General features: G+C 53.0%; 1 protein-coding gene across 5 annotated transcripts; it reads right to left on the bottom strand.

Annotated features, from left to right (window-relative positions):
- Window positions 1-38,244: 38,244 nt before the first annotated feature.
- On the bottom strand, window positions 38,245-122,221 carry MGAT5B (alpha-1,6-mannosylglycoprotein 6-beta-N-acetylglucosaminyltransferase B). 5 transcript variants are annotated; one of them, XM_030827479.1, is made up of 18 exons: window positions 121,516-122,221; window positions 117,529-117,641; window positions 107,819-107,966; window positions 87,235-87,350; window positions 86,530-86,603; window positions 85,483-85,653; window positions 84,572-84,775; window positions 83,726-83,895; window positions 64,339-64,470; window positions 62,088-62,221; window positions 55,651-55,781; window positions 55,131-55,136; window positions 50,465-50,620; window positions 48,056-48,202; window positions 47,751-47,867; window positions 42,178-42,252; window positions 40,558-40,814; window positions 38,245-40,003 (listed from the first exon to the last, which is right to left on the bottom strand). In XM_030827479.1, exons 1-18 carry the CDS (start codon window positions 121,581-121,583, stop codon window positions 39,805-39,807), a joined length of 2,418 nt encoding a protein of 805 aa, XP_030683339.1. In that variant the 5' UTR covers window positions 121,584-122,221; the 3' UTR covers window positions 38,245-39,804. The 5 variants fall into 5 exon arrangements, with proteins under 5 accessions (XP_030683339.1, XP_030683341.1, XP_030683343.1 ...); XM_030827481.1 differs by having other exon boundaries at window positions 84,572-84,736; XM_030827483.1 differs by lacking the exon at window positions 85,483-85,653 and having other exon boundaries at window positions 84,572-84,736.
- Between the last annotated feature and the right edge of the window lie 20,000 nt (window positions 122,222-142,221).

The following is a 142,221-nucleotide window of genomic DNA, read 5'->3' as shown; positions in this document are numbered from 1 at the left end:
CCGTCTCTACTAAAAATACGAAAATTAGCTGGGTGTGGTGGCGCACGCCTGTAATCCCAGCTACTCGGGAGGCTGAGGCACGAGAATCACTTGAGCTTGGGAGGCACAGGTTGCAGTGAGCCAAGATTGTGCCATTGCACTCCAGCCTGGGTGAAAGAGGGAAACTGTCTCAAAAACAAAAAAGAGAAAAAAGAAAAAAAATTCCTTCCTTGGCCAGGCTCAGTGGCTCATGCCTGTAATCCCAGCACTTGGGGAGGCTGAGGCAGGAGGATTGCTTGAAGCCAGGAGTTCAAGACCAGCCTGGGCAACATGATGAGACCGCCATCACTACAAAAAATAAAAAATTAGCAGCGTTTGGTGGCTTGCACTTGTAGTCCTTGCTAGTCAGGAGGCTGAGGTGGGAGGATCACTTGAGCCTAGGAGGTTGAGGTTACAGTAAGCCATGATGGCGCCACTGCACTCCAGCCTGGGTGACAGAGCAAAACCATCTCAAATTAAAAAAAAAAACAAAGTCCGAGGCCAGGCACAGTGGCTCACGTCTGTAATCTCAGCACTTTGGGAGGCTGAGGCAGGCGGATCACCTGAGGTTAGGAGTTCAAGACCAGCCTGGCCAATGTGGTGAAACCCCACCTCCACTAAAAATACAAAAATTGGCTGGGCGTGGTGGCACGCGCCTGTAATGCCAGCTGCCTAGGAGACTGAGGCAGGAGAATTGCTTGAACCTGGGAGGCAGAGGGAGGCTGCAGTGAGCTGAGATCACGCCACTGCACTCCAGCCTGGGCAACAGAGTGAGACTCTGCCTCAAAAAAAAAAAAAAATTCCTTCTTTTGTAAGCGTGAATAATGTTTCATTATATGGATAAGCTACATTTTGTTTATCCGTTCATCCATAGATGGACACTTGGGTTGCTTCCACTTTTTAGCTATTGCAAACAATGGTGCTATAAAGGTTGCAGGAACTATATATATATGTATTTTTTTTTTTTTAGATGGATTCTCGCTCTGTCTTCCAGGCTGGAGTGCAGTGGCATGATCTCAGCTTACTGCAACCTCTGCCTCCCAGGCTCAAGCAATTCTCCTGCCTCAGCCTCCCAAGTAGCTGGGATTATAGGCGTGCACCACCACACCTGGGTAACTTTTTGTTTTTTTTTTTTAAATAGAGACGGGGTTTCGCCATGTTCGCTAGGCTGTTCTCCAACTCCTGACCTTAAGTGATCTGCCCGCCTCAGCCTCCCAAAGTGCTGAGATTATAGACATGAGCCACTGCACCCATCCAGGAACTTTAATTTGGAAATATTTTCAAATGTATTTTAAAAAGTTGGAAGAACACTACCAAAAAACTCCTGTGTATCATTTACCCAGACTCATCATTTTTTAAAAAACAAATTTTTATTTTTGAATAATTTTAGATTTGCTGAAAATGCAAAGTAATTACCATTCCCATCTCCATTTCACTCAGCTTCCCCTGATTTTAACATCCTACCTAACCAGGGTGCATACATCTGTCAAAACTAAGAAATGGGCACTGGTACCAGACTGTTAACTAAACTACAGACTTTATTAGAATCCCACCAGTTTCTCCTCTAAAGTCTGTTTTTCTGTTGCAGGATCTAATCCGGGGTCCCACGTTGCCTCTAGTCAGACACCAGTCAGAACTGGTAAGAGATGACACAAACCAGCTGAGACTGAAATGTCATTGATTGTTAAGTTCAAGGTGAAATCTCTCCCAGGTTGCGAGGAGGTGCCAGCAGGGCTCTAAGGGGATTCAAGATTGGAAAGGAAGCTGCTGTCTCTGCCTGTCTGTGGAGAGGTGATGTGAGCACCTTGACCACCTAAGGGGAAGACTTGGCCCAGGGCCTCTACGAACCCCACAGGCAGGGGCGGGAGGGGTGCATGGGTCAAGGGTCCACGTGGGGAGCTACGCCTCAGCAGCCTCTTCCAGGCTGGAGGAGAAGGGAGGAGGGCAGTGGGTGCAGGGCTGGGGCGACGCGCAGGAAGCCGAGGGAAGCAAGCCTGGAAGCCTCTGCTCTTCCCCAGGAAGCAGGGTCCTCAGGTCATCTGCTAAGTGGGAGGGGAGCGGGGCGGGGTTTGGGAGCCTTGCTGTGGCCAAGCAGTGCTGAGGATGCCCCAGAGTGTGGGGCAGGCACGTGCTGCCTCCAGGGAGGTGCACTCCAGAGGCCGTGCAGGCCAAGGTGACACGAGGAGGCGGCCACAGGCTGACGCAGGGCTGGGTGGACTGGCAGCTAGGACTGAGGGTACAAGGAGGGGCAGTTAGGTGAGCAGCTTTGTTGGTGGAAAAACAAAGTGCTGTCCCTGTTCCACCTCAGACATGCAAAAGCAGCCCCTGGCAAAGGCCTCCGCCCCCTGGGTGGGGTCACGTGAGGAAGGCGATGGCCCTTCCCCGGTAAGCTGGACAGCTCTTTTCATAGCAATGGGTTTGTCTGACTCCCCAAGGTTTTACGTCTGTCCCCAGGGAGCTGCTTATCTACCCACAAGTGTTCCCTGAGCAGAACCTCCCAGGATGCCTGGATGAGAACAGGCAGGGTTTAAACAAAGGAAACCCCCAAAGGCCAAGCCTGGGCACTCGTGGTGGGATTCTGGCTGTGAGAGTCTGGGTGGGTGGGTAGGGGGACTGCCGCCTCCTCTCGGAGTCTGTGACTTTCCTGAGTCTTGCCTCTGCAGAAAACAAGCATGCTTCTGGGTCCCATGTCAGCCTAGAAATGGGTGGGTGGGGTTCTGTTTCTGGGTGCCTGTGACCTGCCTTTGAAGACGGTGCTGCATTGCTTAAAATTGCAAACCCGTGTTTCTCTGATCACCAGTTTCCGGGGCTGCTGGTTTCTTCTTTCCATAGCATCTTTTACACTATTTATCATGCATGCACTATGTCTACTGTCCACTCTCTGCTTCCCCGGCCAGAATGGAAGCTCCTTGAAGGCAGGATCCTTCTCAGATGTGTCCACTTCTGCATCTCCAGAATAGCACCTGGCAGAGAAGCAGCTGCCAGTCCTCGGCCTGGTGATCCCAGGGAGTCAGCCTCGGGCCTCTCCCTACAGATGCGGGATCTCCCAGGACAGGGGACAGATGCTCAAATGACACTTCTCCATCCTCCCTCCCACCCTTCAGCTGCCTCTCTGTCAAGCACGAGCCACAATTCCCCCAAGTTGCTAGTAAATGTGGATTATTCCCTCTAGTACCTACTTACTGAGCCCAGGAGAGACTGTGAGGTCTAAAGCTGTTTCTATGGCAACGGGATCAGGGATCAGGGATTTGATGCTACAGGAGCTGGTTAGGAGGCGGCTGCCTCCCCGCTCCTGGCGAGGGTCTTGTCTGAACTGGGGTGTGGGTGGGGTAGCGTTGTCATGAGACTGTGTCATGAGATGGAAAACATCCAGACATTGATGGACCTTTATCCCAAATTCATCACCTTCTTTACTTCTCTAAGCCTCAGTTTCCACATCCCTAAAATGGGGATTAAAAGGCTGTTTTAGGAGTCACTGAGAAAGCTGCTATAAGGTACCAAGCATGGCCTGGGCAGAGCAGGGCTCGTGGATGTGAGACTGCCTGGCACCGAGAAGAGCCTTGCCATGGCAGGGGCAGGGGTGGGCGACATGTGGGCAAGCGGTGGGCTGGCGCCACTCAGGGCTGGGGGAGCTCAGGGCTGGTGGGAAAACAGCCTTTGGTTGTAGGCAGTTTCCCCATTTCTCTTTCTGAATTCTCTCCCCAGTCTGCCAGCAGGCAAAAAAAGCCCCTCTCCAGCTCCAGAATACTCTCTTATCCCAATCGCATCCCCGAAGCTAAAGTTCAAGGAGACGCTTTATGCTCTTTCAAACGACCCTCCCCACTCCCCCCACCCCAGCCTCCCAAAGTGCTAGGATTACAGGCTTGGCCACTGCACCTGGCCGGGGATCCATTCTTTTAGGGGCCAGCTCCCAGCTGGAGAAAAGGTATGTGGGGCTAGTCAAGGCACGTCAATCCCTGCCAGTGTTCCCTAAATGGCATCCTGCCTTTCCCAGGAGACACGGCTTTAATCCATTCAAGGGTCACATGTCCCCAGATGGCTCCAAAGAGTGACTCTTAGGGCTGGGGTTCCAGGCTCCTGGACAGGCCCCAGCAGAGCCCTCTACACAGCTGGAAGTCTAGACCAGGGGCTCAGCTGGCCAGATCTACAAATGTGAATAAGATGAGCCTAATAGGGCTGTCTTCCCATCCCTCTCAAGTGCTGTGATTAGCCACAGAAAAGGTGAGTACTTGGCCAGGTACAGTGGCTCATGCCTGTAATCCCAGCACTTTGGGAGGCCGAGGTGGGTAGATCACCTGAGGTCAGGAGTTCGAGACCAGCCTGGCCAACACGCTGAAACCCCGTCTCTACTAAAAATAAAAAAATTAGCCAGGCCTGGTGGTGCGTGCCTGTAATCCCAGCTACTCGGGGGGCTGAGGCAGGAGAATTGCTTGAACCCAGGAGGCGGAGGTTGCAATGTGCCAAGATGGCGCTACTGCACTCCAGCCTGGGAAATAGAGCAAAAACTCCATCTCAAAAAAAAAAAAAAAAAAAAGAAAGAAAGAAAAGGTGAGTGCTGGAAAGGCCTGGAGAAACCACTAAACCCTGGCTGCACACACCCAGCTACAGGGCCATGTAGGTGATAGGAGTGGGTGGGGAGAACCATAGGGCATAGTGGAGCCTGTGGCAAACTGGAGAGCATGTGACCCTTTTCTAGGGGGCAGCCACTACCCAGCTCCCGTGGGCTGTTACCATGTGGGCACGTGACCCTTGTGGATGGATGATCTGCTCACAATTCTGCTTCCCTCCCCAGCCTGGCCATGGCTTCCCATGAGCAGCATGAACTCCCCAACCCCAGAGATGTTGGTCTTGGCTGACTTGCTTCAGCCAATGAGACATGAGCGTCTGGGGTGTGTGCAGAGGCATTCTATGCCCACATAGTAAGCCTCCTGCAGGGTTTTTTTTTTTTTTATCACAATGAGACACAGCTGTCCTAGGCAGTCACTGCCCCTCCGCCTGCTGCCCCCTGACCCAGAAGTTCTGTCCCCTTCTGTCCACCTGAAAGAGGAGGAAACTGGATGGTTCAGGGTGCCCAGGTTCGGAGTCTGGCTGTAGCCCCCCAGTCCTAGCTGGGCAATCCTGGGCAAGCTACTTAACCTCTCTGAGCCCCAGTATCCTCATCTGTAAAATGGGGCAGGTGAGACAACTTACTGTGTCTCAGGGGATCCAATGGGAAAATCGGTGCAAACTGACCATCAGGGGTCAACAACCGTTACTTCTCTGGATGCCCTGTCCCATCCTTAATCCTTCTTTGGTACCCCTACTGTGATCCACTCAGTACTTTGACAAACATTTATTGAGCATCTGTGTGCTGGGTGTCATAGCCACCCGAATTCCTGTTCAGGACTGAAGGGCTTAGAACCCCAGCTGCTGAAAGTGTCATTGACGCTCACCGTCAGGTGTCAGCCCCGTTGGAGACTGCTTCGGCTGAGACAGCTGCCTTCCTGGACAATGTCCCCTTCCCAGGATGGCTCCTCGCCAAGGGCTGCCTGAAGCAGGGATATGGAGTCCCGGCCCTCTCCTCCCAGCTCGGGACGACCCTGAAGGCCCTTGTCTTCAGAACTCCCTGCATGGTCCACCAAGGCTTCTGTGGAGGCTGCATTGCAGCTCAGCTTCTCCTTTGGCCCCATGTGCTCTTTTCCACCCCTCCCACAGGCAGGACCCCCAAAAATGCTCCCTAATCAACCTTGTGATGTGAATCTCCTACTCAGTTGATGGGCATTTGAGTTGTTTCCAGCTTTGGGGTGATTATTAACAAAAGCTGCTATAAACATTCTCATACAGGTCTCCGTGTGAACACAGGTTTTCATTGTTCATGGATAAATAACAAAGGGAGGGGTATTAGTTCTCGTGCTACTATAAAGAAATACTTGAGACTGGGTAATTTCTAAAGAAAAGATGTTTAACTGACTCACAGTTTCACAGGCTATACAGGAAGCATGGCGGCATCTGCTTCTGGGGAGGCCTCAGGGAGCTTTTACTCATGGCGGAGGGCAGAGGGGGAGCAGGTGCCTTACATGGCAGGAGCAGGACCGAGAGAGAATAGAGAGGTGCCACACCTTTGTAAACAACCAGACCTCATGAGAACTCACTCACTATCACAAGAACAGTGCCCAGGGGGATGGTGCTAACCCACTCATAAGAATCCACCCCCATGATCCAACCACCTCCAACACTGGGGATTACAATTCGACAGGAGATTTGGGTGGGGACACAGATCCAAACCATATCAGGCGGGACTGCTGAGTTGAATGGTAAATGTAGGCTTAACCTCATAAGAAACTCAGCCGGCCACGATGGCTTATGCTTGTAATCCCAGCACTTTGGGAGGCCAAGGCGGGTGGATCACGAGGTCAGGAGATTGAGACCATCCTGGCCAACACAGTGAAACCTCATCTGTACTAAAGATACAAAAATTAGCCAGGTGTGGTGGTGGGCACCTGTAATCCCAGCTACTCGGGAGACTGAGGCAGGAGAATTCCTTAAACCCAGGAGGTGGAGGTTGCAGTGAGCCAAGATGGTGCCACTGCACTCCAGCCTGGCAACAGAGTGAGACTCTGTCTCAAAAGAACAACAACGAAAACAGAAAAAAAGTTGAAGTCCAATTTTTTCTCTTATGGTTTATGCTTATTATACCTTATCTAAGAAATCTTTGCCTAACCTAAGGCCACTAAAATTTTCTGTTTTCTTCTAGAAGTTTCATAGTTTTAGGTTTTCCATGTAGGTCTATGATCCAGCTTCAGTTATTTTTGTATATGGCAGAAGATATGGCCCTGGGCTCATCCTTTGACATATTAATGCGCAATTAATTGTCCAACCATTTGTTGATATAATGACTTTTTTTTTTTTTTGAGACAGGGTCTTGCTCTGTTGCCCAGGCTGGAGTACAATGGTGCAGTCATAGCTCACTCCATCCTTGACCTCTCAGGCTCAAGCAATCCTCCCACCCCAGCCTCCTAAATAGCTGGAACTACAGGCATGAGCCATTGTGCCCAACTGATACAATAACTTTTTATTTTTTATTTTTATATTTATTTTTATTTTTATATTAACTTTTTATTTCTTTTTCTACCCGCATGACTCATGGGGTCTTGCCTGTAGTCAAGAAGCTCATTCGATTATTAATTCATTCGACACCTACTTATTGACACATTTTCCCAGACTGGGTGCGGGTCAGGCTCCTGCCTTGGAGGAGGTGATGGAGTAAAGGAGGGAACGAACCATGGCATGAGGAAGGCCCAGCCTGGGGAAGCTACACTGACCGTGCCTGCTGCTCTGCAAGCCCCCAGGGAGCAGGTTGGAGGCCATCCAGGCCACCTTGACCAGCTGTGGCCAACTGCCACGGTTACTACTTGAGACCATCATTAGAGCAGTTACTACTGTTACTGCTTGAGGCCGTCATTATGAGACTGAACGGAGGGACAAACTTAGAAATGATAACCAAAAACAAAAGAAACTGTTTTAAAGGAAGAGTCCAGGGGAAGAAGAGGAGAGCTCCCTGCTTCTAGTGAGCAAAGGCAGCCCTGAGCTTCCACAACCCTTTGTACTTATTGGGTAGAAAGAGCAGAGAGGAGGAGGTAACCACTGGTCAGCTGCTTAATTGATCACAGGCTCATATTATTGCTAACAGGCTTCAGATATATCTAATCACAAGAAACACTGCGCTTGGGGAATGACTGCCCACAGCATTCCTTCGGAGTGGCAGACGCAGTTTGTCAGTTTTGCCAACATTCTACATTTATGAGAAACAGTTCGCTGTTTTCTCATATGGCCTCCAGCGGTATACTGAGTTGATCACGACCCTCACTCTTTCTGCCTCCAACAGCCAGCTCTTCCTTTTTTCTACAACGGGGGTGTCCAATCTTTTGGCTTCCCTGAGCCACATTGGAAGAAGAATTGTCTTGGGTCACATACAAAATATACTAACACTAATGATAGCTAATGAGCTAAAAAAAAAAAAAAAAAAAAAATTGAGGCCGGGCACGGTGGCCCATGCCTGTTATCCCAGCACTTTGGGGGGCCGAGGTGGGTGGATCACCTGAGGTCAGGAGTTTGAGACCAGCTTGGCCAACGTGGTGAAACCCTGTCTATACTAAAAATACAAAAAATTAGCGGGCATGGTGGTGGGCACCTATAATCCCAGCTACTCAGGAGGCTGAGGCAGGAGGATCGCTTGAACCCAGGAGGCAGAGGTTGTGGTGAGCCAAGATCGCGCCACTGCACTCCAGCCTGGGTGACAGAGTGAGACTCCATCTCAAAAAAAAAATTGCAAAATAATCTCACAATGTGTCAGGTGTGGTGGCTCATGCCTGTAATCCTAGCACTTTGAGAGGCTGAGGAGGGAAGATCACTTGATCCCTGGAGTTCGAGACCAGCTTGGGCACCATAGTGACACCCTGTTTCTATTTTTAAATTTCATTTATTAAAAAGCATGTTTTTAAAAAAAATCTCATGTTTTAAGAAAGTTTATAGATTCGTGTTGGGCTGCATTCAAAGCCAACCTGGGCCACAGGTTGGACAAGCTTGTTCTATAGGTTTATTTTCACATTGCCCATCTTCCTTTGAGTGCAGGAGTCTGAGATGGAGATTAGCATGTAAGAGGCTTATAGGGAGCGCTCTTGGACCAATAGCTGTGGAAGGGAAAGGAAAGAAGCAGAATTGAGCAAAAAGAGAAGTTGAGCTGGCACTGCAGTGTCAACAGAGGTCTCAGCCTACCCTACGGACATTCTGAAAAATCAGACAACCCTTCTGAACTGCTTGGGTTAGGGTGAGAAGGCCAGGCCTCTGTATCCTGCATCAATCAGTTGGTCCAATCTGAGCAGAGCCAATGACAGTAGCAAAGGACTGACAAAGTTCCAGGTTCTACAGAGTTTGAGGGAGAAGCCCAGGAGAAGCCTCAGCCTCTTCCCAAGAGGATTCTCCTACTTGTGTTCAAGGTCACACAATCTATGGACTCCAGACAACTGGCAGGACGTATTTGCATCCTAGCAAAGCTGAAACCACGAATATTTTCTCTCTTCTATGCTTACTTTCTGTCCCCTTCCTACAGGTGATATGGGTGGCAAGGCCTTTGTGGCGACGCTGCTTTTCTTAGGATAAACTTTGGGGAGGGGTAACAGCTGTTTCAGGATGATGAGTTATCCTGAAAACCCTCCCTCTCAACCACACCTAAAACTGCAGGTAAAACATTTTAAACACTCTTTTGGCATACAAAGCTGAACTCAGAAGAAAGTGAAGGAACTCCTCAGAGGTCCCAAATGAAGCAGGAGCACAAATCTGTGGGGCTGTCTCAGGGACTCGTTAGAACTTCGGGGAAGTGTTATACTGGAGACATTTGAAATTGGTTTATCATGGAAACCAAATCTGGTTCTAGTGAAAGGCAGCTTGGGCTCTAATGGCTAAAGAAGGAACACAGGTGTTTGGAACTTGTTGCTTTGGGAATTTAACTTCCATAAGGAGAGGACGATTTTGTTTGGCATTCTAATTCTCGGCGGAAACTTGGTCAGGGAAAAGTGTTTGTATCCACACTTTGGACACTGGGTATCTGGGCTTTCTGATCTCATGCTGTGCAGGGTAAACCTCTCCTTCATGACCTAGGTGTCTGTATTAGTCTGTTCTCATGCTGCTGATAAAGACTGGGCAATTTACAAAAGAAAGAGGTTTCATGGACTTACAGTTCCACGTGGCTGAGGAAGACTCACGATCATAGTGGAAGGCAAAGGAGGAGCAAAGGCACATCTGCAGCAGGCAGAGAGGATTTGTGCCGGGAAACTCCTGTTTTTAAAACCATCAGATCTCATGAGACTCATTTACTGTCATGAGAACAGCATGGGAAAGACCCGCCCCCATGAGTCAGTTATCTCCCACGAGGTCCCTCCCACAACACATGGGAATTGTGGGAGCTACAAAATGAGATTTGGGTGGGGACACAGAGCCAAACCATGTCAGTTTCCAATGCAGCTCGACATGATTTGAGATGGAAATAACCTTGAGTACAGGAGTTACTCGATGCTTGTCATTGGATTGCAGGAGCTTCAAGAAGCCTTTTCATTTGTTTTTGTTTGTTTAAAATGAGAGTCTCACTATCTTGCCCAGGCTGGACTCAAACTCCTGGGCTCAAGCTATCCTCCCGCTTCAGCCTCCCAAATAGCTGGGACTACAGGCATGAGCCACCACACCTAGTTCAAGAGGGCTTTGAAGGGTTCTAACAAGGACTGCAGGTGTGTCCTAACACCTGCACTGGTCCTAACAAGACATGCAGGTGTGAGGACAATTACTGGGGAAACAGTCATATGGAAGTAAGTGCAGGGCTTTCTTAAGATTTGATTATTCTCTTCCCTGGAAGGAGTGGCTATAATTTGAAGTGGCCATAGGTTTTGCTGTTGATATGGTTTGGGTGTTTTGTTCCCTCCAAACCTCATGTCAAAATATTGACCTCCAATATTGGAGGTGGGGCCTAGTGGGAGGTGTCTGGGTCATGGGGGCGATCCCTCATGAATGGCTTAGTGCCCTCCCTGCGGTAATGAGTGGTAATGAGTTCACCAAGAGCTGGGTCTTTACAGGAGCCTGGCTCCTCTGCCCCCATCACTTCTGCTCTCTCCATGTGATGCATCTGCTACCCCTTTGCCTTCTACCATGACTGGAAGCTTCCAGAGGCCTCACCAGAAGCAGATGCTGGCACCATGCTTCCTGTATAGCTTGAATAACTGTGAGCCAGCTAAACCTCTTTCCTTTATAAATCACTCAGTGTCAGGTATTCTTTTACAGCAACGAAAACAGACTAATACGGTTGTTAAACCCAATGGAATGAAAATAGAGACTGGAGAGAGAATCTTCAGCCCCTCCCCTCAACCTCTCGGTCAGCATTCAGGGCTGTTGTGGCCTCAACTGTGTTCCCCTAAAATTCATATGCTGAAGCCCCAACTCCCCCTCCCCTTCTGTGTGACTATATCTGGAGATAGGGTCTTTAAGAGGCAGGTAAGGTTAAATGAGGTCGTAAGGGTGGGGCCCTCATAGAACTGGGGCTTTATAAGAAGAGGAGATTCTCCGTCTGTCTGTCTCTTTTTCTCTCTCTCTCCTTCTGCCATGGGAGGACACAGCAAGAAGGTGACCTTCTGTGAGCCAGGGAGAGAGCTCTCACCAGAACCCAAACATGCTGGCACCCTGACCCCTAACTTCTAGCCTCTAGAATAGCATGAGAAAATGCATTTCTTTTATGTAAGCCACCCCATCGATATTATTTGGTTATGACAGCCCAAGCAGACTAATACGAAGACATGGATGAAACACACTTACTACTCAGCATAGAGAACCTGGAGGAAAATGATACACTCTTCAAGCCTCTATTTCTTCCCCTGTGACCTCCATGCCGTGGGATGGGAAGGCTGAACCAGGGCCTTCCAGGGCACCATCTTGCTGCTTCTTGTCCCTCAAAGCTTGCCTAAATGCAGCCTTCATTAGCCCAATTTTCTACAGGGAGCCAGCCAGAGAGTGGTAAATTCCCAAGATCTGTGTCTGTTTTGATTTTGTTTGCTTTTATTTCAGCCTTTATGAAGATAACATATGCCTGTTGTAAAAATCAAAAGGTACAGAGAGCTTATAATAAAAAACAACAGCCTCCTGTCTTATCCTTCCTTCCTTCTCTGGTTCACCCCCTGGAGGTATCCTGGAGGGTTAGACTGCAGTCTAACCACTTCTAATTGCCCTCTTTCTGGTGGTTATCTCTGAAAGTCTAGATAATGTACAAATATTACTATTTCTTGATTTTTCAACTTTAACCAAAAGCCATTGGATTCCCACTGTGAAACATGAAGATTCAGCTCACTTCCTTCTCTTCCCCCTCCGCCTCTCCCAGTTTGATGGTGGTTGTCGTTATTTGGGTTGCATTGTGTACCTTCTAACTCTAGTAGATGAATCTCTATTTTATGTGGCATCAACTTTTGACAGTATCTCTTTGTAATGCATCTCTTTTCCCAGCAATTCTTTCCACTCCTGATGACCATTTTGATTTTTACATTGTCAAAGTTCTTCACACTTATCATCTGTCCCTGAACTTCAACCAGGTCTTTTCTGTGTTATCCATAGCTTGATTCTAAAAGTTGAAAAGAATAAGATGTTCGTATTTTATGTCCACGCAAATATTTTTTGCTGTTGAATAAAGCAGTATACTAACATATTCACTTTGGGTCCAATGTCCAACCTTGGATCACTCATAGATTATTTCTAATATCAAGGACCAATAGATTCTCTTTTCTCACACTGAATCAATAGCTTACAATCATGTCACATTTAATATTTTTTGAGTTGGGTCATCATTTTCTCATATAATTATTTTTCCTAGAATTTCTAATTGCCTTTTTTGTATTATGTACTTTAATCATATCTCCATCATACTATAAATTCTATGGCATTCCTTTTTCCCTAGGCAACCTCCCTTTTAGAGTCTACTCTTCTTGCTACAATTTTCACTGGTTGGTCTCTGGGCCTAGGGTTACAAGATCCTTGGTGTGTCAGTTTTCTCCCAGAAACCTCTGTGGCCAGTGGCACCTTTGCCTGAGTTCTTGTCCTGTGTCCAGGAAGAATGAGGTACACAGACAAGTGAAGGGTGAGCAAGACGAATAGGAGCTTTATTGAGTGTTACAACAGCTCAGTAAGACCCGCAATGGGTAGGTCCTCTCTGTAGGCAGGTTGTCCCATCAAGTGTGCAGCAATCAGCAGAGGGGAGGCCTTGGAAAGGGTGGCTCCCCTCTGCAGGTAGGTCATTTGGATGTCTCTGCAGGTCTCTGAAGTTCTCAACAGAGAGGTAGCTCCTCTCTGCAGCTGGTCGTCCTGTCATCTATCTGCTCAGCTCTGGCTGATCCTGGGGCTTTTATGGGCCTCAGAGAGGAGGAAGTGCATGGGCAGCCATGGGTGGGCTCGGAAAAGGCACCAGTTCCCACTTCAGTCAGTGGGACTGGCAGCCTGGCCCCTAGCCTTCAGGACCTCCCTGGCCTGAAGGTGATGCCTCACCAGGGACCTGCCCACTTCTGCCGGGAATCTTTCTCCTGCTGCTGTTCATGGCACCTGGGCTCAGCCTGACTTTGTTCCAAGATCAGAGCAGGCATCGACAGCAGAAAGAAGCCAGACAGTGGGGGCAGGCACTTCTAAGCCTGCGAGGGCAGGGGTGCCTTCCTGGGACCCCAGCAGTGCAGAGATGCCTGAGTCTGCTGCTGCAGTTTGGGTGGCTGCAGTGGCACCTGGGAGAGCAGGGCTCCTGCCTGCTCCTGGCCCCCCAAGAGCACAAAGAAGCTCAGATCTGCAGCTACAACTTGGGTGGCTGCTGCCCCACCAGGAGGGCAGGACTCATGCCTGCTCTGTAGAGTGTGCAGCCCCAGCCCTGCCTCCCAGCATGATGGCAGCACCAGGCCATCTGGAGCAGCTGCTGCCATAACTAGGGTCACCCATCACCTTGGTTTGCCCAGGACTGAGAGGTTCCCCAGGAGACAAGACTTTCAGTACTGAAACTAAAAGTCCCAGCCAACTGGGATGAGTTGGTCACCCTGTCTAGGCCTGAGATCAAACCTCAGAACTTCCCTTGACTCTCTTCTAGGTTGGATTCAGTTTCCTGGATCTTCCTCTTTCTTTGTTTACTCCCTGATTTCTCTGGAGAACATTATCAAGCAACTTTTAAAGAAAGGCGGCAGGAGCAGTGGCTCACGCCTTTAATCCCAGCACTTTGGGAGGCCAAGACGGGCGGATCACGAGGTCAGGAGATAGAGACCATCCTGGCTAACACGGTGAAACCCCATCTCTACTAAAAATACAAAAAATTAGCCAGGCGTGGTGGCGGGCGCCTGTAGTCCCAGCTACTCGGAAGGCTGAGGCAGGAGAATGGCATGAACCCGGGAGGTGGAGCTTGCAGTCAGCCGAGATGGCGCCACTGCACTCCAGCCTGGGTGACAGAGTGAGACACTCTCTCTCAATAAATAAATAAAGGCTGCGTTTGTATATGTATATCAAATCATCACGTTGTACACCTTGAACATATACAATTTCTATTTGTCAATGGTACTTTGATAAAGCTGGGGAAAAATGTTTAAGTGGGTGTGTTGAAGATAATCTGTGTCCTTACATGTTTGAGATGTCTTTATTCTGCCATGAGGTTTTTAATAGATAATGTAGCAGGATATATAATTCCAGGTTGAAAATAACTTTCCCTTCTAACATTCAGCCATCCTGCACCCATTCCCTTCTAGCCCCCAGTGTTACTGGTAGGCAATGTGGTCCTAGTCTGCCCTCCTTTCTGTATAGAGCCTGCTCCTCGTTTTCCTGGGTTCCCCAGCTCTGTTCCCTTTAGCTTTTGCATTTTGAGATTGTGTGTTTTCCAGTCCTTCTACTGAACTTTTCATTTTAGCAAGCGTATTTGTCCATCTCTGGAGCTCTTTGATGGTTCTCTGGGGTTTTCTTATTCCAAGAAAACTGAGCTCTCTTATAGATAGAATATATTCTGCAGTCTCCCTGAGTATATTCATTAGAGGGCTTAAATGCTATCTTCTGTTCCATGAATTATTTCTGCTTCCTCTGGGCCAGTGTTTTTGTTGCTTTTCTGCTTTTTCTCCTACGCATGGATGGTCTTCAAATGCCTAAGGATCCTCCATGGCTCATTCACGTGTAAGAGGGAAGGACAGGATGGCAGGTTGGTGTTTCCTCTGCTATGGAGTAAATTGGCCTCCCAATCCCCTCCTGTGTAGGCTGGGGTGGGGGCCTATATGTGGGATGGGAAGGGATTTTCTCTGGAGCATCAACATCTTCACAGGTGCACACTCGTATCTGGCGGCCTTGCAGTTCGGAGGCCTTAGCTTTCCCCAGCAGTTGTCTTCTTTAGCAAGGAGCCTTCCAGGGTGTCGTTGAGTGAAATGCACAGAGGGTGGGAGAGGGTGAACTGCTACTTATGCAGTTATTTCATAAACAGACCGTCAGTGATTCCCCTGTCCTCAGCAACCACATTCTGCTCTACAGAATTTCTTGCCCTTGAGCCCCAAGTATCGGGGGCTCTGTCTGGTCACTGCCCCCTCTCTCTGCAGTTCTATCCTGAGCTACAGCACTCTCTACCTGTGTAGCAAGCAACACCTCCCATCCACTGTCTCCCAGGGATTGGTGACCCCCCACCCCTGTCTTGGTGTTGTGGGTTTATTCCTTTTAGTCTATTACATTTGCATTTCAGGGCCAGGGGGCGGAGGGGAGCTTGGAAGATACTTATAGGCACAGCCTTCAAAACGGAAGCTTCGCCTCAAGATTGAACTGGGGCTTGCCATGAAATAGAGGTTCCCATAACACAAATAAAATTGGACATTTATGGAGGCTTGTGACACGTGAGGCCCTGTATTTCACATGCTTTGTCTTTTTTAGTTCTCATTGTTTTTATCCTCATTTTACAATTTAAAACTGAGATGTATAAAAATTAAGTAACTTGCTCCAAGTCACATGGCAGAGAAAAAGTGGAGGCAGAATTCTAACCCCCACCCACTCAAAGTGAAATTAGCCAAGTACCTGCCAAGCAGCTGGGGAGACGTTCCTGTGAGCTGCTTCCAAAATCCCCACCCACGTTTGTGTTACAGGAAAATCGCACACACCAGGCTTCCTCCAGGAGCTTCCCCCAAGAGAGGCAGCCTTGGGAGCCATCTGACCCAGCCTGGGGCAGGTATGGGGCAGCATCCTGCCCCTTCCTCTCTTCCATGCCATTAATGGGCCTCAGCTAGAGCCTCCCCTGGGGCCACCTCCTGCTCTGACAGCTGTAGGGAGGAGGAGGGAGCTGAGGCTTCCTTTAAGCTGAGCCTAAGGCAGAGCTGTTCCGCAGCATTCCCTCCCCTGGGCTGCAGGTAACACCACCCGAATGAGACAGGAATAAACACAGGGTGGGTCACAGGATAATTTAAAAATTCCAGGCAGCAGTTTTGTTAGAAGTGTCGGAACCACAGCAACTCCATCTTGAATAGGGGCTGGGTGAAAACAGGCTGAGGCCTACCGAGCTAGTCACAGGATGAGATGGGAGGTGGGCACAAGATACAGGTCATAAAGACCTTGCTGACAAAACAGGTTGCAGTAAAGAAGCCCGCCAAAACCAAAACTAAGATGGCGACGAGAGTGACCTCTGGTCGTCCTCACTGCTACCCTCCCACCAGCACCATGACAGTTTACAAACACCATAGCAACATCAGGAAGTTACCCTATATGGTCTAAAAAGGGGAGGCATGAATAATCCACCCCTTGTTTAACATATCATCAAGAAATAACCATAAAAATGGGCAACCAGCAGCCCCGTCTGTAGCCATTCTATTATTGCTTTACTTTCGTAATAAACTTGCTTTCACCTTATTCTACAGACTCGCCCTGAATTCTTTCTTGCACGAGATCCAAGAACCCTTTCTTGGGGTCTGGATTGGGACCCCTTTCCTATAACAGTTTCACACAACTAGAGGTTATGGGCCGGTAAAACCCTGAAAACCAGGGTGTGTGGACCAAGCTGGCTGAGACCAACTGGACCCAACATGGTGCTGGATTTGACCCGGGTTCCTCCTAGGACCTCATCAACAGCCTAAATTACGCACCTGCCAGCGCCAGGACAGTTCCAAGACCACCCGTATTTGGTGTAAAAATGAGTGGCACCACAATTCTGAGAAATGTCCACCTTTTTCCAGGAATTTTCATGAATATCCCATCCCTTGGCTAAAGAAACCCATAAAGATGAAACCCCAAACCCCGCTGCACAATCCTGTCTTGAGAACACCTCACTCCCCCTTCTTGAGTGTGTACTTTTCGCTTTGCAATAAATCTCCATACTTTCACGTTTTCTGACTCATCCTTGAAATTCCTTCTCAAAATGGTGTCAAGAGCTGGGGTTGAGGTCCCAACGGCATTCGGGGACCTCCCCAGGCCCATCAGTATCATGAAGAGTATTTGAAGTGACAGCCACTGAGTACTGAAGGACTACCATGGTCAAATACATCAGCTCCAATTCTCCACAACTCTTAAAGAGCGGGACTTGCATCCCCATTCTCCTGATAAGAAAACCGAGGCCCAGCGGTGAAGGAACTTGCCCAAACCGCCCAGCTGGTCAGCGGCAGAGCCAGACTTCAACTGGGTCTGAAATGTGCTCATGCCAGCGTGCCCTATAGACAGCGACAGGACTTCCACCTCCGCCACAGCCTGGCATGGCCCTGTTTAAGTTTCGGTGCTGCAGAAGGAGTAGCACTCAAATATAAAATTTTCTTTTTTAATTATCAGCAAGGCAAATTACTTCTATAGAAGGGTGCGCCCTTACAGATGGAGCAATGGTGAGCGCACACTTGGACAAAGGAGGGGAAGGGGGCTCTTATCCCTGAGGCACGTGGCCCCTGCTCCTGTGTCGTTCCCCTATTGGCTAGGGTTAGACCGCACAGGCTAAACTAATTCTGACTGGCAAACTTAAAGAGAATGATGGGGTGAGTGCTTTGGCAGGAGTCAGGGCAGAGCAGGTAACAGGTAATCTGAATGAGTTAGGGTGGAGCAAGTGATCAAATGAGTTAGGGTGGAGCAGGTGATCAGAATGATTCAGGGTGGAGTACGTAATCAAAAAAGGTTGCTTTACGAGAAAGTTAAGTTTAAAAGTAGAAGGCAAAGAATTGAACATACTGACATATTAATTCTTTGAAAATAAATTTAGAACTCATATCTAATAGCCCTAAGGGGCAGCCAGGCCCGAAAGCCTGGGCTCAGGCTCAAGAGGCCCCTAGCCAAGGCGTTCCCAACGCCACTGGGTTGCAACTCTTGGGAGTTTTCAAGGGTGAACCTTGGGCACTGCCCCCTTCAGACCCATTGTCTGGGAAAAACAGCCACCTGATTGTTGGCCACGATTCCAGATTAATCCTTCACCTGCCTGGCCCCTGCTGGCCACTTGACCCAGTGCCGTGCCCCAGCCAGAGATGTGTCCTTGCAGCCAGCAGCACTTCCTTCAGCATTAATCACATTTACAGCTGGCTCACAGAGCTGGCAGCCTGGCAGATGCAGCTGCGGAGAATGTGGGTCGAGGGGTGGTGGTAAAAAAAAAAAAAAAAAAACTCGCGGAGTCCAGGGAAGGGGGAGGGGGTGTGGGTGGGAATGACGGGAAAGGAACAGGATGTAAGGTCTAACTTTTAAGGGTAATCGTCACAAAGATTGGAGATTGTAGAGAAAACATTTGCAAAAGCATCTAGCCCACTGCCTCCCCTTTCCCAGAGGAAGTCGGTGCCAGAGACCAAGGAGGTAGGGAGGGGGTCTTGGTGCAGAGGGGGCACCAGGAAGGGCTGGAACGGGGCACTAGGTTCTCCGGGCAGGAAGCGACGCACAGAGCCACTGGGCGGAGCGGCCGGAACCCCAGGGGAGCTCCCGCCGCCTGCCAGGCTCTTAGCAGGCTGAGCTCATGCGATTGCCCTGAAGACCCCGAATGGAGATCGCACCGTCCCCCGCCTCACCGATGAGTCTCACTCCACTTTATGGCAGCCTTGCCTCAAGAAATTTCTATTTTCACCACCAAGGGTTGGTCTTGGGCTGCAGCCTTGGATGCTGCCCTCTGGGGACCCCTCTCCTCCTTCCCGACTGGGGAGGAGGAGAAGGCAGGGCTGGGGCGGGTGAGCAGCCGAGGGTCTGCAGGCAGAGCTCCTCACGCATAAAACAGGAGGGCTTTTCCTCCACAGCTAATCAGAACCTCTGGGCCGAAAGACTGCAAATGAAGGGCCTCGTCAAGTCATTCCCTTGCAAATGAAGCTGCGGCTCCGGGGCGCTTTTTCCTCTTTAATACGTCATCAACACCGCAGGTGACCCGGAGCCCGCTGCTCGGCCGGGCAGCTTTTTGGCACATTTCAATTAGCTTGACGGGTGCCTGGTAAACGGCCGAGGCCGGCTGCGGGCACCTGCAATCCCCGACCCCCGACGCCCTCCCCGAGACCCTGGAGACGCGGCTCCGCCCCCACCGGTAATTAGGAGATTCTCAAGGCCTTTGTCCCCAAAGCCCAGCCCAGCGGGAGAGATCAGCCCTGCGGTCCTGCCGCGCTCTCCACCGCCAGCCTCTCGGGATCCGCCTTTAGGGTGTAAGTGGGGCTGGGGAGCCTCGGGAGAGGAAGGGTGGTGTTTGGGGGAGTCCAGGCCAGTTAAGGCAGACGGCTACGGGCCACGTCCGCTGGCAGAGCTCAGCTTCAGATAAACCCAGAGATGAAGAAAACCTCAAGCCACTCACCCTCTGGGTGCCTCAAAGTCATTCTATCTGTAACATAGGCTAATGAAATTACCTACCTTGCAGGGAGTTAGGAGTAAATGAGATGATCTGGGTATAGCCTTTCCCGCAGTATCTGGAACTTAGGAAGTGCTCAGTAGGGGCCAGGCGCGGTGGCTCACTCCTATAATCCCAACACTGGGAGGCCAAGGCGGGCGGATCACCTGAGGTCAGGAGTTCGAGACCACCCTGGCCAACATGGCGAACTCTTGTCTCTACTGAAAATACAAAAAATTAGCCGGGTGTGGTGGCGCACGCCTGTAATCCCAGCTACTCAGGAGGCTGAGGCAGGAGAATCGCCTGAACCTGGGAAACGGAGGTGGCAGTGAGCCGAGATGGCGCCATTGCACTCTGGCCTGGGCGACAAGCGAAACTCCCTCTCAAAAAAAAGAGAAAGTGCTCAATAGATGCTAGCCACAATTTTTGCTAATATTCTATCAGCGCTTTCCCTCAGTGCAGATATCAAACCCACCACAGAGTGTACAGTGATCCTACTATAGAAACAGCCACTTACCGTGAGAGGGAGGATGAATTAACCTCTGTGCTGCTGTTCTTGAGCATAAATAATGTACCTATTTTTGCCTGGCGGGGTGGCTGATGCCTGTAGTCCCAGCACTTTGGGAGGCCGAGGCAGGAGGATCGCTTGAGGTCAGGAGTTCGAGGCCAGCCTGGGCAACATAGCAAGATCCCGACTCTACAAAAAGTAAAAAAATTAGTTGGGCCTCGTAGTGTGCACCTGTAGTCCCAGCTACTGAGGAGGCTGAAGTGGGAGGGCCACGTGAGCTCCTCAACCTCCTGGTTGAAGCTGCTGTGTGAGCTGTGATTGGGCCACTGTGCTCTAGCCAGGGCAACACAGTGAGATCCTGTCTCTAAAAATAAAGTACCTATTTTGTGGGGTTACCTGGGGGACTGACAGATAACAGAGCTCAAGTGCTCTTTAAGGACTTTGAACCAGATTGCTGCATCCAACTCCTGGCCCCACCCCACCTAGCTGTGTGACCTTGGGCAAATTACTTAAAGTCTCTATGCCTCTGTTCCTCCTCTGAGCGTGAGGGCGTGTAGTAGTTCTCACTACTAGGATTATAAGGCATTGCTAGAGAATACTTTTCGTAAAGGAATATCACGGCTCCATCAAATAGAACAAACACGTGTCCATGATTTTATTTAACTCATTAATTCACGAGGGATCCTGCAAGGTGCTACAACCAAGTTCAAAGGAGAATTCAAAGAGCATACCTAAGTAGGCAGTCAGGAACGCGGAAATGAATTTACAAATAGACGCAAAACTGGCCACAAGGCAGGAATCAATTGCATTCCATCCAAAGCTTCCTCCTTGGCACTGAGCTTGGGTGTGAGGACCCCTTGCCAGGGCTTCTGAGGCCAGAGCTCCTGGGGTCATCACGACCTCTCCAGCCATTCCTTTTCAGGACCTGTCACCTTGTAGGGAGCCTCCTAGGACTGGGACACAGGTTCCCCCACCCTCCTAGCCCTGAGGGGTGGATGAGAGAGAGAGAGAAAGAGAGAGAGGGAAAGAGAGAAAGAAAGAGAAAGTGCTCTGAATTCGGATTCTTTTAAAGTGAGGACAAATGACACATTACCATGCTGGGAAATTATCCTGCCCCAAATGGTCACCACTGCTTTAAAATGTTGCCTTGCCTCTGTTCAGAGGGGGGCTTCTCAGTTCACCCAGGAGGGAGAGACCCTCAGAACTCTGCCAGTCACCTTCTCAGGGAAGCCTTTCCTGTCCTCACCTCCCACCTCATCTCAGCAGCCCGACTCTGCGTTGCCAGAACTCCAGGGCTTTTTGTCCTTGCGACAGTTTACTGAGAATGATGTTTTCCCATTTCATCCATGTCCCTACAAAGGACACGAACTCATCATTTTTTATGGCTGCATAGTATTCCATGGTGTATATGTGCCACATTTTCTTAAACACCGCATGTTCTCACTCATAGGTGGGAATTGAACAATGAGAACTCATAGACACAGGAAGGGGAACATCACACTCCGGGGACTGTTGTGGGGTGGGGGGAGGGGGGAGGGACAGCATTAGGAGATATACCTAATGCTAAATGACGAGTTAATGGGTGCAGGAAATCAACATGGCACGTGGATACATATGTAACAAACCTGCACATTGTGCACATGTACCCTAAAACCTAAAGTATAATAAAAAAAAAAAATGGACGAAAGAATCAAGGCTTGGATAACTAACCAGCTCATTTATGGAATGCATGTATACTTTCATAAGGATAATTAGTGTGTGTAATCAAAAGCAAAACCCTTCTGAAAGAAGTCCATCACCAATGCAGATAAGTTACCACTTTGTTTGATTAGTATAAACTATCAAACAATGCAACCCACTGAAAGGGAAATGTGAGACAAATTTCACTCCTATGACCTTAGCTTTGATGAAGGAAAGATTTACACAGCATCCATTGACTCTCTCTGGGAGGAGTGTGGTCACCTTCAAAATCTAAATCCCTAAGTCAAAACCCAAAACCTAAGAGCTGGAAGATTTCTCTGTATTTAAGCAGGCATCCTGTTTTCACTCTGTGGGGATCTAAAAAGAAGCTTCAAAAGGAGACTCTGTGCATGTGTTTACAAACTATAAGAATAAATGCTCAAATATAGAAACAGAAAAAAAAAAAAATAAAAAAAAAAAAGAACTCCAGGGCTTAGCTCAGGCCCTACAGGTGTGGTCTGTCTCCCTGCAATGACCCAGGAGCTCCCTGAGGGCAGGGCTGGGTCTTCATCTCTCCAATGTCTGGCATCATCCTAGCAGGGATGGAGCTCAACACGTAGCCCAGCCACAGTCCCCAATGAATGAGCAAACGCTGAGTCTTGGTTCGAGGCTTGGTTCATGCAGCAGGCTCATGCCTTGGCCCTGGGAAAGCTCCCAGATGAGTAGGGCTGGGCAGAGGTGCAGGGCCCTCAGCCTCTGGCTTACCCCACTCTCTTCCACTCTACTCCACTCCACTCTTGTCTCCTCAATCCACCCCACCTCTGCTAGTTAGAGAAGCTCCTTGGAGATTCCTCTTGAACTTTCATTAATTTCTATTGAATAATTAAAACCAGGAAATTAATACTTTCATCCTAAACCTGAATTGCAGTGTGTGGTTTTTCATAATTATAATTCCACTGTAGCATTAAACCTTCAAGTGAGCCATCCCTCTTGAGGGACAGAGGGGACAAAGAGCTATGTCCTGGGGGCTTAAACACAGTATTTGGCTCAGGATAGGCAGGCAGTAATTTTTAATGGACGGATGGAAGGATACATGGGTGGGTGGAAACAAAGACCTTTCCAGGACCCAGCAACTGATACCCCAAAACATGGCGCTTTGACATGAGGTGGCCTGAAGGTCTCTCTGACCACCCCCCGCCCCCGCCAGTCCTCTGTCTCTCTCAGAGCACAGGATGAAGCCGTTCTCTGAAGTCTACCCAGAAACCAGACCTGCCAAAGAAGGATGCAATTGCCTTCCCTGAGGCTTTTCTTTTCTTTTGAGTTTTTTTCTTTTTGTTTTTTTTTGAGACAGAGTCTCACTCGGTTGCCCAGACTGAAGTGCAGTGACGTGATCTCAGCTCACTGCAACCTCCGCCTCCCGGGTTCAAGTGATTCTCCTGCCTCAGCCTCCCAAGTGGCTGGGACGACAGGCACATGCCACCACCCCCGGCTAATTTTTGTATTTTTAGTAGAGATGGGGTTTCACCACGTTGGTCAGGCTGGTTTCAAACACCTGACCTCAAATGATCTGCCCGCCTTGGCCTCCCAAAATGCTGGGATTATAGGGGTGAGCCACCACACCCAGCCACTTCCCTGAGTTTTCATGACTAACTCATATTGCAGGAAGAAAGACTGCTGTCTGTCAACACACCTAGGCAGACTTGTCACACTGCTCTGTGGGCCCAACAGACTCTGTCCCAGGCCACTATATGTTCTCCAAGCCCACGGAATCCCCCTAAAAATCATCTACCCTCTTAAAACATCCCTCTTGAAATCATGCCCATTTTCCCACCTTCCCTTCCCCTATGACGAAAGGTATATAAGTATCTGCGCTGGACGCGGTAGCTCACGCGTGTAATCCCAGCACTTTGGGAGGCCGAGGCTGGTGGATCACCTGAGGTCAGGAGTTTGAGACCAGCCTGGCCAACATGGTGAAACCCTGTCTCTACTAAAAATATAAAAAATTAGCCAGGCATGGTGGCAGGTGCCTGTAATCCCAGCTACCTGGGAGGCTGAGGCAGGAGAATCGCTTGAACCCGGGAGGCGGAGGTTGCAGTGAGCTGAGATCACGCCATTGTACTGCAGCCTGGGGGATAAGAGTGAAACTCTGTCTCAAAATTTAAAAGAAAAAGGTATATAAGTATCTGTAAGCCACCAAGTTACTGGGTGATCATTCTACAATTCCCCCGTGCTATGCACATTAAATTGTGAACACCATTAATCTGCCTTTGGTCAACTGATTTTCAGCGAAGCTCCACCCCTATAATCCCAACAGCCAAGAGAGCTGTTTGGAAGCTTCTGAAATTAGGGCTGACACCTCTGCTTCCTGGGCTTTGTTTCTTTCATCGAAATGAAATTGAAATTGCAGGATACTGAGAGGCAGGAACCTGGTCAAAGAGGCTTTGCTTTTCCTGTATTCCTTTCTTTTTGAGACAGAGTCTTGCTCTGTCATCCAGGCTGGAGTGCAGTGGTACAATCTTGGCTCACTGCAACCTCTGCCTCCTGGGTTCAAGTGATTCTCCTGCCTCAGCCTCCCAAGTAGCTGGGATTACAGGCACCCACCACCACACCTGACTAATGTTTGTTTGGTTGTTTGTTTTTAGCAGAGATGGGATTTCACCATGTTGGCCAGGCTGGTTTCGAACTCCTGACCTCAGGTGATCCGCCCACCTTGGCCTCCCAAGTGTTGAGATTACAGGCGTGAGCCACCGTGCCTTTTCTTCGCTTTTCCTGTATTCCTACCCAGTGCCAGGCCACCTCACATCCAGGTGTTCCCTGCCCTGCGTCCAGCCTTGCCCGAAAGGTGGGATTCCTCAAACATGGCATCTGTTCCGGGCTCTGGAACGGGCTGACTGATGAGAGGAAGCAGAAAGGTTTGGTCTGCAGCCCACAGCCTGGACCCTCGGGGACAGCCAGGAGATTGCTCTCGCAGGTGTGGACACCCTTCTGATCCCGATTACTACCTCTCTCGCTCCTGGGAGGAATTGGGGTTCCACCATGTCACCCTCATGGAGCTTTCGTTAGCCTTGTTTGGGATACAAAGGGATAAGTGTCCCCTGATTTTAGAGAAAGATCAAGAGCCAGTGAACAGGATTTCCCATCAAGGGACGTGGAGCAGGGCACCTGCAGATGGTCCACATGCTCGTGGCTGATGGCAGCCCGCCTCCGGGAGGGGCCCGCACACCTTTCCCCCAGGAGGAGGGAAGGACCCAGTCATTATCCAGAGTCAACGACGAGTCCCAGCCTCATGTTGTGGGTTGGGGGCAGCAGTGGTTTCTAAAGGGGTCTCCACAGGAAGAGGGTAAGGCTGACACAGGCAGGAAAGCAGGGAGAGAAGCCGGTGGGAGAGAGATGGGAAATGAGTGGGATGTAGCCTCTAAGGTGAAGCTCCTAGGCCCACCTTGGGGGCTCCTGACAGGTGGGAGATGCGGAGGGAGGGCTCTCCAGGCTCCACCTGCCCTTGTGTAAGTCAGGATGCCCAGAGTTTTTTTTGTTTGTTTTGTTTTTTTGAATGGAGTTTCGCTCTTGTTGCCCAGGCTGGAGTGCAATGGCATGATTTCGGCTCAACGCAACCTCCACCTCCCGGGTCAAGTGATTCTCCTGCCTCAGCCTCTCGAGTAGCTGGGATTACAGGCATGCACCACCAAACCGGCTAATTTTGTATTTTCAGTAGAGACAGGGTTTCTCCATGTTGGTCAGGCTGGTCTCGACCTCCTGACCTCAGGTGATCCACCTGCCTCGGCCTCCAAAAATGCTAGGATTATGGGTGTGAACCACCACGCCTGGCCAGGCTTTTCAGGGCAGTGCTCCCACCTGGCCAATCAGAAGCCACCGGGAGCCACATACCTCACCACCAGCCATCTAAGCGCCTCTCCATGGTGGGGCCCTCCCCATAGACACTGAGCTCTTTGAGGATGAGGAAGGCTGTTTCCCACTGTATCTCGAGGGCCACCTACAGGGCTGGAGTTCAGCAACTCTTAGAGAGAACGGGTCTGATCCTCCCTCCCCACTCCCTGCTCTGCTCCACCCATGCTAGTCTCTTTCCTCCATCTTGCACCTGCCTCAGGACCTTTGCACAGGCTGTTGCTGCCTGGATGCTCGTCCCTTTGGCTCACTCCCTCATTTCCTGCCCAAATGTCATCTCCATGAGATCGCCCTGGAAACCCAGGACTACCTTCCCACCTTCCACACTCCCTCGCCCTCTTGCTATAATTTTCTCTATGGCATGTATTAAATATTTGTTTATTGTCTGTCTTCTGCCAACTGCATTATAAGCTCCCCGAGAGCAAGCATCTTCTTCTGTGCACAGCTGTGTCTCCAGAGTGCTGCTTGCGGGCAGCAGGTTCTCAATAAACTCTCAATGGATGAATGAATGAATCACCATCCCTGGCCAGGGAAGGAGCACAGGGCATTGGGCCTAATAGGGGAAACCTGTTCCCTTTAGACTCTGCTGGCACGCAGGGGCCAATGGCCTGAGTTTGGCACCAGGGATTTCATCCTCTCCCTCGGTAGCAAATGGTCACCTGCTTCCAGGCCATCCTATTCCCTCTCTGCTGGTGGCCACGGCTGCACCAGCCCTCTCAGACTGAAGGCCCACTCTGATCTTTGGGACCACACTCCTCCAGGTCCTCCCCATGCTTTCCGGCTGTACCCTCACCCTCAGGACGAACCTCCCCACCTCCTCCCATCATCTCAGGCTCCATCTGCAAAGTTGGGATCAGAGAGAGGCCCAGACTGTGATGGGCAACCGAGCCAGTTTTCATTTCAAATCGAAGTTTAAAAGATGCCACTTTTAATTATGCTTGAGTGCAGCATACCCTGAGGCCTTTTGTGGTAAATGGCTCTCAATAATCCCAGTTGATTCATTAATTATTATTATTTTCTTAAGTAGTGGCAAGGGGAGGCAGGGCCCTGCTCAGACCGCAAGTCGCACGTTGACTGTCAAATCCTTGATGAGCAGGCTCTGAGGAGCTGCCTGTGCCCGCTCCAGTCTGGCTCGCCTGGGCCTGGGCTGGGGTGCCAGGAGCGCTCTGGACTGAGGCGGGGCTTCCAGAGTGTGGGGCAGGGCTGGGGCAAAGGAGGGCCTGGAGGAGCCACGGGCCACAGCAGACAAAAAAAACCTTCCACCAGGGTGGCACTTCACCTTCGGGAACCTCCTTCCCTGGATAATGAAGACTTCTGTCTTCAGCAAAGTGGGGAAGAAAAGAGAATTACCATTACCACGAGCCAAGGCACCTGACACGTGTGGTCAGTGGTGAACTGGTAAACTCGCTCTCCAGAAACAAAACAATCATCTAACATTTCTTTCTTCCTTTTTTTTTTTTTTGATACAGGATCTCACTCTGTCACCCAGGCTGGAGTGCAGTGGCACAATCTTGGCTCACTGCGGCCTCAACCTTGCAGGCTCAAGTGATCTTCCCACCTCAGCCTCTTAAGTACCTGGGACTACAGGCGCACACCACCATACCTGCCTAATTTTTGTATTTTTTGTAGAAATGGGGTTTCGCCATGTTGCCCAAGCTGGTCTCGAATTCCTGAGCTCAAGTGATCCTCCCACTTTGGTCTCCCAAAGTGCTGGGATTACAGATGTGAGCCACTGCACCTGGCCTACCATTTCATTGTTTATAATTCTATAATATTCCACTGTAGGGGCATACAGGTCCCTTAACTTATCAGTTCCTTACTACTGGGCCATTTCCCACTTTTCATTATTCTAAACAAATTTGATGAACAGGCTTTTGCATAGATATCTACCCATACCGTCATTCACTTACCTAGGTGACATTTCTAAAGGTGAAATTAACTGATAAAGGATGTGTGTTTTTAAGGCTTTGATGCACATTACTTAACTAACCTCAGGAAAAATGGTGATAAATTATACCCCAAGGCCAGCACTTTGGGAAGCTGAGATGGGCGGATCACTTGAGGTCAGGAGTTGGAGACCAGCCTGGCCAACATGGTAAAACCCCACCTCTACTAAAAATACAAAAATTACTGGGTGTGGTGGCGGATGTCTGTAATCCCAGCTACTAGGGAGGCTGAGGCAAGGGAATCGCTTGAACCCAGAAGGTGGAGGCTGCAGTGAGCCGAGATCACAGCACTGCACTCCAGCCTGGGCAACAGAGTGAGACTCAGTCTCAAAAAAAAAAAAAAAAAAAAAAAAAAAAAATATATATATATATACACACACACACCCCATGGATGGCTATTTATAGGGGATCACACTGATCTTTATATACAAGGTGAGAACAAGGCAAAATGCAAATAAGAAAAAGTCCTGAATTCTAGTACTTGCCAATTTCCATGGTGTAATAGTCCCACCCTGGCCAGTTTGGAGACACTAACAATTTAACAACTGGCTTTTGCAAAATTCCTGAAAATCTAACAACCATCTCTGGGAGCTCACGGGAGCTGACCCCAGCACCTTAGTGTGTGTAATGAGATTTACTCCTTCTCTGAAAGGAGGTCATGGTGAGTAATTTTATCTGTCAACTTGACTGGGCCGTGGGGTGCTAAGGTACTGGTCAAACATTCTGGGTGTTTCTCTGAGAGTGTTTCTGGATGAGATTAACATTTGAAGGCTTGGTGCAGTGGCTCATGCCTGTAATCCCAGTACTTTGGGAGGCCAAGGTGGCCAGATCGCTTGAGCTCAGGAGTTCAAGACCAGCCTGGGCAACACGACAAAACCCTGTCTCTACTAAAAATACAACAATTAGCTGGGCGTGGAGGCGCATACCTGTAGTCCCAGCTACCTGGGGGGCTGAGGTGGGAGGATCACTTGAGCCTAGGAAGTTGAGGCTGCAGTAAGCCATGCTCACACCAGTGCACTCCAGCCTGGGCAACGGAGTGAGACCCTGTCTCAAAAAAAAAAAAAAAAAAAGAAGTGAAAAAGGGAGGCAGCAGAGTCAGCATCAGAGGAATGAGATACAGGAAGGAGTCGACTGGTCATTGCTGGCTCTAAAGATGCAGGAAGGGGTCGAGAACCAGGGAGTGCAGGCAGCCTCTAGAAAACAGAAGAAGAAAATGGATTCTCCCATACAGCCGCCAGGAGGGACGCAGGCAGCCCTGCTGACACGTTGATTTTAGCCCAGTGAGGGCCGTTCTGGACTTCTGATGTTCACGACTGTAAGATATATTGTGTTATTTTATGCCACTAAATTTGTGGCCATTTGTTCCCAAGACGGTGGTATTGTACCCATTTAACCGGGTGATGGAACAAAATTTCAGAGATGTAAACTCTGTGGGTCACAGCTAGTGATGGGGCCCAAAACAGGGTTTGACCCCAGGGCTGTCTGACTCCATGGCCCACGTTCTTTGGTGTATCCCAGAAGAGAAGCCACTCTTTACATGAAAGCACCTCTGTGAAGGTTAACAACTTCGTCCTATGTCAGGCACGGGAACTGCATAGCCTTTCTTTATGAAACACCAGAAAATAAAATAAACCGGCCGGTCGTGGTGGCTCTGTCACCCTAGCACTTTGGGATGACAAGGCGGGCAGATCACTTGAGGTCAGGCGTGTGAGATCAGCCTGGCCAACATGGCGAAACCCTGTCTCTACTAAAAATACAAAAAAAAAAAAAAAAAAATAGCCAGGAGTGGTGGCAGGCGCTTGTAACCCCAGCTAAGTGACAGGCTGAGGTAGGAGAATTGCTTGAACCCAGGAGGTGGAGGTTGCAGTGATCCAGGATCGCGCCACTGCACTCCAGCCTGGGTGACAGAGCATGAGACTTAGTCAAGAGAAGAGAAGAAAAGCAGAGGGGAGGAGGGGGGAGAAGAAGAGAAAGGAAAGGAGAGAAAGGAAGGAAAGGAAAGGAAAATGGAAAGGAACCACCACACGCATCCACATCCAGCTTAAGGCAGAGATGAGCTTGCAGGAAGGAGGGGAAGCCCAAGGGCTGGAGTGAAGCAGGAGCTGAAAATCAGACAGTGGCCACGTGAGTGTGGCCAGTGCAGGCCGAGGCTTCCTGGTCCTGGGGTCCAGGGCTTGGACTCTGACTAATCCATGGAGATGAGAGGTGTGGCCTTGGGGATGGACATGCAGGATCAAGACCCCTGCATAAAGCCAGGCCCCTTCAGGACTGCGGCCTCCGTGGAAGGACAGAGCAAAAACACTCATCCCCAGCACGGGGAGATGGGGAGAGGGGCCTGCCACTGTGGGAGAAGGAAGATCGGAGACATTGGCAGAGCAGTCTCCAGAACTGATTAAAACCAGGCACCAGCAGATTCAGGAAGCCCACTTGAGTCCTCAGCAGGCCCCAGCCCTGGACACAGGGGCTCAGGACACAGCCACTAGACAGGAGACTGTACCCTCCGGGCCTAGTGCCTTACCAAGCACTGCTCCTGGGAGAATGTTTGCTGAACGGATGGCGATGGGGAGAGGGAAAAGAGGGGAAACTGAGGGTGTCTAAATCCAGCTTGAGACAAGCCCGGGGGATTCATAGTCTCCACCCACCCTCCACCTTCTGAGGCCCAAGGATGGGGTGGGCACCAGCATGGGCCTGGGGGAGCCATGGGGGCCAGGGGTATCTGCTGTGGGCTCAAGGAGCCCTCCCAGGGCTCAGACCCCAGCCTAAAACTCTCCCAGCACTCCAAAAGCCAAATCCCACCCAGCTCTGGGCTGCTCCATGGGGCCCCAGACTGGAAAAGACCCCCCGCAAAGGGTCTCTAAGGAAGAGGCGGCTGGTGGTCAGGCCTGGGCAGCTGTGGGAGCTGAGAGTTTAATGGGGAGAATGTGCTCTGTTGGCTTCACGCTCCAACATCAGGGGGAACCAGCTGCACCGTTTCCCCAGAACCACGGTCTCTTGAGCCCAATATTCAAATATATGCAGACGTCGGAGCCTGGACTATTTTTAGCTGAGACTCGGAGGGAGATGATCTCAGGCTGACTGGGGAGAGAGGGGACCAGTCCCAGAGGAGCGCAGAATCAACCTAAAAAGTCAGGCTTGGGGACCACCCCCTTCTCCTGCAGTAAGCGCCTGGATTCTTCACCCCAGGTACCCTGAAGGTCTGTGTTGTGGGTGTTTATTTGGGGCGGGGGGACTGGTATGCATCCCTGGGGGGCTGCGTTCTTTTTCTTTCGAGGCTTTTTTCAGCAAACACTTTGCTTTTCTGCGAAAAGATAAAGCAGGCTGCATACTGGAGCCAGCGGCCTGGCTAGGGGAGCGTTTAACTCCTGACTCAGGATGCGCGGCTTGGCCTCTTATTATCTTGAAAGGCAGCAGAAGTCTGACCCCTTCTGTATGCGCTTCCCATGGCTGTTATAGTAACTTACCACAAGCTGTGGCTTAAAACCACAGGAGCGTATTTCCTCACAGTTCTGGAGGCCAGAAGTCCAGCATCAGGGTGCCAGCAGGGCCGTGTTCCCTCTGAAGGCGCTAGAGAAGGGTCCATCTTTGCCCTCCCAGCTTCCGGCGGTCACCAGCAGTCCTTAGTATTTGCTGGGGCAGCTGCATGGCTCTGATCTCTGCCTCTGTCTTCACAGGGATTTCTTCCCCGTGTGTCCCTGGATCCTCTTCTGATAGGGACACCAGTCATTGGACTTAGGGCCTATGCTAATCCAGTCTGGCCTCATCTCAAATTGATGAGCATCTGCACACGCCCTATTTCCAAGTAAGATCCTATTCACAGACACCAGGGGTGCCCTCAACGCATCTTTTGCGGGGGAACATAATTCAACCCACGGCATCTTCTGTGTTGTTCCTCCCAAGGACAGCCACCCCCCAGCAGCTGCGGTGAGAAGTTCCCCCAGGTTTGGGGTTTCCAATCTTGGGTGGCAGCAGGCTGGGAGCCACGGACCGCTGGAGCCTTACTGTGCTCTCCTGCCAGGAGGGGCAGCAGCTCCTTGCCCTGGAGACAGCGTGGCTCCTGAGAGCAGCTGAGTGTCTTACAGTCATCAACAGCCATCTCAGAGGCAGCACCTGGAATCTTACCTGCCTTACCGCCTTTAGTCCTCACAACACCTGCGTCCCAGGATTACGTCCCTTATTCTACAGAGGAGGAAGCTGAAGTGCAAACTAAGAGGAGGTTCCGCAGCAGCAGGTGGGGGTGCCGGGTGCCAGCCTGGCAAGGAGTTCGGTGCTCTTGCGAGGACCGTGACAGGGCTTTCACCCCATCTTCCCTTCCGAGCCCGGTTTGTCGGGATGGGGAGGTGGGGTCTGCAGCTGCACAGCCAAGGAGGAGCAGGGCAGCCTCACCCTAGCACCGTCCTGAAAAGAGGACCCGCCCCCTTTAAGGGAATACGTTGATTCCCTTTTAGAGAGTGCTAGGCCAGTACACGGAGGAGCCAGTGTGGCCAGGCAGAAAGGGGTGGATAAACCTAAACCCTACGGACCTCTTTTTTGACACCCCAAACTGCCTGGGCTCTTGCCTCCCAGAAGTCAGATCTTCCCCAGGGGAGGGTGTGGGAAGGTGTGGGGTTAGGGAACATGCGGGGTCTTTGGGAGCCTTCTAAGTCAGCCAAGGGAGTTGGGGCAGCTGCAGGGCCAGAGCACGGGGAAGGCAAGTCCACCAGGTCTAGCTGCTCGGCCTCCAGCCCCGCCAGGCCCAGCTAAGAGGGTGCCTTGGCTGCCAAGAGAAGAACCTAGGGTGAGAACTGCCTCCTGGACCTCCACAGGCAGCTGGCCTCCTACAGGCCTGCTGGGACCTGGGACCCCATCCTCTCTGCTGCCCTCCAGCTTCCCTGGCTCTGGGGGACAGAACTTGTTACCAGCCTCCCACTCATGTTATTTCTCCTGCCCTTGAACTTCAGGACTGTCTTGGAGCCAGCCGAGGCCTGTTTGCATCCTATGCCCCCAGGTCCAGCTGGATCCCTCGCCTTTTCCTCCACTGGGTTCAGCCTAGTGGACCCTGGGCTGCAAGAGAAGTTGCTTCAGCCCAGGGGCTGGGGCTGGAGGCCAAGGCTTCAAATGAGGCCTCCCCAAGTTGGTACTCAACCTCCTCTCCCTCCTTGGAGGGCAAAGCCACGAGGGCTGCAGAGAGGAGCTAGCCAGGTATGATGGGTAAGTGCAGTGGTTCACAGTAGAACCACATTAGACACATAGAGGAGTGCTTTATGAAACGCTGATGCCCAGCTGGGTGCAGTGGCTCATGCCTGTAATCCCAGCACTTGGGGAGGTCGAGGTGGGAGGATCACTTGAGCCTAGGAGTTTGAGACAAGTCTGGGCAACATAGTGAGACCCCCCCCACCCCCAACTCTATGAAAAAATTAGCCCGGTTTGGTGATGCACACCTGTGGTCCCAGCTACTCAGGAGGCTGAGGTGGGAAGATAGCTTGAGCCCAGAAGTTTGAGGGCTCCAGCCTGGGTGACAGAGTGAGACCCTGACTCTAAAAATAAATTTTTTTATTTTTGAGACGGTGTCTCAACCTCCACTTCCTCGGCTCAAGCGATTCTCCTGCCTCAGTCTCCCGAGTAGCTGGGATTACAGGCGGGCACCACCACGCCCAGCTAATTTTTGTATTTTTAGTAGAGATGGGGTTTCACCATGTTGGCAAGGCTGGTCTCGAACTCCTGACCTCAAGCGATCTGCCCGCCTCAGCCTCCCAAAGTGCTGGGATTACAGGTGTGAGCCGCCCTGCCTGGCCCCGCCTGGCCCCGCCTGGATATTTTGGGTTTTGGTTTAATTGGCTCCCCAGGTGAGTCCATGGACTGAGGGGCTTCATCACACCTGTTTCCTCACCTGTGAGTGCGGAGGGGCGGTCACCTGGGAGGGTGCTGGTGAGGCCGGCCCGTGCCTGCCCTTCCCTCCACCGTTTAGAGTTGGGCCAGGGCTGAAGGAGGCATGGCCAGCTTCAGAGGAAGGCGTGGGAGCCGCAGCTCTGCCTGGCACTGACATCTGGGCTGCAAATTCTTTCTAATTTTCAACTTCTCCCCCCCTACTGCCAGCCAGCCCCTCCAGCTTCATTTAAAAGTTCAGACAGGATTCAAAAGTAGGCTGATATATAAAGACCTATTAAAACTCAACACTAAGAAAACAACCGAATTAAAAAATGGGCAAAAGACCTGAACAGATACCTCGCCAAAGACGATACACAGATGGCAAATATATATGTCACGTCATATGTCATCAGGGAAATGCAAACTAAAACAGCAATGAGATACCACTGCACATCTATCAGAATGGCCCAAATCCAAAACACTGACAACCCCAAATGCTGGTGAGGCTGTGGAGCAACAGGAATTCTCATTCAGGGCTAATAATACAAAATGCTACAGCCACTTCGGAAGACAGCTTGGCGGTTTCTTACAAAGCTAAACATACTTTTACCACATGATCCAGCAACCGTGTTCCTTGGCATTTACCCGAATTAGTTGGAAATTTTGTCCAGGAGCTTCTAGGCAGCTGAACATGTGGAGATTCCTGGGAGGTGGCTGTCCAGGGACAGCATGGAAGTTCCGTGTCCTCCGCCCCCCTCATACCTCGCCCTACGCATCTCTTCATCTGTATCCTTTGCAAAATCCTTCACAATGAACCGGTAAACCTAGGTATAGCCATGCGACTAAGCTCTGGCCAATGGAGCACAATCAGAAGTGGCACGAGCTGACTCCCCCTCTCCTTTTTCTCTTTCATTGGATGGAAGGAGGCCTTAGAAGCGAGCCATCTTGGACCGGATGAGGACAACAGTCCAGAAATGCGGGAAGACCAAGATGCATCTTTGGCAGATTATATTTTCCAAAGATAGAGGCAACACTATATCCCATTCCACGAGCACTTCTTCTGCTGTGACTTTGACACCCCTCCCGTTGAGAGGTGGCATCTATGTCCCCTCCTGATGAGCTGCAGCAGGAGGACCTTGGTGACTGTCTTGACCGATAGAGTATGCCAGCATTGACGGCACGTGGCTTCCAAAGCTAGTTCAAAAAAATGCCTTTCACTTCCACCTTGTTCTCCTGGGATGTTCACTCTTGGAACCCAGCCACCATGCTGCAAGGAAGCACAAGAGTCCCTGGAGAGGCCTACGTGGATGGGAACCACGGCCCCCAGCCCAAATCCCCTGCTGAGCTCCCCAGCTGACAGCACCAACTTGCCAACCACATGAGTGAGCTGTCCTGGAAGTGATTCTCCAGCCTCGGAGCGAGCCACCTGAGCTGATGCCATGTGAAGCAGAGACAAATTACCTCCACCAAGCCCTGCCCAAATTGCAGAGCTGTGAGCAAAATAAATGACTGTGACTGTTATAGGCAGAAAAGAAAATGGATTCCACTCAAAAACTTGGATGTGAACATTCATAGCAGCTTTATTCAGAACTGCCAAAACTTGGAGGCAACCAAGATGTCCTTCAGTAGGTGAATTTGTAAAAAAACTGTGATCCATCCGGACAATGGAATATTGTTCAGTGCTAAATGGAAATGAGGCACCGAGCCATGAGAAGATGCAGAGGAATCTTAGATGCATGTTACTAGAAGAAAGGAGCCAATCTGAGAAGGCTACAGACTGTAGGGCTCCAACTACCTGATGATCTGGAAAAGGCAAAACTATGGAGATGGTCGGAAGATCAGTGGTTTTCCAGGGTTAGGAGGAGGCAGAGAGGATTTTTAGGGCAATGGAACCACTCTGTATGGTGCCATAATAGTGGATACATCTCATTAAAGATTTGTCAAAACACATAGAATACACAGCACCAGGAGTGAGCCCTAATGTGAACTGTGTTTGGCTGATGATACGTCAGTGTAGGCTCATAGATTGGAACACACGGACCACTCTGGTAGGGGATGTGGATGGTGGGGGTGGCCTGTGTATGTGGGGGAGGTGGCATATGGGAAATCTCTGTACTTTCCACCCAACTTTGCTGTGAACATAAAACTGCTCAAAAAAATAAAGTTGTTTGTTTGTTTGTTTATTTATTTTTTTTTTTGGAGACAGGGCCTCACTCTGTCACTCAGGCTAGAGCGCGGTGGTGCAGCATGATCACAGTTCACTGTAGCCCAGACCTCCCAGGCTCAAGTGATCAAGCGATCCTCCCACCTCAGCCTCCCGAGTAGCTGGGACCACCGGCACTTGCCACCACACTAGCTGATTTTTAAGTAATTTTTGTAGGCCGGGCGCAGTGGGTCATGTGTGTAATCCAGCACTGGGAGGCCAAGGCGGGTGGATCACCTAAGGTCAGGAGTTCAAAACCAGTCTGGTTAACATGGCGAAACCGTGTCTCTACTAAAAATACAAAAATTAGCTGGGCGTGGTAGCAGGTGCCTGTAATCCCAGTAATCCCAGCTACTCGGGAGGCTGAGGCAGGAGAATTGCTTGAACCTGGGAGGCGGGGGTTGCAGTGAGCCGAGATCACGCCACTGTACTCCAGCCTGGGTGACAGAGTGAGACTCCATCTCAAACAAATAAAAATCACAATTTTTGTAGAGATGGGTTCTTGCCATGTTGCTTAAACTCCTGGGCTTAAGTGATCCTTCTACCTCAGATTCTTCCACCTTGGCCTCCAAAAACGCTGAGACAACAGGCGTGAGCCACCGCACCTGGCCTTTTTTGTTGTTGTTGTTCCCCTAACTAGGCTCAGTTCCTAAAAGAAGGCCTTGGCCAGGTTTCTGAGCCCTACCCCCCTCCTGCTGGACAAGACCATGGAAAATGCCTGGCTCAGCTATTCTTTTCTCGGCCTCTTTTAAGCAGCACAGCAGAGAGGGACAGAGGCAGAGACAGAGAGGGACTGAGAGCTGGGCTCTGCCTCCAGCTGTACGATATGGACCAGGCCCCTGTTCTCTTCGGGCCTCCATCTGTAAAATGAGGGGACAGGAGGAATTCTGATGGCCTGTGGCTTTGATCTCTGTGAGCAGATTTGGTTGTATGAGGTCTCTCACCTGACATTACATGCTGGAACAGAAGAAAATGGCCACAGTCACTATTAAAAACTGCTTCCAAGTTATTGGTACTCTCATGTTTGAAATCCCTACTAGTACCTGCTTGGTCTAGAGCAGCTGTTCTCAAAGTGTGGGCCCTGGCCCCCTGTAGTAGCAGCAGCACCCAGAGGTTTTTTCTGTTTTTGTTTTTGTTTAGAGAGATGAGGTCTGTGTTACCCGGGCTGGTCTCTAACTCAAGCACCGGCCTCCCGAGTGCTGGGATTACCGGTGTGAGCCACCATGCCTGGCCTTTTTCTTTCTTCCTTTTTTTTGAGACAAGGTCTTGCTCTGTTATCTGGGCTAGAGTGCAGTGGCACAATCATGGCTCACTGCAGCCTCAAACTCCTAGGCTCAAACCATCCTCCCAGCTCAGCCACCCGAGTAGCTGGGAACACAGGAGCATGCCACCAGCCTTGGCTTTTTTTTTTTTTTTTTTTTTTGTAGAAACAAGGTCTCATTATTTGTCCAGGCTGGTCTCAAACTCCTGGGCTCAAGCAATCCTCCCGCCCACCTGGAGAGCTTATTAAAGACTCAACTCCCAGGGCCCAACCCCAGATCTGCTGAATCAGAAACTCTGCCGGTGGGGGCCAGCAACATGTGTTTCAGTAAGCTCAGGAATCCGGTGGTTCTGATGCCAAAATTTTACAGCCACTGGCCTGGAACAGGGTGTGTGAAGCTTGGCGCTGCTGACGCTCCAGGCCAGACCATCCTATGTGGTATGGCTGTCCTGTGCACTGGAGGATGCTGCCAGCATCCCTGGACTCTAACCCCACTGGAGGCCAATAGCACGCCACCCCTGTCTCAAGTCACAACAATCCAAAACAATGCCAGCTGTCCTCTGGGGAACAAAACTGCCTCAGTGGAGAACCCTTGGTGGGAAGGAAGGCCCTGATTGTGCAGTGACTCAAATACAGGATCACATAAAACCTGGAGCGAAGGCCGGGCGCGGTGGCTCATGCCTGTAATCCCAGCACTTTTGGAGGCCGAGGCGAGTGGATCACCTGATGTCCGGAGTTTGAGACCAGCCTGGCTAACATGGCGAAACCCCGTCTCTACTAAAAATATAAAAATTAGCTGGGTGTGGTGGCATGCGCTTGTAGTCCCAGCTGCTCGGGAGGCTGAGGCAGGAGAATCACTTGAACCCAGGAGGTAGAGGTTGCAGTGAGCCGAGATTCTGCCCAAAAAAAAAAAAAAAAAAAAAGCCTGGAGCGAAGACCGTGCATGCAGGGTCACCATGCCAGGCTGTCACTCTATCCAGCCATTTGCTCCTCACAGAGACTTAAAAACGATCCCCATTTTATAGCAAATCCCGCCTCCCTGCTTACAGGCTGTGTGACCTTGGGCAAGTTACTTGAACTCTCTGTGCCTCTCGCTGTAAAACGGAAATATTAACATAATGGTACTTACCTGCTAGGGTAGCTGAGTACATGAAACGACAACTCAAGCATGGGACAAACTCTCAGCCCAGTGCCTGAGGCGGTAAACACTGGCTCATTCTCTCATTATGTGGCTCAGGCTCTTATCAAAATGGATTTGTGTTCTCTGACCTCGTGCGGCCACTGTCACAGCCAGCTGGAGGTAGGCAGAGGCCAGCCTGAGGTGAACATGACTGAGTTCACCACTGCTTGTCAGGGTGCCTGCAGTCACAGCTCTGGGGCAGCCAGGAGATGACCCTGGGTCACTGCCACCAGCAGGGACTTCCTTTGGGCGGTTTGAAGCAGACAGCACCCAGCTCTGCAGACCTGAGCACCCCATGTGCTCCGAGTGACATGGAGCAGAACCTGGGGACCTCAGCTATCTGCCATCCACCCTGAGCGAGCTCTGGATGCCGCAGGAAAAGACGAGAATCAGCACAGTTCCTCTTCCGCATCTCACATCCCAATAAAATATTTATTTCAAGAAATAAATCTTTAAAAAAAGAGAGAAAAAGAGTGTCTCTATTGCTTTCCCCCACAGGTTAGTCCTTGGGAACCAATGAGATTTTTTGCCATTGTGGTTTCTGTGGCTGCAGGGGCCAGCCAGGTCTGGAGGGGACTCCCATGGGAAGTGTCCAGCCTGGCCCCTCCACCAACTCTCAGCATCCCGGGGCTGCCTCCTGGGAAGGGCGGAGGAGCAGGCCTAGGTTGGTGGGTGGGGTTGCCTGGAGAGGGAGCGGGATTATAAAACTGGGTGGGTGGCAGTGTTCTGAAGGCCCCACCTGCTGAGGCAGACGGGGTTCTGGGCATGGGGGGAGGGGAAGGGGGCATCCTGGGGCAGGCATGCGACTCGGAGAAGGACGGCTAGATCTGGAGGCAGTTTGAGGCTGGAGGAAGCTGGAGGTAGGGAAGAGGACTCGGCACTGATGAGGTTGGGGGCTACCTGGGGTAAGTGGACAGGGCAACTGGAAACTGGGCAGGGTGTACCATGGGGCTGAGGCTCCATCCCAAGCCCTTGTCTGCAAAGGGGGGCTTGGGATGTCTGCGGAGTGGGGGAGTCAGCAGCACCTGAGGAAGTGCCTGGTGCATGAAGGCCACCCCCGGGTGGGGGTCCCAGAGCCTGATCTCTGAGGCTGGAATGGAAACCTGCCCCTTGGAGGGGGTAGGGATTGAGGATTTGGAACAAATCCACCATCTGGAGTCACAGGTCATGCCAGGATAGGTTTTGGGACAAGCTCCGAGTGAAAAGGGTTGGAACAAGCAGGAGAGAGAAACAATTCAACCAGGGTCTGGGTGGTCCCTACACCCCCAACTGTGGTCCTCAAGTGTAGAGGGAGGTGGGGGAATCGGGAAATCGGGAGGGAAGGGACTAAGGGCAGGCACAAACAGGACCCCTCGGCTTAGCCTTCTCCCAGCCCCCTGCCCCTCTGTCCACATCCCAAACACCAGTGGGCCCTGTGTGCCTGGCTCCCCTCACAGGAGAAGGGTGAGCCCCCAGTTTCCCTGCCTGCAGCAGGTACCACCCAGGCCCGCTCTCCAGGGCCATGGGGAGGGCCCCTCCTTGGACCCTTCAGGGACCGTGGGGCAGCCTGGTCCCTGCTCCTCTCCCTTGCAAGTCTAGAGGCCCCATCCTGGGCCCAAGAATGACTGGGCCCCTTTCGCCACCTGGCCCAGATCTGGCCTTGCACAAAGCCAGGGGCCTCCGACCACCTGCTCTTGGGCCACGCGGACTCTGAGCAGTCCGACATCTGCTTGGCCATGATGCTGCCGTGAGTCCCCAGGAGAGAACCAGGGGCCTGCCTGGGAGGTCCCAGGGGCTCGGCATGCTGCCTCCTCCTATTCCTGTGCACGGCTCTCCTCTGCCACCTTCCCGGCTAAGGAAGGAAGCTCCGGCCTGGAGGGGTTGCGAGGAGGACAAGCAGCCAGAGCTCAGAACCTGCTGGTGCTTTCTCCTGTGGCAGGAGAGAGCCAGCGTGGGTGCCAGGCAGGGCGGCAGAGGTGGACTCACAGACAGCCCTGGCACAAGGCCACCTGGCCCTTGCGGAAGTCGCGGCAGGGGCAGAGCCGGTGGTACTTGGTGTTGGAGCCAGCGCAGCTGAAGAGCAGAGGCTCCTTCTGCAGGTAGCACTCCTGGCCAGGCTGGGCGAAGGCCGGGTACAGGTGGTTCATCTCCGACTCGGTGCTGTCACAGGGCACCTGCAGCCTGGCAGGCACCACACAGCACCATCACTCAGCGCTGGTCACTTGGGCAGAACAGCTGGGGCGGGGTAGGGGCTGCCCCCAGCCTAGTCCTGCCTGCTCCCCTTCTCTGGCCCATCCCATCCCAGCCTGGGTAAGGAGATGTGTTACGGCTCCTTTATCCCACCTGCTGTCCAGGGACCCCTGGAGAAGAGAGGGGCCTGACCTGGAGGGGCTGGGGACCCAGGCAGACCCAGTAGGAGGAGCACCCGGGACAGCTTTCATGGTCTGGGACAGGACGATGCCCAAACAGGCTGGGCAGGGGGCTGAGTGGGTGGAAGAGGGCAGGCACTGGAAGGAGCTTTCCCTGGTAGTTTAGGGCTTGGCCAAGAGTAGGGCAGCAATGACCTGGATAATGGCCTGGAGGATCTCTTCTGGATCCTTCCTGACTCAATGGAAAGCATGACATCCCCCCACACCGGCAGGGCTGAGGGCCAGTTCTGGGCGTGAGAGCTCTCAGTGAGCGCGGCTGGGCCAGCGAGGATAGCGGCTGGGTGGGGAGGGTGGGGGAACACTCACTTGAGGAAGGCGTCCTGGCTGTTGAGGAAGGGGAAGAAGGAGGGCTCACAGATTAGCCCGTGGTCCAGGCAGGTGTCGGTGCAGGCCCTCCCAGGCACGGCCAGCCAGGCCCGCAGGGAGTGCGCGGGGGGCCAGGCCCCAGGAGCCGAGCTGGCGTTCCGAGCCCACTCAAGGTGGGTGGCACTGGGGGCCAGGACAAAGGGGCTCTTCGGGGCGTGGGCCTCTGGTAGGGCAGGGCCTGGAGCTATGCAGAAGTCCTGCAAGGAGGAGAGCAGTGTTAGGGTGGGGAAATGCAACCCAGGTGTGCCTGGGAGACACCTGAAGGTGTGACCCTGCCGTGCCAGTACGAGCCACCACTACTGGGCGCTTACTGAATACCAGGTAGCTTTACCTGCATTATTTCATTTACTTCTCACGGACACTTGTGTCTCCAGATCGCTTACAGGAATTACGGAGGCTCAGAGGTCACGGCACCTGCCCAGGGCCTTGGGGTTGGACGGCAGAACAGGACTTGGATTCAGAGCCCTCTGCATCCTGTGTGCCCTGGAGCTGCCTCGATGCTCAGGTCAGGCTGGGGTTCCTACCCTGGGGCCCACGAGCCCTGCCCTCCATGGGGACAGGGCCCCAGGCTGGCCGTGAGGCTCTCCAGGGGCTGGAGGGCCCCACGAATGCTTTTCTGTGAGCTTCCAGTCTGGGTTCAGTCTTGGGTTCTGGCCACAGCCCTGACTCTCACCCCCTCACCTGAATACGCTCTCCCTTCTGGGGGCCTCAGTATTCCCATCTGTAAAGGGACAGGGGAGAACCAGACTCTCTCGGCCCTAACATCGGTGGGGCCAACGAGATGGAAAGGGAGGTCACGCACTATCCGTGGAAATTTCTCACAGCCATACAGCCACCTGCCCCAGGGCCCTGAGCCCAAGGCCCACCCCGGGCATCACCCTGGAGACCCGGAGCCTGAAGAGCCACGCTCCATCTGGGCCACCTGCAGCCCTCACGGTGGCTCAGATCCGCCAGGATGCAGCGGGGGGCCAGGACTCCCCAGGGACAGGACACGCCCTCCTCCTCACCCACGACTTCCAGGCCCTCTGAGCACCCGTGGGAGGAGAAAGGAGTGTACTCCTGGGACAGCTGCCTGCCTGGGTGCTCCCTCGGGGGCTGGGGTGGCCGAGCTTTTGAAACCATGGGGCTGTCCCCTGGTTTCTCAAGGCAGAGATCCTAACCTCCCATTCCGGTCTCACTGCCATCCTTAGTGGGTGGGCAGGAAGTCCGGGGATCTTCACTTCCCATTCAGTTGCCAAATCCCAATCAGTTAGCAGACTTTCGAACCACTGTTTTCTAAGAATGAAAGTCTTTGTGTTTCTGTTAGTGCTGTGGAGTTGGGCTCTAAGGCTGGGCCCAGACGGCAGGAGTGCCTGGAGCGTGCTGCTTTCCAGGCCTGCAGTCAGGCCTGCCTGTCTCCAGCCCTGAGGGAACTCTGGGAAAGAGATTGGACAGGCTGGAGGAGGGAGCAGGGAGCTGGACAGTTTCAGGGGTGCAGGGCCCTGGGCAGACAATGAAGCTGGCTCAGCCCCCTCCTCTGGTCTGACAGGATCTGGGGCAGAGACCAGAGGGCTCACCGACCTGGTGCTGGATGTAGGCGTGGATCCGCTCCAGCATCCCCTCGCAGGTGTACTCGTAGGGTAGGTAGGGGTCGACCTGTGGGAGGGATGGGCAGACACATGGGGCGGGAGAAGGCCCAGCTGTCGGGGGCCCTGCCATGCTCGGCATTGGGGGTGGAGGTCTGGTGGGCTCTCACATCCTGTGCCACACCCAGGGAGCTGACCACCCCATCCACCTGGCCCTTCCACCAGCTCAGAGTCCCTGTTCCCTGCACACCCTCCAGTGGCCCTCCGGGACTCAGGCTCGGGACCCACGGGGCCCAGCCTCATCCCTCCCCACCCCCTCCCAGGTCCCGGTCCCAACTGCACAGAGGATAAAGCTCAGTGCTCTGTCCCCCCCTGGGCTTTAACACCTCCTCTTCCCACAGCCCACCCACCCTCTTAGGCATCACCTGCTCCAGGGAGCGTTCCCTGAGCCCCACCCCCACTCCTGTGACAGGAACACTTTCCTTGGTGACTTCCAGCACCCCAGACTCCCCCAGCACAGAATGAGCCCCTGTGTCATTGTCTCCTGTGTATTCCTCATGTCTCTCGTGAACTTACGGACCCCTTGAGGGTGGGGACTATGGCTTGTTCACACTGAATCCCCGGTGCCTGGCACAGTGCCTGGCATACAGTGGGTGCTCAGGAAATAGCCATGGAATGAAAAGGCATCCCCAGCTCTGCCTGTATCCTGCCCAAGACATGGGACATTCATGTAGAGGAACACAGGGGCATCTCCCAGTTGGCGGGAACGAGATGACATTTGTAAAGTACCCTGCCCCCACAGGCACAAACCCCCAAGCAGAGGCCACAGGCTGTCTGTCTAAATATCTAATAGTTGGCCGGGCACGGTGGCTCATGCCTGTAATTCCAGCACTTTGGAAGGCCGAGGTGGGCGGATCGCCTGAGGTCAGGAGTTCAAGACCAGCCTGGCCAACATGGTGAAACCCGGCTCCACTAAAAATGCAAGAAAATTAGCTGGGCATGGTGGCGGGTGCCTGTAATCCCAGCTACTTGGGAGGCTGAGGCAGGAGAATCGCTTGAACCTGGGAGGTGGAGGTTACAGTGAGCCGAGACTGCACCATTGCACTCCAGCCTGGGCAACAGAGCGAGACTCTGTCTCAAAAATAAATAAATAAATAAATATCTAATAGTCACACAGCAACCTGTCCTGTGGGCAGATGCATGCAGAAGCTGGGGTCCAAGAAGCCAGGGGAATGGAGGGAAGAGGTGACAGAGGAGTAAGGGGGTACTCCTGCCTCCCCCCAACTTCTTAACCAACCAACCCCTTCCTGTTCCATTAACCTTCTCAGGCCCAGCACAGAGCCACCGTGGAGAAAATCACTGGCCTGGAAGGGCAGGGGCAGCGGTCAGGACCCAGGAAGGAGCCATCCCAGACTCAGAGAAAGGTCTGTTTTAGCCTTCAACCTCCCCACTCCAACATGCCTGGTGGCACCTGACCTGGCCCAGTCCATCTCCCAATGAGCCGCTTTCCTGTCTTTAGCCAGTGGGTGAAATCTAACTGTTTGACTCAAGCCTGCAACCACCTCCTTTCTTCCTCATCAGCGCTGGGTGGTGGTAGAAAGTCCAGCTGCCCCAAGTTCGGTCCTGCTTTCTGTGTACCCCACTTCTTAGGAGACCCGTCCTGGGGCCTCTGGCCAAGGGGACATCCCTGACACTCAAGGGTCCCAGGGAAGCGGCAGTCACTGATGTCCTTGAAGCCGGACATTGCCCCAGCACTGACGTCCCCCGGCACTGTGTGTGGTTATTCTCGACGCTGGAGCAACTCTGAAGTCCCGGAGAATCTGCCGGTCCCATCCTCAGCCCAGCCTGCACAGCCCCGTGCTCTGCACAACCCTGTCCCAACCTGCTCTCATTCCTGAGCCGATGGCCCAAGAAGACCCTGGCAGACAGTTGCTGCCCCAGCTGGTTCCCTAAACACTCATGACGAAGTCCTGGGAGCCTCTGAGCCCCACACACTTCTGGGGGTCTTGCGGGGACAAGGCTTCACTCCCAGGTTATAAATAAAACTTCCCAGAGAAGAGCTTTCCTCTCCAAATGCCGCTCCCCGGCTCCGTGACAGCAAATCTCAGTTACTCTCGCTCCTGTATCTGAAGCCCTTGTCACAAGGTAATTCAAAGGTCCCTGCGTGAAGAGAACACTCACAGCCAAGGACGACGTTCCGCCTGCCTGGCCTGGAAATTACCCCCATTAGGTCTAATTACAGGTATGCGCCCTAATCAGTCTTGACAGAGTGACAGGTGCTGATCCTGCCTGGGAAATGCTGGCCTGTGGGAATGACAGCAGGGAGGGGTACAGCGGAGGCCAGTGTTGGTGTCACCTTGAATGGCCTTGCTTTGGACACAGAGATGCCCACAGGCAAACCCGGGGAGGTGCAGAGACAAAGAAGAGATGCCGGGCCCTGGTTTTCCATGGCTGTCAGGCCGGGGGCCGGCTAGCTGTGTCTTAGACCTCCCTCTTCTCACCTCTTCTTCTCACCTCTTCCTCCCCATCCTGGCCGCTCCTCCCTCCCTCTCCCTGTAAAAGGCCACATGACTTGCCGAACAAGCCACTCCCCATGATGGCAGCCCTCATTTGCTCTCAGCCTCCACCAGCTGTCCCTAAATCTGTTTTCTAAAATAGAATTATTAGGCCGGGCATGGTGGCTCATGCCTGTAATCCCAGCACTTTGGGAGGCTGAGGCGGGAGGATCGCTTGTGCCCAGGAGTTTGAGACTGGCCTGGGCAACAAAGTGAGACCCCCACCCCATCTCTATTCAAATAATATAAAAAGAAAATTTTAAAAAAATAATAAAATGGGATTATTAGAATTACCCAGAGTTCTTGTTTAAAATGCAGATTCCCACGCAAAGCTGGGTCCTATTAAATGGGAAGGTGTGGGATGGGCTCGAGAATCTGCATTTAAGGCCCTCCCCCCGGGTGACTCTTGGGCACATAAACATTTCTGAGCTGCTGTGAGCTAAGAGGGGGTGAACTGTTATGTGGAGGGGTGGGGCCCACAGAAGGGAGGGGTCTGAAGGCAGAGGGGCCTCAGCTGGTTTGGGGCCCAGCACAAATCTCAGCTGGTCAGATTTGCAATACCTTGCTTCCTTAATCCTTTTGTAATTGTAATTTTTTAATTAACTAATTAACCAAATTAAACAGATGTTCACGTAAAAAAAAAAAAAAAATCAAACAGGAAAGCAATGAAAGGGAAGTTTCCTCTCACCCCAGACACTCAGTCCTTCCTCCAGTTATCAATTTCTTGTGTGTCCAACCAGAAATACCCGCGACTATCCCAGCCCCTTCACGCACACAGCCCTCCCCCGACCCCGCTTTCTGGGCCTCCGGGGGGCAGGTTATCCACAGGGTGGAGTGTCTCACTCTTTCAGCTTAACAATGTGTCTTGGAGGTTGGGCCAAACCCTGCTCCCCATGTTGGAAAAGTCTATGTAGCCCCCTCCCCAGCCTTGCCTGAGCCCCTCTGCAGGAGAAGCCTTGGAGGATTGGTTTGCAAGGGGAGGGGAGAGGGAGGAGAGCAGAGGGAGGTGGGTGGAGAAGTGGGGAGAAGGAGCTGGAGGAGATTGTGGGGTGACAGGAGCCCCCTTCCCTACCTGTACACCTTGTTACCAGCTTCCCCATGCAGGGGGCTGGGGTTGGTCAGTTTCCAGCAGTGAAATTAATCAGTTAACCCCCTTCACTCTTCTTTCCTATGCACTGAGGTCTGTCTCTACCTAAGGCCTCCTTCCTGGCACTGCTATTTCTAGCCCCATTTAAGCCTATAAGCTGGTACCAGTCAAATACCTGGCCCTCTTCCTAGGGCGTGGCCAAGGGGCCAAGTTCCTATTTATCTTTTTAAAAATTTTTTGAGATGGAGTCTCGCTCTGTCACCCAGGCTGGAGTGCAGTGGCATGATCTCGGCTCACCGTAACCTCCACCTCCCAGGTTCAAGCGATTCTCCTGCCTCAGCCTCCTGAGTAGTTGGGATCACAGTCGTGTGCCACCACGCGGGTCTAAATTTTCTTTTTTTTTTTTGGATTTTTAGTAGAGATGGGGTTTCACCATGTTGGCCAGGCTGGTCTCAAACTCCTGGCCTCAAGTGATCCGCCCACTTTAGCCTCCCAAAGTGCAGGGATTACAGGTGTGAGCCCCTGCACCTGGCCTCTAGTTGCTTTTGTTCAATAAGGCCTTGCCAGAACTTAAGCCACCAGCCCAGGACAGGGAACAACACTGGGTTGAGAGCTAGCAAGGGAGTTTTTATCCCTCCCACTCTGTCTAGGCTGGTGCTTTGCTATTATCCAGCATTACAAGGTCACACAACCTCTCCCTGCAGCAGGGCCATCAGCGCCCCACCCTCAGTCACCTGTGACTCCACCTCAGGGCTGTCTCTGGCCTGCTGAGCCCATCCGTGTGCAGGCCAAAAGTGTCAGGAACCGGCATCCCAGGCGCCACCCTCAGCCACAGATGGATGGGAAGAGGAGGATACTACCCTAGCCTCTTTCCCCTCGGGCAGGACAGCTCTGGGATGTGACCTACCCCATCTTGCAGACGCCCCCGTGGTGATAAGCTCCAGGTGCCACCTGCTGATACACACCTTGCCTCACCTGGCACCTCTGTGCCTGCTTCCTGGGGTTGCCTCCCAAATAAGCTACTGCTAAAATCCCTGTTTTCATGTTACTTCCTGGAGGAATCCAATCTCAGACAGTCTCTGACTTTGAGAAACCTGCCATGTTGGCCAGGCTGCTCTCAAACTCCTGGCCTCAAGTGATGTGCCCGCCTCGGCCTCCCAAAGTGCTAGATTACAGGCGGGAGCCACCACGCCCGGCCTGGAGCGATTATTTTTGCTCAGCCTGTTATCTGAGCTTTAGCAAGAAGGGGATCCAGGAGAACCATAGTGAGAGGAGGCTCTCTCGTTCACTGGGTCTGAGCCTCCCCAGAATGAAGGAACCAGCCAAGCACAAGGCACGATCAAAAGCCACAAACATGTCCACTGTGGAGATGAGCATCAGGCACAAGCCCCTCCTCACTCTCACCCCGCCCACACATGTGCACCTACACATACCAGCACCCACGTTCACTGGAGACCCAGGGTGTCCTACCCCCTTGCTACTCAAAGCGTTGCCCCGCATTTAACAGATGGTCTGTGTGCACATTATATGTTGAAATGTGCTGTGTAAAGGCTGCAAACCCACACCTGCAGCAGTTTAAAGAACCTCCACACATTCATCGTGAAAACATTCACTTAGCACCTGGCCCTCAAAAGTGCTCCATAAGCAATTTGAGATCCAGGGCTGCCATGTAAGGTTGTGCAGGTTGCTCACTGCACAAAGGCATTCCCCACACATCACACCTGAGTAGATGAATGGGGTCCCCCATTCCATTCTCCAATCCACATGCCCTGGCTCAGGGCAGTGTCTGACCAGGGGAGGGATGGACACCTTTGCCAACCCAGGCCTGCAAGTCTGAACTCACCCAGAGGGGCACCGTTTTCTAATCAGAGTGAAGACCAGCAATGCGGACTAGTGGTGGTCTCAGCTGCATGTGGCTGCTCTCACCTGAGTTCTCATGATGGCCTTGATGGCTGCTTCAAACTCCTCTGAGTTGTTGTAGTCCACTGTCCACACGTGGGGCTTGCCGATGAAGTTCTCCGCGTAGGGATGCTGGGAGAACACCTGGCACGGGTACAGAGATCGCAGCTGCCCCCTGTGCCTGCCAGTGGGACAGGGACAAAGGAAGGTACCCCATCCACTTGTCCTATCTCCTTTTGCCCCACATCTCAGTCTGCCTCTTCCAGGACCGGCAGGGTCTCTGTCCCAGCCCCTCCTGATCAGGGACCAGGATGCTTTTGCTTTCCACTCACCTCTCTGGAGGTGGGCTTGCCTCGGAAGAACTCGTGGTTGAGGGAGCTGTGGGGTGGGCTGAAGCGGGACTGCAGGAAGATGCAGCCATTGGCGATGGCCTCCAGTGGGGCGGGGCCCTCGTAGGGGAAGCCAAACCCGATGAAGAGCTGCAGAGTCAAGGGGCGCAGTGATCAGGAAGGGCTGGGCCGCCACAGCCCAGTAAGCCCCAGGATGCCGGGGACAAGGTTAGGCTTCGGGATATTCACAGGAGGCAGCTGGGCCTGGAGCGATTATTTTTGCTCAGCCTGTTATCTGAGCTATAACAGGGCTGGAAAAGCCAGCCCAGAACATCTTGTGCCACGGGCAAGCACTTCCCCTCTCTGGGCCTCAGTTTCCCCATTTGTGAAATAAGGGGGTCTAATTAGGTATTATCAATGGTCTCTTCTTGCTCTATCAGGCTATGATTTATGATTCTGGAGGGAGGAAGAAAAGAACAAGGGTTTCAGGCCAAGAAAGCTGCAGGCCTGCACCTACGAGAGACCTCCAGGAACCTCACTCACTCATCCCAAAAACATTTATTCAGCACCTAACTTGTGTGAGGCTATTTACAATAGCAAAGACATGGGACCAACGCAGGTGCCTATCAACGGTGGCTTGGATAAAGAAAATATGGTACATAGACACCATAAGATACTATGCAGACATAAAAAAAAGAACAAAATCATGTCCTTTTCAGCAATATGGATACAGCAGGAGGCCAATACCCTAAGCGAACTAAAGCTGGAACAGAAACCAAATACCACAAATTCTCACTTATAAGTGGGAGCTAAACATTGGGTACCCATGGGCATAAGGATGGCAACAATAGACACTGGGGACTCCTGGATTGGGGAGGAGGAAGGGGGTAAAGACGGAAGAATTAACTACTGGGTACTATCCTCACTACCTGGGTGACAAGACCCTTCATATCCCAAACCTCAGCATTATGCAATATACCCAGGTACCAAGCCTGCATATGTACCCCTTAAACCTAAAATAAAAGTTGAAAATTTTTTTTTTTTTGAGACGGAGTCTTGCTCTGTCACCAGGCTGGAGTGCAGTGGCACCATCTCATCTCACTGCAACCTCTGCCTCCCGGCTTCAAGCAATTCCCCTGCCTCACCCTCCTGAGTAGCCGGGACCACAGGCGCCCACCACCACATCTGGCTAATTTTTTGTTTGTTTGTTTGTTTGTTTGTATTTTAGTAGAGACAGGGTTTCACCATGTTGGCCAGGATGGCCTCGATATCCTAACCTTGTGATCCACCCACCTCAGCCTCCCAAAGTGTTGGGATTATAGGCGCGAGCCACCGCACCTGGCCAAAATTATTATTTTTTAAGTAACTTGTGCTAGGAGCGCACAGGGCTGGCCTGGAAGGCACTTAAATGATTCTGAATCTAGGGCTGTTCTGTGAGGTTGTTCAGGTTATTCACTACACACGAGCATCTCCACTGCCCCCAAAACACACACACACACACACACACACACACACACACATCCAAGATGCCTTGGGAAAGAAGCTATGGTGAGATCAAGGGAGGGCCTGGGGCCAGGTGCAGTGGCTCACATCTGTAATCCCAACACTTTGAGAGGCTGAGGTGGTAGGGTCGCTTGAGCCCAGGAGTTTGACACCAGCCTGGGCAACGTAGGAAGACACCATCTCTACAAAAAATTTTAAAATTAGCCATGTGTGGTGGTGTATGCCAATAGTCCCAGCTACTCGGGAGGCGGAGGTGAGGGGACTGTGTGAGCCTAGGAGTATAAGGTTGCAGTGAGCCCTGATTGCACCACTGCACTCCAGCGTGGGCAACAGAGCAAGACCCTGTCTCATAAAAAAGAGGGTGAGGGGGTGCCTAGAAGCTGGCTGGAGACTCTCCAGCCTCAGCTGATACTCCAGGGTCCAGTCAGGGTTTTGCCCACTGTGACAACTGCTGCTCCAGGAGTACAGCTCAGGGACCCCTGAAGCAGTCACTCAGGACTAGTGGCTCAATGGCACTCTAGCCAGGACCCCTCTCTCCACCCACCCAACTACCCCAGCCCAGTGTCTCCAAAAGCTAGGCCTGACCTAGAAGTCCACTTGGCTGGACTGGTACCGCAAGGGGGCGGATGGGCAGCCCAACTCTACTTCCCCATCACTGAGCCACAGCTCTGCTGCTCTGCTGGCCCTGCCCAGGCCCCTTTCTCTATAGGGCCTCTCCTGCCTGGTGGGCACCCACATCTCTGCCCCTGGGCTCTGGCCAGATGTGGAGCTCAGGGCAGCAGAGCATGCTGGGGTAGGTCCACATGTGGAAGGGGCCTGAGTGGTGGTGGCGGGCCTGGCATGCATGGGTGGTGACCTCAGTGTCTGCAGCCAGCAAGGGTGAGAATGGTGCGGGGGATGGGAGCTCACTTTGGCCTTGCGCAGCAGCTGCTGAAACTCAGGCTGCGGTAAGAGGCCGTGGTTCTTCACAAAGGCTGGCACCTCGGGGGGCCGCTGGCTGTCGTAGTACACGGTGCCATGGATCTCCATGTATTTGTTCAGGATGCCCAGGAACTTCTCCTTCCCCTGGAAAAAGAAGAGGAGATGGGAACCTCATGCAAACCACAGAAGGCAAAGTCAGTGGAGGAGATCCCTTGGTCTGGAAGTCAGAAGATGTGGACCCAGTCTCAGGTTGGCCATTAACTGGCTGTGGGACACTGGGAAAGGCCCCTCCCCTCTCTGGCCCTCAAAATCTATCAGTTGCAGAGATTGGACTAGAGCAGAGCCTTCAGGATTACTTTTAGCCATGAAACTGTTTTCTTTCCAAAGGAACCCTATGGGGACCAACATTTAAATGGATTCACGTGGTGCCATTTGGCCTCCGCTGAACCCCTAATGACCTCTAAGCTCCTCTGAGGAGCTGTGGAGCTCTCTGTAGTCCATTCATCCATCTCTCTCTCTCATCCATCCCATCCCACCATCCATCCATCCATCCATCCATCCATACATCCATTTGTCCATCCACCCATCACTCTATGCGTCCACCCACCCATCCATCCATTCATCCATCCATCCCTCTCACACATCCCTCCACTCACCCATCCACCCATCCACCCATCCATCTACCCATCCATCCTCTCATCCCTCCATCTTATCTGTCCATCCCTTCTTTCATCAAAGGAGGCGGACCTCTGATAGAAGCTCCATATTTGGAATTAGAACTCAGAAGAATTCTACCCTAGAAAAAAGGATGAAACAGAGCTAGACCAGTCCTTGCAGGGCCTGAGTCATTTTTGTATCAATCACTATATTGATTAAGGTGATCCGAGATTGCTAGGGCCCCCAGCTACAAGCCAAGAGTAAAAGTAAATTCTCTCTGGAATAAAATAGAGTCATCTTTGATCTTAAATTATCTCTATAATTTTTCATATTCATTTTCCAGAACTCAAAAAAAAAAACCATTGATATCCCAATCAAACCCCCAGTGCTTTTTTTGTAGAAATTGACAAGCCAATTCTAAAACTCATTTGGAAATGCAAAGGACCTAGAATAGACAAAACAACTTTGAAAAAGAACACAGTTAGCAGGCTTGTATTACCGATGTCAAGACTTATTATAAAGCTACAGTAATCCACATAGTGTGGTACTGGCATCAAGATAGACAAATAGATCAATGGAACAGAATACAGACTCCAGAAATAGACCCACACACAGTATGGTCAATTGATTTTCGACAAAGGTGCAAAACATTTCAGTGGAGGAAGGATGGTTTTATCAATAAATGGTCATGAAACATGATATCTATATGCAAAAAAGTGAAAGAACTTTATACTTATTATATGTAAAAGTTAATGCAAAATGGATCACAGACTTAAATGCAAAACCTAAAACTATAAAACTTATACAAAAAAAATAGGAAAAAAATCTTTGTAACCTTGCGTTAGACAAAGATTTCTTAAATACAACACCAAAAGCACAATCCATAAAACACTGGACTTCATTAAAATTAAGAACTTTTCTCTTTGAAAGACACTTTTTGTTTGTTTGTTTGTTTGTTTTTGAGACAGAGTCTCGCTCTGTCACCCAGGCTGGAGTGCAGTGGTGTGATCTTGGCTCGCTGCAACCTCCGCCTCCCAGGTTCAAGCGATTCTCCTGCCTCAGCCTCCTGAGTAGCTGGGATTACAGGCGCACACCACCACATGTGGCTAATTTTTTGTATTTTTAGTAGAGACGGGGTTTCACCTTGTTAGTCAGGCTGGTCTCAATCTCCTGACCTCGGGATCCACCCTGCCATGGCCTCCCGAAGTGCTGAGATTACAGGCCTGAGCCACCATTCCTGGCTGAAAGACACTGTTAAGAGAAAGACAAGGCCAGGTGCAGTGGCTCATGCCTGTAATCCTAGCACTTTGAGAGGCTGAGATGGGAGGATCGCTTGAGCCCAGGAGTTTGCGACCAGAATGGGCCACATAATGAGACCCTGTCTCTCTGTCTCTATCTACATATATATATAATATATATATATAAATATTTTTATATATATATTATATATATATATATATGTTTAAAAAGAGAGAGACAAGCCACAGACTGGAAGAAAATATTTATAAAGCATATATTTGATACGAGACTTGGATCCAGGATATATAAAGAACTCTAACAACTCCATAGTAAGAAAATAAACAACCTAATACAAACCTAATATTTTCAATGGGCAAAAGTTTTTAAAAAGACACATCACCAAAAAAAAAAAATATATATATATATATGGAAGACAAATAAACACACAAAAATATCTTCATCATTAGTCATTAGGAAAATGCCAATTTAAACCACAAGAAGACACCATTCCGTGCCTGCTAGAATGGCTGAAATTTACAAGACTGACCATCCCAAGCATTGATGAATTTGTTAAAGAATTGAGAGCCTCCTACAGTGCTGGTAGGACTATAAAATGGCATGACCACCTTTTTAAAAAACGTTAAACACACTTCTACAGTGTTAACCAGCCATTATATTCTTAGGCATTTACCCAGGAGAAATGAAAGCGTAGGTTTCTACAAAAAACTGTACATGAACCAAAAAGGCAAGTCAAGCCTCCCTGAGCTGGTTTCACAATTTATCCATGGGTTGCCACCTACGGATTGAAAAGTTCCACCCAAGCTCACCCAGATGACTCTCTGCGGGCCTGGAATGTTCTCCCCAGGGATGAGGGTGGGTTTGCCCTGGGCCTGAACTAGCTGCCTTTGCCTTCTTCCTGCTTCATTCCCTTGGTCCCTCACCCTCACTTCCTGGGACTACACTCTACTAAAATAGCACCTAAGCCTTAGCCTCAGGCTCCACTTTCTGGGGAATGCAGAATAAAACAGACCCGCTTAGCACAAAAATCACCCAATGCCTTGCCCTGGGTCCCCAGCTCCTGCTCCCCGGAAGGATGGTAAATGACCTGACCTTCCATCTCCCCTCCTTCCTCCTCTGCTTCTCGGCCACCTGGTCCCCTGAACTCTGGACGGCATCTCTCCCAGGATGCTGCTTTCATTTTTCTCTCCATCCGGCCACCTCTGACTTCCTTTGGTTACAAATACCAGAGCAAAGATGTCTCTTTTTGGAAGCAGCTTCTTTGAGGTCTCTTAGCTGAACAGGATTGCCTCGGGCTATCACAGAAGTTCCAGCACTAGAGATAAAACCTTTCTCTTTCCAGACTTCATAACCTCTCATTCTCTTGGGCCAGTTTCTTAATAGCATTTTCTGATAAAAGTAGATCCTGTGTGTTCCACGATCCTCCGACTCTGCCCTCTTCTCCAGTGCCCAGTGCCCACAGCTTCCCGGGCTTCCCCGCAGCTGTGGCAATCAGCATGGGGAGCCTCACCTCCCAGCGCCCCCCTCCACACCCTACAGCGACCTCTGACATCTCAGCAGAGGTCCTGGACCTTGATTCCTGCTTCCAAGCCTTCTCTCTGCCATTCTCCAAGGCTTCAAAATGCCGAACAGGCTGTGGAGTCAGGGCCAAGCACCCCTGGCTCTGGACTTGGATTGATGGAGGCTGGAACATCAGCTCGGCGCTTACTAGCTGTGGGTCACCTTCTAACCCACTGTGCCCTGGTGTCCTCACTGGTAGAGTGGGCGGGATCACATGCAGCACCCACCTCATGGCGTGAAGGTTAAATAAGAGATGCACGTGAGCCCTTAGCACAATGCCTGGTACACAGCAAGCTCTGAGTGAACAGCAGCCTCTTGGGTGGACACAGGCCAGACGGTGAGATCCCCCTGGAGTCCTCCTTCTCTCCTCCTTCCTCAGTCATAGAACCCAGAACTGGGCTGGGCACATTGAGCTGAGCTGCCTGGAAATAACGCCACCCAGCGTCCCCTGGAAGTGGGCAAGCTGTGGCCAAGATGGAGCTGATGAGCAGTGTGGGAAACGTGGTGTCCCGCTCTGCTCCTTCCTTCTCCTTGTTGGCTGGGGTGCAGATATAATGGCTCGAATGCCTGTAGCCATCTTGAATCATGAGGCAAGGCCAGGGTGGAAACTAAACACAGTGGGTCAAGGTAAGAAGACCCCGGAGAATGCCACACTAGCCCTCCCGACCTCTGAAATTCGCAAGCAGGAAAGAAAAGATGCTTCCATCTTGTTTAAATCACGATTATTTGGGGGTTTTCCTGCGACAGCTGGATCTAATCCTAACCAATACAGCTGGGAGAGTGATTAAATCCAATGATCATGTAACAGGCCTGATGTAGGGTACAGGGGCTTCCCCTGATCAGTATCTGCATTATTAACCTTGACCTCATGCCACCTGCCTGATGTAATAACCCATCCAACGCTGGTCTCTCTCATGCCCAGGGGCTGCCCTGTTGCCATGCCAAGCAGGACCTTGACCTCCGGGGACCTGCCTCCCTATCACAGAGGAGCCAGGAAAGACAGCTCCTAGGACCCTGCTATCCCCGTCACCCTCCTCCCCACCTTGGTCCATCCACAGGAGCCACAAGCCCCAGAGAGCCTGAGTCAGGGGAACATCACACGGAGAGACCCCTGGAGCGGCTGCTGGAGAGGGGAAGGGAGCAGAGGGCAGAGGGGGCAGGCGGCAAGTGGTTTCCATACCTGGAGCTGCCTCGTGGCCAGGGGGAGCACAGGGAACAGAGAGAGACAGCAGGTTAGTGATGATTCGCAGACAACACCCCATGCAGGCAGCTCCTCTCTGGGGACCCCCAACCCTGAAGATGGGGTTCTAATCTCTAAGCCTCTCCTGCTTCTCTCTGCCTCTCATCCCACAGAACCCCCAAGTCTAGCCTGACCACCCCCCACCCACCGACGACGCCCCTGCTGGGCTTATATTGTCTATTGATCTGTTCCTTGGGAGGGTGGAAGATTTAGTCACAGTCCTTAATTAAGGAATCATTTATTAGGAGAGTCCGGGGGACAAGCTGTCAGCTTGCAGGCTGGGTGTCTTTAAATAGCAGTTAGGAACTTTTTGTCCTCAACTGGTTCATGGGAGACACTTCCAGCATGCAGGGCTGGGGCGGGAGGTGGGCACCGCATCCTGGAAGGAGGAGATGTGGGACCCAGGCCGGGGCCTGTGCCAGGCAGGCTGGTGCTTCCCACGCGCAGGGGCCGCGCTCACCTTCCAGATGCTCGCCTCCTTGCCGTACACCACGGCCATGTTGCTGGCCTTGCCGCCTTTGATGAGCCGCTTCTCCGTCTCGTTGAGCTCCTCGGACACGAAGCCCATGAAGGAGTTGTCGGGGGTGTGAGCTGCAGCCCGAGCATGCGGAAGGAATGGGGTCACCAAACAACCAATGGCAGCGCCAGGCCTCCCTGGACTGCCCCACCCAAGAGGTCCTCTTTTGGCAGGGGGGGAAAGAGGGCGGGGCATAGAAGTGCGGTGGGGAGAGTGTAATCAGTGCCCTGGCCTGCGAACCCCCTTCCCAGAGACTGCTACAAAGATCAGAGCAGAAGGAAACCTAGGCCTGGCATGGTGACTCACGCCTCTAATCCCAACACTTTGGGAGGCCAAGGTGGGAGGATCCCTTGAGCCCAGGAGTTCGAGACCACCCTGGGCAACATAGTGAGACCCTGTCTCTATTTAAAAATAAAAAAATTAGCCAGGCATGGTGGCACGTGCCTATAGTCCCAGACACTCGAGAGGCTGAGGTGGGAGAATCACTTGAGCCCACTAGTTCAAGGCTGCAGTGAGCTATGATTGCACCACTGCACTCCAGCCCGGGCAACAGAGCGAGACCCTGTGTAAGAAGAAGAAAGAAGGAGAAGAAGGAGAAGACAAAGAAGACGAAGACAAAGACAAAGACGAAGAAGGTGGGGGGGGGGAGGACGAGGAGGAGGAAAAAAGAAGGAGGAGAAAGAGAAGGAGGAGGGACGGCAGGAGGAGGAAGAAGAAAGAAGGAAGAAGGAAGAAGGAAGAAGCAACAGCAGCACTAGCAGCAGCAGCCTAAGAGGTCATCAAGTCCCCCTGTTTGTTTTCAGATAAGGAAACTGAGGCTGAGGCCCCTGGGTGACTAGCAGGGACTCTGCCCTTCTCACAGTCCCTGGAGCCCCAAGCTTCTGACCCATCTTTTTGCCCTCCACCTGCCCCCATAGGCAGCATCTGTCATCCCAGGTAGAACTTTCTCCACCTTCTCCATGACTGCATCCCAGCCTAGGCCATCTCAGCTCCCAATGGGACCACCCTGACAAATGCCTCCTCATTCCTGTGGCTCTCTTGGTAGAGTCTTTTCTCTGAAATGACACTTTTGAATCTAGGTCACATCAGGTTCCTCCTCCACACAAAACCCCATATGCCAAAGTCTGCCCGACAATCACCAGGCTCTGCCTCCATTTCCCTCCCACAGCACCTTTGACCATCCAGCCCACCCAGAGCCCTGCTGGACACAACCCCTCTCCATACAGAACTGTGCTCATGGGCCAGTGAGAAGTCTCTCCTGACCCCAGTCACCCATTGTCCCCTTAACAGCTTTATTTTTCATCACAGCACTTACCGACCAGACATTAGACTATATATTTATTTGTTCACGTATAATTGTCAGAATAGGTCAGGTGTGGTGGCTCATGCCTGTAATCCCAGCACTTTGGTGGGCTGAGGCAGGTGGATCACCTGAAGTCAGGAGTTCAAGACCAGCCTGGCCAACATGGCAAAACCCCATCTCTACTAAAAATACAAACATTAACCGGGTGTGGTGGCGCACACCTGTTATCCCAGCTACTCAGGAAACTGAGGCACGAGAATCACTTGAACCTGGGAGGCGGAGGTTTCAGTGAGCCGAGATCACGCCACTACACTCCAGCCTGGGCAACAGAGCAAGACTCCATCTCCAAAAACAATAATAATAATTGTTAAAATAAAAGCCCCTTGTGGACAATGGTTCTGTTTTGTTCACTTCTGTGCCACCAGCACCTGAAACAGAGCCTGGGCTGGCTGAATGAATGCTGGACAAAGATGGATGAGACAGGAGAAAGGCCTCCCATTCCCACCTCCAAGTGCTGCCCCTGCTGCTGTCCTCGGCCTGCACTGCCCTCCTCCCTTATCTCGGATGAGGAAATTCCACTCCGCCTTCAGGGACCCTCTCACATGACACCTCCTCCTAGAAGCCTTCTCTGGGGTGGACTGTGCCTCCCTTTGTGGCCCCATCTGCGGCAGTTAGTTCTCTGTTACAGCAGGGATTGCCCCAGGACTTCCTCGCCATTTGACTTATTTGTCCCCAGGAACTCACACACCAAGACCAGGGAACGTGTTTGATCTCACGCTCCAATTCCATGGCCATGCGTGGAGTGCAGGGACTGCTAAAGCTCTGTCCATCAGGGAGGGGTAAGAGGAACGTGAGAGCTGCAAATCTGCAAGGCACACGAGCCCTGCCTTCTGCGCGCTAGGATCCCAAATAAATTGTTTATTGAATCCAGTGATATTTAATCTAACTTCCTGCACGGAAGCAGCTATGGTGAGTGAGGAGGCTGGGAGCAGCCGCCCAGCCTTGATTTCCACAACAGCCTTCATTCTAAATACCCTATTTCTTCATTTCAAATGCACATCCCCCACATTTTAACATTTCTCCAATTGGGATGCATGTTTTAATCAAATGTGTAGATCTACTGTAGTATTTCCACCCACCCCTCAAGGCCCACAAGACGTAATAATCAACATCCGGTACAGCTTAAAAGAGATGATGGTTTCCTGTGTAAGTGCCCCCAAACCTCACAGATTCTTGGGCCTGAAAATCCAACTACAGAACCAAACGATCTCTCCTCTAGAGTTTCAGGAGGGTCAGGAGGAGCCCTGGAGGCCTGGAGTTCTTTCTGTGGGTGGTCAGGGTCAGGACAGCTCTCCCATCTCAGGAGGCTCTGTCCATGCCAGGCAAAGCAGCCCCTGCCCGACCCTGTTTACCTGTCTGGCACCATCTTCCCCTCCCCTCTGGCTCCTCCCAGGCTGCTACCCAGCCCTCTCCCCTGTTTCCACCACTCTCTGAAGCTGAAGAATCCTTCACTAAACTGCCTTCATGCCACCAACTCCACCAGAAGAGACAGATTTAGAACACAGTTAGCTAAGCCAGTCGGAGGGGGACAGGGAAGTATTGCAACCAATTAAAATAACAGGGACCATTAAGCCAAGAGCTCCTGGGGCAGAGCAAGGGTAAGGCCAGGAGAGGCAGCAGCTCCCCAGTTAGCTCCCTGGGGAAATGAGCCAGCTAGATGGGGACAGGCCTGCTCTGACTTCCTTCCTGGACTCTGTGCCATTAAAACTGGCCAGCCTCCCTCTTCCCTTTTGTCCCCACTTTCTTCGATTTATCCAATAAATTAATGTTCTCTGAGGACCTAGGTTGGCTCCAGAGAGATTAAGATAAACCAATTAGTGGCCCCTTTTTGAGTGGCTCATGATCTATCAGAGAAAAGAAATGTATAAGCAAATAACTCCAGCATACTTCAATATATGCTTTAACAGAGTTCAGTTTAAGAATTATAAAAATAGAGGTAAAGAGGCAATACATTCTGCCAGGAGTAGGAGATGAGGGGATCAGTGAAAGTGATGGTAAAAAGAGGAGACATTTGACTTGAGGTTTTGAAGGATGAGTAGGAATTTGCCAAGTCTGGAAATCCACATCCAGTGGGCTCCACCCTGGGACAAGTCCTCATTTTCTCGGTGCAGGATATTGCAGAAGCCTCTCACCCATCTCTGCTCCCCCCTCCTCCCTGCTCCATCATCTTTGGCCACCTGCAGTCTGATAGGATAATACGCCTCAATAAAAATGTTTCCCCGGCTGGCCAAAGTGGCACGGTGGCTCACGCCTGTAATCCCAGCAATTTGGGAGACCAAGGCAGGTGGATCATCTGAGCTCAGGAGTTCGAGACCAGCCTAGGCAACAAGGTCAAACCCTCTCTCTACTAAAAATACAAAAATTAGCCAGGCTAGGTGGCGTGTGCCTGTGGTCCCAGCTACTCCAAAGGCTAATGCACAAGAATCGCTTGAACCCAGGAGGTGGAGGTTGCAGGGAGCCAAGATCGCGCCGCTGCACTCCAGCCTGAGCGACAGAGTAAGGCTCTGCCTCAAAAATAAATAAATAAATAAATAAATAAATAAATAAATTTCTTCATGACATTCTCTAGCTGAAGAACCTTCAGTGGTCCTCCGACATGAATTCAGGAACCTTGGCTAAAAGCCCCCATTCCTCGGTGCCCTGATCCTCCATGTTCTTCTTACCAGCCTCCACTCTGACTGCTTCCCTTCCTTTTTTTCTTTTTTCTTTATTATTTTTTCCCCCGAGACAGAATCTCGCTCTGTTGCCCAGGCTGGAGTGCAGTGGCACGATCTCGGCTCACTGCAACCTCCACTTCCCGGGTTCAAGTGATTCTCCTGCCTCAGCCTCCTGAGTAGCTGGGATTACAGGACCCACAACCACACCCAGCTAATTTTTGTATTTTTAGTAGAGATGGGGGTTTCACCATGTTGGCCAGGCTGGTCTCGAACTTCTGACCTCATGATCTGCCTGCCTCAGCCTCCCAAAGTGCTGGGATTACAGGTGTGAGCCACCGTGCCCGGCCTGACTGCTTCCCTTTTTTTTTTTTTTTTTTTGAGACGGAGTCTCGCTCTTTCACCCAGGCTGGAGTGCAGTGGCACGATCTTGGCTCACTGCAGGCTCCTCCCCCTGGGGTTCACACCATTCTCCTGCCTCAGCCTCCCGCATAGCTGGGACTACAGGCGCCCGCCACCTCGCCCGGCTAATTTTTTGTATTTTTAGTAGAGACGGGGTTTCACCGTGTTAGCCAGGATGGTCTCGATCTCCTGACATTGTGATCCGCCCACCTCGGCCTCCCAAAGTGCTGGGATTACAGGCATGAGCCACCGCGCCCGGCCGACTGCTTCCCTTCTAAGTGATCGAATTACCCAAGCCTCTCAACTCCATAGTTTTCCCTCTTCCACAGCCTGGAGCACGAGCACCACCATTTCCTCCCCATCTCTATTTCCACTCCCCATTTCCTTTCCCTCCAGAAATCTGCTCCCTATGCTTGCTCTACCCCAAGCACTCTTCTGCTGGGAGGACAGCGAGAAGTCTCATGCACCCTTGAAACAGGCCCTGCAGAAGGAGTCTGGTCCCGACTGAGCTGTGTGACCTCAGGCTGCATGCTCTACCTCTCTGGGCCTCAGTTTTCTCATCTGGACTGCATGAGCCCCAGGAACCTTCCCACTTTCCCAACCTTCTGGGATTCAATGATGCCATTACTTATTTATTCAAAAATCACGTCTGCCCCTAATATAGCTTAGAGTCTAGAGAATCAGAAAAAAAAGAATAGTCCAAGCACCCACAAGAGATGCCATAAATTTGACAGGCTAAATACAAATCATATACTTTACTCACAAGCAAGTCCGTCAGGACTCCGCTCAGAGTCTACGTTGCTCTTAATGTAACAGATGCAATTCTAACAAGGCTGCTTATCTAGCTTTCCGGCCCGGAGCCTTCAAAGAGCCACACGTGAGATGCTGCTGGAGGCAGATGTACTAACAACAATTAAAAGTGACAGCTGAGAGCCTCCCAACAAGGTGGAAGAGCGCAGCGTGAACGAGACACGAGGAGGGGACACAGCTCTGCACACCCCTGCCGTCCAGAAGGGCAGGCCCGTGCGCCCGGGAGGCAGAGAACTGACCCTGAGTTGTCAACAAAAGGTGAAATTGTTTTCAGTGAGCTGCGTTTAACAGGATAGGTCAGTGTGTGTACACATTTTAGAGCATCATTAAAAACAGCTGAAACCCGGGTGCGGTGGCTTGCACCTGTAATCCCAGCACTTTGGGAGGCCTATGTGGGTGGATCGCTCGAGCCCAGGAATTCAAGACCAGCCTGGGCAACCTGGTGAAACCCTTTCTCTACAAAAAATATAAAAATTAGCCGGGCATGGCAGCGGATGCCTGTAAAGCCAGCTACTCGGGAGGCTGAGGCAGGAGGATCACTTGAGCCCAGGAGGTTGAGGCTGCAATGAGCCGAGGAGATCACACCACTGCACTCCAACCTGGGCAATAGAGCGAGATCCTGTCTCAAAAAACAAACAAACAAATAGCTGAAGCCCAGCTCCACTCACGTTCCTTGCCTGGGGCACTGGGAGCCAAGCCCACTACTGCATTTCCAGAACCTTCCAGTTCTTCCTGCATCCCTCTTTACTGCATCTGCTCCCTCTGCCTGCCTGCTCCTTTCCACCCAGGGAAGTTCTCCAGCCTACGCTGGAAAGCCTCTCTTTCTGGAAGGCCGCAGAGTCCCCTGTGTTCTGGAACTGTGTGCCCAACCTCCCTCCTGGAGGGTGAAGGCTACCTCTGCTGGCGTCGGGGAGGTCACCCCGCCCTGGACACCCCCTCCATGCTTCCTGCTCCCCAGATGGCACCAGAGGCTTCCTTCCTGGTTCACACACTTACGGAGCAGGAGAAGGCGATGCTTGCTGGGTCCCACCAACCCCACTGGCTGGAGAAGGAAAGAGAGGGAGGAGCGAGACCCTGGCCGCCTCTCGTGTCACCTCTGAGAACCATGAGGAGGATCCCCTGACCCCACCCCCGCCCCATGGGGCACTCACGAAACATGGTCATGAACTGCTTGGGGTTGAGGTTCCAGTAGCCCCAGTTGGTCCGGTAGCCGTGCAGCGTGGCGTACTCCTCGTGGTTGTACGCAGGTTCCGTCCCGAAGGTGTCGATGACCCTGATTCGGCACCTGCCCCCCGACCAGGGACCGGGAACCAGGGTCAGCAACCTCCCTGCGTGTCCCTGGGCTGAAGTTGCCGCAGCCACAAGCACTGTCACCAGCCAGTGGTGGGATCAGAGTAGCACAGTGTGTGTGTTAGCACTTGTACTAGGATACCGCCCGGCTGTGTGACCACAGGCAAGTGCCTTCACCTCTCTGTGCTGCCTCATCTGTCAAGTGGGGAAAACAACAGCCCAATTGTCTCAGGGTTGTAGGGAAGCTCCTGGCCCGTGGTCCGTGGTTAGCACTCAGGAACTGTAGCCATTACTGCCACACAGAAGGGAGGCAGTGCTTGGAGAGGGGGTCCCTCTCTGGTGTCCCCCGGGTCCTCTATACAATTTGCACCTGCCTGGGTAGGAAGTCATAGCCCCTCTGCTCAGGAGACTGACACCCCTGGATGTGCCCGGTCTATAGGGCCAGGATGCAACAGGCAGGGTCCCAGGCACTGCCCTTGGGCTGTCTTTGGGAGGGCAGCGCTTCTGAGCCTCCTCTGCGAGGTTGGTCCCAGCAGGGGTGGACCCTGCAGCTGAGCAGAGGCTCTGCTCCACGGGGCCCTTCTCCCTCTGCTGCCTCCAGGAGCAGAGGCCCAAGTTCAAAACCCAGAGGGGCCTTATCCCTATAGATCAGCCAACCACAGGGCTGGACGACCTCCCAGGCCACTCTCAATGGGCCACAGCCCCAGAGCCACCCCCTCTGCCCACCCGACCCCCTGGAAGGTGCACTTGAAAAAAAGCACCAAGACTCAGAGGCCCTGCAAGGAGCTCCTCACCCCAGCGTCCTTCCTGGTGACCCAAAATTGTCTGCAGAGTGCTGAGGTTGGCACTTTTCCCCCAGGGAAGGGGCCCGGGGTGGGAGGAGAGAGCGCCGAGTGCATAGAGAACGCGCATTAATAATAAAAGCAATAACACTGCCTGTCACTTTTTTCCCTAATAAAATCATGTGGGATCGTCAATGGGACTGGAGCACACGTAATAAATAGCAGGGCTCTCTGTGCTAAATTAAGCCCCACATCCCGCTGGCTGCAGTGAGACAGGGAGCAATGGCCTTGGCCTTCCTCCAGACGGAGAGAGGGTGGGGTGGAGGAAGAGAGGGGAGTGCTGAACAACTCTCCCCACCCCAAGGTCCCCACAGCAGGGTCACAGCCCTGATTACTGTCCCGCTCCCTTATACCCCTCTCTCCAATTCCTCAGCCCCCCTCCATGTAGATGACCCCGGCCCCCTGCCCCCACTCAAAGCAGCAGAGGGGCGATGGAGCAACTCCCTGGGTGGTTTATTAATTATCACTGAGTTAGCCGGGAGGCAGATATGGAAGTGGCAGGGGAGGGGAGGGGAGGGGTGGGGAGGGGAAGGGGGAGGGGAGGGGAGGGGTGGGGTGGGGAGGGGTGGGGAGAGGAGGGGGAGGGTGGGGAGGAGTGGGGACAGGAGAAGGAAAGGAGGGGAGGGGGGAGGTGGGAAGGGAGGGGAGGGGTGGGAAGGGGAAGGTGAGGGGAGGGGTGAGGAGGGGAGGGGGAGGGGTGGGGAGGAGTGGGGACAGGAGAGGGAAAGGAGGGGAGGGGGAGGTGGGAAGGGAGGGGAGGGGAGGGGTGGGGAGGAGTGGGGACAGGAGAGGGAAAGGAGGGGAGGGGGAGGTGGGAAGGGAGGGGAGGGGTGGGGAGGGGAGAGGAGAGGGGAGGGGAGGGGTGGGGGAAGAGGGGAGGGGTGGGGGAAGAGGGGAGGGGTGGGGGAAGAGAGGAGGGCTGGGGGAAGGGGGAGGGGAGGGGGCAATGGGGAAGGGGGGATGGGGAAGGGGGAGGAGGAAGGGAATGGGGGAAGGGGAGGGGGCGGGAGGGGAAACAGGGAGGGGAGGGGAGGGGAGGGGAGGAGAGGGAGAGGGGAGGGGAAAGGGGAGGGGGAAGGGGGAGAGGGGAGGGCAGGGGAGGAGGGGGAAGGGGGAGGGGGGGAAGGGAGAGTGGAGGGCAGGATGCAGGACAGTATGTTTTCCCACCTGGGCCCAGCTGGCTGAGTGGGGACGTGGGGGCAGGGCATGAAGGAGGAGCTTTTTCCCCTGGCATGCGGGCCACGTGCCCACCCTCTGGCCGCCCTCTCACCGGTACTTCTTGAAGGAGAGTCCCATGTGCTGCTTCATCTGCTGCAGGCCGTGGTAGTCGGTATAGATGAGGTCGAAGGGCAGAGGCATGGTGAGCGGGCAGCTCCCCCGGCCTGGCGGCACCCCTAAGTTACTGAGAGAAGAGCCCTTCAGAGTCTGGGCCCCAAGAAACCCACCTGCCCAACCAGCCGCCCCAGTTCCTTAGAGCCCAGGATGAACTGTAAAAGTGCAGAGAGCTTAGCACACTCTCAGAAAGGAAGTGAGCAGGATGGCCCTGCACGGTAATGTAGGTTTTTCACTGCACAAGGCATCCAGCAAGGGGCAAGTGGGACTGAGGTCAGCGTGGGCTCCCGTGCACCCAGCCTGGGCTACCTGCCAGGAAGAAGGGGCACCTTTTGTCATTGCCACAAATGTGCTCCCGCAGGGCTGTGGCTACCTGGAGAGGGAGCCTTTCTCTAACTTTCACAAATCCCATGGATGCTGGCTGCAGTCCTCAGCGCAGCTACGTGTTTGTCTGGACGAGGGCCCAAACCTCCTGCCTCAGAAAAGTGCAGTCTCGCGGTGCTGAGTTAGCTCCTGGCGCCCCGGGCTGGCTGAGGCCGCGAGCTGCTGCAGGCCGCTGGTCACCTGTTTCCCACCCCGGGCACCGCACGGGACCTGCCTGCCTTCACCTGCCGGGTTATTTACACACAGGTTTTCATCTGGGACAAGGTTGCCTCTGGTGACCTGGAAGACGCAGCTTGGCCAGAGGAGGGGTGGTGCCCCTCTGCCATCTGGCATCCCATCCGGCTGGAGCTGCTGGGTCGTCTCCTCCTGCTGGACCCCCCAGGCCCCCAGCTCCAGGGGCATGGACAGGAGGACATGGAAGGACAGGACCACACGCCATGGCTTCCTCTAGAATCCCCACATCTGCCCAGTCCGCCTCCCTGGAGAAGGGTTCAAAGCCCCCTGTCCCAGCAGCCACAGCTGCCAATTTAAACGCCTCTGCCCGCAATCCCCCCTGCCAGCATCCGTACAAACCAGCTCCTCCCCCAGAAGCCCCTGCTTATTCCAACTCCACAGCCGTGGTTTCTCCCCTGCAGGGGATGATAAGGCATCCGGTCATTTGTTCATTCAGTTAAGTCTATGCTGAGCCCGAGTCAGGTGGGATGTACTGTCCTCCGCAGAGACGGCCCTTCCCCGTTCCCTTCCCCACTCCACCAGAGGAGGATGCCCGGGAGCTCAGAATGATGCAGAACCCGGTCAGGCACCTGCTTCCCCAAACACGCCCTCCCCACTGGGTCCTCAGGATAATTATCTTTAACAAATGTTTCTTGAGTGCACGTCGGGTGTCAGGTCCTGTGTCCACATCACGAACTCAGAGACCGTGGGATGTGGCCCCAGTCCCAGGAGCATGAGCTGTGTGAGGTGTGTATGCCTGGGGGTGCTGGAGTGGAGATCTGATCAGCGTGTGCTGAGGCACGGTGGGGGCATCCTGAGGAGGGGCCCTTTGGTGGAGGGACGGGCAGGGGGGATGCCCAAGCAGAGAAGGCCATGTGCCCTGTCTTCATCTTCCTCTCTCAACAGCTCTTGGTAGGAGCATCACCTCATGGGGCTGGATGTGACCGTCCTTTGCTCCCAACCCAGATTGGGAAGCAGCCAGGCCATCGGACCCCATCTCCCGGGGATGCCCACCTCCCCAGGATTCAGGGTTCAGGTGCCAGCTCTGCAAGAGGCCCAGAACACCTCCTACTAGGGAGGTCCTTCAGGGACCCACATCACAAGCAGAGTCAGGCTGGGGAGGTGATGAACTTTGACAAGGTCACCTCCTCATTAACGGCAAGGGACCAGGATTGATCAGTTTCCTGAGCTGTGTCTGGGCTCCTTGAAACCATCCCGTTAGCACACCATCCCGTGTGCACACCATCCCGTTAGCACACCATCCCGTGTGCACACCATCCCGTTAGCACACCATCCCGTGTGCACACCATCCCGTGTGCACACCATCCCGTTAGCACACCATCCCGTGTGCACACCATCCCGTGTGCACACCATCCCGTTAGCACACCATCCCGTGTGCACACCATCCCGTGTGCACACCATCCCGTGAGCACACCATCCCGTGTGCACACCATCCCGTTAGCACACCATCCTGTGAGCACACCATCCCGTGAGCACACCATCCCGTTAGCACACCGTCCCGTTAGCACACCATCCCGTGTGCACACCGTCCCGTTAGCACACCATCCCGTGTGCACACCATCCCGTTAGCACACCATCCCGTGTGCACAGCATCCCGTGTGCACACCATCCCGTGTGCACAGCATCCAAAGTGGCGCTGTGTCAGTGATGTTTCTGGTCACCCGCCGACAGCGCTGCGATGGAAAGAGGTGGGGAGAAGCTGCCAGCACAGGGACTAAGCCATCAGAGGTCAGCCTTGCCCTGCAGAGAAGGGCAGCAAGAGGGGAGGCGCTTTCTCTGGGTCTTGCCCCCCACCTCCAGCTGGTACCCCCACCAGCCTCCTGGGCTGTCCTCACACTGGCTTCTCCGCCACGTCAGAACCTTTGCTGCTAAGTGTGAGAGGGGAATGTGAAAACTTAATAACCATTTCCTCCTCATTTCTTGTCTATAAACTTAAAAATGGCCAAGGGCTCCTCCATGCCTCCAACCTTCCTGTCTTCCCCTCTTTCCAACACAGACCACCCGCCACACAAGATTCTCTGATCCAGGGCTTCTAAGGCAGTGCCCACCTCTTCAGCTTTTTGGTTGAAATACCCAGAAAGCAAAGGAGAAGGAGCGCAGACCCCGGGGGTCTGGAGCCATCACAGGGAACAGCTCCCACAACCTGCAGACTTGATGAAATATTTGGTGGTAGGTTTAAGTGTTGAACAAATTCTGCATTCACTCTGCAAGACATCCCTGTTGTTTCCTGTGAAGCATGGACTTTCTCACTCCCAAAACTCCACCAGTAAAACTGATGCCCCAGAAAGAAGCTTCATTTTTTTTGCCCTGGGGCTCCAGAAGTCCCCTCTTCCTCACCTCCCCAACCCAATTGAGAACCACACACAAAAGGACACAAAGACGCTCCCTCTATTCCTTTCCTTGCAGAAACCACGAAGGGGGTGGCTGCTCCTCCCACATGGAATCTGGGTCTAGTAAAATTAAGACAATCCTGAAAATACAAACTGTAGGTGGGTCTAGGAGCTGCTACCTGCAGCAGGAACATGACTGGCTTCCCTACAGATCTCTGGTTGGTTTCCAGGCAACATGTTATCTCTCTGTCCTGGGAGCTTCCTTTTGCTGCCCCATCACTGAGCACACCCCTGACCCTAGTCCCAGACACCAGGACCACTGAGAGGACAGATGGGTTGCAGTACGTCGCAGCCCTCTCCTGGGAGACCGTCACGCTGCGGTTCTAAGGTGAGTCCATCATGCTCACCATCTTCAAGGCTAACATTTTGGACACAGGCATCATTCTATGTGCTTTCAACTTACTGATTCATCAACTCCTTTCATCTTAGCAACTACCCTACCAGATCAGACCTATTCTCATCCTGTTCCCATCTATACAGATTAGGAAACAGAGAGGCTAAGTAACTTACCCAAGGTTATGCAGCCAGGAAGGAGCAGAGCTGAGATCAGCGTCTTTCTACAATGGAAACTTGGTCATATCTCCCCAGGGTCCTGACCCTTTCCAAGGCTTCCCACTGCCTCTGAGCCAGGACTTCGAGGATGCTTCCCTACCTAACCCCTGTGGAAGCAACACGCTGTGCCCCCCAGGGTCTGCAGCAGCCTCTCCAGCACAGGCCCATTGGGTGTGCATGGAGGGAGCAGGGAAGTGGGTGGAAGGTGGACCCCCGCTGAGCCCCACCTTACGCAGGACCCACTTAGGCAGTCAGGCCTCACCCCGAGAAGCATCAGCCCTAAACCTTGGCACCCAGATCCAGAGCCGGGCAGGAGCAGGGGCACCCTGCTGAGCAATCGCTTCCCCCATGCACAACCCGCTCAGTGTGAAGTCAAAGTCTTGACTAAACCAGAAAAAAAGGAGGAATATTAATGGATGGGGGAGAAAGAATCTACAATAAGACAGCAGCTGTCACCAGCGTGCAACTAAGATAAGTGAGACCGGACACTTCCTGTACCTGTCACACGTGAGGCCAGGTGCCACAGAAATTTCAAGGTGGTCCCGGCCAAACCCTCCCCTCTGATCCTACCAAGGGTCTCCTGCGACAGTGCCCTGTTTTCACAGAAACTGTTCCCTGGGTCTAGAAGACTCTTCTCACCTCCACGTGCTTAACTCAAATATCGCCTCCTCCTCCAGGAAGCCTTACCTGAGACACCCCTCCCACTATGCTCCCTCCATACCTGGGACACACCTGGTCAATGTCCCAAGTCACCTCTTCCCACCTGGAGGCCCCTTTGAGGGCAGGGTCAGGTCATCTTTAAAATTCAAGACCAGGGACAGGACCTGACCCACTAAGTATCTGCTGTATTTATGAAGCAATACACAAAGTGGTAGATGAGATGAACTGGTTTCAACGTTTAACAGTTGGCCAAGAAAAGCCTCTCTGGAGAGAGAGTGTGGGTGAGTGGGGTGCCCAGGGGTGAAGGTGCCTTGGTCACTCACTGGCCTTTGGGTCTGGACCTGAGCCCAGTGGCCCTCCACGTGCTCAAAGGACATCACAGGAGAGGAGGGAGACAAATCGGCCCGGAGACAGCAGCATCCCCTTCCCAGGAGGAGTTAAGGAGAAGCCCACATGTCCCCAGCCCTGGAAAACAAGGATTTTCAATGGAAGGGCAGGACGTCCCTGCTGGAGGTGTCTGCAGTGGCCTCATTGCTCTTGTCAGAAGAAATCTGAGCCTCACCCCCTGGAGAGCAGAGAGGTCAGCTGCCAGGAGAGGAGGCTGTAGTTTTATCACTTGTAATTTAAGTTTACTTTTATGGGCAATTTTACGCTAAGTGATTGGCTGGAGCAGTGACATGAATTGAAAATGCCGTCCCCCGACAACCTTCAGCCAAAGGTGCCCAGGAGGCTCGGCTGTGCATTTCCACCAATCCTGCTGAATCCGCAAAACACTCCTGTCCAGACCTTTCCGCACCTCCAAGGCCAAGTCCTCATTTCTCTTGGACTCTCAGTCCAGGGCTGGGTCAAGAGGACGGTTCAGCAGCCCCCACAGACAGGAGGGTGGTGGGAGGAAGACCTCAGGGACAGAAGGAACTTGAAATGCACCTGCTGCATACCCCTCCGTCTGCCCACTGCCAATGGCCAGTGCTTGGGAAGGACGGGGAAGTTTGCGTGGAATTGTCAAACTAGCTGGTTAGAATATATTTCTGAGTGTCCCCAGGCCAGATGAATAGGAGTCTAAATCCCAAGATGAAAGGGGTAGGGGTAGGGTGGTCCAGGGGAACGGAGCATTTCTGCAGGTCACCTGGTTAGAGTTGGCCCCTGCACTGTGCCCAAATTAATCCATCCACCAGGAAAAGCCACCCTCTCGGGGGAGGAAGGAACAGGAAATTATTGTTTAATGGGCATGGAGTTTCAGTTTTGCAAGAAGAAATCTGGAGATGGATGGTGGCGATGGTTGCACCACAATGTGAGTGTGCTTTGCCACTGAATTGTGCACCTCAAAGTGGTTACAGCAGCACATTTTATGTTATGTGCATCTTACTACAATTTTTTACAAAGCCAGCCTGGCACAGTGGCTCATGCCTATAATCCCAGCACTTCTGGTGGCCTAGGTGGGAGGATCGCTTGAGTCCAGCGGTTTGAGACCAGCCTGGATGACATGGTGAAACTCCATCTCTACCAAAAATACAAAAAATTAGCCAGGCATGGTGGCATGCACCTGTCATTCCAGCTACTCAGGAGGCTGAGGTGGGAGAATCGTTTGAACCCAGGATGTTAAGGCTGCAATGAGCTGTGACCACACCATTGCACTCTAGCCTGGGCAACAGAGTGAGACCCAGTCTTAAAAATATGAATAATTTAAAAATAATTTTTAAGTCAACCCATTCACATTCCTGGCTCCCATGCCAAGCACTCTGACTCCCAGAGGGGCTGAGGCCCCATCTTCTCCAGCTGTCATGTTCCCCACCTGCCTGGGACTCCCAGCTGGCCACAAACAATATAGGGGCTTAGTAAATATCCAGGGAAGGACTGGCTCAGGCACTCTTTGCTAAAATATCAAAGAGGAGGATGGGGAGATGGGATGAGGGAGGAGAAAAATAAACCTCCACTTAATAGAAGAAACCCTCGGCTAGGAATTCAAATGCTGAATTCTGGCAATGAAAAATATCCCTGGGCAGGAGCTCCAGCAGGCATTTGCTGGGTAGCCTTCCACAAGCCACCACATCGCTCTGGTGTCCGCCTCCACATGTGGGACACGTGCTCAGGCAAATCTCCACAGTCTCTTCTAAGCTAAAAATTCCCTGGTTTTATTTCTCTCTGTGCCTTTGGTCTGTGGCTAGAAATAATCTCTCCAGGTAGTGCTCAAATTGTGGAACACACTATTCTCTCTTTCTCTTGTGTGGAAGGGACCTAATTAAAAAGAATCCCTGCAAAGTGCACAGAGATCTTTAGCTCCAGGGGCTGAAGTGCAGGCAGGATCCACAACTTCACTGGGTGCCTCTCAAGGGGAACACACAGCTGGGGCAGCCTGGGATGTTCTGTCTCCCCAGGGCCCTGAAATCCTCCAAACCTGACTAGTGCCCATTTCCCAAGCATCATGGGCAGCCCCCGACCCCACCATGGCCCATTACCAGAACAGGCCACTGTCTGGTCCCTGACAGACCAGATAGGGGCAGAAAGAAGAAGCTCAGAGGTTGAACTGGGCATCTAATGAGCTGCTTTAGGAAGCAGGGATTAGGATCACTAATGAGGAAAGAATTACACCGTCCTGCAGCATTTTCTTCCTGCCCAGGATGGACTGACCTCCCTGTATCCAACAGAAGCAGCCCAGAGTTGCTTTATGGAGCCACTGGGAGGGCCCTGCCGTCAGCTCCCATCTCCCGAAAAGGCAGATGCCCTTGAGCATCCCCAGCACGTACCCCGTGCCCTCGAGGGTTCAGGGCCACAGCTGAGAACTGCCAGGCCCCCTCAGGGTCCGTGGCTTAGAGGAAAAGGGAGTCCAAAGGCAGATGAGGGCACAGTCCGGGTACTCCTTAGCCGAAGCCACCACAAAGCATGGGTGTGGGGGTGGGGGGTGCGGTGCAAAGCGTGCAGTTGTTGGGGGGAGCCTCCGAAAGGGAAACTGAGGGAGCAGCGTATCCTAAACACTGCAGACCCAAAGTGGGGCTGGCATCCAGAGCTGGCGCTTTCTTCCCCAGCGTTCTTTCCTAGTAAGCAAACTCAGGGCTAAGAATAGGGCCGTGCTCCCAGGAGAGCTGGAGGAAACCGCACACTCACCCCTCTGGCTGCCAGCACGGCTGCAGGAAGGGGAATGGGAACTCGGCCCTCCGGCCGTTCCCTGTCCTCTTCCTTACAGACAAGCCTCGATTTCTAGAATAAATGCCCTTAAACGCTGAGCCCAAACCCAGGTTTTCTCACCCAGGCTTTAGCTCCTGGTGCTCAGGCCACCCCGAGGGTCCCTCTATTTGCTCCGGGCTAGGACCTGGGCGTCGGGGATTATTTTTAGTTCCTCGGGTGATTCCTGTGTACCAGGGGCTCTTGCTATTCTATCTGGTTCCACCAACCTTTGCTGAGAACCAACCTGTGCAGGGGCCTTGGGGTAAGACTCTGCTGTCAATCCCACCCAAGCAGTCTCGGTGGGAGATGAGGGGCCAAAAGCTAAGACGCAGCCCCTGCATCCTGGATTCGGATATTGAGGGCCCCTGGCTCCATGCTACAGATGCTGAGGAAAAAGCAGCCTGGCTCCCAGGAAAATGCATTCCTTTTACCAAAGCTCCTCTGACTTGAGGGGCAGGTGGTGATATAGGATAGTGTTTTGTGATCCTAAATAATTTCAAAATGGAGTCACTTATGACAAGTGACTCAGCCCACAGTGAAACTGCTGATCCTTCAAAGTGATAAATGTATGCTGGACTGGGGTGATGAGATGACACCTGCTGTGGGAAGGCACCCCCGAGACGCAACAAGAAAGTGAAGCCAGAGGCAGCTGAGAAATGACCATGGACGGCCCTGCGGAGGCCGGAGACACAGCAAAGAAACTGACTTCGAGGGACATTCGGACCCGCCTGGCTCATCGGTCAGCGCACTCGTATCCCGAGCCACTGGCCTGTGTGTGCTGAATACATTTGCGGTGATGGTTGGTGTGCAAAATCCTCACACTAAACCTGGACTTGAAAGCATTTAATTGGCCACTGAGTCATAGTGAAACCTCCCACCTGGCGTTGGACTTAGCACAACTAGGCTGACCCAAACCTGACAACGTAGTCGGGAGGAGTGCCAGGGGGTTATTCGTACCATCCTGTGCTTCTGCCAGCTTCACCCAGAATAAAAAGCCGCAGACCAGCCCTGGCCCCAGTTTCCAAGAGGCAGGAACCCCAGAGTTTGACCCTTCCCGTGGGTGGCTCCTTCCAGTCCCCGACAGATGGTTCTGGAAGCTCGTCCACCGCCACCTTCCTCCTCTCCAGCCCACCATCTGACAAGACGCTGTCTTGGTCTGTCCGTGGCAGAGGAAGAACACTGGTCCTCTCATCCCTTCTCAAGAACCCACGACCTGTGAGATTCACAGAGGCCCTGATGCCTCCTCCCCAGGGACGAATCCTGCCACCTTTAGGAGCATCCAGAAGCCAGCCCTTCTCCTCATTTCTTTCTCTTTTGAGTTTTTTCTTGTAGAGATGAGGTTTCACTTGCTCAGGTTGGTCTTGAACTCCTAGACTCAAGGGACCCGCCTGTAATCCCAGCCCCCCAAAGTGCTGGGGTTACGGGTATGAGCCGAGGGCCTGGTCTGTCCTCATTTCTTATCTCATCTCCCCAAGTTCTCCCCACTCCACCTGGGGTGCATGGATCTCTCATGAGGGCCAGTGACGTCATTTCCATGAGTCTTCCCTTGCAGCCCTCCCCAACACAGGCCAGGCCAGAGCTGGGAAAGGCGACACGGCACGGCCTCCATCGGTCTTGCTTATTGGTCAATGTTCAGGCTTGGCCGGGGGCCTTGACTTGCAAGAAACAGACTCTCTGTGACGCCAGTGCAGCGCGTGGAGCATGAGGGGAGGCGAGGCCCTTGCAAGGAAGGGTCTCTCCTGGATCCCGAGGAAGCATGAAGGGCAGGGGCCAGCGCAGCCCCAGGCCCCAGCAGCAGAAGCCCATGACCTTCCATGACATTTGGCCGCACTGAACGTGACCCCGCCACACTCGGCATGCCGGCGCCTGCTCCCTCTCCGTCCCCTTGCCCGCCGTCTAGGTCTTCTGCCTACCCAAGTCTGAACTTCCCGGGGAAAGGTTCTGACTGCCAACCAACTTGGGTCAGGCGTCTGGCTGCCAGGCCTCTCCGCTGGGATGTGTGGCTCCTGCGCTCCCTCCCCGCTCAGCCAGGAGGTTAAAACGCCTCCTTGAAACTGAAGGCAGGGGAAGGAAAAAGGAGACAGGAGAGGGGCCGGGGATTTTTAGTGTAATGTAACCATCGACCTCTCGTGCCTCCTCTTGGAACGGGGAGGGTGATGCAGGAGAGCCGCCGTTCACAAGTCTAGGTGCCAAGATGTGGTTCTTCCCCACCTTTTCCTAATCTGTGTGCTTATAAGTTATAAAATATTCCAAGCATCCAGAAAATTATAGAAAATCATATAATGCTCCAATGCTCCCGCTTCTCAGCCTTGTCAAGCCTTAACATTTTGCCATCTTTGGTTTGAACCCTTTTTGTTTCGAGGGATAGCATATTACAAACCCTGGCAGAGCCCGAGGGTTGTGTTTCAGTCTTGTCCACTTCCTCTCGTCTCCCGCTGCCTCCACCTGGCTTGTGGGAAATGCTCTCCCCTCCCGCATCAAAGATAAAATAGAAACTGTCAGAGAGGAGTGCCCGATCCCCGGCCCCCAGCCCAGACCTCCCACCCCACTGCATTTACAGTGTACCCTGGTCTCTTCTCCTTCTCTCCTCTCAGGGCAGAAGAGCTGTCCGTGTCCCTCCTCCTGGGACCCTCCCCTGAAGCCACTGCCAGCGATACTCTGTCCCTCCTATGTCCACAACCTCCCTACTGTTCTGGCTCCTTTGCATCCACATTTAAACATGAGTGCACTCTCTTATCTTGAAAAATAAACAAGCACACCTTTGATCATGGGCTGAACTGTGGCCCCTAAAGGAGGGTGAAGTCCTAACCTCCGTACCTATGAATGTGACTTTGTTTGGAAAAAAGGTCTTTGCAGAGGTAATCAAGTTAAGATGAAGGCATTAGGGTGGACCCTAATCCAATTTGACTGGTGTCTTTATAAAAAGAAGAAACATAGCTGGGTGCAGTGGCTCATGCCTGTAATCCCAGCACTTTGGGAGGCCGAGGTGGATGGATCACCTGAGGTCAGGAGTTTGAGACCAGCCTGGCCAACATGGTGAAACCCTGTCTCTACTAAAAATACAAAAATTAGCTGGGCGTGATGGCACACTCCTGTAGTCCCAGCTACTCGGGAGGCTGAGGCAGGAGAATCACTTGAATCCGGAGGTGGAGGTTGCAGTGAGCCGAGACTGCACCACTGCACTCCAGCTGGGGGACTGGGCGAGACTCCCTCTCAAAAAAAAGAAAAAAGGAGGAAGAAGAAATGTGGACACAGAGTCATGCGTGGAGGGAGGAAGAGATGCGGATGTAGGGAGAAAACACCGTCTGCCCCTCTAAGAACGCCTGCGGCTACCAGAAGACAGGGGAGAGGCTGGGACTGACGCTCCCCTAGCGCCTTCAGAGGGAGTCTTGATTTCAGACTTCCAGCCTTCAGGACTGTGAGAGGACACATTTGTGTGGTTTACACCCCCTTGCATATGGTCCTTTGACTGGTCACCCCCAGGAGGCAGACACACCTGCCTGCGATTCTGTAACCCCTGCTCCTGCGCTCTTTCTCCTCCCAGCTCCTGGCCAAACTCCTTGGAGGAGTGCAGACACTCACGACCACTGTGTCCTTCCCATCCTGCCTTCCACACTCCCACAGCCCACTGGGTTTAGGACCTTTGTCCCCACGACTGCACCACAATGCTCTTTCCAAGGTCAGCAATGACATCTATGTGGCCAAATTCTCTTTCTTTCTCTCTCTCCTTCCTTCCTTCTTTCCTTCTTTTTTTTTTGGAGGGGGGACAGAGTCATGCTTTGTCACCCAAGCTGGAGTACAGTAGCATGATCATGGCTGACTGTAGCCTCGACCTCCCAGGCTCAAGTGATCCTCCTTCCTCAGTCGCCTGAGTAGCTGGGACCACAGGTGCACTTGGCTAATTTCTTTGGTTTTGGTAAAGACCAGGTCTCACTATCTTGCCCAGGCTGGTCTCGAACTCCTGGAATCAAGCAATCCTCCCACCGTGACCTCCCAAAGTGCTGGGATTACAGAAGTGAGCCGCCCCACCCAGCCCCATGTGCCCAAATTCTTTGGACATTTTTCAGTCTCCTTCTTACTTGGCTTTTCAATGAGCAATGTGTTGCTGGCCACATCTCCTTCTAGAAGCATCTTCTCATGGGCACCCATGACTCCACATCTGGCTTGCTCTTGGCTACTCCTCAGTCTCCTTTGCCTGTAGGAGGCCTTTCTGTGTTGATATTTCCCAAGTCTGTGCCCCTCAAGCCTGTTTTCCCATCCTTTGACAACTTCAACCACGCTGTGTTCAACCACTCTCAACGGCCAAGACCCCGTCTCCATGCCACACCTCCCCTGGGCCCATCACCCAGTGGCCTCCATGGGGCACCTCTGTTTCAACATGTGTGCCCCAAACCCAGTGCTTTTCTCCTCTCCCCTCAGAGAAGAGAAGCATCCTCCGCCCTGGAGCTGGTTTGAGCTGCCCAGGTCAGCCTGATTCTGGTCAGCTCAAGCTGGTTTCCAGCAGCTGGGTCCAGTTTGCATTGGTTCAGATCAGTCTGTGCCAGTCATATCCAGAACTGATCTCTGGGTTCCAAACCTAAGACCTGCCTCAGCTGGTCACAGTGGACTGTGCGGGAGGAAGCAGATGGAGTCTCCACCTTCGTCATTCCCTGGGGATCCTCCCCAGCCTTTCCTTTGGGCACCTGGCCCCAGGCAGGAGGCGGATTTCCAGCCTGGCTGCATGCTTGACAGCCAGGAGTTGCCCCTCCTAGTCCTCCTTATTTAAACATTCTCCTCTCAAGCTTTCATCATTTGCCAGTTAAGTCAACTAATTTTCTACTAAACCCAATTTCACTCATGGATGGAGGAAGAGCTCAGTAATTTTTCCTGATGCCATGTACTATTAATGATGCTTGAAATTATGCAAATAAAATTGATGAGCACAGCTGATTCTGGGAAAGCAGGAAGGGAAAGGATTAACTTTAAAACGCCCACCCTGGACCTGCGCATGCACGAGGCCGTCTCAGGATGCAGCGGCCGGGCAGGTGTCCGGGTTTGACTTCTTCCCTCCGTGCACGGCGGGGCGCGGGCGGGGACTGGCTGACATCACCTCGCTGCAATCTCATCACAGAGCGCATGGCTCCCTCGTGCCACCTCCCTCACCCCAGAAGCATCTTGCAGCAGCAAAGCCAGATGTAGATCCTGCACATTGCCCCAAACGTCACTCCAGTGAGCCGGTTAATTGAAACACCGAAACCCGAGGAGCAGAGCGGGACCGGCTCATCCGTCCAGCCTTGTTGCTCCGTCAGTGGCCAGGACATCTGCCGTGAACATCTGCGAATAAACTACAACAAATGTACAAGCCGCGTCTTTGTCCCGCCGCCTCCCACGCAGGTCATTTCGCCAGCCAAGGGAGACGTTTCTGTCGCAGAAACCAAGCCGAGACACTCGGAATTCAGATTACCTTCACATCCCGTTGATCTGTTTTCAAATTAGCCTGGTGCTGCTCCCACAGAACGGCTCCCAGGGCTAAGAGGTGAGGCCCTGGGTGCTTCTGTCTCTCCCTGAAGGGCTCGCGGTTGCTCGGTGGGAACTCTGCCCAGGGCCCCCCAATGGCTGCCATCTTATTATGGGTTTACGTTGTGTCCTCCAGCCCCCACATTGATATATTGAAGTCCTAACCCCCAATTCTTCAGGCTATGACCTTATTTGGAGTTGGGGTCCTTACAGAGGTAATGGAGTTAACATGAGGGCATTAGGGCGGGCCCTAACCCAATAGGTCCTTATAGGGAGGGGAAATCTGGACACAGACACACTCACAGGGAGGGCACCAGGCAAAGGCAGAGATGATGGTAGAGATGTAGCTGCAGGACAAGGGTCACCAAGTTCCTTGCCAGGCAACCACCAGGAGCCCAGAGAGAAGCCTGGGGCACAGACTCCCTCGCAGCCTCAGGAGGCCCTAACCCTCCCTGCCAAAACCTTGCTCTTGGACTTGCAGCACGCTCCAGCGCCAGGATTCAGTTCATGCATTCCTGCTGTTTGTTCATTCCTGCTGTTCATGCATTCCTGCTGTTCATTCATTCCTGCTGTTCATTCATTCCTGCTGTTCATTCATTCCTGCTGTTCATTCATTCCTGCTGTTCATGCATTTCTGCTGTTCATGCATTTCTGCTGTTCATGCATTCCTGCTGTTCATGCATTCCTGCTGTTCATGCATTCCTGCTGTTCGTTCATTCCTGCTGTTCATTCATTCCTGCTGTTCATTCATTCCTGCTGTGTAAGCCCTGCAGTGCGTGCTCCATTGTTATGGCAGCTCTAGGAGGCTCATCCACTTCTCAAGCTGTATTGACATCTCTGCTGTGAGGAAACGGCTGCACTTATGTATCAGAGAGGCCCCCAGCAGGGAATGTGCCTGGGAGCTCACAGTTCTGCCTCCACCCTGGCCTCACATCTGTCACTGACCCCGCCAACTATGGGGACCAATGCAATGCCCCCACTTTACAAAGGAAGAAGGAAGAAAGTACATCCAAGAAAGGGTGTGGCACAAAGTGTATTCTAGGCCAGCAGGTTCCCACCTGATGCCCTGGGCAGGATGCCAGAGGCCCCACCATCTGGGCCACCTCCACAGGATGCCTCTGTGGCCCGACACCCCCACTAGGCCACACTCCAGCAACCAAGGGTATCCTGGGTGCTCTCAGGATGAATCCTCCCATTCTTTCTACATCTCTTCTACGGCCCTGAGCCTGGGGCCTCAATCCCATCCACCAGGACTGCACTGGGGACACAGACGAGGCCTTTTGAAGAAGCCATGCATTCTACAAGGTCCCAGCCCTGCCGCCACCCAGACTGTGTACCAGGCTGAGTACAGTACAGCCCCTTGGCTTAGAAAAGCCACAGCCTCAAGCTTTTCCAATTCCCAACCTTTGGTGCCCATTAGAATCACTGGGAGCTTAAACTTGTTACCTAGGCCCCCACCCCAGATGGATGAAGTCAGAAATGCCTAGACAGGGGCCCAAACACTGGTAAGTTTCTAAAGTGCTTCTGGTGGTTTTGCTGCAGCCAGGGTTAAGAACCCCCACCCTGAATGTATTCCAACCACAGCTGATGCTGTTACTTTTGTAGGCATAACTGGGGAATTCTCCTGGGGAGGGTGGTTTTGTTTTTATTTTATTCTTTTAGTTGTTTTTAAATTGTATTTGGTAGCAGATTTAGAAATCACCTTCCTAAGAAGATCCCCTGAGGTAGCTGAGCTGTTTACACCATTCTGCCCTGTCTGAGCGAGATCGTTCATTTACACATACGTCCCATAGGGGACCAAGGGCCAGGGCATCTGAGCACAGCCCTGGGCCTGCCCATTTAACAAACTGCAAACCACAGATGGGGCAACCTCTCCCTGGAGCACCTTCAGATCTGCAAGAGCCTAAGAGGAAGTGGAGCCCTGCTTGGTAGAAAACACTGATTCTCTGTGGGGTGTGGACATGCATATATGTGCAAGAGAGTGAGCATGTGTGTCTGTATAGATGCATCATGTCTGCACATGCAGCAGCATGCATTTGCACATGTGTATATGGAGTGTGTGCATATTCAAGTGTGCGAGTGGGTGTGCACGTATGGGTGCAGAGACTATGAGTATGTGTCCATGAGTGTGCATGTGAGTGGATGAGTATGCATGTATGTGCACACATGTGGTGGATATGCACGTGTATGCATGGGTGCATGCAGAGGCTGCATGAGTGTATACACCTCCTTTCATAATCTGCAAATGTTAACTGCCTCTGCAGCGTTCTGCTCCACAGACAGCATCGATGCATCTTCCAGGCTCTCTGTTCAGAGGGACCTGGGAGTAGACATAGTTTAGTGTGCAGCAGTGGGTGCAGGCGGGCGAGTGAGCCCCACACCTTTGGCTCCGAAGTGGCCTGCACAGTGCGAACAGCTGGATCTGACAACAAGATGTCACCAGGGTGAGAGCCAGAGTGAGGGACGTGCTGTTTCCCTCTCCCAGCACTGGGAGGATCTGTGGGTTCAGCACTAGCACTCGGGGACAGCTCCCAGCCGGGTTCCTTGCAGCTCCCGGACCTGCTATTTCAAGGTGAGAATTTCCTCCCCCAGAGCCCGTCCCCGACTTGGACAGTGCTTCTCAACACAGCCACAAGCGTGCAGCTGCCTCTTTAGTCTCTGGCACCAACCTGCCTCTGCCCCATAGCCTCACTTACACGTGCTGTTCCTCTCTGGAGACACTTTTTCATCTTTACTGAGCCTATTCATCGAATGCATTCGCTTAAAAGGAGACTCCAGAACGGTGAATTTCAGGCCGTGGGGATGAAAACCTTCAAAGCCCTGGGTCATTTAGCGGCCTCCTAATCAACACAATCCAGACCCAGCCTCCTTCTCCCACTACTCAATACAACTGGCCCAGACTCCTCCCTCTGATCGGAGTCACAGACGTTCTACCTGAGTTACTGGCAGACTCTGAGTTGCAGGGAAGAAGTGCAGAAACTTGAGTAGCTGCCCAAGACTGGCGCTTGCTGGCCCCTAGTAACCTAAGATTGTCATGGCTCTGTCCTCATCAGCATCCTCTGCTCTCCAACACTCCTGTGCTACAGAGCATCAGCATGAGTGGAGGGAAGGCCAATTAGACCAGCAAGAGAATAGGCAGGCTCTGGAGGGGACTCACAAGGAAACCACTTGAAAACCACCTGAGTAGAAGAAGTTAATGGGCTAATGAAGAAGAGCTGACTCACATGCAAACAATTCTGGGGCCCTGAAGGAAGTCCCTGAGGAATAATCTCATCAAATGTGGTGGGGAGGGGGGATAAAGAGAGGTTGGTTTGGTTAATGGGTACAAACATATAGATAGATAGAAGGAATAAGTTCTACGTTAGATAGCAGAGCAGGCCAGGCACATGGATCATGCCGGTAATCCCAGCACTTTGGGAGGCTGAGGCAGGCAGATCACTTAAGCCCAGGAGTTTGAGACCAGCCTGGGCAATATGGCGAAAACCCATCTCTATTTTAAAATAAACAAGATATAAAAAATACGTATAGCAGAGGCTGGATGCAGTGGCTCATGACTATAATTCCAGCACTTTGGGAGGCCAAAGCAGGTGGATCATCTGAGGTCAGGAGTTCGAGACCAGCGTGGCCAATATGGTGAAACCCTGTCTCTACTAAAAATACAAAAATTAGCTGGGTGCAGTGGCACGTGCCTGTAATCCCAGCTACTTGGGAGGCTGAGGCAGGAGAATCTCTTGAACCCAGGAGGGGGAGATTGCAGTGAGCCGAGATCCCACCACTGCACACCAGCCTGGGTGACAGAGTGAGACTCCATCTCAAAAAAAAAGAAAAGAAAAAAAAAGATAGCAGAGTAGGGTGACTATAGTTAACAATAATGTATTGTAGATTTCAAAATAGCTTGAAGAGTGGACTTAAAATGTTCCCAACACATAAAAATAATAAATACTTAAGGTGATAGACACCTCAATACCCTGACTTGATCATTACACATTGGATGCATGTAGCAAAATATCACCCATCCCCATAAATACGTACACATATTATGCATCAATAGAAACATTTTTAAGTCAATGAAAAGGAGGAATAAAGCCAGGCACGGTGGCTCACGCCTGTAATCCCAGCACTTTGGGAGGCTGAGGCAGGCGAATCTCTTGAGCCTAGGAGTTCAAGACCAGCCTAGGCAACATAGTGAAACCCTGTCTCCACTAAAAATACAGAAATTAGCCAGGCGTGGTAGCGCACACCTGTAATCCCAGCTACTCAGGAGGCTGAGGTGGGAGGGTTGCTTGAGGGGAAGGCTGCTGTGAGCCATGATTGTGCCACTGCACTCCAGCCTGGGCAACAGAGCGAGGCCCTATCTGAAAAAAAAAAAAAGAAAGAGAAAGAAAGGAAAGAAAGAAAGAAAAGAGAGAAGAGAGAACTCCACCAAACACAAAATCACTAACTATAAAGAAAAAGATGGATAACTTTTATTACATTAAAATTAAGAATTTCTGTTACCCCCCCAAAAAAACCATGAAGAAATTAAAAAGGCAAGCCACAAATTAGAAGATTTTTTTAACACATGTAACTTCCACAGAATTTATATCCTTAATATATAAAGAGCTCTTACAACTCAATATGAAAATGATAACCCTTATCATACGATGCCCGTATCAATGGGCATCTCATCAAGATGAAAGAACCACAGGACAGGATGCTCAGCCCATTATCTTTCAGGAAATGCAAGTTGCAGCCATAACAAGACATCATCATGCCGGCTTCACCCTCAATCAGAACGTCTGACAACGCTAAGTGTAGGTGAGAATGTGAATCAGTGGAAACTCATGCACTGGTGAGTCTCTGAATTGGAGCAATCACTTTGGAAGACAATTCGGCATTATCTTGTAAAGCTGAGTTTTCACCATGCAGACCTAACAATTCTGCATCTAAGTCTATACCCAGAAAAACTTACACAGGTACATCAGGTGACATGTCCAAGAATGCCCATCAGGGCAACATTCAAAACCATTTCAAAAACAGGAAAAAATATCCACAGACAGGAAAAACTGATACATAATTATGGCACATTCACACGATGGAATATTATATAGCAGTGAAAATGAATGAAATAAAGCTACATGCAAGAACATGGATGGATGAGTCTTTGCAACAGAGTGAGTTTGAAGAAAGCAAGTTTGGAGACCACACAGAGTAGATGCCATTTTCTCAAAGCTTGAAACCAGAACAAAACAAAAGCAAACCATAAACTGTTTATGGATACACTATTAAGAAAAAACAAAAAACTTTTTTTCAAAAAGCAGGCCGGGTGCGGTGGCTCACGCCTGTAATCCCAACACTTTGGGAGGCCAAGGCGGGCGGATCACCAGAGGTTGGGAGCTCAAGACCAGCCTGGGCAACATGGTGAAACCCCATCTCTACTGAAAACACAAAAATTAGCCTGGCGTGGCGGCGTGCGCCTGTAATCCCAGCTACTCAGGAGCTGAGGCAGGAGAATCGCTTGAACCCGGGAGGCGGAGGTTGCAGTGAGCCGAGATCATGCCACTGCACTCCAGGCTGGGCGACAAGAGAGAAACTCCATTTAAAAAAAAAAAAAAAAAAGCAAAGGAATAATACACATAAAGTTCAAGTTAAGGTTTCGTCTGGGGAGGAGGCAGAGCGATCGGCGGACACTCAGGCAAACACAGAGTCCTTGGTGCCAGCATGATCTTAAGTGGATGGTCACACATGGGAGGTGATTGGACTGTTGTGTTTCACAACACACTTTACATAGACTCTGTATGCATCGAATATCTTATAATAAATATTAATAAAGAGAAAAATCTCCTGTATTCCTACATCCCACAGAAACAGTGCTTAAAAATAAACCCAGTCACACACTCTTACCCCCTTGACATCCCCACACTCTCAGCCTCACCCCCATCCTACCCTCAAACACTCAGCACCTTCCACCTCCCACAGCATCCAAGGGACCGTGAAAATCCCAGCACTGGGTAAGGGATAGGCACCCCCCACCCCCCACGCCCCTTCATCCTCCACGTCTTACTGGTCTCCAGACCCTAAAATAGACCCAAGAAGGAGCCCAGGTTCAGAAGAGAAACCAAGCCTTCCAGGACGGCAGGCAGAGGGGACCCCACGTGCAGACGTGGCTCAATTCCACCAGCCAATACGTGTCAGCCCCTGAGCAGAAGCACCAGAGGAGGAGCCAGGCCCTGGCCAGACAGCGCTATGCAAATACATTTCCCTGCTACATCCCCCCAAGACCGGGCAGGAGGAGGGGGATCAGGAGTGGTGATATCCTGCAGAACACCAGGATGCCTCCCGGGGTCTCAGGACCGTGGGACCTGCAGGCAGAGCAGGTGCTCCCACAGCCCCTGGGAGGGAGGGGAGGGGTTCCCCTTCATCCCCTCCCTGCCCCACTCGATGCCAGTGGCTTTCCCCAGCACTCACCTCTGCAGCTCCTTCAGGGAGACTGTGACCCGCAGGCCATGGCCCAGGACATAGAGTGCAGCCAGAATGTCCGCCCACTGCACCATCTCCCCTAGGGGCCCGCCCTTCAGGACCCGAGGGCTGAACACGTCCCCGGACTCCTCCGTCAGGAAGCCGATGTGGACCAGGATCTGGGTCGGCGGAACACAGAGGGTCAGCAGGGAGGAGCAGCAGCTCTGATCCCCGCCCCCCCGGGGCACCGGCCAGGAGACCAGCCGGCAGCAGACCCTGTCTCCAGGCTGGGCCCCAGCAGGTGCTTTCTGGCACCAGAGTGACCAGATCGGGCACTGGGGACACGGGCAAACAAGAGAGTCACGTGCTTGCCCTCATGGAGCTTATGGAAGAGGTAGACAACAGTGAACACAGACAAGAGATAATTTTATGAAATGATTAGGGCTCTGAAAGAAATAAAAGGGCAACGTGAGAGTCATGTAAATATCTACTGGGTGGGGGGAGGGAGGGAGGGAAGCAAGGAGGGGGAAGGAAGAATGGAGGCATGAGCTAACGAAGCTCCCCAGAACATTCCCAACTTTCCAGGCCAATACCATGACTTTTCTGCCTGACATGAACCAGATGTACACAGAATGCAGGACCTCTTGGGGGCTTGTCATTTGGTCCCAACCTTGAAAAGGGCCGGGGCAATCACCGCAGACATCTATCCCAACTCTGCCATCCCCACCCCTCTCTCCCTCTGATCAAATTCAGAAGCCCACTACGGCTTGTTTAAAGACCTTTTCCATGCCCACTCGGAAGCGGGGGCCCTGAGCTTTCTCAGCTCCTGCACATGAGGGGGCAGGGGCCACGCACCTGCTTCTGGTCCCTCTGGGTGGCCCCCAGCTTCTGCGCCAGGCGCTGGGCAGCCAGCGCCCACTGGGCTGTGAGCCTCTTGGTCCGCTTCTTCATGAAGATCAGGGACTCCTTCCCGCTGCCCATCAGGTCCAGGAGGTGAGACAGGTTGCTTCGGAAAACTGCCTGGAGGGGTCCAGACCTCAGCTCTCTCTGCCCCTCGACCTGTGACCACCATCATTCCCCACTGGCCTGGGGACAGGAGCTGGCACCCTCCCATGAGGCTGGGGCCTCTCCAGCTTCTCCTGCACTTTCTAATGGGCTCATTAGCGCCCAAAACCAGGGAGCCCTGCCCTCCCCATCAACACACCCTCCCCAGCCCAGCTCTAACCACGGGCCCCTAGCCCTTCCACAGAGGTGGCCAACCACAGCAGTTTCCATGTTCCCAGCCATGACAGGGAGGCAGTGAGGGTGGTGGTCATAGCCAGGACTCCGATGGCAGGGGACAGATGTGGCCACCACAGCAAGTGTGCGCCTCGAACCCATTAATTCAATTGTAAACCTCAGATGCATCGTCTGTCAAATATCATCATACGAGGATGGCTGGGAACTTCAAGTGCAAATAAAGCGTCTGGACACAGAAAACCCTCAAAAAGTGTCAGCTGCTATTACTACTATTCTAGTCCATTAAGGGGGCATCTCCAGGCCCCCCACCTGCCCGCAAACAGGCCCAGCTTGGTGGCATCTCAAAGAAGGCAGACAGGCCCTGGCAGGCTGGCCTCCCATCTGCCCAGCAGGGTGGGCTGGGACCTGCCCGTACACCTGGCAAGCTGCTCAGTCTCGTTCCCGCAGGACAGAGGTTTCTGTCCACTGTCCCTGAGGATGTCCAGCCACGCCAGCCCCTCACCAGCCCACCCACCTCCCAGGCCCACCTGGACTTTGGGGAGGGGCTTGGGTGCCCTCTGGGCAGCCGTCTGGTTCCTCCAGGGCAGCGGGGGGCAGAACCACTCGACCTCACTGAGGTAGATGAGGAAGGAGCACTCGGTGCCGTCCACCCCGAAGAAGGCGTAGCAGGGGTCGGAGGTCCAGCGGGCACGCATCCACTGCAGAGAGGGCCAGGCTGGGCAGGGGGCTGCGCCAGCCCCACTGACCCTCGGGGACTCCCCTGCACGTGCATCCCCAGGGGTCCTGAGGTCAAGGATGGGGCCCATGCGGCCCACCCTACTGATGCGACAGGGGACAGGGCAGAAAAGAGATTGAACCAGGCCCTGCCTGAAGGACCCCAGAGATGGCAGGGGCAGGACCACCAGCCGTCATGTCTGGAAAGAGGAGAGACTGGGAGAGAACACTGGCTCAAAGGTCTGGGGCAAAGAGCCAGGAGGCCTGGCTGTCTCCCTCTCCCTTTGGTCCCCGTCTCCCCGCTACCAGAGCAGGATTGGGATAGAGGCCAAGGTCAGGGAGCAGCCTCCAAGGCAGCCAGGGCTGGAGCCAGGGCGGGATCCACCTGCAGTGATCCCAGATGATCACCAAGGAAGGGGTCTGCGGCACCACCGCCCGCCCCTTAGGGCGTTCAGAACCAGTGGGGAGCTGACTTCACGGCTGTGGACAGCTCCTACAGGGGCAGACTTCATGCAGCCAGCAGTGGCCCCAGAAATGGGGCAGGAAGACTCTCCGTCCAGCTGTTGGCTGGGCCAGGAGAAGCGGGGACAGGGCAGCCAGGGCCACTCCTCTGAGTCTCTGGGGGAATCAGGCTGCTGGCGGCGACACTCGGAGACTTAATCATTTGCTGTGAGAAAGCACCGACACCTGAGGGCGACTCCTCCTGGGAGATTCGGATTGATGGGTGGGGTGGATGCACTGAGCAGAGAAGCTGTTTCCCTGAGGTTGGCCTCTGCCAGCTTGTGCCTGGGTTAGGGGCCGGGGCCGGACAGAGAGGCCCTAGCCAGTGGACATCCCCGCCCCTCAGCCCCAGGCCTCACCTCCACCTTCCCTGAGCAGTCAGGGAACTTGGGGTCACTGGGTGCCTCACACTGGTCCCGCCGGCCTTCTGACACTGTAGGGAGAGGTCACCTTGCTGAAGTCCCTGGTCCAAGGAGGAGCCCAGGGAGGGAGGCCTGGGTGCAGGAGGCAGCTTTCCACACAATCCGCTGCCAGACTTTCCCACCTTAAAGCTCGCCAGCCACACAACCCACCCACAAGGTCATCCCGGGCCTGGGTTGCCCCGGCCTCCTCAGGGGGTTCAGATGCAGTGAGGAGCTGGTGCGAACAGCCACTCAGCAGCTGCCTGGATGGGCAGACCTCACGCACCCACCCGAAAGCATCCCCAGCGTTTTCTGAGGAGGAGAAATGAGGTTTGCAGCCCCCAGCTTGCTGCTCCCCACATCACAGGGACTGGAGAGGCCGCTGAGGGACCCTTCCCCAGGTGGCCTCACTCCTGGAACTGTGGACCCCAGAGGCTGAGACTCCAGGGAACTCCTCTGCCCTCGGCGCCCTCCTGCCGGGTCGGTGGGAGTGAACCCCCAGTCCTCCTGCTGAAAGCCTAAACTGGGGCCCCAAAGAGCCAGGAGAGCTGCTGTCAGGAGAAGTCGGCCGCACCCCAGGTGTCTCACCCTCCCAGGGCCCACCCAGCACCCAGTTCATTGGCCCCCTAGGGGTAGAGGGTGCCCCCGCCCCCTGGCACCCACCCTTGCTGTGCAGGAGCAGACTGTGGCGCAGGATCTGGTCCACCTTCACAGCAATGTCGGAGACGTTCTGGGCAATAGCCTGGATCCGCTCCATGAGGCCGGCCCCAGGGGGCATCCTAAGTGGGAGAAGCCAGAGGTGAGCCACAGAACCGGCCAGGGTGACCTTCCCATGAGGGCCCTGCCAGTAAGGCCCAGGGGCAAAGGTGGCAGGCTCTGCAATGCCCCAGGCTCCCAAACTCTGACCCCAAGCAGACCAACTGGTGGGGAGTGGATCGGGGGAGAAGATGGAGCTGGCAGCCCACCCCATCCAGTACACACGTTACAGACATACGGGAAAGCCCATATCTGCACATGTTGGTCACAACCGCACATGTGCCCACAACTGCATGTGTGATCATACCTGCAGACAGGCCCTTTAGTGGACATCCCTGCCTCTCGGCCCCAGGCCTCACCTCCACCTTCCCTGAGCAGTCAGGGAACATATCTTCATGTGGCCACAACTGCACGCGTGCCCACAACTGTACAGGTGCCCACATCTGCACATGTGCCCACAACTGCATGTGCGCCCACAACTGCACACATACCCATAACTGCACATGTAATCATATTTGCATGTGTGGCCACAACTGTACATGTGCCCACATCTGCACGTGGGCCCACAACTGCATGTGTGCCCACAACTGCATGTGTGCCCATATCTGCACATGTGACCCTATCTGCACGTGTCAGGCATGTCTGTGCATTACTGCATGTGTGCTGAAGGACAGTGCATGGGGCTGAAACAGGCAGAGGAATTCCGTTCAAGAGCCTGGCTAGGTTCTGTCCAGGGACCACACAGGTGACAGAGGCCTTTTCCTGGGCACAGCCGGGCCTCTCCGAGTCTGTCTCTCTATTTCCTCCCAAGAGGCCGTATTGTGCCAAAATAAATTCCACCCACAGAAGCCTGGGAACTTGCCAGGTATTAAAACTCCGGTAAATTATCACTGGCTTCCTGAGAACAAATCCTTCCCAGGATCTTAAAGGAGGTGACTGCCACCACCACAGCCCTCCACCTCACCATTGATACCAGTGTTGCTTTTATTTTTGGAGGATTTATTTCCTGTGTTGATTACTACTCAGCTCTCAGGGACATTTATTAGCCGTCATATACAGTATTTATCCCATTGCAAACTTCTATTGAGATGGATTCCCCTCGGCTGGCAGATCTTCTCGCACAAAGATAGCCCTGGGGGTCTTTCTCCAGGAAGCTGCTTGCCTTTTTTTTTTTTTTTTTTTTAAACATATTCGGTTTCCTTTGATTCTCACCTCACCCCGTGGCTTTGCAGGCCCAGTTTAAGCTCCGTTTACCCCTATACAAGGTACTGGTCTTTATGGTTGCACATAATGGGAATTCAGTGAAGGATTTTTCCAACCTGGGTTCCGTTCGGGTCTGCAAACCCCACCTCTCCTCCTCTTCTGAGCCTAGTGAGTTGCCCACTAGAGAAGGCATAGCAGGAATCCTCAATGGCCACCTGCCCTCTACAGCTATCATGCTCTCCCACCTCCGCCTTTCCTAAGGAAAGAAAGGGCAGTGGCTCCATACACATCGGGGGACTAGTCAGGGTGACAGGTGGGGGCAAAGCAGACACAGAAGTGGAGGGGACAAAAGACAGATGACAGGAATGGGGAACAAGCCCATGTACACACACGCACACACACACACGCACACACACACGCAACAAGCACACACGCATGCACACATGTACACACGTGTGCACACATGCACACACGCACACAAACACACACGTGCACACACATGCACACAAGCAAACACACATGCACACATGTACACACGCACGCACACACATGCACGCACACAGGCACACACTCATGCACACAAGCAAACACACATGCACACATGTACACACGCGTGCACACACACAAGCAAACACGCATGCACACATGTACGCACGCGCGCACACACATGCACGCACACGCACACGCAGACACACGCACGCACACACACGCACACACACACATGCACACACAATCCAGTCTGTCCTCTCACTCTAGTTCAGTGCCCAAGGCAAACTTCGACAAAAACAAACAAACATAAAACTCTTAAAATAAAAAATGCCACCACTTTTGTGTTAGTTTCCTTGGGCGACTGAAATAATTTCCACAAACCAGGTGGCTTAAAACCACATCCATCTCTCCTCTGGCAGCTCTGGAGGCTGGAAATCAGACAGCAAGGTGGCAGCAGGGCCGGTGCCTTCAGACTCTAGGGGAGCCTCCCCCAGGCCTCCCTCCCAGCTTCCGGAGGTAGCAGCAGCCCTCAGTGTTCCTCAGCCCGTGGCTGCTCCACCCCGACCTCCGCCTCCGCCTTCACACGGCCTTCTCCCCTGTGTGTGTCTGTGTCCCCTTTCCTCTCTTTATAAGAACACCAGCCATGGAACCAGGCCCATCCAAATCCAGTAGCACCTCCTCTTAATTTGATTACATCTGCAAAGAGCTTATATCCAAATAAGGTCACAGTCACAGGTCCTGGGGGCTGGGACTTGGACATGGTTTTTTGGAGCACAAAGTTGAATGCACGACAGCCTCCTGTGAGATTGCAAAGAAAGAGAAGAGACGTAAAAGCCACCTGCTTCGTTTGCTCAAAAAGTCCTCAGGCAGAAGGAAGTAGGAGTATTTTTCATCTGTCCAAAACTCATCAAGGTTCATTACCAATACGATACAAGGAGATGAGAGGAAGCTCAGCCCCCTATGAGCTGTATGACCCTGGGCAGGTCACCGAGCCTCTCCGTGCTCACCAGTCTCATCTTTTAAGACATAAGGGCAGCTACCATCGTGAGGACTGAATGAAGAGAGAGCTGTAAAGTGCGTGGCCAGCGGCACCTGTGTGACATCAGCACTGTTTGCATTCGTGATCAGCACTGATATTGATGTGGTTGAAGCAGCAGCCACAGGGACTTGGGTTAGACCAGAGCACATCAACCTTTTCTCATTATGGCCTGTCTAGGAGGTTTCTTAGACATTCTTACAGCTAAGATTGTTTCAAGAACCAGTGTTCTCCCTTTTGGCAGTGATGTGCTCCCACTGAGAATGCCTGGATTCACCCCAAGAAGAAACATGCCGATCTGATGTCTGCCAGGCTCTGAAATCAGTCCAGATGAAGACCGTGGAGCTGCTTTCCATGCTGACCTAGAGGGGCAGGATGGACGCTCCTTTGACAGGAATGAATATTTTTTATATAGAGAGAGAGGGAGAGAGAGAAGGGCTCTCACTCTGCCACCCTGGACAGAGGCTGGAGCGCAGTGACAGGATCACAGCTCACTGCAGCCTCAACCTCCCAGGCTCAAGTCCTCATCCCACCTCAGTTTCCCAAGTAGCTGGGACGATAGGCATGAGCCACATCTGGCTAATTTTTTTTAAATTTTCTGTAGAAAATATGTTGCCCAGGCTGGTCTCCAACTCCTGGGCTCAAGTGATCCTTCCTACCTCAGTCTCCGAAAGTGCTGGGATTACAGGTGTGAGCCACCACACCCAGCCTGGAATGAATATTTCAAGGACAGAGTGCAGAGGCTGGGAAACCTCCACTGCTGCAGGGTCAGGGTTGGGGACCAGCAAGGGCAGCTAAGGGCAGGCTCTAGGGCTCCCATCAGGACAAGAGGCAAGCAAGATGGAGAGAAACTGGGCACCTGTCCTACCTTCTAACCAGAGACCCTGGGGCACAAACAACCTATGTCAAGACAAGCCGGGGGTCCTGCCAGGTCAACTAGAGACTTTGGAACGGACCTCAACCCATTTCAGCCCTTCCTGGAGGCACCTCTCCTTGGAGCAAGGCTCCTCTCCATCCATCCTGCAAGAGCCAGGTCACTTTCTGAATCCCGTGCCCCACCGTGGACGTGGCCGTGAGTGGTCAGCCTGAAACCCCAAATGGAGTCCTGAGTCCTCAAGGACAGGGACTCAGCTTTCCTGTGTGGAGCCGGGCGCTGCCCAGCGTGGGCCCCATGCTCGGGGCTCCATCACTGTAGGCTGAAGAGTGTCCCCAAAATTCACGTCCAGCTGGAACTTCAGAATGTGGCCTTATGTGAGGGATAAAAGACTACACATAAGGTGCAGTATATACTGCTCAGGTGATGCGTGCACCAAAATCTCACAAATCACCACTAAAGAACTTACTCATGTAACCAAACGCCACCTGCTCCCCAATAACCTATGGACATAAAAAAAAAATATTAAGCTATGCTATGTGCAATGACACAGACAAATCTCAGAGTCACAATGTTGAGTGTGATAAGCCAAATAACAAAGATGATGGGCCAGACACAGTGGCTCACACCTGTAATCCCAGCACTTTGGGAGGCCAAGGAGGGTGGATCACCTAAGGTCAGGAGTTCGAGACCAGCCTGGCCAACATGGTGAAACCCCATCTCTACTAAAAATACAAAAAAAAAAAAAAAAAAATGAGCCGGGTGTGGTGGCGCGCGCCTGTAATCCCAGCTACTCAGGAGGCTGAGGCAGGAGAATCGCTTGAACCCAGGAGGCAGAGGTTGCAGTGAGCCGAGATCGTGTCACTGCACTCCAGCCTGGTGACAGAGCAAGATTCTGTCTCAAAAAAAAAAAAAAAGATTATGTACTCTGTGACTCCATTTATATGATGTTCAAGAACAGGCAAAAGTAATGCTGACAGAAGTCAGGGTAGAAGTTAGTTTTAGGGGCTAAGAATGACTTCCGCTGAAGGAACACAGGAAATCTTGTGTACTAGAAATATTCTATGTAACCTAATCTCGGTAGGTGAATCTGTCCATATGTAAAACTCCATCAAGTTCTACCTTTAATATTAGTGTACTTTATGAAAAATATACCTCAATAAACTTTTTTTTTTTGAGACACAGTTTCATTCTTGTTGCCCAGGCTGGAGTGCAATGGCACAATCCCGGTTCACTGCAGCCTCCGCCTCCTGGGCTCAAGCGATTCTCCTACCTCAGCCTCCCAAGTAGCTGGGATTACAGGCATGTGCCACCACACCTGGCTAATTTTTGTATTTTTAGTGGAGACAGGGTTTCACCATGTTGGACAGGCTGGTCTCAAACTCCTGACCTCACGTGATCCGCCCACCTCAGCCTCCCAAAGTGCAGGGATAACAGGCATAAGCCACCATGCCCGGCCAATAAACTTATTTTTTAATAAACCAAAAAAAAAAAAAAAAGAAAGAAAGGAAAGAAAGAAAGAGAGAGAGAGAAAGAAAAAGAAAGAAAGAAAGAAAGAGAAAGAAAGAAAGAAAGAAAGAAAGAAAGAAAGAAAGAAAGAAAGAAAGAAAGAGAGAGAAAGAAAGTGGCCTTACTTGGGAATAGGGTCTTTGCAGATGTAATTAGTTCAGGTGAGGTCATATTGGATCAGGCTGGCCCTAAGTCCAATGACTGGGGTCCTTCTAAGAAGGCCACGTGCAGACACCTAGGGGAGAAGGCCATGTGACGAAGCAGGCAGAGAGTGGAGTGATGCGTCTGCAGGACGAAGAAGGCCAGGCACTGCCAGCATCCACCAGGAGCAGCCAGGAAAGGGCAGGAAGGAGTCTCCCCTCCAGCTTTGGAAGGAACACGGCCCTGCTGACACCCTAATTTCAGACTTCTGTCTCCAGAACTGGGAAAGGGTAAATTTCTGTTGGTTTAAGGCATCCGGTTTGTGGTCATTTTTTACAGCAACCCTACGAAACTAAGATAATCACCATCTGCAGAATTGAGGGGAAATGGTTTTTAATCCATCATAAAAGAGAGTCCAGGACCAGGCCCAGAGACTCACACCTGTAGTCCCAGTACTTTGGGAGGGCAAGGCAGGAGGATCACTTGAACCCAGGAGTTCGAGACCAGCCTGAGCAACAGAGTGATATCCTATCTCTATAAATAATTTTAAAAATTAGTTGGGCATGGCGGTTTGCGCCTGTGGTCCCAGCTACTCAGATTGAGGCAGGAGGATCGTTTGAGCCCGTGAGGTCAAGGCTGCAGTGAGCCGTGATCACACCGCTGCACTCCAGCCTGGGTGAGAAAACAAGACTTTGCTTAAAAAAAAAAAAGAGAGAGAGAGAGAGTCTAGGTTCTCCTGGACGCTCTTGCTGTCAAGAAGTTCTTTTCACCAACCATGTTCCTCTTGCGGAAGGCCAAGCTTTAATTCTCCTGCCGCTCTCACAGGAAAGAAAGAAATCAAGGGATGCCCTTGAGTTTCAAGCCCTGGGTCAGTGACTCTCCACATTATCCACAGATGTATTGGAAAGAGTGAAACCCTGGAAGTCAGAGGTCCTGGGTTCAAATCCTGGCTGCACTTCACATTTGTGTGACCTTAGGCAAGTCACCTAACCTCTCTGAACTCAGGCTTTAACTCCTGTGAAATCTGAGTAACGGAGTTATTGTGAGGTTATTGTGAGGATTAGCTGTGAGGACAAATGTAAAGTACTCAGCATACAGGAGGTGCTCAATACATGCTTGATATGCTTTTGCTCCCCAGGGACAGCAGTCACGCCATTTCTGAGAGGAAGCATCATACACCCGGCCACAAAACTACTACAAAAGCACTTTACTCTTTGGGGGATTCAGCAATTTTCCTACAACAAGCATGTCTGCGTAAAACCTCTCGCCAGCACAGGCTTTACATAGTGCAGATGGCATCTGTCTGATTTAACAAGTTCAACTTGTTCAAAACAGAATTACTTGGCATCACTATTATTACACTGGACTTAGCATTTGCGCAGCCCTTTCTATTTTCAAATCATATATACGATTAGGCTTCTTTCCCTGAGAGGCTTTTCTAAAAGTGACAACAAAAGTAGATGTCGTAAAGCCTCAAACCACAACAGATCTATGGCCTGGGAAATGCCTGGTTGGAAAAGAAAAAGAGGGGCTGGACTGGGGGGACGATGGCCAATGGCCTTCAGCCAGTGTGGTCTGGGGAACCCAGGGCCTTGGTGTTGTCACCGTGGGGTAGGCAGCACCAGCGCTGACTTCTCCACCGGGGCCAGGAGGTGCAGGCCAGGGCCCACATTGCTTTTAGGGGCCCTCGAAAATGTTTGAATTTCTTTAAAAATCGGGGGACAAAAAAAACCCTTATAGATCAAAGAAAATGTTTTAATATGTGATTTTCATATATTATAAAATATAATTTTTGCCATGGGTTAAATGATGCCCCCCCTTCAAATTCATATGTTGCAGCCCTATCCCCCAATAGCTAAGAATGTGACTTTACTTGAAAACAGGGTCACTGCAGATATAATGAGTAATTATATGAGGTCATACTGGAGTGAAGTGGGTCTCTCATCCAATATGACTGGTGTTTTTATCAAAAGGGGAAATTTGGTCTGAAACTCACATACAGAGAGGACACCATGTGAAGACTCAAATTGTGCTCCCATCAGTCAAGGAACTCCCAGAAGCCAGGAACGGGGTCTGGAACAGACCCTTCCCTAGCACTGCCTGCTGACGCCTTGACCTCAGACTTCCGGCCTCCAGAACTGTGAGACAATCAATTTCTGTTGTTTAATCCAGTGATCCCCAACATTTTTAACACCCAGGACTGGTTTCGTGGAAAACAATTTTTCCATGGACCCAGGGAGAGGGGTGGTGGGGATGGTTTCAGGATGATTCAAGTACATTACACTGACTGTGCATTTTATTTCTATTATTATGAAATAATTATACAACTCACCACCATGCAGAATCAGTGGGAGCCCTGCAACTCATTTTCCTGCAACTAGATGGTCCCATTTGGGGGTGATGGGAGACAGCGGCAGATCATCAGGCATTAGATTTTCATCAGAAGCAGGCAACCTAGATCCCTCACATACGCAGTTCACAATAGGGTTTTCACGCCTATGAGAATCTAATGCCGCTGCTGATCTGACAGGAGGCGGAGCTCAAGTGGTAATGCGAGTGATGAGGAGCGGCCGTAAATACGGATGAAGCCTCACTTGCTCGCCTGCCGCCCACTTCCTGCTGTGCAGCCAGGTTCCTGACAGGCCATGGAGCAGTACCAGTCCGTGCCAGGGGGTTGGGGACAGCTGGTTTAACACAATCAGTTTGTGCTGCCCTAGGAAACCAATGCCATTTAAAATCTTTTCCTTTTTTTGCCTTTTTTTTTTTTTTTTTTTTGAGACAGAGTCTCACTCCGTTGCCCAGGCTGGAGTGCACTGGTGTAATCTCAGTTCACTGTAATCTCCACCTCCTGGGTTCAAGGAATTCTTTGATTCAGCCTCCTGAGTAGCTGGGATTTACAGGGGCACCACCACACCCAGCTAATTTTTGTATTTTTAGTAGAGACAGGATTTCATCATCTTGGCCAGGCTGGTCTGGAACTCCTGACCTTGTGATCCACCTGCCTCGGCCTCCCAAAGTGCTGGGATTACAGGCATGAGCCACTGCGCCCAGCCTAAAATCTTTTCTATGGAGGAAGGTACCCGACATCATACGGCCGCCCAGGGAGGCAGGACTTTTCCTAGACTTTTAGGAGGACACGAGAAAACCATTCCACCAATGATAATGACAGTTACAGCCAACAGGTATTGAGCACTCGCTTGCCAAGCTCTTTCTATACCCTGATCTCATTTAATGCCCATGGCAACATTCTGGTCCCTCTTAATGCTCCCATTGGACAGATCAGGAAGGAAACCAAGGCACAGCAAGACTGAGTGACTTGCTCAGGATCACACAGTTATTAAATGAGAAAAGCAGTCCATCCAGGTAGCCTAGCCCCAAAGCTCACCCCGCCCAGCCCAGAAGGCTGCTGAACAGGCAACATGGATGGAGAGGGACAGCTGGAGAGGATGTTCCTGGGAGGGAACAGGGAGCCAGGTGGCCCTAATGAATGCCTGGACACAAGTGCAGTGCCTACAAGCTTATGAGGGGCCTCCAGGCCTTGGTCTTCAGCAAAGGAAGCAGCCTGGAGCCACGAGTGGAACACTGGCTTCAATCAATCAGAAAAGGCTGCCCTGAGACACGCTGGGTAGCCAGAAGAAAATCCATTTTCCACCTCTTACACCCTGGGAAGGTGGTGCCAACAGGTGGGCTCGGAGACAGGCAGGAATGCACCATTTCACCTGGAAGGGGTCCATGCACAGGGTGGAGGCAGGACATCAGGACCAGGGCCAAGACCGAGCGAAAGGCCAGCACCCCCCGCCCCTAGTCTAGAAAGTGACATCCTGGGGGATGGGACTTTCAGGGCTGTTCCGCCGGGATAACAGCCAACACTCCCCGCAGGAGGCGAGGCCGAAGCTGCTCTGGCAGGAGTTGTTTCCCAGGCAACAACTACCCTAACCCTGAAGAATCCATCACCAGGGTACAAACCTCGAATTCAATCTACCCTGGCACGGGGGACAGGGGACAATCCCCTGGGCCTCACTCCCACCACCAAGTGCACCCAGTCTTTCTCCAGCTGGTGCAGATGCCCCTGAGCCCTTTGGTCCTGCTTGTAGTACATTTTCCTTTCTTTGATGTCTTTGTTAACATGCATTTTAAGAGAGGAAGGCTGTGGACCCAGGTGAGCTTGAACCGGCGGCTTCCAGCAGAGCAGCGTGAATACGAACAGTGAAGACCTGGCCCGTGAGAGTCAGGGAGAGGGGAGGCTGGAGAGCTCAAGAGGGTGTCCCCGGAGGAGGTCCCATCATCCACGTGCCTACACACGTGTTTACCACGTGGCTGCTCTGTGCTGGGCACAGAGGAACCAAACACAGATGAACCAAACACAGGCCCAGCCTCAAGGACACCCTGAGGAGGGTTATCAGGGAGAGGGGGCCCAGGGGAGAGCAATCTGGGGTGCGTCTGTGTGGGGTGACCCTGGGGTGCATCACAGGGTATCACTGAGCCACTCAAGGGCAAGAGGGAAGAACACGCAGGTACCCAAGAGCCCGTGCTGTGCGTGCAGTAACGGATGAGCTGGGCAGCTCTGGGGTGTCCACACCCACACATCAGAAAGAAAGGCCCACCCTGGACCTGCTCCCGGGAGCTCACCCCTCAGCCCTTGGAGTGTCCCCCTGATAAGAGTGTCCTTGTCTACCTGGGGCCTTGGGCCACCCCCGAGAGTCTGTGCTTCCCTGCGGTTGACGGTGGGGGCCTTGGGCCACGCCGTCTCAGCTTGACCTCTGGAAGGGCCAGAGACTGAGGTCAGCCCCCTGAGTGGTCAGTCATGTCTCTGAGACTGAACCCCCATAACATCACTGGGCACCAAGGCTGGCAACACCCATGCGTGTTGTCCCACGTCGTTGCTGGGAGAGCAAGCGCTGTCACAGCTCCACCGGGAGAGGAACACCGGTGCTCCATGCGGGTCTCCAGGGCCCTGCCCCACCCGGGCGCTGCTCCCCTTGGCTGATTTTCATCCATATCCTTTCACAGGAATAAGCTGTCACCGTGAGGATCATGGCTGTGCTGAGTTCTGAGTCCTCCTAGTAAATCACTGGACCTCAGGGTGGCCTTGGGGATCCCAGATGTTCTGTGCCAGTGCCCTGCATCTGGAGCCCCAGGACCAGCCTGAGGTCACCTTCTCCTCTCCACACAGGGTCTGCCAGTTTCCTTCTTGCCTGGCACTCGGGGCTTCATTGGGGGGCAGAGGCCACTGGCCCAGCACAGTCCTGGAGCTTCCTTCTAAAGAATTCCTACCTGGCCGAGCGTGGTGGCTCACGCCTGTAATCCCAGCACTTTGGGAGGCCAGGGCAGGCAGATCACCTGAGGTCAGGTGTTCGAGACCAGCCTGGCCAACATGGTGAAACCCCATCACCCCTAAAAATACAGAAATTAGCCAGGTGTGGTGGCACATGCCTGTGGTCCCAGCTACTCTGGAGGCTGAGCTGGGAGGATTGCTTGAGCCCAGAAGGTTGAGACTTCAGTGAGCTGTGATCGAGCCACTGCACTCCAGGCTGGGCAACAGAGCAAGACCCCGTCTCAAAAAGAGACTTCCTACCTCCTGGCCCTGATACCACACCTGCCTCACTGTGCTGGCTTTTTCTTATTCAGTGGGGTCAGGGGACACATTCCAGGAAGCCCCCTGCCCTCCTCAAGGCCTGTTAGGGCCACGGAAGGCTTAGAAGAGGAGCAACCCTGTGTTCGAAGTACCGAGAACTTTGGAGCCAGCCAGGCCACCAGGCTGGCCCTGTGCTGCATGTCCTAGACCCACGAGCCTCTCTGAGCCTCAGCTCCCTTGTCTGTCAAAGGAGGCAACCCTCGGAGAGCTGCGTGAAGGAGTAAGCAATAGAAGGCACTTGTCTTGCCTGCTGCTATGAACCATGTCTGTGTCCCCACAAAATTTGTATGTTGGAATCCTAACCCCTGAGCCGGGCGCAGTGGCTCACGCCTGTAATCCCAGCACTTTGGGAGGCCGAGGCGGGCAGATCGCCTGAGCTCAGGAGTTTGAGACCACCCTGGGCAACATGGTGAAACCCCGACTCTACTAAAATACAAAAAATTAGCTGGGTGTGGTGGCGGGCGCCTGTAGTCCCAGCTACTCGGGAGGCTGAGGCAGGAGAATCGCTTGAACCCAGAAGGCAGAGGTTGCAATGAGCCGAGACTGTACCACTGCACTCCAGCCTGGGTGACAGAGGGAGACCCTGTCTCCAGGAAAAAAAAAAAGAAAGAAAGAAATCCTAACCCTCAATGTGATGGTATTAGGAGTTGAGGCCTTTGGGGGTGATTAGGTCATGATGGTGGAGCCCTCATAAATGGCATTAGTGCCCTTATAAGAGGCCCCTGGCTGGGCACAGTGGCTCACACCTGTAATCCTCGCACTTTGGGAGGCTGAGGCAAGTGGATCACCTGAGGTCAGGAGTTTGAGACCAGCCTGTCCAACATGGTGAAACCCCATCTCTACCAAAAATACAAAAATTAGCTGGGTGTGGTGGTGGGCACCTGTAATCCCAGCTACTCAGGAGGCTGAGGCAGGAGAATTGCTTGAACCTGAGAGGCAGAGGTTGCAGTGAGCCGAGATCGTGCCACTGCACTCCAGCCTGGGTGACAGTGGGAGACTCAGTCTCCAAAAAAAAAAAGCCCCAGAGAGCTCTCTCAGCCTCTTCCCACCGTGTGAAGACACAGCAAGAAGTTGACCATCTATAACCCAAAAGAGTTATAAAAAGAGGACCCTCCCCAAAAGCTGACCATGCTGGCACCCTGGTCTCAGACCTCCAGCCTCCAAAACTGTGAGAAATGAATGCTTGAGGCTGGGCATAGTGACTCACGCCTGTAATCCAAGTACTTTGGGAGGCTGAGGTGGCCCAATTGCTTGAGCTCAGGAGTTCAAGACCAGACTGGGCAACATGGTGAAACACTATCTCTACAAAAATATAAAAATTAGCCAGGGATGGTGGCATGCACCTGCAGTCTCAGCTACTCAGGAGACTAGGGCAGGAGGAGTGACTGAGCCCGAGAGGCAGAGGCTGCAGGGAGCTGCGATTGTGCCACTGCACTCCAGTCTGGGCAACAGAGGGAGACCCTCTCTCAAAAAAAGAAAGCAAGAAAGAAATGTCTGTTGTCTATGAGCCCACCAGGCTGTGGAACTTTGCTATTGTAGCCTGAACTCCTAAGACACCTACACGTAGTTACAGGTATACCTACACTTAGGTGTACCCAGTGCTCATACCTAGTTTTAATGATTATTGGTGGTGTTATTACTATTATTATTATCACTACTCGTAATGGACATTCAGTCAAAGCTAGGTCTCACCCCTTTCTGGATGAAGTCCCAGTTAGATCTGCCCAACAGCAGAATGGACCACATCAGAAAGCAGTGAGTCTCCCGACCCTGAAATTGCTCCACCCGAGGTTTCAATGGCTCAGAGGGACCGAGGACAGGACTGCAGCCCCTTCTGAGGGGGTGACCCTGAGATCCACTACTCACTGTCCCCCTTCAGACCCAGGACTCTGTGGGGCCTGGGTTCCTGGTAGCAGTGAGTCTGGCCCAGGCCTTGGCACATGATCCTGTAGTGACAGGTTATTCCCAAGCCAGGCCAGGAGACCACCCACGGCATGGCCAATAAGAGGGGAGTGAAAGTCTCTGGTCCCGCCCTGCTTTCAACAGAAAAGCTGCGGACATTCGTCATGATCAGGAAGCCCTCGGGACCAACAGGACATACTTGCAGCCTGAAGGGTCCCACCTCCCTCCCAGCCCGGCAGGGACCGCACTGGGAACTTGGGACTTTTTCACACCCCATCCCCAGTAAATGTGCTGTCACATGGTTGCTTCGGCTCACGGCACCGCGAGGCTGTGACAACAGTGCAGGCCTGGCTCAGACCTGGATGGGATCCTCCTCACCAAGCTCTAGTGACGTTCAAAGTTTCTAAGTGCCCAATAGAGAGTGGCTGATATTATTATTTACTATTGTCATTATTATCATCAATTATTATGATGATTAATAATTATTACTTCAGCCAGCTCTGCAGCAAAGCCCGTTGGAATTCAGAACATGCCCCTGTGGGCTGAGGGCTGCCCTTGGGTGGCACTGGCTGAAAGAGGCCCCTGACCTGCCAACCAGATGCCTCTCTCCCAGTGAAGGTACCCATGGTGGCCCGTGACAGCTTCTGAGACCAGAGGGCTTTGCAGACAGCTCTAGGCGGGGATGGGGAGAGGGGACGGTGACTTCCCAGGCTATCAGGTGCGCTCCCTGAGAGCTCTTCCCTCCCTGCCTGCTGGAGCCACCCTTGGTGGGCCCAAACCCATCACAGTGACCTCCCATGGGCTCAGTCACCTCCCATGGGCACTGTGATCTCAAGAGCCTGCCTGGGTCCCAAGGTCCCAGGATGTCTGACAGATATAGTGGCTTTTCCAAGGTCACACTGCGAGCTCTCAGGACTGACACCGCCCCCTTCGCCAGCCTTGCATCTTCTCACTGCATCTGCAAAACAGCTCAATGCACCTGGCATGGGAGATCTGGGCCTGAGTATATTTTCTGCACACCCACTAAGCCCCAGGCATTCCACCAAAACCATGGTTTCTTACTCAGAAAGTAAAAGAATGCCAAGCTAGGCCTCTGATCACCGCCCATGCCTCTTCCCAAGGCCGACCCTCGTGCAGCCAGCCTCCGGGCACTGTCCCAGGGGAACAAAGAGGCAGCCAACACTGCAGGCCACATGCCGGACCCAGATGCTCTGTTCCCTCCACCACCTGAGGCCTAAGGCGATGGCCCAGGGCCAGCGGGGAACTCTGGCTCCGCAGGTGGCCCGTGGCAGGTCACTACTTCCTCTCAGGCCCCAATCCTCAACTCCCTTCAGGCTGGTCCCTCAAAGAGGCCCCTGAGGCTCAGCCCCTTCCTCCCAGTCCCACGAGGTAATCACTGATTCTGGTCCAGTCTGCTTACCCTGAGAACGAGCTCTCCAGGCCACCTCAGGAAAGAGGTTTAATTCTGACTTCCTCTCTTGATTTACGAGAGTTGCATTCAATTAACGGGGATATTGATCTCCCCGCCGCTGGCTAGGGTGCTTGCTGGGGTTGTTATTTTATTATGAAACTGATCACTTTCCTTTTAAAACACAGAGACTCACATACACAGGTGCCTATAGACACGCATACCGGGAGACCTGAGTGCACACGGCTGGAAACACGAGCGCCGGAGCCGGGGAGACGAATCCTCTCTGTCGTTGTGTCTCTGTGTCTGCCTCTGTCTCTTTCACACACGCCACACGGGACAGGGAGCCCCCACCCCAGCATCCAGCCTGGCTTGCATTCGCACTGCTCTCTTCTGCTTCAGCTCCCCCTTGGCCCCATCCAGAGCCCCACCAGATGCTGGGGAGGCCCCCTCCCCAAGTGAGAGCAGAGAGGACTCCTCTCTCCCAGACAAAAAAATAAATACATAAATACACCCATGCACACATGCACTCCCCCTGTTAAAAGGAGCAGAGCTGGGGTTGGGCTGTGTGTGGTGTCATTACCACCTGCCCGGGGAAGCAAAGCCTGAGATCACTGTGATCCAGGGACAGTGGCAGAACCAGCAGGAGGAGCCAGAGGGACATGGGGCCAGGCATGGTGGGGCCAGTGGAAGGACCTGGGCTCTTACTTGAGTGAGCTGGGGGGGCCATGAGGGAGTGGGGAGTAGAGGAGGGAGTTGGACTTATTGATGACTTAGAAAGACCCACCTGGGCCAGACACGGTGGCTAATACCTGCAATCCCAGCACTTTGGGAGGCCAAAGAGGGCAGACCACATGAGGTCAGGAGTTCGAGACCAGCCTGGGCAACATGCAAAAACTCCGTCTCTACTAAAAATACAAAAAAAATTAGCCGGGCATGGTGGTGCACGCCTGTAATCCCAGCTACTTGGGAGGCTGAGGCAGGAGAATTGCTTGAACCCTGGAGGCAGAGGGTGCAGTGAGTCTAGATTGTGCCACTGCACTCCAGCCTGGGCGACAGAGCAAGATTCTGTTAAGAGAAAAAAAAAAGAATGAAAGAAAAGAGAAAGGAAAGGAAAGGAAAGGAAGGAAGGAAGGAAGGAAGGGAGGGAAAGAAAGACCCCAGTGGCTGCTGAGTTGGAACACTGGTTGGGGTCAGTCGGTGGGGTGAGAAGAGGTGGGCTTCTAAGGCATATTCTGAAGGTGGGAGAATTTGCTGAGGGACAGGGCAAGTGTATGAGAGAGAAGAGTCAGGGGTGACTGCAAGGTTGGGGTCCAAGCCGTGGCAATAATGGCACTGATACAGCCTGAGATGGGGGCTGGGAGAGAAGGGGGCCCTGGGTGCAACCAGGAGACCCCACGTCTGAGCGTTCCCAGGACACCCAGGTGGGTTGGCAGGTGCCTACTCTGAGAGCAGCGGCATCCAGGGCTCCAGCCCCAGCTTAAGACATAAACTGGGGAGTCTAGAGGACAACAGTGTTTTTTTGTTTTTTGTTTTGTGAGACAGACTCTCACTCTGTCACCCAGGCTGGAGTGCAATGGTGCGATCTTGGCTCACTGCAGCTTCCGCCTCTCAGCTTCAAGCGATTCTCCTGCCTTAGCCTCCCAAGTAGCTGAGACTACAGGCATGTGCCACCACGCCTGGCTAATTTTTGTATTTTTAGTAGAGACGGGGTTTCATCATGTTGGCCAGGCTGGTCTCGAACTCCTGACCTCAAGTGATCCGACCACCTTGGCCACCCAAAGTGCTGGGATTACAGGCATGAGCCACCACACCCGGCCTGGAGGCGGTTTTTAGAGCCATCAAAGTTCAGGGTTCAAGCCCACCACTGCCCCTCACTCACCAGGTCCTCCAGCCACAGTGCTCTCAGGTGGCCCCTCCTCCTTGGTCCACCTCCCTCGGGCTCAGCCACATCTGGGTCTGCAGGGCCATCTGTTCCTTCCCACTGTCCAGAGTGCTGGCTGTCTCCCCAGTCAAAATGTCCCTCCTTCAAGGCTATCCCAAACTCCCCTGTGCCATGGGGACTTGGTGATTCTAAGCCTCCCACAGAGTGGCTGGGTCACCCCCTTCTCTGGACCCTCACGGTACAAGGAAAGGAAAGGAGACAAACTATTCTTCTGAGCGCCAAGCACAGGGCCCAGGCCTCCCATCAGCATCATCTCTAACACGCACGTGAAGAACCTGAGGCTCGCAGAGCCCAAGGCCGCCCAGGTCTGCCCCACTCCCAGGGGCCACCGGCCAGGGTGGGCACCGGGCATGCAGTGGAATTCCATCTTTTTTGTGTCCCCTCCACCTGCTCTCAAACCTCCAGCCCAGACTCTGCACACACTAGGCATTCAACAAATACAGACTGACCTCTTCAATCCAGACAGCCTCAAATTTCGGTGGTTTTATGGCCTTATGGAAAATTCAAAGATCATTACTATTTGGCTTTAGAATACATAATACGATGCCATTTGCAGCAAATCTGCCTCTCTAATTATGTTTTCCTAGGCTAAAATTGCAAATTTACTTTCCCTGAGGATACACCAGCCATGAGTGGAAGGCAGCAGCCCAGAAGCTTCCAAAAGGTCTGAGGAAGAACAGGGGATGTGTTTTTTTAAGCCACAGGAAATTTCTAAGTGGGGAATCCAAGTGCAGGCACCTGAGAGTTTTCTGGAAATGCAGCAGCAGGCACTCCTGCAGGATTCTTGCCGGTCTAGCTGCAGGTTGGTTAACCGGGAGTCAGGTTCAGGGTGGGGAGGGGGCAGGAGTGTTTGTGCACGGGAGCGTGTGAGCAGGCGGCTTTCACAGGCCCAGGACACAGCCACCATTTCTCTCCCTGAAACCAGCAACCACAGTGTCCCTGAAATTGATGGCTCTGCCTGTGGGTGTGATGGGCTCTGCTGGTCATGATGGATGGTTGCTATTTCCCAGGAGGGAGCTGGGAGGTGGCGCATGTTCCCGCTCCCCCTACAAGTTCACTCCTTCCCCAGGAGGAGACAAAGGGCAGGGCAGGGGAGGGAGGCACAGGCCAGGACCGGAAGAAAATCAGAGAAACACTGGATGTGCCAGCAGTGCCACCCCCAGCCCAAGAAGTCAGACCTGGAGTCCAGGGATCCACTGGACCCTCAGCTCTGCTGCCTGCAGCAATATCCTCAACAGAGACCAACAAGGCCTGCTCCTGACCTGGGGAACAGGCCTTCGGACAGAGGCTGCATGAGAGGCACAGCTGGGGGCAGACAGGAAAGCAGAAGGAATGAAAGAGGGGCAAAGGACTGGATCTGAGGGAGAAAGATGGAGCTGGGGAGCAGGGGCTAGATCCGAGGGCACACAGACAGTGTCAGAGAAGAAGGATCCGTGCACACAGAGAGGAAGATGGCCTCATGCCTCAGGGGGATTTCCAAGGAAGCTCAGATCCCTTTGCCGGCACTCCCCATCTCTACCACAGCCTTACTGCTTCCCCTCCTGCCACCCTGTTAATCCAGTTTTCACACAGCAATCAGAATGATCTTTTTAAAAAATAAATCCAGTAGGCCAGGCACAGTGGCTCACACCTGTAATCCCAGCACTTTGGGAAGCCGAGGCAGGTGGATCACGAGGTCAGGAGATCAAGACCATCCTGGCCAACATGGTGAAACCCAGTCTCTACTAAAGATACAAGAATTAGCTGGGCATGGTGGCAGGCACCTGTAATCCCAGCTACTCGGGAGACTGAGGCAGAAGAATCGCTTGAACCTGGGAGGCAGAGGTTGCAGTGAGCCGAGACCGCGCCACTGCACTCCAGCCTGGGCAACAGAGCAAGACTCCATCTCAAAAAAATAAATAAATAAATAAAACCTCTTAGAAAGGGACAAAAACCAAACCACATATAACCGCATATTTAATGAATCATCAAGAGCACAGTGCTTAGAAATGTGGGCTGTGGAGCCAGTCAGCCTGAACCCAAAGCCAGGTCCAGCCTCTTACAGCTGTGCAACTTTGGGTGAGTTTCTGAACTTCTCTGTGCCCCAGTTTCTTCCTCTGGGAGATTTAAAGTTTCCTCCTCTGAGAGAGTAAAGATTTAATTAAATCTTTAAAGATTAAACCATAAGATGGCTGTGAGATAGGTAAGATCTATCTTATCTTACCTATCTTAAGCTTATGCAGTAAGAACCATGCCAGGTGCTTAGTGTGCTCTGAGTAAATGTCAGCTAATATGAGGGTAATGACGCTCACACCAGGCTGGCCTACCAGGCATCCAGGACGTTCACTTAATTGTCAAGGCCAGTTAGAGGTTGGCCCCGTGGCCAGCAGCCCAGCACCAGCAGGCCACACGGCAAAGGATCCCAACACCAGTCTACAAAGGATCCCAACGCCAGTCTACAAAGGATCCCAACACCAGTCTACACAGGCACACTGTGTTTCAGGGCCTGACTCAGGCAGGTGTCCCTCCAACCCTCCCACGGGCACAGTCACCTCCTGTGGGTCATCATTTTCTTCGGTTTCACCCAACTCCGTACTTTAGAAATGCCTAGAGCTTTGGCTTTTCCATCACACACGCTGGCTGAGAAATAGCTTTTCTGCAAATTGCCTAAAAGCGTGTTTCAAGCTTAATTTTGAGCAGCTAGAATACATTTAGCAAATCAATTTCATAAAGAACCCCAACATATAAAAGAGGGAGAGTGGAGCTCGTCTCCCTGGAATAGGGTGGGGTCAAAGCCCCTCCTTCCACATCCACCTCTAGGGGCCAGTCGGGACAGCCCGACCTCCCGCACTCCTGTTCTCTGAGGTCCAGGAGATGCCTTATATACCTAGGACACATGATTTGGTTGTCACACCTCATGTGTCCCTGGGGCTTGTAGGATAACAGCACAGATTCTGGGCTCTCAGACATCCTGGCGGAAGCAGGGGAATATTTAGAAGAAATAAACCAGAAAGTTCTACTTGGCAAAAATGGCCAGGGGTACATAGTATCCACACACGCCCCTCAACACAGAGTTCAAAATCATTGTGAAAAAATGTTTGAAAAAAGGCCGGGTGGCTCATGCCTATAATCCCAGCACTTTGGGAGGCTGAGACAGTTGGATCACCTGAGGTCAGGAGTTCAAGACCAGCTTGGCCAACATGGTGAAACCCCATCTCTACTAAAAAGAACAGAAAAATTAACTGGCATGGTGGTGCACTCCTGTAATCCCAGCTACTCAGGAGGCTGAGGGACGAGAATCACTTGAACTTGGGAGGCAGAGGTTGCAGAGAGCCAAGATCGTGCCACTTCACTCTAGCCCAGAGTAGGACTGTCTCAAAAAAAAAAATTTTTTTTTAAATTTAAAAGGCAATAGATGTAATCCCAGCACTTTGGGAGGCTGAAGCGGGCGGATCACGAGGTCAGCAGTTCGAGACCAGCCTGGCCAGCAAGTAAAACCCTGTCTCTACTAAAAACACAAAAATTAGCCAGGTTTGATGGCATGCACCTTTAGTCCCAGCTATTCCGGAGGCTAAGGCGGGAGAATCGCTTGAACCCAAGAGATGGAGGATGCAGTGAGCCAAGATCATGCCACTTCACTCCAGCTGAGAATAAGACTGTCTCAAAAAAAATTTAAAAAAAAAAATATTTTAAGGCAGTAAATGTAATCCCAGCACTTTGGGAGGCCAAAGTGGGCGGATCACAAGATTAGGAGTTTGAGACGAGCCTGGACAACATGGTAAAACCCTGTCTCTTCTAAAAACACAAAAATTACCAAGGTATGGTGGCATGTGCCTGTAGTCCCAGCTACTCAGGAGGCTGGGGCAGGAGAATCACTTGAACCTGGGAGACAGAGGTTGCAGTGAGCTGAGATCATGCCATTGCACTCCAGCCTGGGTGACAGAGTGAGACTCCGTCTCAAAAAAAAAAAAAAGGCAGTGGAATATGTACTGTGAGATGCCACTTACATGGAATTTGTTAAAATCACACACTATGCATTTATAATGTGTGTGTTAAACATGTGCAAATGTGCTTGGAATGGACTGGAAAAACAGCAAATTCAGGGAGGCACTTGTCTCTAGGGAGAAGTCATTAAAGGGCCCTTCAATTTTCATCTGTGACGTTTTATTTAAAGAGGAAAACAGGCCACAAATGCAACAAAATGTTAACAGTTGTTACATTTGGGTGGTAGAAATGCACTCTGGACTGTATTACTGCGTGGTCCAAATCTTCTCCAGATTCACAAAAGGAGATGACAGACAGCACCCCGGGCGGAGTGGCAGGTGCCACCGCTCCCCTGCTCCATGTGCCTCCCCCCCGCGTCCCCTCACCTGTCTGCGGGAAAGTGCAGGTCGCCGCCGGCCCGGTGCAGCTCACTGCCGTTCTCCAGCCTGGCCAGCGCGTCCATGCGCTTCACCATCAGCTCCAGCAGGTCGCTCATCTTGCGCAGGACGCCGCGGGACTCGGGGCCCCCCATCACTGTGGGCAGAGTGTGGGTATGGTTAGGGGAGGCCCGAGCAGCCTGGAGGCCACCTGAAGCCACCTGGTGTCTGGGCTGGGGCAGCTCAAAGCTGGCCCCAAAGTCCCCCAGCACCAACACCAGACCCCAGCCTCAGCCCCATCTTCCCAGGCACTCCTGACCCCTTTGCTGCATTGCTTTGTGGCGCAGAGAACAGCATCGTGGTGGAGTGCAGAGCCCTGGGCAGCCCTGTTCTCCACCAGCCGTGTGACGTTGGGATCATTTCCTAAGCCCTCTGGGCCTCCATTGTGTCAACTGTAAAATGGAGCTTTAGATGTAACCTTTGAGGTGCTCTGGGGCCCAACAACCCTCATGTCCGTGAGATGGCAGAGAAGGCCCAGCACTGGGACAGAAGTCCCAGAGCCCCCAAACGGTAAGCTCCAGGCAGGACTTCTAGATCAGGGTTCCTAGAAGTGTGGCCAATCGCCCAGCAGCATCTGAATCTTCTGGCCAGGCTGTTAAAATTCAGATTTCTGGGCCTTGGTCTAGATTTGCCCACACAACTCTCTAGGGCCCGAGGCCCAGGAATCTGCACTTTCCTTGCTCCCCACGGATCCGGACATGCAGGGAAGTTGGGAGCCTGTGTTCAGGGGCCCAGGGCCCTGTCGCTTCCCCAGTCCTCCTTCTCCTGCTCAGCCTCTGGGCCCTAACTCCATCTCTTCCCCACCCCTCTTCCCTGGACCCTCCTGTTGGAAACCTAACGCATGTGTTCTGAATCTCAAGCTGGTCTTTGGGTTCCCAAAGATCAACTGACAAGGGCAGGTTCCCTGGGGCTGAGGCGGCTGCTCTTCCCTCTGCTCCCAGCCTGGGCGGGGGAGACCTTGTGAAGAAGAAAATTAAATGAAAACGAGGCACTTCGACCAAGATCCCGTTAGCCAGCCTGCAATCCTCCACGGCTGCCTTTCTAATCATTCCCGATCATTAGCGCTGCACGTGCCAGTGTGCAGGAGCGAGTTCTTGCCTTCCTTTTTAATTAAATCTGAAGGCTTCACATTGTCCCTCCACACAGTCCATAGGGTGCTGGGCTCCAGGCACTAAAATCCCCAACTCAGCTCCTCCCAAACCCCTATGGGTCAGGCTTGAAATCACTCCCCCAAAATGAGCCAAGTCACCTGGGGACACGAACCTTTGACGCTCCCAGGCTGCCAGTCCAGGGGCCCAGTGGAGGATGCCGTGGGTTGGGCTCCCCAGAAGCAGAGCCTGGGGCAAGGGTTTGAGGGTGAGTAGTTTAACGGGGAGCTAATGGAAACCCCAGCAGGAGAGTGAGGAAGAGAGACGGGGAAGCTGGGGAAGCTGTGGAAAGCTGCATTGCTGAGAATGTTACCATCCGGGCACCCAAGCTCAGCCCTGCTGGGGAGCCCTGAGACCGTGTAGAAGACACTGCAGTCTCCCCACCTGGGGAGGGGTAAGGGGACTGGGGCCTCTGCCTGCTGACCCCCACATGACCGGGGCAGTCATTGAATAGCTCTGAGCTTCAGCATCCCCGTCTCAAGGCAAGAATAACAGGCTCCATCTGCAGACCACAGGACCAGGAAGGTGACAAGAGAGAGGCCACTGAGAAGAGGCAGAACAGGGAGAGGAGAGAGGGCGCTAGAGGCGGTGGGCGGAGCAGGGGCAGCCGGCGGCCTCTGCATCACTGGGGCCGCTCTTACACCTCTGTTTTGCTTCTGCCCTTCTTCCCTGGCTCCGGCCGGCCCAGCCACTGCTGCTGCGCTCCCACCCTGATATAAGTCACCCCCTGGCTGGGCTCCCCTGCCAGGTGAACCCGCCTGAGGTCAGAAGGGAGGCCACAGGAGCTGGGGAGGGACCACTCACACACCTTGGAAATGCCAGCCAGGCTAGGGCTGCAAAACAGGAGAAGCTGCGATTTCCTTAAAGACACAGGGCTCCTGGCTCTGAAGAACAGGCACGAATGGGAGCAGGGGGGATGTGGGGGGCAGAAGAAAAGGAGGAGAGAGAGGCAGAGACGCCCAGGAAGGCTCACAGATGGGGTCGGGTATTGGAGAAAATGGGCATATTTCCCCCCACCCCAAGAGCTGAAGGAGCAAAGGACCTCCCCACAAGTCCCTCTACAGAAAACAGAGTGGATTTTCAAAAACTCAGCTGGGACTGGGAAATTTCATACTAGCGTTAAATGACACTAACTCAGGTCTCTCCAGCCTCTCAGGCCCTCCCCACGCACTCACACACTCAATCGGTTAATCTGGGCAGCCCTGGTGAGCCATCGCTCATAGCTTGGGCTGGAGTAGTCCTTCCCCAAAGGAGTGGAATGAAAACAGGATATAGATGGCTCCCTCTCTCTTTCAGCTTCCCAGAGTCGGGGGCAACGGTTTACCTTTTCAGATCACTCTCATTTCAGAGATGCCTGCCCAAGCCCATCATCCAAATTCAATACCGAGCTTGCAACCAGTGCTTGTAGCACAGAGTAAATGAAGAGATTCCCATCATTTCAGCTAAAAAAACTGGAGGCATCAGATGACCTGCCTGGCCACTGCTTTTTACAACTCCACAGGACACCACCGGTATTGTGGCCGCCTAAAGGGTGTCACAGCGTCGTGCAGTGCACAGCCTGCCTGGCCTCACTGGGCAGCCCTGGTGGGCTGTCACTCATAGCTCGGGCTGGAGTAGTCCCTTCCCCAAAGGACTGAGATGCAAAAAGGAATTAACAGACCCCAGCTAGGACACCGTAGCGGTGCCGTGGCCAGAGCACTCAGGCCTGACTGACCACAGAGCCTGGTCAGCAGCTCGTTCCTGGCAGACGCAGCACCCCAGTGGTGCTGAGCCCACAGCATGGCTTTTGGGGTGATGCTGTGTTCCCTGGAGCGCCTCAGGCCTGGCACCCTGCCTGCTGCACTACCGGTCCCACTCTCCAAGCCCACCCCAAGCTTCCTCTGCCCCTGCCCATCACCTGAGCACCTCCCAGAAACCTCACGGTCACAGCTCCCCACCCACACCCCACGCTCCCAGTCCCATTGCGCAGGCTGAAAAACAGATGATGGGCCAAAAACTATGAGGTCTGGCCTAGAGCTGCAGAGGGCCCTGAGAGTCAACAAAGTGGAGGCTGCAGCAGCAGCATGGTGGCAATGGGCCCGGTCAAGGGGGGTGGGGCAGAAGCCTGGACTCCAGGCCTGCTCTGCTGCGGACCAGACAGGTGAGCAGGTCACTGTCCTTCTCTTAGCCTCAATTTACCCTCATGTAAAATGAGGGGGCTGGGCTCATTAAGCTCTGAGTCTCTCTCGCCCTGACTTCTGTTTCTGTGTCTTCCCCTAATTGCCTCCAGAGATTAGAGAAATGGGAAAAGAAAGAATCGCTCCTATAATAGCTGGCAGCAGGCCAGGCGCAGTGGCTCATGCCTATAATCTCGGCACTTGGGGAGGCCAAGGTGGATGGATCGGTTGAGCTCAAGAGTTCAAGACCAGCCTGGGCAACATGGCAAAACCCCTTTTCAATAAAAAATACAAAAATTAGCTGGGCATGGTGGCATGTGCCTGTAATCCCAGCTACTTTCAGGGCTGAGGTGGGAGGATCCCTGGAGCCCATGAGATTGAGGCTGCAGTGAGCCATGATTGCACCAATGCACTCCAGCCTGGGCAACAGAGCGAGACCCTCTCTCAAACAAACAAAAACCCTGAGGACATACAGAGGCATGGGTCATTGTAGCCTGGGTTTCACGATGACCATGCCAGCGGAGCCAGATCTCCCTTCTGTAGTTCTTCAAGCCCCACCCCATCAGACTGGACCAAGGCAGTAAGAGTCCCACCCGCCAGTGCCAGGGGCTCGGGAGCTGCTCCCATCTTCTGCAGATGGCATGGAACTCCAGAAATCCCTGAGACCTGGGGAGACAGCCCCTACACCCCTTCCCAATGAGCCCTGGCGGTACCAGGCACATTTGCTGCTCTGGAAATGCCCAAAGACAAGGCAGGGGGTGGGTACCCAGGAAGTAAGCAGGTCAGGCCGACCCTCCCCCAGTGACCTACTCCCCTAAAAGCCACCACTAGCCCCAGGACTGTCGGCAGAACAAGCTGACATCGCTTCCCCAGGGTCACTTCACCACTCTTGGCGTCAGCTAAATTGAAATATATTTAATGTGAGGCCCCAGTGATACATCTCAGAACAGGCACATGTTCCCTCCATATTTCCATATAAATAAGGAAAGCTGGGACGCTGGGAGATACAAATAGATCCTCTCATTTACAGACAGGGTGTGTTTATTACCCACGGAGGCCCTGTCCCCTCCCCAGACGCTCTTTGTCTCTGTCTCTCTCATCCTCCTTCGTGCCCCTTTTCTTGTCCCCATCCCCACCCTTTACCATTGGAAATTGAACGAGCCCCCATCTCTCCAGAAAGCAGAGACCTCCCTGGCACTGAGAAGGGAGCTGTGACTGGGTGTTTGTGCAGCTGGAGAAATGCACACATTTGTCTCTCTGTACTTGCTCACCGCAGAAACCAGCTGAGGTCATGGGAGCTCTGGGCTCCGGGCAGCAGAGAAGACAAGGACAGGCCGTGGGAGGCCACACTAGACTCTTCCTCAGACCTCCGGGCCCCAGTCCCCCATCCATCAAGCCTGAGAGAAGAGCCCCAGGGCGCCTTAGTACCAAGGGCCAGAGCCAGGGCCATCCACGGAGCCAGGGAGCCTTCCTCAGGTTCAATTCCTGGTGGAGGCCTGGGAGGTCTGGCAGGGCCCAGTAGACACATGCAGCTGTGCCATGGACCTTCAGCCGACAGACCCCTCCCAAAAGACAGCCTCCTACCACTACTTTTTTTTTTTAAACCCTAGACGGAGTCTTGCTCTGTTACCCAGGCTGGAGTGCAGCAGTGGCGCAATCTCAGTTCACTGCAACCTCCTCCTCCCGGGTTCAAGCAATTCTCCCACCTCAGCCTCCTGAGGAGCTGGGATTACAGCATGTGCCACCACATCCTGCTAATTTTTGTATTTTTAGTAGAGATGGGGTTTCACCATGTTGGCCAGGCTGGTCTTGAACTCCAGCCTGGATAATGAACAAAATGTGCGTTATCCAACAGCACAAACCTGGCCCAGGACTTCCCACTCCTGACCTCAGGTGATCCACCTGCCTCGGCCTCCCAAAGTGTTGGGATTACAGGCGTGAGCCACCACACCCAGCCTCCTACCATTACTTCTTCAAGACAAGTCAGAGGGCAGGAAACGGCCTCACAGCGCTATCTGCAGCCACATGGGGAAGGAGGCCTAGGAGAGAAGGGTTGGAAGGGCAGGAGACAGGAGGAGGGCCTGGGGTGGGAAGTGGGGCAGAGCTGCCTGGGAGGGGGCAATGCCGGAAAGCCCTCCCCAGAGCCCAGGCCCAGCCCAAATGCAGTAAGAGGGAATGAAGTCAGATCTCCTCCGGATCATGATTCCCCATGCAGCCTCCTCTCTTGAATCTTTAAGATGAGTGTGCAGAATACAGAATGAGATGTCAGTCACATTTCATCCCCAAAGTATGCAGTTTATCACGAAGTATAAACAGGCACAGAGGAGAATTTGGAGGCCCTGCACACAGACGACAGTCCACAAGAGGCTGAATGACGCCCTCCTCTTCTTTTCGAGAAAGTGTCCTCCCTCTCCCTTCGCAGCCACAGTCCATGTGGGACCCCACTTCTGTCACCGGTTTTATAGGGGAGGAGAGATTGTTTTTCCCATTTGTATGCAGATTGTTTTGTTGACAATGCAATTTTTTTTTTTTTTTTTCTAAATAGCAGGGCCTTAGAGGGTTTCCTTCTCCTGATTCTGCTCTGGGGTTGTCTAGACTCTGCAGATTTCTTTTGGGTAACAAAATGTGCATTATCCAACAACCCAACCCTGGCCCAGGACTTCCAAGATCCCTCCCCGGTCCTGATTCAGCCAAGCAATTTGCCAAGCACCTCCCGTGAAGCCCTAATCCTTCCCTCAGGCATCTCCTAAGTGGAAATGCTGGCACCACCTAGGTTTTCTGCAGGGCTGCCCCAGGCACTGTGTGGGGATGTAGTTTGAGGGGCTTCTCTTGCAGGATCAGGATGTTAAACCCACATTGCACGCTGCTTTCCCGGCCTGAGTCCCTGCCTTGGGTCTGCCCAAGCAAATTAGCTTGATCCAAGGGTATGAAAGAAATCATGGAGGACGATGCGAATCGGGATCTAAAGTGAATCAGGGTCAGCTCTCCTGGGTTCTCAGCGGCCCTTTTCTTGTCTGTCTCCTCCTTCTCCCAGACTTCAGTTCTGTATTCCAGGCACTCAGCTTCTGAGGCCTGGGAAATGTGAAAAGACTGGCTTGGATAAACTTGGTCTGAGAACTAATGTTACAACACGCAGACTCTCCACTCCTAGGTATACCCAACAGAAATGCCTACATATGTTTACCAAAAGACGTGCACTAAAATATTCATAGCAGCACTGTTCGCAAAAGCCCAAAACCGGAAACAACCAAATGCCCACCAGTGGTCGGATGGACAAAAATATGGTGGTGTAGGTCAGGCGCAGTGGCTCACGCTTGTAATCCCAGCCCTTTGGGAGGCCGAGGCGGGCAGATCACGAGGTCAGGAGATCGAGATCACGGTGAAATCCCGTCTCTACTAAATATACAAAAAAATTAGCCGGGCGTGGTGGCGGGCGCCTGTAGTCCCAGCTACTCAGAGAGGCTGAGGCAGGAGAATGGCGTGAACCCGGGTGGCGGAGCTTGCAGTGAGCCGAGATTGCGCCAGTGCAGTCCAGCCTGGGCGACAGAGCGAGACTCCGTCTCAAAAAAAAAAAAAAAAAAAAAAAAAAAAAAAAAAAAAAAATATATATATATATATATATATATGGTGGTGTACTCACACAATGGAAGGCTACACAGCAAAAAAAAAAAAAAGGTGCAAGTGACTACAACCACATACAAGATAGTGAGTCTCACACATGTACTATTGACAGAAAAGACACACACAAAAGACTACTCCTGTATTAGTTCATTCTCAGCGTTGCTACTAAAGACATACCCGAGACTGGGTAATTTATAGAGGAAAAAAGATTAATTGACTCAGAGTCCGGCATGGCTGGGGAGGCCTCAGGAAACTTACAATCATGGTGGAAGGGGAAGCAAACATGTCCTTCTTCACGTGGCAGCAGGAAGGGGAAGTACCGAGCAAAAGGGAAAAAGACCCTTATAAAACCATCAGATCTTGTGGGAACTCACTGACTATCACAAGAACAGCACGGAGGTAAACCACCCCCATGATTCAATTACCTCCCACGGAGTCCACCCCACAAGAGGTGGAGATTATGGGAACTACAATTCAAGATGAGATTTGGATGGGGATACAGCCAAACCATATCAACTCCCGAAACGATTCCATGTTCATAAAGTCCAAAAAACAGGCAGAACTCTTCTACGTGATCAGAAGTCAGGTCATGACTATCCTTGGGTGAGTAATGACTGTGAAGTGGCATGGGGACACTTGGGGACTGATCACGTTCTGTTCCTTGCTCTGGGTTGTCAGTTGCATGGATTGTTCATTTGTGTATATTATACCCCACTAAAAGTTTAAGCCCATGCACACGCACACACACATGCACATGTACACACAAATGCACACACACCTCTAGTCCAATTGTATGACCTTGGGCAAGTGCTCTCCCCTATGTGGTTCCATCCATCTTTAGACCCAGACCTGCAGCTGGGGTTGGACCCCCACCTCCACACCCAGGCAAAACTGCACAGCACGGAGCACAGCAGGGCTCCTATACCCCTTGCACTCTGGGGCACTGAGCCTGATCCTGCCCAGATGAGGCAAGAGCCATGGGGGAGGTGAGTTACCTTGACTCTCCAACCCCCTTAGGGAGATAGGCATAAAAACCAGAGCCCAGCCAAAAACCCCTCCTGTCCCCCATCCTTAATTCCCACCTCTTAGACCCCTGACCTTTCTGGAGGTTCAGCTTCCTCAAGGCCTCTGTAGCAGCCCACCCAGATAGGCACACCTCCTTTCCAGGGGTGGCAGCCAAGTAGTTTATGAATCTCTGTCTACACCCTATCTTCCCATGCACCACTTTTCTCACCAGCCCTCCCCCAAGCCACTCTTCCGGTGCACCTTCATGACTGCCCCCTCCCACCCCACCCACCTCAATCCTCAGCCTCTCCCACATAGACATTCCAGCACCTCCTTGGTCGTCTTTCATAAACATGCTTTGCTGCAGTGCCCCCATTTCAGACTCGACACGTCCATTAAGTATTGATGGAGTGCTCGCCATTTGACAGATGCTGCTGAGGCCCCTTCCCATGCTTTATCTTAGCACAGCCTCACGACGAGCCTGGGAAGTGGGTATTACCATCCCCATTTACCAGAGGAAAATCTGGAGGCTCAGAGATTGAGGAATCTCTGCGAGTCAGAGACGGGATAAATTAACTTACACTCAGGCTTGAATGACTAATAAGTGTGAGATTCCTTCTGAGAGCTTTTGCGAGTTTAAAGAAGTGCATGTGAAACCAGAGGAATGAATCTAATGATGAGATGACAGATGGCATAATAAGAGCCCCTCAGCACCCACCCAGATGACAACCTATTTAACTTGGGATGTCTACAATATTCATCGCTGAGAACAGGGGAGCCAGATAGCCAAGCCCTGCAAGTTCAAGAAGGTGGACTTCAAGGAGAGGCTTCCCCAGAGGGGTAGGGGAATCTCACAGAGACAGCCCTCGAACAGTTCCAGAAACCTACTTGCCTCAGTTTCCCCACTAACCCATGTCCCTCCTTTTGACCAGTGACCAAAAGAACCCCCATGATACAGTGGGCAGGACTCAGTTCTGACCCCCACCCCTCCTTAGGTGAGATGAGGTGGGGCTGGGCCCAGCTTCAGGAGGAGGGCTCCCAGTTGGTCACTCTTGTGCCACGTGGCACCAACCATGCTGGGTAATGTCCACGTGTGAGCCCCTTCAATCCAACCTCTGCAGAAGGTCACTGCTGTCCTTCTCTGTAGGGAAGCCAGGTGACTCGGCCAAAGGCACACAGCTGGTAGGTGATGACTAGGATGCAAGCCCAGACCCACCAGAACCTCAAAGCCCATGCTCTGAGCTCCATTCCGCTGCCTTGCAAATATCGGGCGGGCAAGGAGTGGTGGGGCCTGGGAGGGAGCTGTGTCCCAAGAGCTCAGAGAGAAGACATTTAAGCCCATGGCCAGGCCTGTTCCCACGTGGCCACAGCCTGGGCCAAAGGCAAGGAAATGTGTGCCTCAAGGAGACAGGTGTCATATCCAGAGACTTCTCACCCCTGACACCCAACTAAAGAAGCAACACTGGCAGCCTCTTCTGAGGCCTGGAAGACCCTGGCTTAAAGGCCCTAGTCTGGCCTGAGAATCCAGGCCAGAGGAAACCTGATGACCGCAGCCAGACCAGAGCCAAAGTGCATGGAGGGTCATACAGCCCAAGCCCAGGCCCCCCCCACTCACATCCACCTACAGGGCGGCCAGAAAGCCAGGTACAGGCCTAGGCTCCGAGGCACTTCCTCTCTGACCCACAAACACCCTCACTCATCTCACACTCCCCTTGCCCCACCAAGGTACCTTCTGTGCGGATGGTGAATGGCGAGTCCCCCAGGCGCCGGGCTGAGAACTGGCCACCCAGAGACGTCATCAGGAAGCAGAGAGTGAAGAAGCCGATGCCCAGGACAAAAAGCCTGCGGAGAGGAAGGAGGCGGGTCAGGAGGGCAGGAAGGGCCATCGTGCCCTGGCGCTCCAAGTACTGGCTGCACAAATGCTTTAAGAATGAGCGCATGAGTGAAGGAAGCAAGGGAGAATGAAAGGATGGGGGCTGAGCTCCAGGCCCGGGAGGGCTCCCCCACTATAGAATAAAGAGAGCTCAACTACGAGATGCTGGCTCCCAGCCACACGAAAAACCACAAGGCAGAATGACGCACACTTAGGCATGAGGCAGGCGGGCTCTAGCCTCCAGGCAGAGCTGGTTCATTAACAGCTGCCGTCCTCAAAGTGCGGTCCCCAGACCAGCAGACAGCATCACCTGAGACTCCTTAGAAATGCCAATGCCAGGCCCAGACCCCAAATTACTGAATCAGACACTCTGGGGTGGAGCAAGCAAGCTGTTTTAGCAAAGTCTCCTGAAGATTCCACTGCATGCTAAAGTTTGAGAACCAGTGATGGACACAGCAGGGCCCGAGGCCAGCCAGAGGGCAAGGAATTGGTCCAGACAAAGCCCACCTGGACCCCATCAATCACTCAGGCCACCCTTGGTGCGGTGTGCAGAGGCCTTGCTGCAGCAGTCACGAGCTTGTTTGAACACCCCCATCCACATCCACCACTAGATGGTAAGATGTCTAGGGCAGGGCCACACGGCCCATGCCCAGGCTCCCCCGAACACACATCTCCCCTAGGCAGGCATGCCCAGGGTCATCAGCCTGCACCACGGACTGGCCAGGGTGTCCTCATACCTGTGCAAGGGGTGACATATAGGTGTGTGTGCTGTCACACTGGATGGGAGGGAGGGCTGGCCAGAACAGGACCCCTGTTCCTGCCTTCAACACGTAGTTATTGATTATCCACCAGGAGCCAGGCTCTGGGGTAACCCCAGGGGGACAGCAGGGAAGAAGGCACAGAACCCTTCCTCCCTCAAGTCCAGACCCAGGGTCCTGCTGCTTCCCTCATCAATCCTAGGCCCCAGACAGGAAAGCTGAGCTCACCAGCACAGCCTTGGGACTCTTCTGGGACCTTGAACCTATCAGAGGACTTGATGAACTGGTAGAGCTGAGAGGGGCGCCCTCCCACCAACCCCAGATCAGGGTGAGGAACCCCATCTTGTGCAGAGTCAGGCTCCCTGGAGAGAGTCTCACAAGTCATGCCAGAGACCTCAGGGCCTTGCCCCTCCACTCCCCGCCCTCCAGTTCCATGCTTGTTTGTGTCTTTATGCAAGACTTGCTTTATGCATTTTAATCTTCATTATTTGAAACTGGCAGAGCAGTATTTAATTAAAATTTGGTCCATTAAAGAAAACACATAATTGCAGAAGAAAATAAGCACAACAAAATTCCCAGCCCATATTTAAAGGAAGCTGTTAGAGATTTGGGCAGAGAGGAGGAGAACCCCAAAGCAGAGAGGGGCTTGGGAACTTCCCCAAGGAGAGACTCAAAGACCACACCCCCAACAGGAAGGACAGGAGACATGATTCAGTAGGCGAGACCATGCAAGGGACACTTCCCTTAGCGTAGAGGGATGCCTCACAGAATTCCACCAAGCCTGGGGGTGGGGCTCAGATCTTGGGGTCCCTCGGAGGAAGTCAGGTGGCTCTGGAGACAACAGCCACGGCCATGGCACAGGAGAGGTGCTGTCCCATGCTCAAGGAGATCCCAGGGGAAATCAGCTATTTGTCCTCCCAGTCTGAGGACAAGGACGGACTTCCCCCACTCATGTCTCTAGTCCCTGGGGAAGAGGCCAGGGGAGTGAAGGAGTTGTATTTAGAGCTGGGGACCTGGGCTGCCTGCCAGGATCCAACAACTCTGCTATGAGAAAGGTGTCTACCCCCTTCAGCCCAGAACCTGAAGCCCCCTAACACACCTCATCTGCATCTCCCTCTGCCAGACCCCCATCCTGGGGTTCAATGTCCCCCAAGGCAGCTGGGGGCCATTTGGAGTGGATTCAAGTTAAAATGGTTTCAGCCATCCATGTATCCACTCAAGCAACATTCCAGGGGCACCTATGGAATAAAGACCCTGCCAGCAGCCCTGGGAAAACCAGAGGGAACAGGACCCCAAGCCTGCCTTTGAGGATGAATAAGCTGGGGTGCTGTGATTGGAGCCTGCCCCCCACCTCAACTGAAGGGACTCACTGATGGCTGCGGGTCTCCGGGCAGCCCAGGGAAACCCTGGGGTGAAGCTACACAACTTTGGGGACCCATGCACCTCTACCCCCAATCCTGCCTTCAGATAAGGGCCTGAAAGAAAACCAGGGCAGGACCAGACAGGGAAGCAGCCCTGGGGCGCGAGCACTGTCCGTGGTGCTGGGGTCTCGCGGCTGCTTCCAATCGCGCCAGGAAACACCCAGCGGCCCGGAGGGCGGGACCGGGATGGGGTCGGAAGAGAAGGGGCGAGGACCCTCCAGCGTTCCCAGTCAGGCCAGGGATTCAAGGGCTTCCCTGGAGGATCAAAGCCCTTTCCAGAGACGCCCGCTTCCCGCCCTGCTTCTCATGGCCTCCCGATGCCCCCATCACCGCCCACCGCCTGCACCAGCTCTCCGGGCCTCCTGGACCCCCGGACCGCAGCGGTCCAGCTTGACCCCTGCCGTCCCCTGGGGCTGCCTCCTCGGCCCAGCAGACAGGACTGGTGTGCTGGGAGGCGGGCTCCAGGTGAGCCACCGTCTCCCCGCCCCCATCCGCGTCTGGAGCCGACCGAGGGACCACAGTGGGGCTGGGAGGGACCACAGTGGGGCTGGGAGGGACCACAGTGGGGCTGGGAGGGGCCACAGTGGGGCTGGGAGGGACCGGGGCTCCCGCAGAGACCTGGAGAGCAAGGGTTCAGGGTCCTTGCAAGCTCCGCCTTCTCAGGCTCCGTCCCGCGCCCGGAGCCCACCTGTGGCAACGTCCCGAGTCCGGCCCCTGCGCCGGGGCGGTCACTCCCCCAGCTTCCTCGCTGCCCAGCTACCCAGGGGGTGACACTCGGGCCCCGCCAGGCGTCCACCGGGCAGCGCCCCCTCCCCGCCCCGCTGCAGGCCGGCTCCGCGGATGCCTGGGAGGAGAGGGGGCTGCCCCGGCACCGCTGGGCCCTGGGGGCCCCTGGCTGGGTCCAGTGAGTCCCGCACGGCCCCAGCCCTGCCTGGCCTGGGCCCCCAGGTGTTGGCCGCCCGAAGCATGTCGCCTTCGCCACCGCCCGCCCGCCACGCTCCGCCGCAGCCTCAGCTCCAGCCGCCCCGTAGCCCCGCAGCCCCACCCCTGCCCCCGCCTCTCCGACGCCTGCGATCGGGGGCGAATCCCGGGATGAGCGGGTCCTCGCTCTAATCTCGGGACCCTCTCGTCGGAGCCAGGCCCGAGCCCCGCGGAGAGGAGAGCAGTGCCACCAAAGGCGGGGGAGAGGGTGGCACAGGCGGAGTGGTTGGGGGGTAGCCGACCTAGGGGCAGACGGGCGGGACGGGAAGGACCGGAGGGGGAGCTCCCAGGCGCCGCACACTAACTTTGCCACCCGGATGGGACCGTCCGGGGGGTGAGGAAGGACCCTGAGGGGCTAGGAAGGGGCGCGCAGGCTGGGGCGACTTTCTGGGCCCAGGACCATCACCTGGGGGTCTTCTGCCCCCCATTCTTACCTCTGCACCCCGAGTCCTCTCCAACCCTGCCCAACTCGGGACAGGTCCCCGAATAACACACCCCTCCCCATCCGCACCCCGAACCCCAACGCCATCCGTTTCCCCAGCCCAGCCCCACTGGTCATCACCAGGGGTTGAAGCGCGAACCGCTCCCTCTGCCACCCGGACTTGAACGCTCGCAGGAACCGACCTCGCCCACCTCCACCCGGCGCCCCCCTGGGGAAAAAACCAACCAGGAGGGAACTTTACCGAAAGGGTCTCAGGGTGACCAGGCATCTTCTGACCATTATCTTCCCATCGGGATTGACGGTGATCATGGTTCAAACTTGTTGGTGCGAGCAGCCGCGGGCGAGGCCGGACGCACCGTCCTGGGCCCAGCTCTCCCCGCGTCCGGGCCACGAATCCTCTGCGGGCCGAAGCCGCGTCCAAGCGAAGCTGGGGGCGCGCGGCCCGGTGGCCTCGCTGCTCAGGCCTGGGAGGGCAGCGGAGGGAGCGGCGCGGCTGCCGGAGGGCGGCGAGGGCGCCCGGCCGGGCAGTCTCTGCGTCTCCGCCCTCCCCGTTTCACATTTTGGGGACCGGGAGGCGGCGCGCCCCCAGACCGCCGGCCGCGCGTCTGCCTGCTCGGGCTCGCTCGCTGGGCGGGACGGTGCCGCGGCGCGCAGACGGGCTCCCCGCGGCGGGCGCCCTCATCCCCGGCCCCGCGCCCTCGGTGCCGGCTAAAGGCGGCCCCGGGCCCGCGCCCCTGTCCCCAGCGCCTCCGGGCCGCGCCGATCCTCGGCCCCGCGCCGCGCCGCGCCCATAGCTCTCGACGAGGGCAACCCGCGCCCGCCGCGCGCTCTCCGGCCAGCTCGCTCCGCCGCCCGCGCTCTGGTGTCGGGCGTCCGGCCCCGCGCGGAGCTACGCCCGGAGGCGCCGCATTGTTTCTCGGAGGAGGCGGCCGAGCGGCGCTGGGGCGGCCCGGGAGCGGCAGCTGCCCTTCCAAGGCGCGCCGGCGCCACCTAGTGGCCGCAGCCCCGCTGTGCGCCCTGCCCGGGGCCGTGCGGGGCTGGGACGCCGAGGACCAGCTTCGGGGACGGGCGGGGGCCCCTGCTCCTTCCCCTGAGCAAAGCAGCTTCCCAGGGCGCCACCAGCCCCGAAGGCCGACAGCTGCTTTGGCTCCCGCAGAGCACAGAAGGGATGCGCACCCAGCGGAGACCCTTCTCTTCTGTCAGGTGCCTCCATGGACTTCCTCACCAGCCGCTTCCCACGATTTCACTTGGCAACACACGCCCATCTTCTGCCCCTCCCTGGTCAGAAACTCCCGTGGCTCCTCTTTGCTTACTGATCTGAGTATAAACTCAGCCTGTGGTGCTGGGGCCCGCTCACAGAGCCAGGCGCAGGGGCGTACTGAGTTCTAGCCCCAGATCCTCCACTAGCCAGTGGGCGATCAAGTGTGCACGTCTCAGAGTCTCCACTATGAAATGATAGTGCCCAGAAGGTCACCAAGGCCCCTTGCAACCCTAAAGCATGTAGGATCTCATGTCATCTCTTAGCATCTGGGCGTCCTCCCCTCCCCCTCCTCGCACTTCCTGGCTTTGGAGATGTGTTTGTGCTTGCAGAGATAGACAGAGACTCCGGGGAGCTCGCAGAGCCAGCCTGAAGAAAGCTCTCCAGCTTCAAAAGAACTTCCCGAGGTCATATCTGACCACCCCATCCTGGGAAGTGCCCAAAGCCTAGGTCATGTGTCAAATGACTGAGGGTCTTCCCAGCTCAGGCTACGACGCTGCAGCCTGGCTTATGCGAGGAGACTTTATTTTCCTCCAGCTGGGCCTGGTCCCCTCTAATCCCCCATACGCAGGCCCCTTGCTGCCTGCCCTGCCCACCTCCCGGCCCCCTTCCTGGGCCATTACTCACTGGCCGTGACTCACATTCTCTGCTTTTCCTGCTCCTTCATCAAAATTTACCGATCCTGAGTTCCATTATCTCACTGCCTTGCTCTCTGCTAATGTGAAAACGGGTGATAAATTGGTGTTAGCAGATATAATGTGTTACACAGGCTAGGTAACAAATTTGCATTGAACAAGGACATGCTGACCGTGCCTTTGTGCAGAAGAGTGATGAATGGTGGCGGGAAATTTGGGCATCGTGGCAGGCTGGCCAAGGAGATGTTGGAGGGCAGAGGTCTCTGCCAGGCCTCTAAATCACACCTCATGCCTGGGTGCCTACATCTGCCACAAACCCGGGCAATAAGCCATACCTACACTAAGGAATGAAATGGTCCTTCTGATTGGGTGTCTCTCTTACTTGGGGGTTCTTCTCATTAGGTAGGCTCAGGGTGTGTCCAGAATTGGTGGGTGCTTGATCTCACTGACTTCAAGAATGAAGCCACAGATCCTCGTGGTGAGTGTTACAGCTCTTAAGGTGGCACGTCTGGAGTTTGTTCCTTCTGATGTTCGGATGTGTTTCAGTTTTTTCCGTCTGGTGGGTTTGTGCTCTCACTGGCTCAGGAGTGAAGCTGCAGACCTTCGTGGTGAGTGTTACAGTTCTTAAGGTAGCATGTCTGGAGTTTCTTCCTTCCTCCAGGTAACGTGGTCTCGCTGGCTCAGGAATGAAGCTGCAGATCTTCACGATGAGTGTTACAGCTCATAAAAGCAGCGTGGACCCAAACTGAGCAGTAGCGAGATTTATTGCAAAAAGTGAAAGAACAAAGCTTCCACAATGTGGAAGGAAACCTGAGCGGGTTACCACTGCTGGCTCGGGCAGCCTGCTTTTATTCTCTTATCTGGCCCCACCCACGTCCTGCCGATTGGTAGAGCTGAGTGGTCTGTTTTGACAGGGCGCTGATTGGTGCGTTTACCATCCCTGGGCTAGACATAAAGGTTCTCCACGTCCCCATCAGATCAGTTAGATACAGAGCATCGACACAAAGACTCTCCAAGACCCCACCAGAGCAGCTAGATGCAGAGTGTCGATTGGTGCATTCACAAACCCTGAGCTAGACACAGGGTGCTGATTGGTGTATTTACAATCCCTGAGCTAGACATAAAGGTTCTCCACATCCCCACCAGACTCAGGAGCCCAGCTGGCTTCACCCAGTGGATCCCGCACCGGGGCTGCAGGTGGAGCTGCCTGCCAATCCCCCGCCGTGTGCTCGCACTCCTGAGCCCTTGGGTGGTCAGTGGGACTGGGCGCCGTGGAGCAGGGGGTGGTGCTCATGGGGGAGGCTCGGGCCGCACAGGAGCCCATGGAGGGGGTGGGAGGCTCAGGCATGGCGGGCTGCAGGTCCCGAGCCCTGCCCCGCGGGAAGGCAGCTAAGGTCCGGTGAGAAATCAAGTGCAGCGCCGGTGGGCTGGTACTGCTGGGGGACCCAGTACACCCTCCGCAGCTGCTGGCCGGGGTGCTAAGTCCCTCATTGCCCGGGGCCGGCAGGGCCGGCCTGCTGCTCCGAGTGCAGGGCCCGCCAAGCCCACGCCCACCCGGAACTCCAGCCGGCCCGCAAACACGGGGCAGCCCCGGTTCCCGCTTGCGCCTCTCCCTCCACACCTCCGTGCAAGCTGAGGGAGCCAACTCCCGCCTTGGCCGGCCCAGAAAGGGGCTCCCACAGTGCAGCGGTGGGCTGAGGGGCTCCTCAAGTGCCGCCAAAGTGGGAGTCCAGGCAGAGGAGGCGCCGAGAGCAAGCGAGGACTGTGAGGACTGCCAGCACGCTGTCACCTCTCAAGGGGGTGGCATTTATATCTGGTTGCCATTTTAGGCCAAAGGGGAAGCCTCTTCCTCAGTGGTGGAGATGGGGTTCCCTAGAAGGCATGGCCACCTCTGGTGTGGGTCATCTGGGGAGGTGGCCTACCCTCCACAGAAGCCAGAATTTAGAAGGTAGGGGAGGGTACTCCCCTCTTCCTCTGGGCCACACTCCCTTAGATCTGGACTTTGAGGTTGGAGCGGGAGAGCCTCTCTGCCATTTGACAGCTGGCTTGGGCCAGGGAGGGAAGCAAGCAGAGGACAGCCAGTGATTTTTTTTTTTTTTTTTTTTTTGAGATGGAATCTCACTCTTTCCCAGGCTAGAGTGCCGTGGCGCAATCTCGGTTCACTGCAAACTCGGCCTCCTGGGTTCAAGGGATTCTTCTGCCTCAGCCTCATGTGTAGCTGGGATTACAGGCACGTGCCATGATACCTGTCATGAATGCCTGTAAAAATGCAAAATTTTTGTATTTTTAGTAGAGACAGGTTTCACCATGTTGGCCAGGCTGCTCTCAAACTCCTGACCTCAAGTGACCCGCTTGCCTCGGCCTCCCAAAGTGCTGGGATTACAGGCACAAGCCACCGTGCTAGGCCAGCCAGTGGCATTTTGCAAGCCAGATTGTCCAGCTGCCTGTCCCTTTTGAAGTCTGTCCCCTTTTTTTGCCTCTTGTCTGCAGTAAAGTTCAGTGTAAACAGTCCTGCTTGCTCTCCACTGTGCTGTAGGCATTAGGAGAAAAACTGTGAATCCCACATCATGCAGTCTTGGATATAACCTCTTCATGCCTCAGTTTCCTCAACTATAAAGGCTCCTTATAACCTGCTTCGTAGAGCTGTTCTGAGGATTGAGCCGCTTAATGCAGGTAAGTAGCCCATTGCCAGGACCTCCTGAGCCTTTCCAGCATGGTGGTTCTGATTGTTGTTGTTACTGTCCATCAGGAACAGATGCTGTTTGTGCCCCGCCTTGGTTCCCACTGCAGTCACCTCTGCAAGCTAAGAGGCAGATTACTGAGAACACCTTCAACTCTCTGCCTGAGGACTTTTCTTAATGGCTATGGGAATATGCTAGAACATAAAAGGGCAAGAAAAAAGGACCCTGGACAAAGGATCAACACCCTGGAAGCAGCCCTCAAGCAGTGGATAGACACCCCCACTCCCTCTCCCTAAGGGGGATATTCCACGGCGTGTTACCCCGTGGCTCCCCCAGGTTCCCAGCAAGTTTGAGCTCCAGTCACCCATGGTGTAGCCAGCCCTGTGATGCCCCTGTGTTCACTCCCTTCCTTCCTGTCTCCTTCCACTCCCTGGTCAATGTTCCTGGGGGTCACCGTCCAAATAAACCACTTGCAGAATCCTGTTCTCAGCATCTGTTTCTGGGGGACCCACACCAAGATCCCAAGATCCTGCCTCATCAACTGGTGGTTCTCATCCCAGATTCCAGCAGAATTTAGCAAAATTGTCCTTATTCTGATCCAGTACCTGAGGTCCGACCTGGGCATGTTGGTGCTTTAATGCCACAGGTTATGCCGACACAGGCAAGGTGGGGAAGCACTGTTCTGGACAAATACTTGTGGCCTCCTGAGGAGGAAGGAGAGTCTCTGGAAGCAAGCCAGAGGAGAACAGGGGAGTAGGAACGGCGGCACCTGCTGCAGGGCCCGGCCAAGGACTGACGGTGGGCCAGGTGCCGTGACTCACACCTGTAAAATCCCAGCACTTCGGGAGGCTAAGGCAGGAGGAATGCCTAAGCCAAGAGCTTGAGACAACCAGCCTGAGCAACATAGTGAGACCCCATCTCTACCAAAAACTTTAAAACTTATCCAGGTGTGGTGTCATGCACCTGCAGTCCCAGCTACTCAGGAAGCTGAGGCAGGAGGATCGCTTGAGCCCAGGAGGTCGAGGCTGCAGTGAGCTATGAGCTCACCACTGCACTCCAGCCTGTGTGACAGTGTGACGCCCTGTCTCTTATAAAATAATAAATAAATAAGGACTGACATCAGGTGTACCCATTTCCAAACCCCATCCCTCTTCACTATTTCTCTCCTGAAGCTATCAACAGACCCACAACCAGCCAATGCAGGGCTAGGATGCACGTTCACCCAGGTGCCCTAAATATAGCACTTCCCGGGCGGGCGCGGTGGCTCATGCCTGTAATCTCAGCAGTTTGGGAGGCCAAGGCGAGTGGATCACAAGGTCAGGCATTGGAGACCAGCCTGGCTGACATAGTGAAACCCTGTCTCTACTAAAAATACAAAAAATTAGTTGGGCCTGGTCGCGGGTGACTGTAATCCCAGCTACTCAAGAGACTGAGGCAGGAGAATCGCTTGAACCTGGGAGGTGGAGGTTGCAGTGAGCTGAGATCACACCACTGCACTCTAGCCTGGGCCACAGTGCAAGACTCCGTCTCAAAAAAAAAAAAAAAAAAAAAACGCCAGGTGCGGTGGCTCACACCTATAATCTCAGCACTTTAGGAGGCCGAGGTGGGCAGATCATGAGGTCAGGAGTTCAAGACTAGCCTGACCAACGTGGTGAAACCCCATCTCTACTAATACAGTAATCTCAGCTACTCAGGAGGCTGAGGCAGGAGAATCAATTGAACCTGGGAGGCGGAGGTTGCAGTGAACCGAGATTGTGCCACTGCACTCCAGCCCAGGCAACGGTGCAAGACTCCGTCTCAAAACAAAAAAACCAACCAACCAACAAACAAAAAGCATTTCCAGCCCCTCTCCCTGCCCTTGGGTCCTGCTGGCCTGGCTGGAGGGGTCAGAAGAAGCCCAGTCGGCAGAATTCCCTGGCCAGGCAGTAGAGGCCTGTGTCCAAACAGGCAGAGGACTCTGGGGAAGGGATTGGGGTGCAGTGAGGTAAGTCCTGCCATCCAGAGGTCCAAACTCAAAATATTGAGAGGGTGGGCCAGGAAACAAGGGAAGGGGAGTGGGGTGTTTCCCAGGCAATCGCAACAAACCACCACAACCTGCGTGGTTTAAGGCAACTGGAATTTATTTCTTCACATTCACCCTGCTCAAGGGGAGGGGCTGGAAGTGCTATATTTAGGGCACCTGGGCGAGTGTGCGTCATGCTCTGCATGTGGCTGGCTGTGGGTCTGTTGATAGCCTCAAGAAACAGTGAAAAGGGAAGGGGTTTGGAAACAGGGACACCTGATGCCAGTCCTTGTTTATCTATTTGTTATTTTATAAGAAAGGGGGCATCGCACTGTCACACAGGCTGGAGTGAGGTGGTGCGCTCGTAGCTCACTGCAGCCTCGATCTCCTGGGCTCAAGAGATCCTCCTGCCTCTGCTTCCTGAAGGCCAGAAGTCTGAAATCAAGGTGTTGATAGGGTCTGTTTCTTCCAGGCTCTGAGAGATAAACCACCCCAGGCTTTTCTCCCAGCTCCTAGTAGCCCCAGGCAGCCCTTGGCTTGTAGCTACATTACTCCAGTCTCTGCCTTGTCTCCATCTGGCCTTCTCTGGGCGTATCTCTGTGTGCCTGAAAATCCCTCCTCTGGTAAGGACACTACTCACTGATTTAGGACCCACCCTAATCCTACAGGACCTCATCTTAACTAGTTAAATCTGCAAAGACTCTATTTCCAATAAGGTCAGAGTCTGAGGTTCTGGGAAGACATGGGTTGGGGAAGACACTGTTTAACCCACTACGGGGACCTAGTTCAAATGACCAGCGTGGCTAAAGACCGTCAAGGGCTGCAGCCCCCGAAGGGCACACGCCACCATTGTGTTTTGTGGCTGTGGGCCCAGTTATTTCAAGAAAAGCCAGAAATCTGGGCTTCTCCTGTGAAGTCGCATAATTTTAAAATGTAGGCTCAGTATTTTTAGAACATTGTGCAAGACCAATAAAATCCACTGGAAGGCCTACCATCTGGGCCCCCCGCGGGTGTCACTGGAGGGCAAAGCAGTGAGCCCACCAGCCCACCCACCTGGCAAGTCCAGCTTCCCTGAACTACCCCACCACCCTCAAGCCTCAGGCCAAGCTGTCCAGACACCTCCTTGCCCCAGCGAGGAAAGTCAACACTCCTAGGTGCATTCTGGGGGTGGGAAGACTGGGCTGCTTCCTAGGGACCCCTGGACCCCCTCACTGGTCCCGCTGGAGCCTCACTGGGCATCAGAGCCTCGACTGCCACCCCTACCTTCCAAAGCCTTCAAGGTTGTTTTTAGAGCTCACAGACGGGGCCTGGGGTGAGTAGAGGGAGAAGAGAAACAAGCCGTTTACCATGTTTGAAATCCCCATTTAATGTGCTCTGACTGCAGCAGCACACAGCACATTACGAGGCAATAGGCCATTGTCCTTTGCCGGAGTGTGCAGCATTAATAATGTCATAACAGCATTTACTGACACCGCGTACAAATCAGCAACAGCGGCACTGCGCGGGGACAACTGGCCCTCACACGCCAGCCACCTCGAGTGCAGAGGCCACCAGGTGGGGAGAGCTGCTTCTCCAGTGCATATTTTATGCCTTCTGTTTCACAACATTTAGGCGAATCCTCTGATTGAAAGGCAGCGTCTAGGATTCATTTTTATTTATGACAGGAGGCCATTCTACCGCACGGTTTGTGGGAGCTGCGAGCAGAGCTATTGTACTTGCCCTGTTCTGCGGGAAAGGTAACCACTGTGTCTGGGGTGTGTGTGGCCAGCCAAGCAGGCACCAACCAGACAGGCAGCCCTCCTCCTCCACATAGGCCCCATCCCAGTGCTGGAAACACAGGTGAAAGCTTTATCATGATCAGGAGATTCCATTTACTGAGCATCTACTATACGCCAGTGATACGGTTTGGCTCTGTGTCCCTACCCAAATCTCATCTGGAATTGTAATCCCCATGATCCTCAGGTGTTGAGGGAGGAAGCCCGTGGGAGGTGATTGGATCCTGGAGGTGATTTTCCCCATGCTGTTTTCGAGATAGCGAGTGCGTTCTCATGAGATGTGATGGTTGCATAATGGGCTCTTCCCCTTCATTCCTCATTCTTCTCTCTCCTGCCACCTTGTGAAGAAGATGGCTGCTTCCCCTTCCACCCTAATTGTAAGTTTCCTGAGGCCTCCCCAGCCATCCTTCCTGTACAGTCTGTGGAATAGTGAGCCAATTAAACCTCTTTTCTTTATAAATTACTCAGTCTCCAGTGTTTCTTTATAGCAATGTGAGAATGGACTAATACAGACCCCCTTTCTTTCTGAACAGTTTCTCTGGTTAGACCACAGATCACTGCAGAAATATGGGATCAGCAGAATCAGCCCCGAAAGATGTCCCCCTCTTAATCCCCAGAACCTGTGAGAATTAGGTTGCTAATCAACTGAGTTTAAAATGCAGAGATTAGGCCAGGAGTGGTGGCTCACGCCTGTCATCCCAACACTTTGAGAGGCTTAGGTGGGTGGATCACTTGAGGTCAGGAGTTCGAGACCAGCCTGACCAACATGGAGAAACCCCGTCTCTACTAAAAATACAAAAATTAGCCAGGCATGGTGGCGCATACCTGTAATCCCAGCTACTCAGGAGACTGAGGCAGGAGAATCGCTTGAACCCGGGAGGTGGAGGTTGCAGTGAGCTGAGATCATGCCATTGCACTCCAGCCTGGGCAAGAGCGAAACTCTGTCTCAAAAAAAAAAAAAAAAAAAAAAAAGCAGAGATTATCCTAGATTATCTGGGTGGGTCTTCAACTGAACCCAGGTTCAGCTGCTTGCCACCCAAAAGCCAGACATGAGCAGTAAGGTTGGCGGGAGGAAAAGCAGCTTTATTCAGGAAGCCAGCAAAACCAGGAAGATGGTGAACTAGTGTTCAAAAGTAACAACTCGCCAGAGGGTTTTTGTGGGAAGGGGATATGGGGAAGAGGAGGGCGTTGGGATCTAGAGGTGACGAAGGACCACAGGCATCTGGACATCAGTGAGGGTCAGAAGAGGTTGAGAACTTATTTGTCCTTGGTCCGGTCACAGTGTGCCTGTAAACCATCAACAAAACATAGCTAGTTGTTTACAGACTTTGCCTTTAATCCCAGAGTTAGTTTCAAAAACTACATGATTGCTGTTTTGCATTTTGTCTCAGTGCTCTAAAATTATCCTAGCAGACGTGCAGGAATGAGTAAAGGCCTCTTAAACACAAATGGAAGGAGTGATGTTTGTTCTTTGTGTCTTCACTGTTACAGGCCTAATGTAACCCCAAGTGCTGGAAGTCAGAAAATGACACCCCAAAATATGGCGCTTTGACATGCTAAGTACAGTCATCCCTCAGTATCCAAGCAGGATTGGTTGCAGCACCCCTGCAGGTACCAAAATCTAAGGATGCTCAATTTCCTTATGTCATATTTGCATGTTATCTATACACATCCTCCCATATACCTTATAGCATCTCTAGATTACTTATAATACCTAACACAACATAAATGCTATGTAAATAGTTATACTATATTTTTAAATTTGTATTTATTTTTGGAGACCGAGTATCGCTCTGTCGCCCAGCTCACTGCAATCTCTGCCTCCCGAGTTCAAGTGATTCTCCTGCCTCAGCTTCCCAAGTAGCTGGGATTACAGCCAGGCACTACCAGGCCTGGCTGATTTTTGTATTTTTAGTAGAGATGAGGTTTCACCATGTTGGCCAGGCTGATCTCAAACTCCTGACCTCGAGTAATCCACTCACCTCAGCCTCCCAAAGTGCTGGGATTACAGGCATGAGCTGCCATGCCTAGCCAGTATTATTTGTAAATGTTGTATTGTTATGATTGTTTTTTAATGTTTTCCATTAGCAATTGGTTGAATCTGCAGATGTGGAACGCACCGATGCAGAGGGCTGTATTTTGAACTAAAGAAGCAGCCTCAGAACTGAGGTCTCTCTGCCCTTCTCCAGTCTCCATCATGTGTCTCCATCCTTTCTTTCCCAAAGCACAGGGAGGGGCTTTCCTGAAGCTTCCCTTATCTATGGGAAGTTCCTCCAGAAGGAATGCAACTGTCTTGTCCCCAGAACCTACACTAACCAGAGAAGAGACTAATGCCTTTGTTCCCAGTGGAACTCCTGCCCTCACCCTCCATTGCTGGTCGCCACCACCCTCCAGGAGCCTGCAAGCCCCTAATTCTTTCTGTAGCTCAAAATGTTATTTAAGCTTCAACCATCTGGTCCTTCTTGGAGGCGCCTACCCTGTGTGACCCCTGTGAACATGCACCTCATAAATGTGTGTCTTTCCTCCTGCTCATCTGTCTCCTGCTGAGTGCATTTTTCAGGCTCGAATATTGAACCTCCAGGAGAGAGACAGAAGGTTCTGTCACTCCTACACAAGGATCCTTATATATAGAAGAGGGAGGCAAAACAAGAATGTCAGAGTGAGACAGCACCAGAAAGACTCCACCAGCCATTTCGCTGGCCTTGAAGGCGGAGGAAGAGGCCACAAGCCGGGGGATCCAGGCAGCCTCCAAAAGCTGGAAAAGGAAAGGATGTAGGTTCTCCCCCAGAGCCTCCGGAAGGAACGCAGCCCGGCCAACACCTTGACTTTAGCCTCTGTGGGCCCAGAAGGATCCAAGACAGGTCTCAATCCATTTAGAAAGTTCATTTTGCCAAGGTTAAGGATGTGCTCATCACACAGCCTCAGGAAGTCCTGACGACATGTGCCCAAGGAGGTCAGGGCACAGTGTGGTTTTATACATTTTAGGGAGACATGAGACATCAATCAGATACACTTAAAATATACATTGGATCAGTTCAGAAAGGTGGGACGACGTGAAGCAGTGGGAGGGGAGGGCTTCCAGGATATAGGTAGATTTATATTGTTTCTAGGCCCAGCGCGGTGGCTCACGCCTGTAATCCCAGCACTTTGGGATGCCAAGGCGGGAGGATCACCTGAGGTCGGGAGTTCGAGACCAGCCTGGCCAATATGGTGAAACTCCATCCCTACTAAAAATACAAAAAGTTAGCCAGGTGTGGTGGCGCATGCCTGTAATCCCAGTTACTCAGGAGGCCGAGGCAGGAGAATCTCTTGAACCCAGGAGGTGGAGGGTGCAGTGAGCCGAGATCACACCATTGCACTCCAGCCTAGACAACAGAGCGAGACTCCCTCTCAGAAAAAAATAATAATAGTAAAATAATAAATTAAGAAATAAAATGTTTCTTATTGGCAATTGGTTGAAAGAGTTATTATCAGTAGAAAGGAGTGTCTGGGTTATGGTAAGAAGTTGTAGAGACCAGAGTTGTATCATGCAGATGATACCTCCAGGTAGCAGGCTTCAGAGAGAGTAGATCATGAATGTCTCTTATCAGATGAAGTCTATGTTGATGTTCAATGTTAGTCAGCTTTTCCCGAATTCCAAAAGGGAGGAGGGCATAATGGCAAAGAGGATGGAGTCCATTCAGATGGCTGGGGGGACCTTAGAATTTTATTTTATTTATTAATTTTTGTTTTTGTTTTTTTAAGACGGAGTCTCGCTGTGTCGCCCAGGCTGGAGTGCAGTGGTGCAATCTCGGCTCACTGCAAGCTCCGCCTCCCGGGTTCACGCCATTCTCCTGCCTCAGCTCTCAAGCAGCGCTGCTACCACGCCTGGCTAATTTTTTTCTATTTTTAGTAGAGACGGGGTTTCACCGTGTTAGCCACGATGGTCTAGATCTCCTGACCTCGTGATCCGCCCGCCTCGGCCTCCCAAAGTGCTGAGATTACAGGCGTGAGCCACCGCACCCGGCCAGAATTTTATTTCTGATTTACACCTTCAAGAGACCATTTTTGACCTCCAACCTCCAGAACTGTAAGATGATAAATCCGTGTTGTTTTAAGCCGTGAAGCATGTGGTGAGGCAGAATTGCTTGAACTCAGAAGGTAGAGGTTGCAATAAGCCGAGATCACACCGCTGCATTCCAGTCTGGGCAACAGAGCGAGACTCCATCTCAAAAAAAAAAAAAAAGGAAGGAATTTATGTCTGGGTGCTGTGGCACATGCCTGTAATCCCAGCTACTCAGGAGGCTGAGGCAGGAGAATCGCTTGCACCGGGGAGGCGGGGGTTGTAGTGAGCCAAGATCACTTCATTGCACCCCAGCCTGGGGTACAAGAGCAAAACTCCAACTAAAAAAAAAAAAAAAAAATTAAGATGGGTGGACACGGTGGCTCATGCCTGTAATCCCAGCACTTTGGGAGGCCCAGGCCAGCGATCAGCCTGGACAACAGAGGGAGATCCCATCTCTACAAAAAATTTTTAAATTAGCCAGGCATGGTGGCTGTTGTCCTAGCTACTCGGGAGGCAGAGATGGGAGCGTGTCCGGAATTGGTGGGTTCTTGGTCTCACTGACTTCAAGAAAGAAGCCGCAGACGCTCGCGGTGAGTGTTACAGTTCTAAAGGCGGCGTGTCCAGAATTTGTTCCTTCTGATGTTCAGATGTGTTCAGAGTTTCTTCCTTCTGGTGGGTTCGTGGTCTCGCTGGCTCAGGAGTGAAGCTGCAGACCTTCGCGGTGAGTGTTACAGCTCATAAAAGCAGTGTGGACCCAAAGAGTGAGCAGTAGCAAGATTTATTGCAAAGAGCGAAAGAACAAAGCTTCCACAGTGTGGAAGGGGACCTGAGCAGGTTGCCGCTGCTGGCTCGGGCAGCCTGCTTTTATTCTCTTATCTGGCCCCACCCACGTCCTGCTGATTGGTAGAGCCGGGTGGTCTGTTTTGACAGGGCGCTGATTGGTGCGTTTACCATCCCTGAGCTAGACATAAAGGTTCTCCACATCCCCATCAGATCAGTTAGATACAGAGTATCGACATAAAGGTTCTCCAAGGCCCCACCAGAGCAGCTAGATACAGTGTCGATTGGTGCATTCACAGACCCTGAGCTAGACACAGGGTGCTGATTGGTGTATTTACAATCCCTGAGCTAGACAAAGGTTCTCCACATCTCCACCAGACTCAGGAGCCCAGCTGGCTTCACCCAGTGGATCCCACACCAGGGCTGCAGGTGGAGCTGCCTGCTGCACTCGCACTCCTCAGCCCTTGGGTGGTAGACGGGACTGGGCACCGTGGAGCAGGTGGTGGCACTCGTGGGGGAGGCTCAGGCTGCACAGGCACCATGGAGGTGTTGGGAGGCTCAGGCATGGTGGGCTGCAGGTCCCGAGCCCTGCCCTGTGGGAAGGCAGCTAAGGCCCGGTGAGAAATTGAGCGCAGCGCCGGTGGGCTGGCACTGCTGGGGGACCCAGTACACCCTCCACAGCCGCTGGCCCAGGTGCCAAGCCCCTCATTGCCCAGGGCTGGCCGGCTGCTCCAAATGCGGGGCCTGCCAAGCCCACGCCCCCCCCAGAACTCCAGCTGGTCCGCAAGCACTGCATGCAGCCCTGGTTCCCGCTCACGCCTCTCCCTCCACACCTCCCTGCAAGCGGAGGGAGCGGGCTCCCACCTTCGCCAGCCCAGAAAGGGGCTCCCACAGTGCAGCAGTGGGCCGAAGGGCTCCTTAAGTGCCACCAAAGTGGGAGCCCAGGCAGAGAAGGCGCCAAGAGCAAGCGAGGGCTGCCAGCACACTGTCACCTCTCGGGAGGATGGCTTGAGCCTGAGGTTGAGGCTGCAGTGGGCCATGATGATATGTCCGGAATTGGTGGGTTTTTGGTCTCACTAACTTCAAGAACAAAGCCACAGACCCTCGCAGTGAGTGTTACAGCTCTTAAGGTGGCACGTCTGGAGTTTTCCTTCTGATGTTAAGATGTGTTCAGTTTCCTCCTTCTGGTGAGCTTGTGGTCTCACTGGCTCAGAAGCGAGACTGCGGACCTTCGTGGTGAGTGTTACAGCTCTTAAGGTGGCGCATCAGGAGTTGTTGTTCCTCCCAGTGGGTTCGTGGTCTCGCTGGCTTCAGGAGCAAAGCTGCAGACCTTCCACATGAGTGTTATAGCCATAAAGGCAGTGCGGACCCAAAGAGCGAAAGAACACACCTTCCACGGTGTGGAAGGGGACCCAAGCGGAATGCCACTGCTGGCTCGGGCAGCCTGCTTTTATTCTCTTATCCGGCCCCACCCACATCCTGCTGATTGGTAGAGCCAGGTGGTCTGTTTTGACAGGGCGCTGATTGGTGCATTTACAATCCCTGAGCTAGACATAAAGGTTCTCCACGTCCCCATCAGATCAGTTAGATACAGAGTATCAACATAAAGGTTCTCCAAGACCCCACCAGAGCAGCTAGATGCAGAGTGTCCGTTGGTGCACGCACAAACCCTGAGCTAGACACAGGGTGCTGATTGGTGTATTTACAATCCCTGAGCTAGACATAAAGGTTCTGCAAGGCCCCACCAGACTCAGCAGCCCAGCTAGCTTCACCCAGTGGATCCCGCACCGGGGCTGCTGGTGGAGCTGCCTGCCAGTCCCGCACAGTGCGCTCGCACTCCTGAGCCCTTGGGTGGTCGATGGGACTGGGCACCCGGAGCAGAGGGCAGTGCTTGTCGGGGAGGCTTGGGCTGCACAGGAGCCCATGGAGGCGGAGGGGGGAGGCTCAGGCATGGCGGGCTGCAGGTCCCGAGCCCTGCCCTGCGGGAACGCAGCTAAGGCCTGGTGAGAAATGGAGTGCAGCGCTGGTGGGCCGGCACTACTGGGGGACCCAGCACAACCTCCGCAGCCGCTGGCCCTGGTGCTAAGCCCCTCATTGCCCGGGGCGGGCAGGGCCCACCGGCCACTCCGAGTGCAGGGCCCGCCGAGCCCACACCCACCCGGAACTCATGCTGGCTCGCAAGCACCGGGCGCAGCCTGGGTTCCCGCCCGCACCTCTCCCTCCACACCTCCCCACAAGCTGAGGGAGCCGGCTCCGGCCTCGGCCAGCCCAGGAAGGGGCTCCCACAGTGCAGCCATGGGCTGAAGGGCTCCTCAAGTGCTGCCAAAGTGGGAGCCCAGGCAGAGGAGGCGCCAAGAGCAAGCGAGGGCTGTGAGGACTGCCAGCATGCTGTCACCTCTCAATGGCACCACTGCACTCCAGCCTGGGTGACAGAGCAAGACCACATCTAAAAAAAAAAAAAAAAAAAAGATGGTAATTTTATGTTATGTGTATTTTGCCACATTTAAATTTTTAAAGGAATGAAATACTCTTGAAAACATTACGCTGGGTGAAAGAAGCCAAACACTAAAGGACAAATATTGCAGATTCCATCTACATGAAATGTCCAGAATAGGCAAAGCCATAGAACCTGAAAGCAGATTCATGGTTCCAGGGCCTAGGGGCAGGAGGAATGGAGGATAACCACTAAGGGGTATGGAGTTTCTCTTGGGGATTCATATGGTTTGGCTGTGTCCCACCCAAATTTCATCTTGAATTGTAACTCACACAATTCCCATGTGTCGTGGGACGAATCCAGTGGGAGGTGATTGAATCATGGGGGCAGGTCTTTCCTGTGCTGTTCTTGTGATCGTGAATGAGTCTCACAAGATCCGATGGTTTTATTTTTTATTTTTATTTTTTATTATTTTGAGATGGAATTTTGCTCTTTTTGCCCAGGCTGGAATGCAATGGCATGATCTCAGCCCACTGTAACCTCTGCCTCCCGGGTTGAAGTGATTCTCCTGCTTCAGCCTCCCGAGTAGCTGGGATTACAGGCGCCCATGATGACACTGGGCTAATTTTTTTGTATTTTTAGTAAAGACTGAGTTTCACCATGTTGCCCAGACTGGTCTCAAACTCCTGACCTCAGGTGATCCACTCGCCTCGGCCTCCCGAAGTGCTGGGATTATAGGCATGAGCCACCGCGCCGAGCCGATGTGATGGTTTTAAAAAGAGGAGTTTCCTTGCACAAGCTCTCTCTCTGCCTGCTGCCATCCATGTAAGATGTGACTTGCTCCTCCTAGTCTTCCGCCATGGCTGTGAGGCCTCCCCAGCCACGTGAAACTGTAAGTCCAATAAACCTCTTTCTTTTGTAAATTGCCCAGTCTCAGGTATGTCTTTATCAGCAGGGTGAAAACGGACTAATACAGGGGTGATGGAAAAGTTTTAACTGGAAAGTGAAGTTTGCACAATGGTGAATATACTAAGAATTTATAAATATACTAAAAACTACTGAATTGTACACTGTAAAGGGATGAATTTTATGTGAATTATATCTGTTTTTTTTTTAATGAAGTAACTTGCCCATGATTACACAATTAGTAAGGAGAGTCGGGATTTGAACCCAGACTCCCTGGCTGCCCTGTGCTCTGACATCTTAACAGACATGGTGTGTTTGTTAACGTGGAGGACCAGCGCTGAATAAATGTCACATCTCTGATGAGAGCTTAATAAAGAGAAAACACTTAGGGAAGAAAGACTCAAACCCATCCTCAGATTCCCACGGTGAAGACAGCCCTCATTACTGCCGGCCACCAAACCCTCCCAAGGGCCTCTGACATATTATTTTGGGCACTTAAACCTTTCCTCCTAGAATATGGGTCATAAGCCCTTTCTCTCCCCCATCTTTTCTCCTCTGATGACAAAGAATCTTAATTAAGTGTCCCTTGGCTGCTGGTTTAATTTGATAAATATATAATTGAAGCATGTTAATAAAGCCATCCATCATCCCAGATCTCAGCAGTTCTTTGAGCTGAAGGCTCTACTTTTTTTTTTCCCTAAATCAATTTTTAGGATGATAATGAATTGGGTCTTGTTCAGGAATATCAGAGAACACAGGGACTCAGTGAGATGTCAGTGGGGGCTGCTGGAGACCCAGGAAAAGGGAACATCTCCAGGGACCTCTGCTCCCATTCTCCCGAACTCTCTTTCTCTCTTTTTTAATTTTTTTCTTGAGACAGAGTTTCGCTCTGTCGCCCAGGCTGAAGTGCAATGGTGCGATCTCAGCTCACTGCAACCTCCGCCTCCTGGGTTCAATTGATTCTCCTGCCTCAGCCTCCTGAGTAGCTGGGATTACAGGCGCCCACCACCACGCCCAACTAATTTTTTTTGTTTGTTTGTTTGTTGTTGTTGTTTTTGATATGGAGTCTCGTGCTGTCACCCAGGCTGGAGTGCAGTGGCGTGATCTTGGCTCACTGCAACCTCTGCCTCCCGGGTTCAAGTAATTCTCCTGTCTCAGCCTCCTGAGTAGCTGGGACTACAGGCGCCTGCCACTACGCCTAGCTAATTTTGTATCTTTAGTAGAGATGGGGTTTCACCATATTAGGCTGGTCTCAAACTCCTGACCTCAGGTGACCCACCCACCTCAGCCTCCCAAAGTGGTGGGATTACAGGCATGAGCCACCGTGCCCAGCCTAATTTTTGTATTTTTAATAGAGATGGGATTTCACCATGTTGGCCAGTCTGGTCTTGAACTCCCAACCTCAGGTGATCCACCCGCCTCAGCCTCCCAGAGTGCTGGGATTACAGGTATGAGCCACTGCACCTGGCCCCTGCCCCCGAACTCTCTTACAGAACCCCATAATGCCCACCCCGCCCCTCCTCTCCACACCTTCCCCCCACCTACCCCACCTTGTGGCCCATCCCCCGCCTCCGCATCTGGCCCCAACCCCTCTGCCTGTTCCTCTAACTGCCAGGCCCAAGCGCTTATCAGGTCCCTGTCCCACCTCCTCACCCAGCTTCTAAAACTGCCCCCCTCTTACTTAGTTCCACTCTCTCACTCCGTGGAATAGAAGGCATTTTGTGTGACTTGCAAGTCTCAGAGAAGCCAGGCCCAGCTCCTGGGCTGTGCTCAGCCCCACCAGGGGCACCTGAGCCCCAGGCATAGCCCATCCAGCCCTAGACTTACCCTTGGCCGAGCTCAACAGCCTTGGGCGGTAGGATGTCCTGACTGTCCTTAGCGGCTCTTGCCTTGAAGGAAGAGTTGAGTCAACACAGGTAGGGACCACTCAGACATGTAGGGGCTGCCCTCCAAGCTCCCTGTCCTGAGTTGTCCAAACTTCTGTCTGCCTCAGGGCTGCTGGCTGTCCAGGGACCTGGATGGCTCAGCATCATTCTCTTCCAAAAGGCCCCTCCTTGGCTTCCTGACAATCCGGCCTGTGATATTTGAAGCACGCAGAAATACCACTTGCACATGGTTGAGAAAAAGGTCATCGCCTCACGCTGAGTGCGTGGTCAGCTCGTGCTGCGGTAACAGATCAAAGACCAGGGGCTTAAAGGACGGGCATCACTTTCTCACAGGTCTGGCAGCCGGAAACCCAGGATCAAGGTGTTGGCAGATCTGAAGGCTACTGAAGGATTGTCTTCCTGGCTTGCAGGTGGCGTCTCCTTGTTGTATCCTTACTGGTGGAGAGTGGAGCGGAAGCAAGCTCTCTCTTGTCTTTTTATAGGGGTTTCATCCATCTACATAGGCTCCACCCTTTTGACCTAATTACCTCCCCAAGGCCCCATATTCAAATACTGTCACACCAGTTGAGGTTTCAACATATGAACTTGGGGGGGGCAGAAGGCAAACATTTCAGCCACAGCCCTGAGCTAACCCTAAGACTCCCCAGCATAGCGGGGAGGTTGCAGTGAGCTGAGATCACGCCACTGCACTCCAGCCTGGGCAACAGAGCAAGATTCTGTCTCAAAAACAAAACAAACAAACAAAAAAGACTCCCCAGCAAAGTATCTTATGTAAAAGCACAGACTTTGGATCAGACAGCCCTGGGTGCACATCTCAGCACTGCTGCTTACAGGTTGCATGGGCTGGAGCACCTCTCCTGCCTGGCTGGGCTTGGCCTCCTCAACCGTATAAATGACGTACATCATAAGGCTGGGTTCAGCTGCTCACACCTGGCGTCTCAGCACTTTGGAAGGCCAAGGTGGGAAGATCGCTGGAATCCAGGCATTCGAGACCACCCTGGGCAACATGGCAAAATAAAAAATACAAAAATTAGCCAGGTGTGGTGGTGCGCACCTGTGGTCCCAGTTCCTAGGGAGGCTGAGGTGGGAGGATCACTTGAGCCCAGGAGTTCGAGACTGTGGTGAGCCATGATTGTGCCATTGCACTCCAGCCCAGGCGATGGAGCAAGACTCTGTCTCTAAATAAGTAAATGAATGATGTCATTAGATCACATCCCTCCAGCTGGGCGCGGTGGCTCACACCTATAATCCTAGCACTTTAAGAGGCCAAGGTGGGCAGATCACCTGAGGTCAGGAGTTCAAGACCAGGCTGACCAACATGGAGAAACTCAATCTCTACTAAAAATACAAAAATTAGCTGGGCATGGTGGTGGATGCCTGTAATCCTGGCTGAGGCAGGAGAATTTCTTGAACCTGGGAGGCGGAGGTTGCAGTGAGCCGAAATTGCGCCATTGCACTCCAGTTTGGGCGACAGAGCGAAACTCCATCTCAAAAAAAAAAAAGTACCTCCCTGCTCGGGCCGTGGTGAGGATTGTGGGGCACTCAGCGGGGCCTGCAAATGTAGCTTTCAGGATTAATACCTCACAGGGGAGCCCAGGGTTCTGGCGCCTTCTGTCTTCCTCCACAGCTAAAACCAAAGCCTTGACAGCCACCAAGATCTGTCCTCCGGGTGCTGAGGCCCCGCTTCTCCTTCTAATTTGGTGGTTCTATCAACCAAGTCCAGAGTCGTCCTCAGGCCTAATGGGTAGAGATGAGCATATTCTTCATTCCTGTTTCTTAGAGAAAGCAGACACTGCCTGGAGGGACCTGAAGTAGATGGGCTTGCAGTTGGCTCCCCGGGTGACACTGACGCTTCCCTCAGTGCAATCCATCTGTGAGCAGCGCAGTCTGGAGATGCTGCAGGCCTGAAGTTAACGGCAGACTCTGTCATTTCCTTGTACATTTTGCAACTACAGTTATTTGTAAGACACGGCTGGGAGTTTGCCCCTAAGTGCTGTTTTGGTTGATTGCTGGTCAGGTGTATATATGGTACATCACTGCATTTAATTGGCATGATGGTGTGCACTGTTGACTTACACCCTTTGATGTCTGGAGCCTGGGAAAGCCAGGGACCAACCAGGTCAATGAGTGGAGACACAGGGCCCCAGTGTGCACTTGGCCAGTGCACCTACAGCTCCAGTCCCTCTAGAGTTCACGGTAATTATGGACAGAGCACTTCCCCCTAAGCTGAACCTTACCAGAGCACACTCTGTTTCTTGTTTAAAAAAAAAAAAAAAAATCAAGGAGAAATTCACATAACATAAAATTAACCATTTAAAAATATACAATTCAGCCAGGGGCAGTGGCTCACACCTGTAATCCCAGCACTTTGGGAGGCCGAGGTGGGTGGATCGCCTCAGGTCAGGAGTTCGAGACCAGCCTGGCCAACATGGTAAACCCTGTCTCTACTAAAAATACAAAAATTAGCCAGGCGTGGTGACATGCACCTGTAATCCCAGCTATTCAAGGGGCTGAGGCGGGAGAATCACTTGAACCCCGGGGTGGA

Source organism: Nomascus leucogenys, chromosome 14, assembly GCF_006542625.1.
Source record: "Nomascus leucogenys isolate Asia chromosome 14, Asia_NLE_v1, whole genome shotgun sequence".
Lineage (NCBI taxonomy): Eukaryota > Metazoa > Chordata > Mammalia > Primates > Hylobatidae > Nomascus > Nomascus leucogenys.
The sequence above is the reverse complement of the archived record's forward strand: the minus strand, read 5'-3'. Positions and strand labels throughout refer to the sequence as shown.

Excerpts from the sequence above, each read along its gene's own strand:
- MGAT5B (XM_030827479.1), bottom strand. The coding sequence starts at position 121,583 with ATGATCACCGTCAATCCCGATGGGAAGATAATGGTCAGAAGATGCCTG. Across the intron at positions 107,967-117,528 it reads ATTCACCATCCGCACAGAAG|TGATGGGGGGCCCCGAGTCC; the intron begins GTACCTTGGTGG and ends CTCTGCCCACAG. Across the intron at positions 85,654-86,529 it reads ACTGCTCAGGGAAGGTGGAG|TGGATGCGTGCCCGCTGGAC; the intron begins GTGAGGCCTGGG and ends CCCTCTCTGCAG.